The sequence below is a fragment of the Aulonocara stuartgranti genome, assembly GCF_965226115.1.
Source record: "Aulonocara stuartgranti genome assembly, chromosome: 10".
In the NCBI taxonomy this organism is placed as follows: Eukaryota; Metazoa; Chordata; class Actinopteri; order Cichliformes; family Cichlidae; genus Aulonocara; species Aulonocara stuartgranti.
In genome coordinates, this window is record NC_138946.1 from 10218462 (window position 1) to 10354743 (window position 136282).

General features: G+C 39.9%; 3 protein-coding genes across 9 annotated transcripts; 1 reads left to right on the top strand and 2 right to left on the bottom strand.

The window, feature by feature from the left end:
* Window positions 1-14775: 14775 nt before the first annotated feature.
* On the bottom strand, window positions 14776-94559 carry LOC309716002 (uncharacterized protein). The gene is made up of 5 exons (XM_082549548.1): window positions 94549-94559; window positions 28301-28428; window positions 17933-17993; window positions 15563-15701; window positions 14776-15109 (listed from the first exon to the last, which is right to left on the bottom strand). The coding sequence occupies exons 2-5, from the start codon at window positions 28340-28342 to the stop codon at window positions 15037-15039; spliced, it is 315 nt and encodes a 104-aa protein (XP_082405674.1). The 5' UTR covers window positions 28343-28428; window positions 94549-94559; the 3' UTR covers window positions 14776-15036.
* On the bottom strand, window positions 18679-27766 carry LOC309716001 (uncharacterized protein). Its single transcript, XM_082549547.1, has 2 exons — window positions 27443-27766; window positions 18679-21418 (listed from the first exon to the last, which is right to left on the bottom strand). The coding sequence occupies exon 2, from the start codon at window positions 21124-21126 to the stop codon at window positions 19564-19566; it is 1563 nt and encodes a 520-aa protein (XP_082405673.1). The 5' UTR covers window positions 21127-21418; window positions 27443-27766; the 3' UTR covers window positions 18679-19563.
* A 15317-nt stretch (window positions 94560-109876) lies between the features above and the next one.
* Window positions 109877-122109, top strand: pitx1 (paired-like homeodomain 1). Of its 7 annotated transcripts, none has more exons than XM_082549972.1 (5): window positions 109877-109903; window positions 111304-111358; window positions 116160-116309; window positions 117479-117681; window positions 120669-122106. In XM_082549972.1, the coding sequence occupies exons 1-5, from the start codon at window positions 109892-109894 to the stop codon at window positions 121215-121217; spliced, it is 969 nt and encodes a 322-aa protein (XP_082406098.1). In that variant the 5' UTR covers window positions 109877-109891; the 3' UTR covers window positions 121218-122106. The 7 variants fall into 7 exon arrangements, with proteins under 7 accessions (XP_082406098.1, XP_082406103.1, XP_082406099.1 ...); XM_082549973.1 differs by lacking the exon at window positions 109877-109903 and adding an exon at window positions 110050-110246; XM_082549974.1 differs by lacking the exon at window positions 109877-109903 and adding an exon at window positions 110067-110100.
* The last annotated feature ends 14173 nt before the right edge of the window (window positions 122110-136282 follow it).

Consider the following 136282-nt stretch of genomic DNA (forward strand, 5'->3'; position numbering starts at 1 on the left):
CCGTCACCCCTGTTAGCAGCCCAACAACACAAACACCCATTGTGAGGACAAACATACAAATAACAGACATCTACCAGCAGACAGGTCCTCATAATGCAACACCACGACTAGCCTGATGTACTGGTTTAAGTGGTGGTGGCACAACTAGCCGCAGATATGTTGGTTACTTTAATAAAGCAGCAGTAGCATGGAGTGAAGCAGGGATGTAGTACACATTTAACTGCAAGTTTCAACTAAAGCGCTTTTACCAAACTGATGCTTCACAAAACATGGTTTTAAATGTACTTGAATTTATCCGTTAGGCCATCAATTTAATTGAAAATACACCAGCAGCTGCTGAATTAATAACAGTTCATTGAGTAGTTCTCAAGTTCTAAACATCCACCACACTTTAATTGATCTTTGTGCACGACGAGCTGAAAATCAGTAAGCTAAACTGTATGTGGGGCTTTCAGAAGAAACTGGGAATATATTAACATAAACAAACACATGAGAGGAACTACTGAACAGGTTCTGTTGACTTATGGGCCACAATGATGCGGTCAGGGTTTATACAAAAATGTCTGTGGCACTCAGGAATGTGGTGTGGAAGAACCGGGCAGATTGTACTATGTCGGATACTTGTAACAAATGATTTTGTCTCTTCAAAGCAGAATGTAATAATGAGATGCAATGAGCAGCAGAATGGGACAAAAATGTTGATGAGCAGAGACACATGGTGACGAGGCGACAGGTGACCAGAGAAAATGTCGGCGATGGCCACATCTGTAGACCTCAGATCATCTTTACGTCCACGCTCTGGCTCATTCCACAGCGTGACACTGAGGGATGATTGTGAAATGACACTCCCTCACAGCCATATAACTAACACATGTCATTTGTCTTTAGATTTTTTTTCGGGGGGAAGATCATTTATGTGTAACCAAACCTCTGAGCAACATGCTGAAATACCTAGAAAAGGAAGACTTTGAAGGTGAATAAGTAAAATGACAACATGTCTTCTATTGTTTTTTAAAAAAAAACCTACGCAGTGCATTGTCCATCTTAAACAGTAGTGATCCTATCACAACTCTGATAATTCTGATACCATCTTTTTTCCAGAAGTTTAACTTTCAAGGTCTTTAAAATAGGCCGGTAACCAAATGGGTTTAAAGGTCTTCAAAAGTGGTGCAGAGATTAGCACTGTTGCCTCACAGCCTAAAAGCCTGGGTTTGAATCCTCTGTGTGGAGTGTGCATGTTCTCCCTCAGACTATGGATTTTCTCGAGGCACTCTGGTTTCCTCCCACAGTTCAAAGACATGCCTATTTGGTTAACTGATGATTCTGGCTGTTCACAGGTATAAATGTGTGTTTTAAAGTGTTAGCCCTGCAACAGAACGGCAATCCAACCAGAGTATACCTTGTTTTTCATTCTGTGACAACTGGCATAGGCTCCAGCTCCCAACAGTCCAGTGCTCCCAACTATTGCATGAGCATAAGAAAATTGATGGATGGCCTTTAATACATAGGTCTAATCTGGAAAATGCTTCTTTCCAGGGAAGATCTCCTTTTTTGCATAAAAATGATTGTAAACCATAATTAATTACATTAGAACATTTAAAATGCTGAACACAGATAAAGGTAACAGTAGAGTTAATTAAATATCATCACCATCTTGGTCATTTTTGTCACTACTTTTTTGAGGGTTAAAAGGTTTTCAGATGAAGTTCAAGTTTTGGCAAAAGAGCATTAAACTCATTAAATTTTCTCAACACAACTGCACAGACGTTGCTTCACTTGACCCCGTCCCCCAAGTAACCGTAGAGGAATACTCCAAAATTTCTACTAAACTCAATAAAGAATCAGGACTCAGAAACACATCGAGTGCACTGTGCAAATCATTCATGCACTAGCATCATACAGTAATCAGACCCTTATTTTCCATTACAAACCTCAATAAAGTTCCATTTAATGTCTCAAAATGTTAAGCTCTGTTCAGACCAAATGCACAGGAAAGTTTCATGTTAAAACAGAGAGCTTATTAATGCACTCAGTCACTCTCAGTCATGGTTAAAAGAAACCATTGTTGCATTAGAAGTGGAAAGCACTAACTTGTTGACCATTTCAACCGTTCTGCCTCAAGTGAGTAGAAATAAACAGTAGATGAAGACGCACAATGGAACGACTCCTTGGCCAGTAATTGTGTAGAGTCATATTTAAATTGGGATTAGAAATTAAATAAGTGAAGCAGAGAAAACAAAGTCATTCTATTTCCTTATTGGTTCTGAATGGACAAAAGTGATAAATCCCATGGCCAACAGATGCCTTTGTGATTTGAAGGTAAACATAGAGTACGCCATTTGCTATAACAACTGATGCCGGAGTACTGTGTCAACAATATTTTTCTAAAATCCCTTACCATGATCCGCACAGTCTACGAAGTCATATGTTATTCTGAGATTGTTCCTGAATCATTTTAAAAGCTTTAACAGGTTAAAATGAACAATTTTAAAAACAGAAACAAGTAAAATGTAGCAAAAATCACATTCATGTTTCCTATTGCCAAATCACGCCATTTTTTTGTGCAAACCCACCTGCTCTGCAGAGCCGGTAGCAGACATTATAATATCCCGCATCAGCCAGAATACAGTTGGCTTAGTAAAATGATCCTATGGTTTTGTTTGCGAAATGTCTATTTGTTACCAGGCGTAATGTAAACAAACACTGCGGACAGACAGAGAAAGTTTTGTGCTGTGACAAAACCGGCCTGCGTGGAAACCACATCGTCGATCAAATCAAGAGCTCCGGGGCACAAAACCATGTTATATTTCTGAACTGTTTCCAACAAGGAAAGACAAAATTGTTTGATTTTTTAAATCTGATGATGTTTTCCTTCCCAGGAGCGACAAGCAACGCTAACTTTAGTGCTTCTCGCTGCTCACCTAGTGAGAGAGGATCACATTAATGGTGTAAATGGGCGCATGCTACACTGAGTTCGACTTCCCTCTTCTGATGGCCTCTGAGGATTGAGTTGTGTTTATACTATGACACCCTCCCATTTACCCCTCTCGTGTCAGCCAGCGATCCCAGCATACTTTAGCCGAGGACAGCTTGTTTTTCACTGTATAATCTGGGCCAGCAGCGTGACTCCATCTCTCTCTGTGAGGGGAGATGAAAGCGATGAAAGCGTCTGGGTCAGACGTGTATATTTGACTGAGAGGCCAACCACTCAAAGCTGGTCAAGATAAACCAACACTGCCTTTCCTCCCACCCTCTGTCCTCTCTCTTTCAGCCCTCTAACCATCAATTCATCCTTTTCTCATTTCCTCAGACTTGCTCACCCCACCCGTCACCACACCGCACGCTCTCACTATCACTCTAATGAGAAGAAGCTGGGAAATTATGAGTGGCTTCAATTACGGATAAAACAATTTCTGTCTTTAAATTCAGTCTTCATAAACCCCTGTAAAATGTTCAGCTTTCTGCTGAAGGACACGATTCAAAATCCAGGATTAAAAATGGAGCATTATATGCAAAAGAAATGTAGACACATCTTCATGTTACTAGAGGAATCAAGATCAGGTGAGACCCTGTATTCAGAGGGCTGCCATTGAAAAATGCTCATAGATGCCTAACTGCTGACCCAAAAAAGGCAGAGAGTATGTGATGAATAGGGACGACATTTAGGCTTCTCTTCTACTCACAAGGGGGTCACTACATTTTTATTCTGGATACCCTTCCCAACACAACTCCAAAGGGATTTGTGTATCTTCCCAGGATCAAACAGGGATCTTTCACTCATTAGGCAAATGGATAAACCACTACACTGTGGAGCCACTATATGAGGAAAAGGGTTGTTTTTTTTAAGTGCTTTGAAGTCAGTTGCTAATACTGGTGTTCCACTTCATCTACATGTTACATAGGAAATAGCAGTTGCTGAGGTAAACTCCCTCACAGCTGCTACAGTAACCCATTTGGTGACAACAGTGCAATAGTTTGTCTGTCCACAGACCAACTGAGTTCACACTGAATCTCTCTGCAAGAAGAAGTGGGCATATATATATATATATATATATATATATATATATATATGTATAAAAAAAAACACCCAGCACGCCCCTGCGGGCGGTTTATCCTTCAAGCTCGGGTCCTCTACCAGAGGCCTGGGAGCTTGAGGGTCCTGCGCAGTAAGTATCTTAGCTGTTCCCAGGACTGCGCTCTTCTGGACAGAGATCTCCGATGTTATTCCCAGGATCTGCTGGAGCCACTCGCCTAGCTTGGGAGTCATCGCACCTAGTGCTCCGATTACCACGGGGACCACCGTTACCTTCACCCTCCACATCCTCTCGAGCTCTTCTCTGAGCCCTTGGTATTTCTCCAGCTTCTCGTGTTCCTTCTTCCTGATATTGCTGTCATTCGGAACCGCTACATCGATCACTACGGCCGTCTTCTTCTGTTTGTCTACCACCACTATGTCCGGTTGGTTAGCCACCACCATTTTGTCCGTCTGTATCTGGAAGTCCCACAGGATCTTAGCTCGGTCATTCTCCACCACCCTTGGGGGCATCTCCCATTTTGACCTCGGGACTTCCAGATTATACTCGGCACAGATGTTCCTGTACACTATGCCGGCCACTTGGTTATGGCGTTCCATGTATGCCTTGCCTGCTAGCATCTTGCACCCTGCTGTTATGTGCTGGATTGTCTCTGGGGCATCTTTACACAGCCTGCACCTGGGGTCTTGCCTGGTGTGATAGACCCCAGCCTCTATGGATCTTGTACTCAGAGCTTGTTCTTGTGCTGCCATGATTAGTGCCTCTGTGCTGTCTTTCAGTCCAGCTTTGTCCAGGATTTCTGGATATCAGCCACCTCCTCTATCTGCCGGTGGTACATACCGTGCAGGGGCCTGTCCTTCCATGATGGTTCCTCGTCTCCCTCCTCTTTCTTGGGTTTCTGCTGCCTGAGGTATTCACTGAGCACTCGGTCAGTTGGGGCCATCTTCCCAATGTATTCTTGGATGTTCGTTGTCTCATCCTGGACTGTGGTGTTGACACTCACCAGTCCCCGGCCCCCTTCCTTCCGCTTAGCGTACAGCCTCAGGGTGCTGGACTTGGGGTGAAACCCTCCATGCATGGTAAGGAGCTTTCTTGTCTTTATGTCAGTGGCTTCTATCTCCTCCTTTGGCCAGCCTATTACCCCAGCAGGGTACCTGATCACGGGCAGGGCGTACGTGTTGATGGCCCGGATCTTGTTCTTACCATTCAGCTGACTCCTCAGGACTTGCCTGACCCTCTGCAGGTACTTGGTGGTTGCAGCTTTTCTAGCGGCCTCTTCATGGTTCCCATTCACCTGCGGGATCCCCAGGTACTTGTAACTGTCCTCTATGTCTGCAATGTTGCCTTCTGGTAGTTCAATCCCCTCAGTTCTGACTACCTTCCCTCTCTTTGTTACCATCCGACTACACTTCTCCAGTCCGAACGACATTCCAATGTCATTGCTGTATAGCCTGGTAGTGTGGATCAGTGAATCGATGTCTCGTTCACTCTTGGCATACAGCTTGATGTCATCCATGTACAGGAGGTGGCTGACAACTGCTCCGTTCCGTAGTCGGTATCCGTAGCCAGTCTTGTTAATGATCTCACTGAGGGGGTTCAGGCCTATGCAGAACAGCAGTGGGGACAGAGCATCTACTTGGTAGATCCCGCACTTGATGGTGACTTGTGCTATGGGCTTGGAGTTGGCCTCTAGTGTTGTACGCCACATCCCCATTGAGTTCCTGATGAAGGCTCTTAGGGTCCCATTGATCTTGTATAATTCTAAGCATTCCAGTATCCAGTTGTGGGGCATTGAGTCATAGGCCTTCTTGTAATCAATCCAGGCAGTGCACAGGTTGGTCAGTCTGGTCTTGCAGTCTCGGCTGATTGTTCTGTCTACCAGTAGCTGGTGTTTTGCGCCTCTGGTATTCTTGCCAATCCCTTTCTGTGTCCCGCTCATGTATTGACCCATGTGCCTGTTCATCTTAGCCGATATGATGCCTGACAGGAGCTTCCATGTAGTACTGAGGCAGGTTATTGGTCGGTAGTTGGAGGGGACCGGTCCCTTCTTGGGGATCAGGACCGTCCGACCTTCGGTTAGCCATTCCGGGTGTCTCTCGTTAACTAGCAGCTGGTTCATGCCAGACGCTCGTGGAGTGCAGTCAGCTTCTTTAGCCAGTAGGGCCCTGGTGCTGTCCAACTCTTCATACTGGAGACCCTTTCTTGGATATCTGCCACTGTCCTCAGGGAGGTCGCTGTGGTCTGCCCTCAGATCCACTAGCCACTGAGCATTGCCGTTATGGGTTGTGTCCTTCTCCCATATGCTCTTCCAGTATTGCTCCATCTCCAGCCTTGGTGGTGCTGTTCTCTTATTATTATTGTTCCCTTGCCACTGAGAGTACACCTTTGCTGGTTCTGTGGAGAACAGCTGGTTTATTCTCCTGCCTTCTATCTCTCTGGTGTACCTCCTCAAGCGGCTGGCCAAGGCTATGAGTCTTTGCTTGGCAGTTTCCAAGGCCTCAGGTAAGGACAGCTTGCTGTATTTCTTATTATTCATGTAGCCCCTTCCGCCGGGGTTACTTGCGTAGTAGCATTCCAACAACGCCCTGTTTTCGTCTCTTGCCCACCGATGCCTTCTTGTTCCAGTAGCCCACTTTTCGTCAGGGTGCCCTGGTTCCTCAACACCTGACGCGGACCTTGTTGATCCGGGCGACGTCCGAGCCAGCATGCCTTCATATTTACAAACACATAAGTTAAGAAGAACAAGCTGATAAGAGATGATCGACACCGTGTCACACTACACTGTATCTGTCTGTGTGTGGCGTGAGTGTTGTTGTATTTGCATCTGTATTAATCAGCAGATGCCTCATATTCCTGTACGCCCAGTGCTACCATAACACAAAACAGACCGTTGCAGTTAGTTTCATAAACACTGAACAGAAGAATAAAGAGGACTCTGTGTCTCTATCCCCAACCTCTTCAGCGCCCCCTGCACAACGCGATCTCATGACTTTGAAGCTAAAGACAAATAAACAATCTATTTAGAAAACAGCACCAGCACCACTTACTGTATAAATTGAGCATAATGAGCATAAGCCATGACAACCTGCAGGCAGAAATGGATCACCATCAGTCAGGATGTGGCTCAGAAGCTGATAAACAGCAAGGGTAAACACTGACTCTTTTGTTCCTCACTATATCATTGAAACATGTAAAACTGAACCTGAAGTGTTTCAGTGTATGAAACACAAGATTTGTCCCACTGCTAAAACTTTTGGCCATGACTCTGCCATCAACATCTTTATCATGGTTAGACGTGGTGAGCAAAATAAAATCAGCAAGATGAGTAATTTTCATAATTTCATCATATGGAAAGTTTTGCAGTGACTCCCAGCCATTCACCAAGTGACGTGTTCTCTCATAATACTCTCTTACTATATATACATATATATATATATATAAAAGATTGGAGTGTATACACACATACAGCAGAGGTCTGGGTCAAACACAGTTAAAGAGAACAAGCTGATAAGAGATGATCGACACCCTGTCACACTACACTGTATCTGTCTGTGTGTGGTGTGTGTGTTGCTGCATTTGCATCTGTATTATTTAGCAGATACCTCATATATCTGTGGCCTGGTGTTACCATAACACAAAACAGACCGTTGCAGTTAGTTTCCTAAACACTGAACAGAAGAATAAAGAGGACTCTGTGTCGCTATCCCCCAACCTCTTCAACTCCCCCTGCACAACGTGATTTCTGAAAGGCTTTTAAGCTATAAAGACAAATAAACAATCTATTTAGAAACAGCAGCACCACTTACTGTATAAATTGAGAATAATGAGCATAGCCTATGACAACCAAGCTAAAAACCTTTAAGCAGCTACATTGCTTCTGACTGAAAGTATTTGGCTTTTTAAGAATTGATCACACATTCTCAGTCACATTAAGATCTGGGGAGTTTCCATGAATCCAAAATGTTGATTTGTTGATCTCCGAGCCACTTATCACTTTTCCCTTGTCACATGGTGTTGCATCATGCTGGAAAATGCACATAGTCACCAAATTGCTCCCAGATCATCGAAAAAGTTGGTCTTTGATGAAATTTGTGTTGGTTGGACCTGAAAAAGCAGGTGGGCAAGAGAAACCCCCAGAACTCACAAACTGTGATTAACTTGGAGTACGGGTAAGGCAAATATGGATCGCCATCAGTCAAGATGTGGCTCAAAAGCTGATATCCAGCAAAGGTCAACGCTGTAAATACTGACTCTTTTGTTCCTCACAAAATCATAGAAACGTAAAAAAATCTTCAGAATTAAACCTGAAGTGGTGCAACGTCTGAAACACAAGATTTTTGCCAGTACTTTTGGGCATGACTCTTCTTTTCATGATTAGACATGTGGTGGGTAAAATAAACTGCAAACCAGCAAGACGAGCACATTTCATCATCACAGGCTATATGCAAATTTTTGTGTGGACGCCCGCATGCATTTCAGCTTGTCATGACTCGGAGACTTGGGTGCAGCAAATTGAGTAGAAGGGCATTAATTGTACACGAACGAAGTGCAAGCATCATCACTCTAACCTGTTCACAAAGAAAGCACATGGGCTGATGCAGCGGTGTAATGTTTACTGAATGAAAAAGGCTGAATATGTTTAATTTCTCAGGTATTTAGATTAACAACTTAATACCTAGTGTATCATATTTGATACACTGTCTGGGGTTTTTTTTTTATTTGTCAGAAGAATCAATAAACATCCTCACTTTCTGGCAATTATTTCATGGTTCAGGTTTTAAAGAGTTACTGCAATCCACTGTAGTCCAATATTTGCTATATATTTAGTTCCAGATATTTCACTGAAATTGTGACGCAACACTTCAGCCAACAAACACATTAGAGCCTTGCCACAAATTTCCAAGCCTTTGCATAACATGATGAGACATAAACATAGCAAAAGGACCAATGAGAGTCAGTGGGAGAAAGAGTGTGAGCGACCAAAAGGAGGGGTAATCAGAAGAGCTTCAGACCCAAAGAATCCAAAGAGAGGTGCCCCCCCAATCATGCACCAAGCCGACCTCGGCGGGAAATTGCACTGTTTATAATTAATGCTCAATTAAATTTGACATGGTCGCCCCAAAGCCTCTGTAAGGTAACAGATTAGTCTGCACAGCTGGTCCACATTGGCTGTGCTGCAGCAGACTCTAGAGTTACCATGTTAAGGTACATTCCCTTCCTCAATGATAGTATTTATGAGATTTGTTTCATCTCTCTCAGCCAGCCCCTGAATAAGAGAGAGAGAGAGACGGTAACTTCACCATTTGATTATAGCAGAGCAACCACTGACACTTTGTTAGCACACACGCAAACACACACAGGAGGAAATAATCTAGGGAATCCTTCTGCACGTGTGTGTATTAACTTCTTATTAACAACACATGTTATCTGAGGGGAGAAACAATATGTTGACAGTGAAATGCAGCGATGCGAAATCTGTGCTGTTATGCCTTCTGTCTGTGTCACTATGTGCAGATATTTATTTAACAAGGGCTTCGTCCATGTCTAACAAGGTTAGATGTGCTGCTAGGAGGTGGTAAAAGCTCTGGTCTTCTCTCGCAATGTTTGCCGTGCAATTAGGTGAGCAAACAGACGAGACTGATTTGTTTGTTGGATACAAAGATAATAAAGAGAAGAAACTTTTTTTAATGGAGTCTTTAGCTAATTAATTTTGAGCATCAGTATTGTGTACTAGTCATTCATCTGCTCCACTTTGCTGTTACATGGTAGCATTTCAGGAATTATCTTTGAGAAACCATCTAGATCACTGTGAAAGAGTTGAGCTTTTACAGGAGATAGGCCAATAGTTAATACACCACATATTCACCAGATAATGATAAAATCCTTTTTCAATGTTTTAGTGTCAAATTTGAATTTTGACCAAAAGCCTGGGGTTCAAATCAGGCCTGGAACTATTTTTAAGTTGGGTTTTTTCTCGTTGTTCGGTTATGTTTCAGAAACAAAGCCACTGGGAAAGATTATGTTTTGGGTTCAAACAGGCAGTTTTACAATAGCAAACACATGTTGGAAAGCTGTTTTAACAGGTTTCCACCATGAAAAATTTTACACAATCTAAAGGTGAAAACTGGAGGTGTAACTAGAGCTCACATGTAACTATGAGCAATTATATGCTGCTTGCACATCACCTGTGATGTCATTATTTGTAGAAAGTTGGGTTCAAGTTTATTAGTATCTGTTTTAGTATCATTGAGGAAATACAAGAGTAAAAAAGTAAAGTAAAAGTGAAATAAAAACAAACAAACGATGAGCATAATGTTTATCTGATATTTAATCTGTAATAAAAATAAAAAAAATCTGGGATTATTAATCCTAACCATATCTCTTTTCAGCTCTATATCTATTTCCTGGAAAGGGAAATAGAACCTAAACTAAATTCTTTTCTTTGTTTACCCCATTTCTTTTTTTAAAAGAACCAAAAAAAATCTTTATTATAATATATGAAAATTTGTCTCATAGTAAAAAAATGTCATAACAGAAATGGTTTTACAAGCAGCTGATCTAAACATTCTTATATAAATGTCGCACATTTGGTGTTTGGTTTGACCTAAAAAGCCAAAACATTAACCCCTCATTGTCACTCATTCTCAAACAGCTTGCCTTCACCTGTGACATTCCTGCTCGTAGTTTTATATGCATACCTGTGTGAGTTCTGTTTGTCGAGCGGTCTTTGGTGTTGTTGACTCTTAGTCAATGTTTACCTCCCCTGCGTTGTGTTGCGACAGGAACTGCAGTGGACACACAGGAGGCCATCGTGATAAACACCTCGGCTGTTAATTTGGGGTTGGGATCTGTGGTAATTGATACTAAGCATTTGTTCACTCGCTGGGTTTGTGTCAGAGGAGAATTTGCATGTGCTGGTTATTGATCAATGTAATGACCTACATGCCAGGAAAAGAGGCCTTTAATCTGTGATCTGTCATGAAAAAATGTGGTTTTGTTTGGAGGTTTATTACATGAAGATCTTTGCTGCTGATACCTCGTGTATGCAGGTGTGTTTGACTCCCCGTTGATGTCTTCTGTCATTAAAGCAGAAAGTGCAACCTGCTCTAATGTTTGGATAGTGATGATGTTCAGTTTGTTTTGTCATGAGAGATACAAAAAACCCTGCATGATCTAAACCGGCAACGAGAGATCAAAGGTTAAATTAAGTTGCGGCTTTGCAACCTGCTAACACGACAGGATCAGTTACCTGTTCATTTTATAGTAACCCTTAAAGGAAAGACAACTACATCTTAGCTGTGAGAATACAGAGAATTTTGGGGATTTGAAATATTGTGCTGCTCTTTTTTTAAATACAATCGAGCCATTTCAAATCTTATAATTATACATTATACCACAGGATTGTTTTCATACTGACGTCACTCTTTGTTGCTTTAGTCAACTCATAACTCTCATAAATCTGAGCAATATGTTGCATGACGGTTCTTGACTTCATTGACCAAACATTTAAAAAGTATGGATAACAGAAAACATTAAACACGGCTCCTTCTGATCGAGGCCAAAAATACATACGAATACAAAGGTTAAAGTTCATATCAGTTGTTTTGTTTCTGGTAGCGTTTGTGTGCGTGCGTGTCATCATTCTGTTGATAGCTCAAAAAGTTTTGAATGAATAATATAATATAAAACTTTGCAGGGAGTGGGGTCATGTTAATTAATTGAAATATGGCTCGAGCCACCGAGGTCATCAAGCTCAACTTGACGATTTATTGGTCGAAAATTGACAAAAAGGCTAATAGCTTAAAAACTGTGATTCTTATAAGTGCGCTATGAATTGTCAACACATTAAAAGTATTGAATTAAGTATAAAGAATTCAAATATCATGTCACAGCTGACCTCTGATCTCTCCTTTAAGGTCAACAGATTTACCTGAAGGATAATCGAGCTATTTAAACTGTTTCTTATTGCTTGAATTGACAACATGTAGGTATATGGGGATATACAGGGATTCTAAATACCTCATTACGTTGGACCTCTGACCTCTTCTTCAAGGTCAAACAAGGTCAAGCTTTCATTAAATTTTTTTTTAGAATTATAATTTTTTTTTGTATTTGTAACATTTAGGAAATGATACTGGTGTGTGGGAATTCTAAATATCACATTTATGTTCAAATATCATGCCACAGTTGACCTCTGACCTCACTTTTACATCTGCATTTCTTTAAAGTTGACCCCAAAATGTGTTGTTGCTTTTAAAGTATTTTCAAGAGAATGAGCTACCTAGTTAGTTAGAAATATACTGTAGTATATTATAATTATATAATAAACTCAAGCTTTATGTCTAGTTATTTACAAATCAATACCGATAATCCGCATTACCTACGCTTACACAATGTTTGTGCAATCAAAGGAAACCTCTGTCATGTTACACGTTTCTGATTTGTACTGCAATACAAATTTCTTTATGTGCATTTAAAAAGAACAAAGAGTACCAAGCCTTTAAACTATAAGTGATATTTAACCATAAATTCATAGAGCACTTTAGCCTATAAACCCAAAGCACTTTAGACCAAGACACAAGTCATGGTGTTTTTATACATCTAGATGAAATACTTTTATATGTTTTACTATTATGAACTGTTTATGGAGATTACCATAGAACAATAAAATAAGAATAACAGTGTAATAACAACCAAACAGCTTATAGTATTATTTGCTAAAGGTTACACTTTTTATAACACATTACAGTATTTTTACTGTGGCTATAAAAGTTAAAGGATGGCAACTCTAGTTTTCATTGTCAGTGTTTTACTGTCATTTAACAGGGACATTTGTTATGGTGTACTTACACACATCTACATTTTTATGGTGTAGTATTTTATTATGTTTACAATTGGGCATTAAAAATCATAACATTTCAAAAACAACTATGTCACTGTGGAAATGAAATGCAACATAATGAGTAAAAAGTTTTACTAAACATCTAAAAAACAAATGGGGTTTGTGTGCGTGCGTGTGTCTGTGTGTGTCCTCAGATCCCTTGTTAAATAATTGTCTTTTGACTGAAAAAGTGACTTATCTTGCCAATAAAACGATACATTATGTTACATTTGTTATCAATGAAAAATGGTTGACACACAAAAAAAGTCTTCTAGTCTAATTAGAAAATAAAGATAATAAAATCTATGAAAAGTTTTACGATTGATAGCTCTAATTGTACTATTTGTCTTCATATGTGTGTACAATTATACTACATGGTTAAATAATGTACACAGACTAAGTTAACAAATCCCAGAGGCCCGGGTTGACATTACCTCAATATTTTGCTCATGCGTCACAGCTTTTGCTGTGAAAGTCAGGTCAAACTGGTCCGTCTGTCAGTCGGACTGCTGTTTTTCCACCCATAACCTGCCCAAGGTGTTAAAATGAAACTGACACATGTGACATGTAAGTATGATGTTTGGCGTCAGTGGGAGGCATGGCTCCGGGGCGTCCGGCTTGTGCGCTGCCTAAAAACTTAGACAGGAGCTCAAGTTATGCCTCATCGTTTGGGACAAGTGTGTGTTAGAAAATCTGCATGTCTGTGCGGTGCAATAAAGTAAAATATGTTTCTTTTAATGAGTATTTAAGGCCTTAAAGCTAGTGTGTCAATCTTGAAGATATGATCTGTGTTTAACGGTCTGTAAGCGACTTGTTTCACTATCTAGAGTCAATGTTACTGACGCTGATGACATGATTACTGATGTCAAGCAGAAAATTTTTTATCATGTTTACTCATTTACCCCAGTGCTTTCAAATGCACAATATCTGCTTTTAAGACACAAACATAATGTACAGCTGAGGAAGGAAATTTTAATTGTTGTTCATTGAATTTTATCAATAAAATTTTTTAAACTAATGTTAGAGCACAGATTGCCAACCTTTACTATCAAAAGAGTCAAAATATCTTTTTGGAGCTGCAAAACATATTTAGGCCTTATAATAAGTAGGTCAGTTAAGTAGGTAAATAACAATTAGCCTTTAATGAACTAGTTTGCAGTGGGCTATTTATGATTATTTGAGACTTTATTTGGTAAAATGACATAAAGTCAACAACAAGAACAATTGTAAAGTGGTGTGAAAACATATTATAGTGTGCTGGCCTTCTTTGACAAGCTATAAAGTTATGTGAAATTAGACAGTCATAGTTAGGGGAACTCAGGATTAGCCATTGCCAGCTATATGTATAAATCCAGGCTAGGTACAACAGTTGAGGTTCATCAAAATTAAGAGGATAAGATGTCAGGTGGTAAGAAAGGGTGAAAACATTTGTTCGATGATCTGAAATACGTAAGATCCGGGGCAAATACTTTTTCACAGCTCTGCAACTGCACAGAGTCATGTGAAACTGTATTTGTTGACACAATGCTATGTGTCATCAATGACAGACATACAAAGAACAGCATTAAAATAGTTACCCCAAGCACACAGCTCTGGCTACAACCACAGCAGCTCCACTCACCTGCTGTTCAAACCTTTATTCGTTAGGGGCAGCCAATCAGAAGAATGTTGGTAGAGGTAGAGGATATGATAAGGGATCATTTCATACAGAATAATAAGGATTATTTTAAATCATGTATCATACAAAGCTACTCAAATGGAAGAGTCCAAGAATAAGGAGCACTGATGCATCTCTTACTGTGGATTATTTAGACACAAACACACAAAAACACATCAATCATGTATTTTGTAACTGTAACTCATTTTATTTCTAAAAAGGGAACTCATCATTAACAAACTTATTTGCTTAACTTCCTTGAACACAACGTTACCAAATCAGTTTGTATCATCGCTGCTTACTGATGGGATACTGCCATGTTGTAGCAGCACATCATGCGTTAAAGATGATGAGATGGCAGATTGTTGTGCAACTCTGCCACTTCCCACTGTTGTCAATGTCTGAGAGGATGGATTTGTGAGTTAGTGTTTTCGAAGGTCTTAGTGAGAGCGGGACTGTTGTCCTTATCTGATCTGCATTTTAGCGTGGAGGAAGCAATCCACTGTCAGCAGCTGCTTGTGTAAACCAGGGGTGAAGCTGAGGAAAAGAGGAAGTGTCAGCTTGTGTGCAGAACAGGCTTAAGAGCATTTTCAATTCACACTGAAAGGTTTCTGCAAAGTTCACCTCCTGATGGCTGAGTTTGCCGCCAAGAGGCCAAATTTCTCTCCCGTGTAATGTTTTCACAGTAAGATAATGCATGCACACAAAAAAGAAGTTTTTCAGTACATAAATATGTTGCTGATTCCCAATGTGGTCTAAATGCTTTTGACTCTAAATAACCATAATACACATTTTATCTTTCTTTATTTGACGATTGTGAATCGAATATATTTGGGTTTTTGGAAAATGTACACTAACCACTAAACTTACAGCAACCTGTGGATAGAGACTCAAATAATGAGGTCATAACAGAGATAGGGTGAGGAGCTTGGTCATTTGAAAGGACTTTCAGATCAAAAAGACTCAGTTAAAGTGGTAAAGGCATCTCACTAGGCATCTTGCTGCCTCCTAGGTGATGTTTTCCAGTTAGTATCTTGGTGCCCCCCCGAAAAGCTGGAGGAAATGGCTGGGGAGTGGGAGGTCTGGGCATCTTTGCTTAGATCTGCCTCAAGGACCCGGATCCAGATACCTGGCAAAAAAGATGGATGGATCATCATATTGGAATTTAAAGGACTTACTGATTAATTGAGATAATAAATTAGATGTTAAAGAATATTAAAAACAACAATAGGTTCAAAGTCAAGATAAACAAAATACCTACTTATGTGGTGGTTTATTTATAATACAGTTAAAGTAAAACCAACATGTCTGATCCTGAGCAGACTTGTTGGCCGCTAAAGAGAGTTTTGTGTATTTAACAAACCCTTTTTATTCATTGTTTCACTTTATTACAAGTCATGAATTTACCAATCATGGTTTCTGGAAAGTACCTAAAAATTACAGTTTACTGTAAATTTGTGTCTTTACCTTAATTGACTGTCTAAACAAGGTTAAAAAAAAAAGAGTCACAAAACAAAAGATTACACTTTTAACTCTTCAGTAGCGCAGATCAAAACTTCACAGACTGAGCCTATATTCGTTCAACTTTAGCCCTGTTTAGAGATCCTTTAGGTGGCATTTGCTCCACAAATAGTTAAATGTTCTCTCTGATCCTCTGTAAATGTGGTCTAAAAGAGCGCAGTAAGCACTTACAGGTCTGTGCATGAGTCCAGAGCTGTGTGAGAAAGTGCTCTTTGTACTGCTGCTGCTGCCGAGTGCCAGCTACTCATCACATGTCACTGGTTAGAAGACTGAGAGAGCAGCTATTAAAAGGTTTTGTGCATATTCGGAGATTTCTAATGTTATTCAACTTGTAATTAAAGAGAAAAGGGATTTCTTCAGTGCGTGTATTTGTTTTAGACAGTTTGTATCGCCTTCATTCCTTTGGATTTTTTTATTAATAATGTGCAGTAGCTGAGCAATTTGCCAAGAAGATCTACAAAAAAGCTAAATAACAAAATACACGCAATTATTCCAAATTTTACTTAATAAGGCAGAAAAAATTCCAGTTTAATGAGGGTGACAATACATCCAACAAAACCAACATGAATTAATTTTATTAACATTTTCTCCAGATTTCTGCATGTTTGATATTATGCTTGATGTATTTAGTGCCTCATTAGTTTGTTATTCAGTAATTTTGTAAGTTTAGCTCGTCTAAACTAATATATGCAATCAAAAACTTTAATAAATTATATTGCCGTTATTCAACAGCCACTGTAGCAGTAATTTAAGTCTGGATTTGCCTTTGTGACACAAGCAGGGTCATGTCATCATGGGGGATGAGGAGGAGGAGAAGGAGGGTGTGAAGGCCAGCCTCCTCCCTCCTCCTCCCCTCGTTAGTTAGGAATTTGTTTACCCTCCGTCTCAAGCCGTGACCTGTAATGGACCACGAAGCCCTCTGGTCAACACTGGATTACCCAAGAGCCTCTCCTGAGGGCGAGGAACACACATGCACATGTGCACAAGCTACATACTGGGCGATAGGCCGCCTAAGCCCTACTGATAACAACCGTTACTAATGGCAATTAGCCCATTAGATCCTTGTTAATGCTCAATGACTTAAAGATAGTTTGGGTGAATGAATCTGGGAGTATTTGGTCAATGTGGCCTATCTCGTTTTACCTCTGTGTCCTTTTTAGAAGATATAAATCCCTGTTCAAACAGAAGGTGATGGTGATTTCCTCACAGTTTACCAGGAGTGATGTGGTTTGAGGAAGTTGGTCGATGAGTGCTTTAACATTTATGGCATGCAAAACTTTCAGAAATGAATATCGGAGAAGAAAGTGCCTCTATATCTGAGTTAGGAAATGAAATGAATCAGCAGAAATGACAGAATTCTGCATCAGATTGGGATTTGAGCTAATTGTAACTTAAATCAAAGGTCAGTAAATAAATCACTTTAATTAATATAAGGGAGCCTGCCATAGCTTGCTATAATGGCAAGTTTTTATAGTAGTTTACATTTCCATTTTTAACAACTACCATTTATCCATCAGAATACACAGACCACAGTGCTGAACACCAGGAGCCAGACTACCTGAGTATCTAAGTAAGTACCTAAAGCTTAAGTGGTGATCTTTAAATTTTGTTGGTGTGTTCAGTGTCTGTCCACCTCGAGCTCCATTAGAGGACTTTGTGTTAATCCGACAGGGATTCTGCAGCACCCCCCCACCAGCCCCAGGCCTCATACGTAGGAGATAGGATGGCCGGGGATGGTATGAAGGCTTGGAGGGAAGCCCAAACACTGCTAAAATAACTCACTAGCCTTTTTCCCCCCTCCCCGCATCCTTTCTGTGAGCAAAGACAACACACACATACCTGTTTGATGAATAGGAGTTTCTGCCTGGTCTGCACTGAAAACACCTTGGAGTGACTCATTCTATACACACAGACAAAGAAGAAGAAGAAGAAGAGATAGAAGAAAGCACGTAAATGTAAAAATGGGGAGTTTTTATGTTCCCTGCATCAAAAACATTTGCTTACTCTTTAATACAAGGCCAGAGTTGTATTGAACAATGTTAGGGAGTTTTTTCCCCTTGAAGGATGTAAAAGGATAATGCCTTTGTGAATATTTTGCCCCCCTATTGCCCCCCTTTCAATCAGTGTCAGTGCTCTTCCCTGACAGCAAAATACATACCAGTCGGCAACCATCTGTCAACCACTGGGAGGGAATAATGCGTGTTTGCCAACCAGTTTTTGAACTGTTGCTGCCAGTCTGTGGGTAAAAGTGGTCACAAAGAGGTGTCCTAGTTTGCATGGAAGACAGAAAATGTTCATCTTCAAAGGAAAAACCATGCTTTTCTGCTGCAGCCAACACGTTTCAAAAGGCACAACTTTTACTTTGATGTTAATGTGCTCCATTCCCGGTCTCAGAATTTGAACTCAATGCCATCGATGACTTTGCACCTAATTGGTTGTATTGTCAAATAGCATAATTCAAACACCACTCAATGGTTTAATTTTTGCCAGTGCAGTAATTTGCAAAAATATTGATCTGTAAAGTAGATTGTTGGGGGAAAACTCTGTAAAAAACCCAGGAGAAATAAAGACACAATGAGACAAAGTTACTTTCTTTATCAAACGTGTACACGGGTGAGCTGCTAAGGACAACTCACCCCATGCACAGTGGCTTGGTAATTTTTATAGGAAAGACAGTGAGAACAGGATAAGAGAATACAAAACAAATAAAATAAACAACTCCATATGTGGCGCTAGTCTCGTCAGCAGAGAGCTGGGAGAAGGCTGTGAGAGATAAAACAATCTAAAACAATATGTCCCAAAACAGTATGTCTTTGCTGAGAAAGTCTAAAAAGATAATTCTGAACTAATCTAACCATAGACAAAAGGGCATGCTTGCACATTTAAAAGAAGGTAAAGAAACATAGAAACATTTTTCCTGTAACATTCCCTCCTGTTTTAACTTATTTTAAATGTATACAACAATTGTCTGTGAAGGTTATTTATTAAGTATCTTAAGCAATTTTTAAATTTTCAAAATGTCAGCATAGCAGAAATGGCAGTCATTTGGTCTAAAGAATAAAACAAAAGAAAATAATAAAAAGAAAAACATAGTAAATGAAAATCATAGTAAATGAAATAACAAGTGGAATAAACAAGAGAAAATAATAAAACTAAAACTACAAAAAATAAAGGATAAAAACCTTATATTTTAAAACGAAAACTTACAAAAAAATAAAAGGATGAAAAGTAAAATGAAAACTTTATATTTAAAAATGATGAAAACCTAATATGTAAAATGAAAACTTCAAAAAATACAAGCATGAAACCTTATACTTAAAACGATGCAAACCTTAAATTGAAAACTTTATGTTTAAAACTGAAGACTTCAAAAAAATAAAAGCATGAAAACTTGCATAACCTACTAATGTTTTAATCAGTGCATGATCACTTGACAAGTCATTTTTAATCACCACGTCATTTATTAGCAGCTAGTACAAGTTCTCCTCTAACAGAATTGCAACGGGATGTTGTTCTTCTTCAGGCACGGCAACATAAGCAGTCATTGTAGTTGTTATCATCTGTGAAATCATTACTCTTAGACATGGCAACACACACAACACTAATATGAGCAGTGCTATCATGATGAGACCTAGAAGGAAAAATGGCTTTGCTACAGCAGCCAGCCAGGAACCGCTGAACAGCCAGTCCAGCCAGCTTTGTGCTGTAGCTGCTCCAGGTGTGTGTTCAGTGACATATTTTTGCAGAGCGGTCAAATTCTGCAAAGCTTCATAAATGTCTCCTCCAGTTTCGTATCCATCAGGGATAAAAGTGCAACATGTTTCCCCGATCAGCTTGCAAACTCCTCCTTGTGATGCTGTTAGCAGGTCTAGTGTCAGTCTGTTCTGCAGCACCATCGTTCTGATGGCCTGCTGTTCTCCTGCTAAGGCGGTTCCCAGGGCCTTAGTTAAGTTGATGTGTCGTAGCAGAGCATATCGGTTGATTTCCACATGATCCCGCACCTCGGCAACTCCAATGCCGGGGATCAAGCTCTGTAAGAATTTCACTCCTCCTCCCCAGATGCGAAACTCTCCCGGCACTCCAGTGTCCACGGTAATGCCGAAAGAATTGGGGGAGGCGATGTCCACTTCACATCTCTGCCGGCTGCTTGGGTGATGTGCAACACTTTGCATGAAGAAAACGTGATCTGATAATTCCACCAGGGCGCACAGACCTCCCCAACCTTCAGGGAGTGACAGATAAGCCTTGTTGCCACATAGGAAGTACCAGTCAGCCAAAACTCTGGTTCCTCTGCTGCTGGGTGCCGTCCGTGCACATCCTGTCTGGTACTGAGTCTTTGTTTGTAGTGGCATTCGGTAGCTGTAGTCGGAGCGACAGTTTAGGCCCATCAGCGTCGTGTTACTGGCACAGGTGGCGTTGATTGAACAGGTCATACACTTCCTCTCGTTCCTTGGTGGGCAGAAAGTGTATATGGACTTACATAGGTGAGTAGGCAGCTCCCCCACTGCCCGCGATCCATTGTTCATCACACATACTGGCAGTTGTGATGCGTTCAGTTTGTTCAGTAGAATTACATCAGGCAGTGGGTCTGAGACTTGGGGCCAGGTCAGTAGGTAGGTCTGTCCAGAACAGTTCACATTTGTGAGTGACGATGACCTCCAAGTTGCTTTTGCTGGGATGCTGTAGTTGGCTTTGGACCAAAGAGTACCGTAGCCTGGATGTGTTGCCAGGCCCAACAGACACCAACTGCGATCTTCAGGTATGCTGTATGGCCACAGGCCAGACGTCTGTGAGGATAGGGGCATATGGGTACATGCATAGCAGTCAGTTTTGTTATTCAAGTGAGCTGTAGTGTTCATAAACTGCCACCAGAAGTTAGTGGCGTAGCCATGGGGAAACTTGGTGTACTTTCCTTTGTCATACAGTGTCTGCCTTTTCTCCATATAGCGTGACTTGTTGTCCCTCATGGAAGCAAAGGTGAAGAGCCCGGCCATGGTCAGGGCCGCTGCAGTTGATAAGAGCCACCACCTCATGACGACGGAACACACCCTCCTGTCGCGAGTAGACCCCCCGGCCAGGAAAGCTGACCCCTCCACCGGGCGAGATCACAACAAGCGGGCAAGCCTGCCGTCAGCTGTGTTTAGATGGCTTCACTGACTCGCCTGCAGTGACTCTGATGGATCCAGGATGGTCGTTCCGCAATTTTGCAAGCGGTCGGTGTAGTGAGGAGGACTTGGTATGGCCCCTCCCACCTGGGTGTGCTCCAGTTTTTCCTTTGGAGCACCTTGATCAGAACCCAGTCACCGGGCTTTAGTCTGCAAGACACTGGAGAAACATCTTCAGGTTGTTGATTATGTACAATGATCTCTTTGTTTTCTAACAGCTTAGACATCCATTCTGCTAATGTGTTTTCTCTGATTGCTTTGTCTATTGGTTGACTGGTAATAGGCAGTGGAAACGGCCTGCCATGAATGATTTCAAATGGAGTTAGTTTATGGGAGCCTTGTGTTAAGCGCATCCACATCTTCACTAAACCCAAACATTCAGGCCACGGCCTTCCTGTTTCTGCCATGCATTTCCTGAGCCTTTGTTTTATAGTGCCGTTAGTTCTCTCTACAAGGCCTGCACTCTGAGGGTGATAAGCACAGTGGTGTTTTATGCTGAAACCGAGTGCTTCAGAGACTTTAGTGATGACATCATTTACAAAATGAGTGCCGTTGTCTGATCGTATCAAAGCTGGGATGCCATATGTGGGTATGAAGTGATTGCACAGGCACTTTGCTACTGAAATTGCATCTGCCTTTTTCACTGGATAGATTTCCGGCCACTTTGAGAACACGTCTATAACCACTAGGGCGTATTTTGACCCTTGACATTCGCTTAGTTCAATAAAATCCATATGAATTGTGTGAAAAGGATGAGGCGGAGTTGGAAAACGGCCTCTTCTTGGTCGCAGGTTACCTTGAGCATTATATTTTTGACACGTCATGCACGTTCTGACAAATTGTTTTGCTGAAGTTTCAAAATTTACAGTGTAGAAATGAGAGTTGACAATACAGGTCATTCCTCCCGATGACAAATGCGTACAGCCATGAGTCACTAATGCCGCCATCTTGTGGAGCGATTTTGGCAACACTGGCTTGCCATAACACATCATCAAATCGTTTGTCAGAACTGCACCGTGTTTTAGCCATTTTGCCTGCTCTGCTGTGCTTGCTGCTTTTTGTTCACTTTGCAACACATCCAGTGGAATCTGATGCGTGTTTACTGCCATCAGTGTCATTTTTGTCTTTTGTGCCGCCTGTTTTGCGGCACTGTCAGCAAAATTGTTGCCTGTACTAATAAAAGAGCCATCAGTTTTGTGTGCTGCACATTTACACAATGCGAGTTGTTGTGGTAAATTTATTACAGTCAGCAGTCGTTGTAAGAGGCTGCCATGCTGGACTGGTTTACCGGTTGATGTAATCATTCCTCTGTTTTGCCAGAGCTTTGCAAAATGATGCACAGCAGAGAAAACATACTGGCTGTCTGTATAAACGTTTATTTGTTTATCTTTGTGTATTTCACATGCACGAATAACAGCTATCAGCTCAGCGCTCTGTGCAGAATATGAAGAAGAAAGTGGTTTTGCTTCTATTATTCTACTGTCTGTGGTTACTGCGTAACCTACACAATTACGGCCTGTGTTGTCTTTAGAGGCCGATCCGTCCACAAAGACATCAGTAAAACCAGCTTGTGGCTCAGCATGGATGTCAGGGCGGGGTTTGGTGTCTTTGTCTAATTCTGCATGGCAGTTGTGCACATCTCCATCAGCTGGTGTGCTCACTAGAGTCCCTGGATTCAGTGTGCCACATTTTTCCAGTGTGATGTGAGACTGTGATAGTAAAATGCCTACATACGATAGCTGTCTGGCATGAGTCAGGTAAGAGAGATTGGCTTGCAGCAGTATAGATGTGACAGCATGCGGGACCTTGACAACTAGTGTGTGCCCTAAGACAATGTCTGCTGACTTCTTTACTGCTTCTGTGGCCGCTGCACAGCTTTGGACGCAAGTCGGCAGGCCCGAAACTACAGCGTCTAACCTACACGAGTAGAATGCTAAAGGGCGCTGTTTGTCACCAAAAGCCTGTGTCAGAACTGCCTTCATGTAGCCGGCCCCCCCATCAACATGCAGCACGAAAGGCTTGTCATAATCAGGCAGGGCCAGGACTACATTTGTTTGTAAAGCCACCTTTAGGTTAGTAAATGCTGTGTCTGCCTCTACCGTCCACGTTATTGTGTCGCGCAAAGCGAGGTTTTTGCCATAAATCATGTCTTGGAGTGGCTGAACTGTTAGTGCATACTCTGGAATCCAAGCTCTACAGAAATTACACAAACCTAAAAAACTCATCATCTGTTGTTTTGTTTTAGGTTTGGGTGTGTTTTGCACTGCCAGCTTTCTGGTTCCCAGCAGTGTTTTGCCCTGGCCTGTGAGTGTGTGTCCGAGATATGTAACGTTATCACTCCACAGCTGCAGTTTGTGTTTTGAGACTTTGTGGCCCTGTTCAGCCAAATGCTGTAGCACAGCAAGTGTGTTGTCTTTGCACGCCTGCTGTGTGTGACCGGTTATTAAAATGTCATCTACATACAGCAAGTATTGACCTAGCTGTGGGAGCTTACAGCTAGACATTGACTTCTTCAGTGCTTCTGCATAGAGGGTTGGGCTATTCTGGAAACCCTGGGGCAAACGAGTGTATGTGTACCTCTGACCCTCAAAGGTGAAGCCAAACAATGGCTGTGAGTCTGGATGTAGTGGAACTGAGAAAAAAGCGTTTGAAAGGTCGATTACTGAGAACCACTGTTCGTTCGGTGTGACCTGATTTAAAATAGTGTGTGGATTAGCAACCACAGGTGAGATTTGTTCAGTCACTTCGTTTATAGCTCTCAGGTCATGTACTAGACGGTATGCACCCGTGATAGCTTTTTTAACAGGAAAGATAGGAGTGTTACAGGTGGCTGTCTTTGTTTTTATTAAAATTCCTGCCTTTTCCATGTCTGCTATCACTGGGCGAATGCCATGTCTAGCCTCAGTAGTGAGTGGGTATTGAGATATCAGTGGTCTGTGTTTTGAGAGGGGTTTTACTCTTACTTCATCTGCATTTTTTATAAGGCCTACATCAGCAGGGCCTGTAGACCAGAGAGTTTTAGGCAGCTGAGCTAGTGCTGCCTGATGTCATTCAGTTAATTGTGCATGTGATTCAGCGGCATCGGCTAGGTGTACAGCGGGCCTGACTGCGACCAGCCAACCCAGTGTGTGTCGGAAACAACCCGTCCGGCGGCCTTGAAGCCAGCCTTCATGAGTGTCTTCCGTTTTTTCATAAGTGTCTGCTTCAACCCTGGCTAACACATTTCCTAAATCCTTCCAGTCTGAATGATAGTCATGCGCTACAGACACGTGTGGCTTAGGCATGCGGTTCAAAGCCTTCACGGCTGCTGATTGGATTACTGAGCACACTGCATTTCCCGACTTTGTGACATACAGGTGTTGTAAAGTCAAACTCTGTTGTCCTAGCTTCCACACTTGCTGATCGTAAAGTGGGTCTGGGCCTGGAGTTTGTTTAAATCTCAACGTGTTGTGATAGTCAGTGGGTTTCTGGAAATAGGATGTGGGGGGTGTATATTTGCGGGCCACATTGTGTAGCTTTGTGAGCTCGGGCAACTCAAGAGTCCAGTAATAATGTGGGACACCGTAGCCTTGAGAGAGACACACGTTGCTGCTGTGTGCCGTGTTAATGCTATCTGGCTCTGGTGTGTTGTCATTTAGCATGCATTCAGCAATCATGCCATTCTGTTCCGGTACCACGCCTATCTTGAGTTCTGTCAGAGCGTCTCTTCCTAGTAGGTTTACTGGGCATGACGGGTCATATATGCATTTAATGAAGCACCTGCGGCCACTTTCGGTATGCATTAGTTCTAACGGGGCAGTTAGTTGTTGTACAGTGGTGTGGCCTGTGGCTGACTTCACAACTAATGTGTCTTTTGAGTATTGTAAGTTTTTTGGCGGCTGCCTTAGAACCGTTTTACATGCTCGGGTGTCACACAACATCTGGATTGGTTGCCCGTTCACATGAATTAGCAGCATTGGTTTGTATTCTGACCCTAATAGCAATTGTTCTATGTTAAAAACTTCCCCTCCCTCATCAATGTTCATGTCTTGTGTGTTTTCTAGTCACATGTCATTGTTCTCCATAGATTCGCCACTGTTTTGCCTGTCATTGTTCCTCCTACTATTATGTGTCTGTGGCTTACTTCTGCACTCTCGTTCAAAGTGACCTCGTTTTCCACAGTTGAAACAGGCATTATCTCTTTCATATCTGCTGTCTCTGTTTCTGTGTCTGCGGCCTTGCTGTCGATTACCTTGCTTCCCTTTCTGTCTCTGATAGCCTCCCGAAAATGCAAGGAAACCTGTCTCTGAATCTATGGTGAAGACGTCAGCCTTATTTTTCTGTTTGTGCACTTTTGTGGCGTGTTCAGCATGTAACAGGGCATCTGGCAGGTTGCCAGTGTTCATTGTGACCCAATGTTTCTCTACATGTGCTCTGATTGGTGGGAGCAGGCCATTTAGAAACGCATTTTTTAATTGCTGCTGGAATGGCGTTGCATCGCCATCGGCATAATCTAAACCTGAATGCTGCCTAAAAACTGGGCGCAGGCGGTCTAAAAAGTCTGATGCAGTTTCATTTTCTTTCTGTTTTACCTCTCCTATTTTATTGTAGTTTGGCTTGGGGGCCAGCTGTAGTTTCACACGTTCATAGAAATTATGTAGTTGGCCTTCTAATTCAGGGTCACCTGCACGCAGGGGTTGTGGTCCGTTGCCGACCACTAAAGAATCTAAAGGATTATTAATTGCCCCCCCAGTGAAAGAGCCTTTCACTGAGCCAAACTTCAAACCTAAAAGATCTTGAAGTACCTGGTACATTTCATGACCGTTTAAATACCACTGAGTCCTAATTGCTTCAACTGCTCTCTTCCATGTGTCAAAACCGTCATGCAGGGGCGGGACATCTTTAAGAACATTTTTGCGATCCTCATGTGACCATGGTCTAAACACAAGAATTGTGGGGTGTGCGTCTTGATGCCCCATAGGTCCAATCGGCTGACCATATCTGGGGTTAGGTGAACTTATTAATGGAAATACTCCTGGGGGGCTTGGGGGGTCAGGCCATATTTCCCTGCCTACATGATCTTCCCCTATATCTGCTTCAGGTGCATGTGTTAATGACATTTTAGCTAAATCTGCCTGCACTGAACCGTAAGGGTTATTCACAGCTGCATCTTTGTCTGTTTGCTTGGGAGTTGATGCAGAGGCAGTAACATAGGGGGGAGGGGCTGCAGCCGTTGCTTCAGGCACCTCACAGCTTTGCTTTTGTTTTTTATTCTGTCTCTTTTCTCTATTCTCAGTACGTCTCTGTTGCTCTTTTTTCCATGCATCTAGGAAAGTTAATTCATTTGTGCGTTTTCCTTTCTTTCTAAGATTTGTGGTTGCACTTATTTCCTTTAATAAGCTATCTTTGAGCTGTGTTAAAGCTGCGGGGCTGCACGTACCCTCCCACCCAGGACATGACGTCTTTTTAGGATTACGCCATCTCCTTGCGCTGATTTTTCCTGCACCTGGATATTTATTTTCTATCCACTGTTCGTCATTAATGAACTTTTGTGTATACTGCCCATTATTGGCAACAGGTTTAGAGGTTTTATTCCCCATTTTTCAATTTTTATTATTTAGTGTATCTTACTTATTTATTTTTATTTATTTATTTATACACTGGCAATACAGCTGCTATCCACCTTCGCTGGTATGAGGAATGAGAGTGGTTGCTCACACGCCCTTCTACTTTCGGACTATTTCCAAAAGCGGTGTGAACTTTACGAGGCGGAACTCGACCGTTCTCCCAAACCACCAGCACTTCAGCGAACAGCAGTGAAAGAAAAACACAGTAGGAGCGGCTCAGTCTCTTATTGGACCGTGAAAAGTCAGCTTGCTCCGTTAGTTACAACAATACACACATACATTCACATTCACACTTATTCGCGCGATCGGAACCCTTATAATAAGGGGAGCTGCCAGTCTTTCTGTAGACGAGCTACTTATTCCCTTGACCCAGCTGGGGGAGCTACTCAGAGCTCCAAACCTAACCCACAAGAGTGGGGAGCTTCCAGTCGACGAGCTCCAAGCTACCAGCCGACGAGCTACTTTAAACCCACAGAAGTGGGGAGCTTCCAGTCGCGACGAGCTACTTTCGCTATTTTAAATTCCCTGAATTTAAAATACGATTTTACGCAAGATTGTGTCAGTGTGTCTGTATCTACCTGGTCAGTGTCGCCGGGTCTGGTCCACCTCGATCGGGCCCCACCACCGTGGGTCGCTTTCTAAGAACGTTGGCCAAGACTCGAATTTAACGCCCTTGGTCTTTGACCACACACCTAGTGTGTGGGCTGTCGACAGACGAGCAACGTGGACTGGTCACGGAGATGGGACACGATGGAGGCGCTCCGGCTCCGAAGGACCAAGAAATGTTGGGGGAAAACTCTGTAAAAAACCCAGGAGAAATAAAGACACAATGAGACAAAGTTACTTTCTTTATCAAACGTGTACACGGGTGAGCTGCTAAGGACAACTCACCCCATGCACAGTGGCTTGGTAATTTTTATAGGAAAGACAGTGAGAACAGGATAAGAGAATACAAAACAAATAAAATAAACAACTCCATATGTGGCGCTAGTCTCGTCAGCAGAGAGCTGGGAGAAGGCTGTGAGAGATAAAACAATCTAAAACAATATGTCCCAAAACAGTATGTCTTTGCTGAGAAAGTCTAAAAAGATAATTCTGAACTAATCTAACCATAGACAAAAGGGCATGCTTGCACATTTAAAAGAAGGTAAAGAAACATAGAAACATTTTTCCTGTAACATAGATATTTTAAGAAAAACTGCTGAAAAATGGCAGAACAATTGCAATACTCTGTAGTATTTACTGACATACCGCTTTGATTAGAAGTAGTAGGAGTATTTATTAGTATTTATATCTGTTATGTTGCATGTTGGGAACATTTTCTGCATCATAAACAAGGAGTACACAACAGTACGAAAGTGTCTTGTCTGTGGATGGTGACCTGTGCAGAGACAAGTGCAGAGGTAGAGGAGGGGTGGGGTGAGTGGGTAAGCTACCTTGTGACGGAGAGGAACGGATGAATTATGGGACTTTTGCATCAAGCCTGGTGGTACGGTTGCACAAAGTAAACTTCTTGGAAGGGAGTTTCCCTTTAAAATGCGTTCATTGGAAAAACAAGCTGGGTCTGAAACAAAGAGTAAACAAATGTAGATGAATAGGTGGACGACATGTTCTGTTTGGTGGGGTGAGGAGTGGTGAGTGAAAAGCAAAAAAGAAAAATGCTGTTTGACATCTTTTAATTTAGAGAAAGTTCACTGTCATTTCGTGCCAAGTGAAAATATCTACTGATGCACTCTTTATAATATGCCTTAGTCCAAAACAAAGCATATAGCAGTTGAAAGGAGACGTCTACAAGAAGATTTAGTGACAAATATGAAAATTCAGGGAAGAGAAGTTAAAACTGGGCAAATGACACGAATGCCTGTACAGTAAAGGCAAAAACAACTGAATAAACTCTTGCACAGTGGCCTTGATATTCAACCATTTACAACACTTAAAGTCATGATCAGCTTTTACCTGAAATGAGACCGATGCTCAAGTGGGGAAAAATCTTTTTTGAACAAAGCCTACAGTATCTGTAAGAAGTCATGGGTGCTGCAATGTTTATCAAAGGACTCGGCTGTTGTCAAAAAGACAGATAGTCACCCTTTGTCAACATTATTTTACGTAATGACCCTCATTATTTATTTGGTGACTACAGTTGGACTGACCTAATGTAGGCTGCAAGCACGTTTCTCAAAGCTCTGACAACGGCATTCTCTCTAATGACGCATCCAGCGTTTCACCAGGACCATGCACTGCATGAGAATCCAAGCGTGAAACACACTAAAGCAACAACGGCTAAGCAAAAGCTTTACGTGACACTTTGAAGTGCATTTCATCAGGAGATTACCGACAGGAGGAGGAGGAGGGAAAAGAAGATTGCTCTGAATTTACTTCATGGTTTTCTGGCACACTGTACACATGGAAAAAAGCACTGAAATCTAAATTAATGAAAGGAATTTGCCATTTCAGACGGTTTCGCCCTGTCACTAGTCTTGTCATGGTAACTGATGCCGTGAGCAAACACACTCCCAACAAGCACGACATTAAAACTTAGATTCCTTCAGTTGTTAATGTTTTACACAGCTAAGGCTCATAAAGCAATAGCAATAGCTCAAATGCCAAAGTATATGTATGTGTACGTTGGTTTGAGTCCGTGCCGTATTATCTGCGTGCACGTCTGATTTCGGGTCAGATGTGACGCGCTGCGCTGCAGTGCTTCATCACTGCACTGTGCAGCAGAGATGTTCGTCTGACCAGAAAACTCTGGTCTGAAGTGCGGAGCACGCTTTGATGTGAGCCTAATATGGCTTGTAAAAAGGGGGATCCTGCACTTTGAAGTGTTGCCTGACGCTGTCCAGACACAACTGCCTAAGTGTATGTGTGTATGTATGTGCAGAACTTGGGCTGTAGTAGGTCTGTGAATGTCATCCCAGACTTATAAAAAAGTGATGTAAACATTGGGAGAGAGGCCTAGATAGGAGAGAGGTCATGAAGGAGACTGCTGTCATAGACCAGGTTATTACGTTCTGCAGAGCATCCACTAATTCTTTTATTTAATTTTTTGTATATAATTGAACCGTTAGTGAATTACGAGCTGTTTTTTTCCACCACAATTTAGGACAGATTTAAAGAAAAAAACTGCAAATGAAAAGCAGATTATGTACTTAATTGCTTTGCGCAAATTTTAGAAGTTGCTTCAGCAAGTTGGAGAGCTGCTGGAGGCAACTCTCAAATCAGCTACCATAAATCACTGCAAGAAGAAGAGGAAGAAATCAAGAAGGCTGCAATATAATGACACAATTAAACAGCAGTAAAACATTAAACATCAGCCACTTCTTAACATACCTGAGGAGTACATAATTGATGCTTTATTTAGTGCAAGTTTGTTTTTGTAGCACTTATTGCAGCATCACAATTTTCATATATTTTAGTCCAAATATTGAGAAAGAACAAGATGAAAATGGAGAATGCAGCAGCTGGATGAAATATACATTTCGACTTTGCACTGGTTTCTACGAGCACTATTAACTATTATTCTTGTTTTGTTCATCATTTTATGCTTTAAACTTAGCGTTTTCGCCCATGTAGAGATTAATTTTCTATTTTCAAATTGTTTGGTTTAAGTTTTCTCCCTCTGGACATCACTCAGTATTTCCAGATTGCATTAGAGTTAACTGGGTGATTGAGAAATTATCGCCACAACCCTAAAGCTAAGATAGTTGTGATAAGTTGTGATAAATAGATCATATTATAATATATGTGCCATCTTGTTGGCAAAGTGATTTTTAAAGCATCAATCAAAATACCAATAACACTCAATCACTCTGATTGGGTATGGGGGCTATTGAGGGAAGTGGGAGAAAAGATGGAGAAACAAAAACACAATAAACAAAGAGTTTGTCTTTTAATTTGCACATTCCTAAAATCACAATTTGATTTTTTTTATCGCACATAATCCAAATGCTATGTTGCATTTATGTATCTTTCCAAAAAGCAAACAGGCTTCATATCACAAAAACAGAAATCTATGTAATATTTTGTACACGTGTAAACATTAAACTTAAAAAATGTGTGACTGGACAAGAGGGAGGGGAGAGAGCAGCGACATGTGAAGACGTGTTTTTGCGAGCTCTGCTTAGATTGACCATTTGCGTAATTTTCCCGCTCCCCTTCTAGTACATCCCGGCGCGAACCCGTCTCACAAGTGCCTAATCTTTCGAATCAGTTGTATTTTGTAGTCTAAAGCTGTTCAACATGCCTAAATCGCTCAAGCAGAAGCCGGGGCCTGATGCCTCGGACTTGCCTGGTGCGGATCCGGCCGCGGGGGTGGGGGCCGGGCCGGATCTCGACACAATCATGGCTGCCATAAAGCAAACGGAGCAGAATGTGCTAGCCAAGATCGACTCGTCTGTGATGGCAGCTGCAGGTGAACTACACAAGAAAATAGACGACTTGGCGGGTGATTTAAGGTCAGAGGTCCTGAGTGTGCGCGCAGAGTTTGCGAAGGCTATCGCAGACATGCAGAAAGAAAACGCCACGCTCTCGACCCGCACTGATGATCTTGAGGAGGAAGCTAATGGCCAGGCTAACCGTGTTGTAGCACTGGAAGCTAAAGTTGATGCGCTATCTGCCCAAGTCGTCCGGTTGGCAGACAAGGCCGATGATTTGGAGTCCCGGCAACGTCGTGATAACTGCAGACTAATTGGAGTGGAAGAGGGATTCGGAAATATTCGACCGGAGAAAGCCGTGGCTGAATTGTTGAAGGAAGCGCTCGCCCTCGACTATACGCCGACGCTCGATCGGGCGCATAGGAGCCTGCAGCCGAGGCCAAAGGATGGAGATGCCCCGAGACCGATAATCGTCAAGTTCCACTATTTTCAGGAGAAAGTGGATGTTCTTCGAAAGGCCATGGGGGCAGGTCCCATTACCCGTAATGGGAAGCGTTTCTACATCTACCCAGATTACTCGGCCACCGTTAGAAAGAAGAGATCGGCCTTTACCGAGGTGAGAAGATTGCTTCGCCGGTGTACGGGAGTGAAATATGGTCTCCTGTATCCAGCTACATTGAAAATCACGACCCCGGCTGGCGAACAGATGTCTTTCGAAGACCCGATCAAGGCAAGGCACTACGTCGAGACCAATCTGCGCCCACGGGAGACGGAGGGAGAGTGACAGTTAATTCACGGACCACAACAAGTATCACACGCTGCGTGCTACCATTGAGGTAGTCTGCACAGGCTGTGCATTGACTGGTGAACGTCGCCACGCTACGGTTGGATGCCCTTTATGATTGGACAAGGTATAGCTATAAGATGTTGGGGATTTCTGTGGATGTCATGTGGCCTGGGGAATATTTTATTTCAGAATATCTTCGGTATCCTCATTGGTCTTAGTTCCAGCCCGACACCATAACCCCAACAGTGCTTTTATTTTGCTTTTTGATGTATTCTGATTAATTAATCCCCTTTTTCTTATCATCAGTGTCATTATTTTTATTGGGTTTTACCCCTTTCTTGTGGGATTATTTTCCAACCGTGAGTGTTCAGAGCCGTACCGGCCTGTAAGTGGATGGGTGCCGACATGCATGCGGCAATAATGATGCTGAGTCAAGGGTCCTATTATACTTTGTTCTGTCTTTGCTGAGTTCATGTAAGAGTTTAAGCTAGTGTAAACGTGTTATATGCCTAGGAGAGAGAGGAGTGTTTTCAGGGCAGTCTCAGGTTTGTGGAAGACCAGCCCAGGGGTCCAGGATGGTGAGAGGTTTATCTATGTTTATCTGTTTGTTTTTGTTAGTTTTGCTTTGGGTTTATCTGTGGTTTATGTTGTGGCTCAAACAGGCACTGAAACACTGAGATATAACCAACGTGCAGGATCAGTCTATTATCGATTGTGGCACTATGACTCTGGATAATGTGAATAATCAACAGAAATCGGTCTCATTCATTAGCTGGAACGTCAAAGGGCTGAATAATTTGGTTAAAAGAAGCAAGGTATTTAGTCATTTGAAATCGCTCAAACCTGACGTGATGTTTCTACAGGAGACACACTTAAATACTAACTCCCAAAAAAGATTAGGTTGTAAGTGGATTGGACAAATATATCATTCACGTTTTAACTACAAAGCCAGGGGAACAGCAATCTTAATTAGGAAGGGGGTTCCATTTGAACACTCTGAAGTGATATCAGATCCTAATGGCAGATATGTTGTTGTAGTGGGCAAGCTGTTTAACACACCACTAATACTGGCTAATATTTATGGACCTAACTGGGACAACGCACAGTTCTTTCTTAATTTTTTTTCGACTCTCCCAGACCTTGTCTCCTATAAACTAATTCTAGGTGGAGACTTTAATTGTGTCCTTTCTCCCCAGCTGGACCGATCAAGCGTAAGGTCGAGCAACACCCTCTCGTCAGCAGCAGTGGCTATTAATTCCCTACTTCATTCTTACGGCTTATCAGACCCTTGGCGTGCAACAAACCCATCTACGAAGCAATTTTCCTTTTTTTCCCCTGTACATCATAGTTACTCCAGGATTGATTACTTCATTGTCGATAACCAGCTACTTCCCTTAATTTCCAGCACCAAATACCACAGTATAGTGTTGTCAGATCATAGCCCTGTGCAGATGGGTCTGGTTTTTCCAGGTAATGTAGCGCCCCAACGAACGTGGCGGCTAGACCCCCTATTACTTTTATGTGAACGCTTTAAAACGTTTCTCAGCAATCAGATTGACTTCTTTCTAGAAATTAATGACACCCAGGATGTGTCGAGGGGAGTCTTGTGGGAGTCTATGAAAGCCTATATTAGGGGCCAAGTTATTTCTTATGTGGCACACAGAGACAAGGAGCGCTCTAAACAACTTAAAGAACTGGCTGACAAGATTGCGGATATGGATAGGCGTTACGCTCTTTCACCTACGCCAGATCTTTTTAAGGAGAAATTACTGTTGCAAACTGAATTTGACACGCTTATGACATGGAGAGCCGAAAGAAATATTTTTAAATCCAGGCAGGTATATTATGAGCATGGAGATAAAGCGGGGAGGCTCCTTGCACTTCAGCTCAAGCAGCGGTCAGCTGAGCGCGTGATTTCGGGAATTGAAATAGGTGCTGATTCGATATCTCACGACCCCCGAGTCATTAATGACCAGTTCAAATATTTTTACTCTACCCTATATCAATCAGAGGTGGGCAGTAATTCATCCGAGATCTACTCGTTTCTTGACTCGCTGGATCTTCCCAAGCTCTCTCCGGACGCTCAGTCGCCTTTGGAGCAGCCGTTGTCGATTGAAGAGATAACGAACGCTATTAAATTATCTCAGACTGGAAGGTCGCCAGGTCCGGACGGTTTCCCCATGGAGTTTTACAAGGAATTCTCTTCGAAGCTCACACCTATTTTAGAATCAGTTTATGCTGAATCTTTTGCTACTGGCAATCTGCCGCAGACGCTTACCCAGGCCACGATCTCAGTCTTACTAAAGAAAGATAAAGATCCTGTACAGTGTAGCTCATACAGGCCAATAAGTCTTTTGTGCTGTGACTATAAGATTTTAACCAAAACTCTTGCACTACGGTTGGACCCTATTATTTCCACCATTATTAATGAGGACCAAACGGGCTTCATTCCCGGACGGCAGTCATTTTTTAATGTGAGACGACTGTTTAATGTGGTATTCTCCCCCCATTCGACAATACAACCGGAAGTTATTCTGAGCCTTGACGCTGAAAAGGCGTTTGATAGAATCGAATGGTCCTACCTTTTCACAGTTCTGGAGAAATTCGGCATGGGACCTACTTTTTGTAGATGGATTAAAGTCCTATATTCAACGCCTATGGCTGCAGTCAGGACAAATGGTCTGATTTCGGAATATTTTTCGCTCTACAGGGGGACGAGGCAGGGCTGTTGCCTGTCACCCTTCCTGTTTGACATTGCGATCGAACCGCTGGCAATTGCTATCAGATCTGATGAGAGGATTAAAGGTATATCCAGGGGTGAGGTAACTCATAAAACTCTGCTTTATGCTGATGATCTCCTTTTGCAGATATCAGACCCAATTGGGAGTATGCCCCACCTTTTCCGCTGGCTGCGGGAGTTCAGCAACATATCGGGGTATAAGGTTAATTTATCAAAATCTTTACTGTTTCCATTGAACAATCTGGCAAAACAGACCACTTATGACGATTTGCCTTTTAAAATTGAAAATGACAAATTCACATATTTGGGACTGGAAATAGCTGGCTCGATTAAGACTATTTTCCAGTATAACTACAGGTCTATTCTGGACAGTACTAAATCTGATCTGGGTAGGTGGTCAAAACTTCCACTTTCGCTGGCAGGACGGATAAATGTGGTGAAGATGGCTGTAATGCCCAGGTTTCTTTATCTATTCCAAATGATCCCCATCTTTCTCCCCAAATCCTATTTTGCCCAGCTGGATCGCTTTGTCTCTTTGTTCATATGGAACAAAAAACCTGCACGCATAAGGAGAGCAAGCCTGGAGAGAGCTAAAGCTGATGGTGGTTTGGGCTTACCTAATTTCTTATTCTATTATTGGGCTGCTAACATTGTCAAGCTGACATATTGGATAACCATGTTTGCGGATGGGGAGGGTCCAGTCTGGGCAGATATGGAACTGAGAGCTACACTCCCAATCTCTCCGATTTCGATCTTAACTGCCCCTCTCCCACTGAATGTCAAAGCATCTGGGCTGAACTCCAATTTGGTGGTTCAAAATTCAATTAAGATCTGGGGTCAATTCAGGAAACATTTTAACTTGACAAATACTTGTAGCTTTTCTCCGATAATGTTCAACCATCTTTTTACACCATCTCAAATAGATCATTCATTTGCAGTCTGGCACAGAAACGGTCTGGTTTTCTTTCAAGATCTCTTCACTGAGGATGGCTTTGTCTCATTTAAATATTTGTGTGAAGACCATAACTTACCAAAGTCTCACTACTTCAGATACCTTCAGGCTCGGAGTTTTGCCTCTAAATTTCTCCCAGGGTACCCGTCTCTGCCCTCTAAGGACCTGCTGTATCTAGTTCTTAATGTGAGTCAGCCCACTAAAAGAGCAATATCGAAGATTTATGCATTGATTCTTGACAGCTGCCCTCATACATGGGACAAACCTAAGGCGGCGTGGGAAGGGGAGGTTGGAGAACTCATGTCAGAAGACATCTGGAAGAAAGCCATACAGCGTATACATACGTCTTCTCTCTGTATTAGACATGGCCTGATTCAATTTAAGGTCGTCCACAGGCTCCACTATTCTAATGACAGACTGTCTAAACTGTACCCTGATGTTGCACCGAATTGTCCTAGATGTGATTACTCTCCTGTTTCTTTGGGGCACATGTTTTGGTCATGTCCCTCCCTGTATGGTTTCTGGACATCAATTTTTCAATCACTGTCAGCTATATCGGGTGAAACACTGCGGCCTGACTCTTTGATAGCTATCTTCGGTGTACCTCGGGAAGAGCTGAGACTCTCTCCCCTCCACAAAAACGCAATAGCCTTTGCCTCGTTGCATGCCCGCCGTCTGATACTGCTGAGCTGGAAGGCGTCGAACCCTCCTTCCTACGTCCATTGGATTAGAGAGGTGATGTTGGGATTAGCTCTGGAAAAAATTAGGTATACCGTGCGCGGCTTGGAGAGTAAATATGACAAAACCTGGTCACGGTTCATAACTCATGTCAAGAGTCTGTCTTTTGCCTGATTTATTGTTCTTTACTTGTTGGTAATTTATGCTCTTGCTCTCTTCTCGGACTGCTGTCCATAGTCTCCTCAATGCCCGTACTTTGACTGTTGGGATTTCTTTATTCCCTTTTTCTTCTTTGTTTCTTCTCTCATGTGCCGGGGTCCGGCTGTTGGTGCTATAATGACTGTCACAGATTGGTTTGAGTGTTTCTCCCCTTTTTTTTTTTTTTTTTTTTTTTTTTTTTGTGTTGTGTGTATTGTGCTTCCTGGTTGTGGGGATGCCACCTGGATGGGGGTGGGGGGTAGGGTTCGCAACTTTTGTAAGAAATTCTGGACTGTTTTGTTGGAAAACTATAAATAAAGTTGTAAAAAAAAAAAAAAAAAAAAAAATGTGTGACTGTCTTAATATATGATGGTTTGCAAAGACTTTATCTGACCAAACAAAGGTATTTTCTTTTACTATTTTATGGACCGAAAGGATCCTTTCACTATGTAATAAGCTCAAACAAAGATAAAGAGCTGTAACGACAGACATAAAAACCCCAAAGACCTTCAGATAACACATTAAAAAGGGAGTTACTCAGCCTTGGCTCTTCACAGCCAAGTTATAGCACATTTTACCTATTCGGAACCATGATAACAGGGTTCTTGCTGATAGGAGCTGGCTTGGCCCTGACTTATCGGAGAAATAAGAGAGCGGAACCGGCTGTTCAAACTCCCCCTAAGCTGACCGCTGGAATTGAAGCGATGGGGCGAGGCGCGGCCTCCCACACCGAACGCAGCATGGTTAACACCTTGGAGACGCTTACAGCTGCCGTGAAGACTCAAACTAACACCATTGAGCGTATGATGGGATACATCAGAGAGGGGCCTGCTCACAATAACACCCTTGAGCGAAAGTTGGATACCATCGCAGAACGGCTCACTGCAGCTGTGGGGTCTCAGAACCAAAAGAATGACAACACCACGGAACAGAAGCTTGATACCATCATGGGGAGGCTCGCAGCGCTCCAACGGGAAATAGAGGCCCCAGTGTCAGAGTGCTAAATTCGCTGCTCGCATAAAGGAGAAATCAACAATATTCTACATTTGGACACCACGGCGCCAGCTGCTAGGCCCAAGGCTGGAGCCCACCAAAACAACTCCCTGATAACGACTGTGTGATGACTATTCTTCCCATCCCATGAAGGACACCTGGATCGGCTGGAGGACTGTTTACTTAGCCTGATACGGCGAAGGACACTGTCTCAGCTGAACTATGGACACGCACACACATACACTTACACTGATAAGCACGCACTCATCCCCCTCCCTTCCAAACGCCTTCGATGCTTGTTCCTGCGGGGGAAGGCAGCGGGTCTGCGTGCCGCGCTGAAATGATAGCATGGTGCAGGACGACTGCTGTGTTCCTTCGAATCACCCCCCACCCCCCTATCCATCCCCTGTGGCTTGTCATGTGCTCTGATGTTGTGATGTGGACATTAATGTGCTCTCTGTGCAGAGGAGTTTTTTTGTCTCCTGTTCTCATGCTGTCCTCCCATAGGTTGCCCAGCGTGTGAAGAGGTCTCTTTTTTTCCTCTTGTACTTTTCCCAATGTTGTGTAATTTTTTCAGTGTTATTCTCTCAACGCTGCCGGTCTCCGACTGTATTCCCATGTGATGTCTTGTTGTTGTGTGTGTAAGTCGGGGGGGGTCCTATTCCTCTGTGGGGCAACCTGCATATGGCCAATAAAGCATTCATTCATTCATTCATTCATTAAAAGAGCTGTGACTTTGAATGTGTCCGGTATATCGACCAGTGTTAGTTGACAGCAATTATTAGAAGTAGAGAAAACACCTTTAGTTTGCAAAAAGTGCTAAAAATTCACTATGAAAAGAAAATGTGAAGACTAAGAACATTAACATTAACTTTTAGTCAGATTCTTGCAGGCAGGACCTGGGAGTTGGTATGTTTGGCAGGGTGTGGTGTATAGGAGCTGGGGGCTGGAGAGTATAGATCACAGTGCTAGTGAGGAGGAGGTCAGGGCCAGTGCAACTAACTCTTCTACTGATTGTTATGAAGGGCCATGTGTCAGCATCCATCTGACCACTTTATAACTCTTGCCTGTTCCCTGCGCCTCTCCGGCAAAAGGTCCTAATGCATTCTCTTTGACCTTGCTGGTGTAAATCAAATATCTGGCCTCAGATCTTGTCGAGCTGCATGGTGCTGTATATGTGTGTGTGTGTGCGCGCAGGGGTGTGTGTATAAGGGAAGTTATGTGGGCCTGAGTGACTGAAAGAGATTTAAGAAAAGAAGGAAAGGAGAATACAGTTTTGTTACTGCTGCTCTCGAATGAGCTAACCAATCTAAAAATAGCAGATACCAGCAGCAGGAGCTATGCCAGAGGTAAACACGCATTCGGTCACATATATTTCCCATGTTAAAAATAAAAAGATAAGCCTTTGATAAGATGAAAATCCTATGATGAGGTCTGAAATGGAAAGAACTCGGTGCGGTTTGGGTGATAGTAATGGTTTGGATTAAAATAAGCACTTAGCAAGAGTTAGCAAGATTAATGCAATGATCTGTGCTAAAGGAAGTAATGCTGACAATCGGTTTAAAATAGGTATATAAAAAAACCAAAAAAACAGCCCGCTGCATTAAAGTGCAAAATAGCGTTGGCCACTCCACTGACCTCCATATTCCTGCACAGGCTTTTTGGCTCTGGAGCTATGTCACCAAACTTCCTGCTTTGCTCCACATATCATTTATATATAGTCTTTTAAGAGTGCTGTCTTTTGGAAAATTGTTGATTAATTTGGCCTCATGCAACCACTTAATGGTGCTTACCAACAGAAGATACCCATTGTTCATCATACCAGTGAGGTCTTTTTAATAGGAGGTCTCCATGTTCGGTGAGGAAAAGCTTGCATATGTGTTTTTTCAAATTATTCACTGGGAAAACTTCTAAAGATAAATAAAGCATGCTGGAGTGGGCGTTTCTATTGTGCTCATTTACACAGGCAGAAGTAAATAAAACTTAGCTCTGACCTGTGATGGCCAGAGATGGCTAGTGATCAGAGCCAAACTCTGATCACTAGCCAATGTGTCAATGTAGGAGATGAGATACACACTGAATATTCAGATACACTGACACTATTTTATTAAATAAAAATGCATTGTGTACTCTTTATTTATATTAAAAGGGATACATCTGGTGGTTAGCACAATCACATCACAGCAAAAAAGCCCTGGGTTCAAATCCAACTGGCCAGATGGGACAATTCTGTTTGGAATCTGCTTGTTTTCTTCATTCTGCTACGACAAGGTCATAATTTGGCATAAGCAACATGAAAGCATGGATTCATCCAGCCTTGTATCAACAGTTCAGGCTGCTGCAGTGGTGTAATGATTTGGGTAATACTAACTCAGCATCATTTAAACTCCAAAGCCTACCTGACTGTTGCTCCTGCCCATGTCCATCCCTTTATTCCATCTTCTGTTAGCTCCTTCCAGCAGGATAACACAGGATGCCACAAAACTCAGATAGTCTCAAACTGATTTCTTGAACACGACAGTGAGTTCACGGTATTCAAATGGCCTCCGCAGTCACCAGATCTCGTTCAATACAGCACCTTTGGAATGTGGCTGAACAGGAGACTGACATCATCAATGTGCATCCAAAACACCTGCAGCAACTGTGTGTTGCCATCATCTCAATATGGATGAAAGTCTCTGATGAATGTTTCCAGCACCTTGTTGAATCTGTGCTATCTGTGATTAATTACTGCACTTCTGAAGGCAAAGGGGTTAAAAAAAAGTCAGCAAAAATGGATGGTTTTTACCAACAAAATAGCAGACAGTCACAGGTCAGTGACAGAAACTAGCCAAGTTCCTGTCAAACTTGGCTAGTTTCTGTCCAAAGCTGACATCAGCTTCTGTCAGTGATGGACTTTTAATGTGGCGAGACATTAAATTTCCTGTGACACGGTTTCACTTTTTAATCAATCAACACCAAACACTTCGAGAAATGTACCATGCAACCACATCAATGTCTGCAGCTCGGAGAAAATGGACTTTAACCGTTAGTCCAAGCAAAAAAGAACTGACATTTAGCCATGAAACCACAGATGGTTTTATCCTCAGATTAATATTTTTTAAGAAAAAGTACTAAGAGTATAAAAGTTTCAAAAAAAAAAGAAGAAGAAAGAAATGAGATCCCTTTAACAATGACTCTATCTTGCTGCCTTTGTATTTTTTTTTTTAAACTAGTACTTTGGCATTAACATACAATAAAAACACACTGTCTAAATCTGGAGTCAAATGTCTTGGTGCACTACTGGCCTGTGAGTTTGGGTGTGTCTTAAAATAACTCAAAGTAGATTTATACACTCCTGGACAAACATGTCATGCACGCAAAGCCCTGAAATACATCACATACAGGATTTACTCCAAAAACAAGAAGGTAGCAGCGGATCCATCACAACAATGATGTGAAATAGGATAAACATATCAATAATAATAATAACAACGGCAACCTTTCTTTTGTGGATAGTTTCCATGTCATTATGTCTACGATTGCCAGAAACTCTGCTCTCAGCATTCCCAGCATTCCCATGTAGCTCTTGACCCCTGACAGCCTTAAATTATTAACATTCCCATATGGGCTTAAACCCCCTGATCGCCGCTTGCAGCTACACTTTTCATGTGTTTTTCATATTACCGCAAGAATTGACACAGAAGATAAATATCTTATTCTTAATCAGGGCCTGTGTGTGTTTGCATTTTAGGCCTCTGACTTCCTGTTTATCTGTCTTGAAAGTCTCACAATCATGTACTAAATTTTACTTTTTGGAAAACTGCAGTCAGAAAACTCTTCATCTATCATGCCAAAGCCCTTGCAGTGTTCTCAGTGAGCACCTGAGGCCAATGGGGGGCAGTAGTTTGCCTCTTTCCACTGTAAAAACAGTGACTCAACTTTCTGCTGCTGTCTTTGTATCCAGGACCACTGACAGCACACAGGGGCCAACTGCACAATGGGTTATGAATGAGCTCCCATTTATCACAATTAATCAGTGGGCCAAACCCATTAACTGTCAGCCGGAGGACGAGTTTGTCTTTGTAAGAATGACAGACTGCTTGACTGTTCAAATGCTTGAGACGGCCCCAGTCAGTCGAGGAAAAGGGGGTTTGAAACAGAGCTGGGATCTGTTTGTTTATGGGGTTTTTTGGAAAAAGTCACTCTTCTTTGTAGTTTCTTCAAAGAACCTTTAAAGTTGTGTATTTTTTAAAAATTCTGAACAAAACCTGCTTTGTGATTTGATTAATCTGAAAACTACCCCTGCTTCATTTCAGAGCTCAAAAAAGCTTTTTAAAGTATATTTTGAGACACATATAGTCATTTTTCATGTACCGGTCCTTTTTACTCTAATGCTCCACTGCATTTTAGAAGAAAATATAGATTTTTTTTTTAGCATTTTTCCAGATTTCAGTTATGAGTTTATTTTTAAAAAAAAAAAACAGGATAAAATGTGAAACAAAGTAGCCACTTAATGTAACAGGATATTAATTTGTGGCAATAAGCTCAATTTAAATACACAAAAACAACAAAAGGGCTAGAGTTAGAGTAAATCATGTAGAATGAGTTTTGATGTGAGTTTCATTTATTAAAGTCTATTAAGAGTTGCTAAAATAAAACTACCTGTGCTGAATTTTTGTAACCTTTTCCTTGAGTTTTATATATTTTGAGTTCTATATGATATATGTTTAGATTTACAGCACATGAGCATCATTACATTCAGTAAAGTTTTGCCTAAGAATTTTTAGTATGGCGTGACCGTTATCCCAGACACTCTATGAAAAAGGTGGGGTGAGGACATTACCATATCATTTTGCATGATTTTTGATTAAAAGTAGCATGGATTAAACACGCGAGCCAGTGTAGCACGTGCTCGGTCAATAGCCCGTTGGTAACGTCTTAAAAGAGGAAGTCGAATGATAAGTATTTTAATCAAGTTTGAAAGAACGTCTGTAACATGTCTGAGTGGCCGAACTCTCAAAGTCTTCCTCAAACAAAACTAAATCTATCTTCTTTTCTGTTTTTTTCTCCCCTCTTTTCTCCTCACTATTCTCCCTCCATAACAAACACCACATAATGATTTTGGGTATCTGGTAGATCAAGCAGGGTTATGCCAGCAGCTGTGTGGTGGTTGCTGGGTTGCCAAACCAAACAGAGGGGGGCTCTCAAAGTCACCTCTGCCCAAACATACACCTAATCCTTCCAGCACCGGCCAGATCACAACTCTCAAAATGCACAAGACAGTTTAAAAATAGAGAAGGAGGACAAAGGTCAAATCTACAGAGGGATTTAAGGCCTTATCATTATCACGGAACAGCAGAGCCGAGCTGCAGCCCTGAGAAAGTGCCTCTGTGTCTACCAGAGCTGGAGGCAGGACGGGAGGCCTGTGCATGACTAACAGCAGGCAGCAGGAGGAGAGACAAAGTAAACGTCCATACTGACCCAAGGCTTTTTTTCTTTCTTTTTTTTAAAACCAAGGTTAAAAATCCAACCTGTAATTTTGGGTAATATAATTACAAGTATCTTTACTTCTACTTTGTGTATTTTATAGAGTCAACACTAAAGGCCTACGGCTGCACCTTTAACCTCAAAAGAAGATCCTCAACAGCTCTAAATGTCACATTTTTATGTTTGGCCTATCACATCGCATATACAGCATAGGAACTTCAAGCTCACATGCAGACCTCAAATAAAATAATCATGAAAAGTCTGATAAACATACGTGCCTAAAGGTAGCTGTCTATCTACTCTAAAATAAAAAACTGTCAGAAAGCCTTCCTACTTGAGTGTACATTTAGAGGAAAAGCGTGAGGGCCTGCTTTTAACTCCAGGAAAATCCTTGGACAACATGAATGATAAAAATCAGGTTTTTCCTTACTGATCAAATGGAAAAATGCTGAATCTTAGTAACAAGGAAGCAGATGGCGGTCACGCAGTTGTGTCCTTGTGTGTGAACTTCATGTTATCAGCAATTGTCAGTATGAAGATCACTTCAGGTCTGATGAAAAGCATTTGCACAGGCCATTGAGGAGTGGAGAGAGAACTCCCAGCAACCATATCAAATACAAGCAGTCAGGGTGGCTCGAGCACTGGCTCTGGGCTCAGGGAAGGGCTGCAGAGCTGCTGATGGATACACGATGGAAGAACACTAAATGAGCTTTATTGGTTTGTTACGTTTGTGTTTTTAGGAGAATCAGTTCTGTTTTAATATTCATATTAATTTGGGGAAAAAGATTATACAAGAAATTCTCTGCATGTATTTTATATATGTAGTTTCAGTACTTTACACTTCAGTAAGTGCATTGTATTTGGAGTACATTCAAATGATGGAGAAAAAAAAAGTAGTAAAATACACATTATAAAGTGAAAAGCAACTGAGCTAAGGTTACCTTGCTGCAAACTGAGAGAAAAAACATTTTCTGCATCAATCAGAACCTTTTACCTCTTGATGACAGTGAAATCCCACATAGCCCCATTATGGTGAAGCTGCAGCACAACTTTACTCCAACCAGTTGAGGAATTTGATTAAAATTGTCTGGTTTTGTAACTAGTTGGCGAAAGTGACCACAGTGATATTAAATCAAAACCTATTGACATGTACTCATTTTTTTTTATGAAATCTCCAAATCTTTGGCACACCAGTCATAATTCTGCAAGGCTTTAGCCACACCATGAGCAGTTAGCAGCTGGTTTATTATCACCTTGTTGTAGCTTAGCGTGTATACATACACTGTATACAAAGTTATTACAGACATGAAAGCACTTAAGCCCACTGAAGGAAAAAGGGTGTCCAGAGGCTTGATAAAAAAAAAATCTCAGTTATTTCAAGGGGAGTTGAGGGCTTTATTGTTAGCTTTTGGCCACAAAGCTGGAGTCAGAGATGCTTTAAAAGTAAAACTCCAAAGCTGACCTTTAGGCTTCAATCAAAAACAGACCTTTGGTTAAAAATGAAGGTGGAAAGAAGGAGGGGAGAAGAATTTACCGCCCTTTAAGACAAAAAAGAAGCAGAAGAAGAAAGAGACTTGGCTCTGTGTGAGAAAGACATCATGAGGTTTGTTCAGAAACAAAAAGAAGTGAGCTGAGCTGATGGAGATTTAAACCTGCAGCAGAAACCTCAGCACTAATAACTGATCATTTTACTGCATTGTTTAAAAAGAGAGAGAAAAAGAACGAAAAAAGAAAAGCGTTCATGTCAGCAGTCTATTTGGTTTAATTATACTTATTTTAACTTCCTGCTCAGCTTTTGAACTAAAACGCCAAACACGTTTAATTTGACATGGCACTAATAAACAGACCACTGGTTAACCCATGCATGCAGTCTACCCACAGATGCTGTTAACTTTTCCATGACAGCCTTTATTGGGAGCCACCACTAAAAGCTGAAAATTATTTTGTGCAAGAAACGGCGATTAGCGACGATCCGTGAACGTCTTCATTCATTTTAATATCGCGACAAGTGAATTTTCCCTCTTTGAAATAAAAAGCCACGAGCAACACCAAACGACTAAAAATCTTATGAGCTAATTTGCTCGGAATAAAAATCGGTTTTCCACGGATAATTCAAACAGGCAGACAGGCAGAGAAATCCGACGTTAATTGAACCTCGTTGACATTTCACTCCGCTTGTTAATATTCATTAAAACACGAGCAAAAACCTTTAATCAAAAGGAAACGTCGACAAGAGACGCTTTTTATTGAACCAGAGAAGACATCGGGGTTAAAAATACAATTAGGATGACGTTTAGACAAAGTGGAGGAATTTAAGGGGATTAAAGCCAAAATAAGAGTTTTTCTTTTATTAATGAATAAAACAAACAAACTGTGACACACGTTGGCAGATTCAGGCTCAACTAAACGTGATTCATCATAGAAATATAAAAAGGGACATTTACTGTTTCATTTTGTCAGTTACGGTTGAAATATTTCTCAAAAGTCCCTCACCAAATCCAACTGTAACTGTAAGTAAGTAAACAAATCGTTTTTAATAACGGTTCCTTATACCATATTTCTAATCTAAGGAAAAATATCTAAAGGAATTTTAAAAAACTAAACATCAAAAAAAATATACACAGCGTAAAATTTATCTGGCCTTAAAAAGTGCCTGCGTGGTTTATTTATTTTATTTTATAAAATATGTGGGCATTCGTGTATTTATATTTCTTCCTGAAAATAAGGAACTAATGCTTCTTACTTCATACACACTCTTAGAAAAGTATAGGCTACTTAAACCTTGTCACTTTAAATGTCCACCTCCCCCGGAAACACAAAAGGACGGGAAGATAAGCAAAATAAACATTGCTTGCATCTCTAATCGTATTCTAAAATATTACAAATGAAGCTCCTTATTTACCAGGAGCAGAAAAATACCCCACTTAACGAAAATAATGCTGGGAGAACATAATCCCGCACTTCAGTGTTTCTGACCCCAAAAAAGGCAGAAAAGAAGTCCCAGAGTGCACCGCGGAGGATATAAAGCGTCACAAGATGAAACCGTTTCGTTGTTTTGGTTCTCACAAAAAGAAGAGGAGAGAGATTATGATCCGAAAACATGAGGCCAGAAGAGCAAGGAAGATAAAAAGAGTGCAAATATCAGAAGTGATCATCTAACAGAAGCCAGAGGAGGCAGCAAATGTCACCTGATCTGATGGACACGGATCGATTTCCAGGCTTTAAACCTCAGTCTCCAGCTGAGGACGCATTATAGACATGAATCATCCCTTGGTGTATGCGTGCGCGCGCGCGCGCGTGTCATCGAATATTTGTCTTCCTGAAGGGAATTCAAGTATCTCAACTCATGGTCTTAATGCTTGAAATTATTCTTAGGTCACTGCGCTTTAAAGTCTGAAATATGTACGTGGATGCCCGCTCTTTTAATTAGACCCAATATATCTGCTGAGGTATCTATAATTTCAGAACAAATCATGTTGTCTCTTTTTTTTGTAGCCTGTCTGATCTCGAGAACTTTCAAAAACACTTTTAAACGTGCATTTATTTATTTATTTATTGAGCTAAATCAAATTAAATACATGAATGATTTGCAATTTAGGCCGTTTTTATTAGAAATGCATCAAATGCCAAAATGTAACATCATTTTTAGTGTTTATAACACCAATGTATATTTTAGTGTAACATCACTGCATCATGCAGTGACATTTATGTAGTCTTTTCTTTAATTTTTTATTATTTTAAATCTATTTTCATATACTTATATAAAAAGTGAATTTAAAAAATGTGAAAGCTGCTCTGAACTGACCCGAAGTGCAACTCTACTTGTGCTGCAAGTACAATCTTTTATTGTTCAGGCTTTCATAAAAATGCAGACAGCAAGAAATGGCTGTAAATCCCTTTGCTTCAGCAGTGAAAATTACTAGGAAACATGAATTTAAAGGAGATAATGCTAAAAAACAGAACAAAGAAAACCTTTTAAAAACCAAACAGCACGCTTTACAGAGCAAAGGGGTGAAACAAAAACAACAAACAAATAAAAAGAAGAATTTCAATGATGTAATAAGGACTTTAAATTTATACTGAAGTCTCCCACTATATGTTAGAGCACAGTCTTACCTCCAAACAGGCAGACAGAGTGCTTTATAATAGAGTCCTTACTGTCTTATAAACCCTGCCAGGCTGTTCGCTGGGCCAGCAGAGCCATAAGCCCCTCACACACACACATACACACACACACACACACACACACACACACACACACACACACACACACACACACACACAAAGCTCTGCCTGCCTTCTATAGGAGGCTTGTGCAGCAGATGTGGGGTCAGCGCTGCAGGGCCTTACATAAGGCCTCGACTGAGCCGAGCTGATCTTTTATAGCACTAAAGCCTCAACCTGGATCCTTTAATATTGTTTAATTAGTTTTCAATTAAAGCAATAATTACAAATGAATTCAGTTCAACCAAATAGTCCTAATAAGATTCATTAAAAAAAACCTTAAAGATTAGCAGATGTGGTTGTGGAGATAGGAAAAGACAATAGACGTGCAAAAAACTTTGCATGTAGAGCGGAAACGTCATCCGAAGCGTGTTTGCGCATTTTAACTTGATTACCTTTTTTATGTGAGCATATAAAAATTGAATCCTTCACAGCTTTGGAATACCAGGACCGAAAACCTCATGTTTCACTTATGTCAGTACTGGTCCGAACCCTTTTAAGGCCATTATGCAGGTTTTTGTGTGTTTTTCTGTTGTTTTTGTTTTATTTTTGTATTGAATTTGCTGAGCCAGGAAGACATTAAAAATGACTATAACATCTTGAAATGTGTTTTTAAATATGTAAACTGCCCCAAACCAATTAATCAAAAAAAATAAATAAATACAGGACCCAGCAAAAATGTACACGTTGATTAGGTTTTTTTCTCTGACCCCATGGTTGCTAACGAGCCACTGAGTTTACTCATCTTGCCTTTTTGTTGTTTTATGGTCTAAAGTAAAGGATTAGCATTAGTTAGAAAAGTAACCATGGCAGCATAATTACAAGCAAGTGTTGAATTGTATTGTTTATCCAAAAGTGCACCAGTTTCCAAAACATATTGCCATTCCTACCTGACTCTTAGTGGCGAGGCAAAGCCTTCAGTGTGTCTGGCTCAGGCGGCGGGGCATTTGAGATCACAGCTGCTGCAGAGCCGGGGGGAAGGCACCCAGCTAATGCAGCCAATTAAAGCCTAATCCAGTGATGAAGCATTGTCTCAGGAAGATAACTGAGCTGCTAAGTGGCACTGCTAATGACAAGGAAGAGGTGAAGATCACTGCTGGATAATGCTGAACACCCTGTCTTTGTGGAACACAATCAAATGAAAACAGTGTGATAGCGAGAAAACAGAGGTAGAGGTCTGGAGAACACAGCTGGATGTAACTAACAGGAAGCATGAAATCTGACAAATTTGCCAAAATGTGCCTTTTGGCAGCGCACTCAACGACAAACCTAGAAACTGCTTTGTCCTAATAAGACTAAATCTTATTTTGACACAGGATACTTCACCGTGTCATAGCTGATTTTTTTAGGCTGAAATCCTTTCAGTCAGAGTTTTGGCTGCCTTAGTTAGGAGTAGGATACAGGTAAACTGGTTTACTTTCCCAGGCATGACTTGTTTAATTACTAAATAAAAAGTAACATATGTAATTAATTGTTTTTGTATATAACACAAGCAAGCTTGTATTATGTGCAAAACCATTACTCAATATCCAAAAAAACTCTAAAAGGAGGCCGTGCACACGTGCAATTATGCAGCTAGGAGAGCTGAAGCATGCTCCACTTTTAGTGTAATCTTGCTTCTTTTGTGAGGTAGCTACACAACATTTTCTGCACTCCAGCTGCACTCCAGGAAATTAATTGCTCCTGAACCAGTAACACAATTTACAAGAGCGCACAAACACACATGAAGGATCTGAACCATCACACACAACTTTTTGAAAACTCAGCTACAAAAAAGTACTGCAGAGAAAAGCATACACACTGACCTCCTCCAAAACATCAACACACCACACAGCCCGTACTACTGTGTTAATTCAGCAGGCTTCCTCAGGCTTAAGCCAACATTGTCGTGCAGATTAAAACGTTATGGTGTTTAGATGCAAAAACAAGATTAGCGGCAACTTCATCCACACCTTCTTGCTGGTGCAGAACACACAAGCAGCGTCAGAGAGCTCCATTTAGACAGTGAGGCTGCCGCAACCAAATATTTGACTGTAATTTTAAGGTAACAGCATGAATGTAGGGCAGAAGCTGTGGTGTGGTAACATGAGCTATTAGCCAACATTAAATGGAAAAAAATACCTTTAAGTTAGATTTAAAATGACTAAATATTGTGTGATGTTTTCATGAATTAGATAAACTGCTACCAATTAAACGTTTGTTGACTGCATGAATGCAGCATAATGGAGAAAAGAGTCCAGTATTTTATTTCTTTGTCCTTACGCTGAGGCTGAATTCTTTATTCTTGGTTAAACGAAACCTGCTACAGCGCAAAGAACAAAACACTCTGGATAAACATATCTAAGTAGCTCGTTACGCATTATTCATAATTACAACTTTACCTTAACTTAGTTCATTTAGAAAAAGACGTCCAAGCCTCTGAAAAACATGCATTTCAATCTACAAAGGCAGCTGGGTAACTTAGATGTTGAGAGTACAAAACATTTTAAAATAATATTTCAGCCATACCTTCTAAAATATGAAACAATCCTGCGCAGATTAACTGCATTGCTACTGTAATTGCAGTAAATCACAAATTTTTGCACAAACATACATCTGAAGTTTTCTGCTCTCCTCTCTCCGTGTCTGTTTTCTTTTATTTCTGGGGGGTTTTCACATTTCATTTGTCTGCACACAGAGAATATCCATGTACAGTTTATCTGATGATGTTATGCTTGAGTAGGTAGTGTTGTGCATGGTTTTTATAGTTGCCAGGAAGCTCATATGCTACATACAAAAGTTCATATGTTCCTTTAACATTTAAGTAAACTTATCACATTTACTTAACTTTCAACCTAACTTAATAAAATCTAATAAAGTATATTGCCAATTAACTGCATAAAGAGTGAGATCTGGAAAAACTGATGTTTGATGTGATTTAGATTCTTGATCTTATCCCTTTGTTAACTGTTTCAGGTTGTTGTGTCCTTCCCGCTGTTTCCTACCCGAGGGGGTTAATCCTGCTTGAAATACATCTACTGTGTCAACTTTCTCTCTGTGTGTTGTTGGCAATCTGTTTAAGAACTAATATTTTAACCTGCAGAGAGAAACACCCCACCCCGCTCATAAAAATGAGTGGATTCTCCCTTTAAACATGTAACACAAGCTCAGTAATCAGCCCTCCAAGTGCTTACAGGCGTAGCACTGTACAATCAACTGAAATTTGTAGGAACGGAAAGCCCTGGCAGGGCCCAAGCACCTGAGATCATGTCTGTTTTATTGGGGGATAAATGTTGCCATTGACATTGTGGAGGGGGGAAAACTGAGCGTGGTCGCACAACTCTAATTGGCTGTATTAACATCATCATTGCTGAATGCCCGCTCCTCCTACTCTGGCTCCAATTCCTGAGATTTCATTGGTTAAATCAGCATTCCAGTGCAATTTACAAGCTACCTCAGGGATATTTTTTTCCCTCTCCCTCCTTTACTAGTTTTTTTTCTTCTCTCTGCCAGGGCCTAACAAGCGTCATTGTGTGCATGCATGCATGCATGTCTTTGTGTCCTGTGTTAGCTCTAACTGTTTGCTAAATACAAAGAGGCTTAAAGCAGTGGAAGATTTGAGTGCAACCAAGCCCACTGCGCAAAGTGTCGTTGGAGTGACGTCTTTATAAGTCATTTTTGGACGTACAATTTTGGTCCACTGAAGGGGTTGTTTTGCAACGTCAGGCGACGTCTTATTTTCGATGTCTATTATACTTCTAGTGTTGATGTCCATAGGACCTCCGTGTACGGGCTATTTATAGTCCAAATGTGGTTGTTGTGGACATCTTTTCAAGGTTAAACTTTTTATACTGCTTCCACATGTATAGGCTCTGAAGTCCCCGGTTTCCAGAGGGTGGAGATGATGTTTTCTGTGCAGAAACAGTTTAGTTTGAAGGAATCTCAAAGGTGGCGTGAGCTCTCGACTTCAAACAAAAGTGAGCAGCTGCACAGGGGATTTGGAGCAGAAATGTCCTGAGCTTCGCACAGGCAGTTTGCAAAATGTGCACATCAACAAAGACTGTCGAGCAGATAGTCCAGTTCTTACATAGTCACTTGCACAAACTTCTCACACTTTCCTGCTACCAATCACAAACACACTCACTTCCTCTTACACAGCTCTTCACAATAAAACAGGAGACCAACCTCACTAAAACAAAAATATATTGCAAATGTTATGTTAAACTTATTAAACACATTGTACTCCTTTTAACACGAATTCCCTTTTTTTCTACATACTTTAACCATTATTATTTGACATTTAACATGGATTTCAATGTTTTTAATATTTCATAAAATCTTATTAAATGTCAGTTTTAATCTGATTACACGCACATAAGTCTAATAATTAAAATAAACCAGTTAAAGAAAAACAGGAAAATTTAAAATAGCCAACAAAACAAAAAAACCCCACATGTACTGAATAAATCAACAGGCTAACACATAATAAATCATGTTTGTTTATAAATGATCCATATTTATATCTATCATATTGATTACAACAATGTTGTCATTTGTAAATTAAAAAAAAAAATTGTTAATCATGTAAACTCCCTGCATCATAGACGTCCACATGACATCCAAAGTTTAAATATTGAACATCATATTTATGTCCAGGTTGGGTCATAGTTGGACGTCCAAATTGTGGACCTAGATTGGACACCGTACAGATGGACTGACAGGCCCAATATAGACACGAGTTCTAAATCTATCCGACGTCCAATGTTTAGTGAGAGGGCTGGAAAAGTAGCACTTGTGATCAGATTTTTAAAAAAGAAAAAAAGAAGCAAACTAATGAATATAAAGCAACAGAACAGCCTTTTTCAGATATGAACTGAATGTAGTTTAGCATGATGAAGTGAGGAAGCAGACGTTTATCACAGCTCTATGAATAAGAGTCTTCATAGTTTTGAAAAGTGAGCATTTTCCAAATTAAGAATTTATATTAACATAATATTAAGATTTAAAACAAATGAAAGAAAAGAAAAAAACAGAAAACCAAATTATTTGTGGCAAATGTGGGGGAGAAAAATGTCAATAAATTATTGTTCCTTTGTCAATATTGAGCAAACTAGATACAATTACAATTTGTTATACAGCACTATGATATTTGTGATAATCAAAATATTATGTTTACATAGCACAGTGCTACCAAAAGGATTCATCACAGTTGTTACGCTCTGCGTTGCTGTTATCCATAGACACATTTCAGGCTACAGGGTAAGCCACAGCTGCAGCACAGAATTACCACAGTATTATAAATCAATAGTATACAATTAACAGGGATTTGTACAAATAATCAAAAAATAAATTAGCTAACAGAAGAAAGGTTTTTTTCAGATCTTAGAGGTTTGTTATTTGTCACATTTTTCCCCATACAATCTGTGGTTATTTGTTGTTCTGTGGTTGCGGATGATCCCATTGAAAGGCTAATCTTGGAGATGCTGGCACCTTGTGGCACTTTATAATGGATGTGTAATGACAGCCGGTTGGTAAGTAGAGCAACGTGTCTGCCATTTTAGCATATTCAAAGTTTTGCGTAGTGATCTCCTTATGGTAAAGTCCAGCACAGATGAAAACCTAAGCGGGTTAGCAGGCAAACAGGTACAAAAGCGGAACAACCCATCAACAGACTAAGACAGACAGAAACCGTCCACCCAGCTCCCAGTGAATGCTGACAGTTCACAAATGTGCAGACACACCTCGTTAGATCTCCGCTGGTGTTCATTTGCGCAACTCTCCACCTACGCAATGAGTAGGATTATGGGAATTCGATTGAGTGCGTAGCCCTGCTGTATGTGCAGGCTGAGTATGGACTGGGTGATGAGCAGAAATCTAACAAACAATGGGTCTATTTATGGGCATTTTTTGTAACTGATTATTATGCAGCCTACTGGATATTAGCTTATCCCCAACACCGACCACTAATTTATTAACACCAGGCTGCCTTCTGTATTCTCAGCAGCAGGCTCCAAAGAGATAAAAGGTCCCACATGAGTATTCAACGTTTCTGCTTGTTCTATATATTTTTCTTCCTAAACCTAACCCAGTCGCAGTAGACAGCATAAAATAGAAGGGCATGTGTCTGCGGAGCAATGCAAAGCTCTTTAGTAATAAAGTATTTCCAACATGTTACTAACGCAATACCATTGCAGTAGCATGCTGGAGCCTTTGCCTCCATTCGTCTCTCACTAACTAACACCTACTCTCTCACATAGTAACATGAAAGATCAAGAAGCTTTGTGGGTCCTCTGTTTCATCCAAACCATCTCTAATCCCTGCGCAGGGATTGATCTCGTAAGGGGTGGGGGAGAGATCTTGTGGGTGATGGCTTCCCTCAGGTGCACTGAGGGAGCAAAGGCCTAATTGGGACCTTTAAAGCTAATCAGTCCAGAATGACAGCTATTCTTTGGAAATCTGTCATAACATATTTAAGTTTAATTTGGGTCCAATTATGTGAGTTTCATCTTGGAATTATTTTATCAACATTATTTAATATTTCATAAAATTGCTAGTCTTCGCGTAATCCTGACGACAGGCAGACAGATAAATGGCACCGAAAACATTCAACCGCCTCCGCTCTCGTCTTAGAGGTTGGATTGCAAAAGGACAGTTTTACAGCACACACCAGAACAAATCTTATATTCTAATATTCCAGATGTCAAATCCTGTTTTCCATACTTCATCTTGAATTCAGGAATTGATCTGATTGAAGTGGAATCAGATCATTCTGGATCAGCTTGCATGTATATAGTGCATGTATAGGTTTTGTATAAAAAACAGTTACATCCTAAGCAGCTATCTACATGAGATATAGAAACGATAAAATGGACAGTGAGACATCTGTTGACGTGTCTAAGGGGGTGTTAGTTTTTTCAAGGCAGCTGCACAAAGTGAAAGCTTATTTTGTGTGGGTTCTGTGTCTTAATTGAGAACTGGCAAAATAAAGATGTTTTTGTCAGTGCTAAAGTAAACACAGTTGGGTGATAAACATTGATGTTTGATCCAGAATCAAAATCTCTGGTTTTGGCAGTGTGACTAGAAACTGTAAACCAAAAAAAGAAAAAGGAAGTGAAGGAAATGACAGCCACATGAAAGACAAACAAGAGAGAGCCAGTAAAGCTATAAAGACATAGAAAAGTAAACTGAAAAATAATCTTGGTGTATTAACCACATTAAAAAATAGTTCAAGTCATTATATGTTGTATGAATTATGAGGAAGTAATGCTCATTGTGGTACAGTCCAGATTTCATAAGCTGCTTCTGTGTGTGTGACAGATGGTTCTCGGTGTGACGACTGTCGGGATGACTCAGCATTCATCCATTAAAGGATTAGATATTCTGCAGATCAAAGCTTCAGCAGAAAAGCTCGTCTGCTCCAGTACGTCGCCTTTCTTGCCTCATTGTTTTACGATGCATTAGAAATAAAGCTAATCCAGCTCAATTACCCAAACAATATAAAACAAGAAGTACACTAACAACACTGTAAATTATTCTCTTGTACAAATTACTTTCATATACTAATTTATAATCATGTATTTGTTACAGGAAATGTATCTTGGGATAAATGTAATCATCACTGAACTTCAGGATCTTCATCTGTCGACTAAATACATAAATATTTGTGACAAATGTGAAGGTTTTTGCAATAAATTATCATGTGCTACTGCCAGATTCCTGCATGCATGTCACTGACATGAATTTTATTTTACAACAACTTTACTACAACTATTTATAGTAACTCTATCACTTCCCATCCTCCTAAGTGTTCATATGTGGAATTAACCAGCAGGGACGTGAAGTGTTCCAGCCCATACTGTTCAGTACCCGACTCTTCTGATATGAAGCCATGCTGTTGTAATAGCTATGACATATCAATCCCTGAAAACATGAAATCTCGATGGGAGCATATGTTTCATAGAATTTTTAGTTTTCCACTTTGCCTCAGTCCTTTGTAGATGAGCTTTGGTCCAGAGAAGACCATCTCACTTTCCCTTTTCAGGGTCGTATGGTTGTCATAAGATGAGAGGAGGGGTATATCCTGGACAGGTCACAAGTCCATTACATGGCTAACACAGAGACACAGACAACCACATTCAGAGCTCACATGCATGTCTTTAGAACAGACAGGGGCACACAGAGAACATCAACACACTGTAAGAACAAAGCAGGCCCCACCTTGTGAACATTTTTCTAAAAGCTGGTAAAAATGTTGATTGGCTTAGTCAGAAAATATTGTGCGGCACATTGTGACTGAAGAGAAAACCATGTAAAGTCGTTGGTTGGTCTATTAGTCAGATCAAATGATGTACACAGTTTTTATTTGCGAGGGTGTGAAAAAGCATCCCATTGTAGCAAATGTTAAAGGTTTGGCTGTGGAGTAACTCACATGTTCATCAGCAAGGACTATACTTCACGAACAAGTATGCATAATTTGGAGATGCTAGCGGTTTAAACCAAACAGTATTTTTCAAAGTGTTTTTCATACCATGGGAAAAAGAATGGATAAAGGCGTTTATACTGTACACTCTGGTTTAAACTTTTCCCAATGTTAATATTAATAAAATGTGTTCCCTCTACTTTAGCTACACGTATGCTAAAGTAAAAGTGGTGACATGAGGCATGAGCTACGTATCCCATATGTTGAAATTGGACAGCAGTGTGAGGAAAGAGAAGAGAGAAGGGGTGGGTATGGTGCTCGGGATAAAAATCAGGTAACAAGGAGTGAAGGGAGTGTAAGGGTGAGTCAATGAGATGATACAAGGGAGGAAGGACGGGACAGGGAAGTCTATAATCGGTTGCCTGGAGAGGATTAACCTGTCTGCCTCAAGCCTCTCCCTTCTGCTTTAAACAATATACCAAATACCTGGGTTACAATGGCAACTACCCTCTTTGCCTTTAACCCATAATAAAAATGATTAATTAGGCATGAGACTCCCAGTAAGGGAATTGTATTGTCTGCCTGTCCAGGTAAGCGGAACACAAGTTACTGTATGCTACATTAGCCTCTGCGTTTCCTGACTCCTTCACCACAAACACTATGATTAAAAGGCAGGGAAGGGCATTCCCTTCCTTTAATCTTTGGATTTAATTTTGATTGACGCTTTGAGACTTCATACCCCACACACAGCAGACATGTACACATTTCACCGCGTACACACTCCCAACCTCAGATGTAGCCGCGAGGCAAGCAGCTACTAGTTTGTGTGAGAAACCAGAGGCCGCTAGACACACAGAAACACAGACAAACACTCCTATGAAAAGATGAGAGCACACTTGCGATGTTCCCACCATGCCACTGTATGACAACACACAATAGGACAGGAAATAACACCGAGAATACACACACCTTCATCCTGCATTCTGACTGAACAAACACTTGATTGAAAATAGTAAGATTAATGGATAAATGCTTTGCTCAATAGCAACAGTGCAATGTCTGACAATTACGTATGAGAACAAAGACTCATTTTACAGACAGTGTAATTGTGTAATTGCAGACCTGGGCTGTGGATGCTTGCTTTATCTGATTATTCATCTTACAACAATTGTTCAAATGTAATAATAAACAATGTTATGATGGTCTGAATAACTTGGCGGATGATCGATTACCTACTTTATACTTTTTTTTCTACCTTCAAAGCATGTGTACAACTCTGTGTTAAAATGTTGCCAGTTGAAACACTGAAACAACAAAAAACTGTAAAACTTTTTTTTTTTTGCAGGACTACAGGAAGTACATTAGCTCCTCTATTGCAAGAAATGGGAAGAGCAAAAGCTACACAGTGGCGATTGACAACAACCCACCCATGAACTTCATGACTGATGTTGGATCAACTAAAGAGGCTGCTGATGATCCATGAAAGTCAGGCTTACCAAGATGAGTCCTAGTCATAACTTATAGTAACTCTCTTTTCTTTCTCGTAAAGTGTTTTACGCACCTGTGCTGAAGGAGTAAGCAAAAAAGATAGCAGATTAGCAGATAAGAAATCCTCCAGAAGCAAAGCGACAAAAATATAAATCAAAACAATGATTAAGGTTATGGTTCTTTTGCTGATAACATTTATGCGCATTTAAACACATTCTCTCACTGATTGAAATCTATATAAAAAATTGTAAAACAACAACAAACACAGAGCCTTCACTTCCCAAAACACATTATGAATCATATATTCATTCAAATCCATTATTAGAAAACATTGGCACAGTTTATAGACCGAGATGAGAGTCAAAAAACAAAAAAACAAAAACATATTAGTAGATATTCACTGCATTTTGTAAGACATTAAATGCTGCGACTCTTGCCATGTCCTCAACCCATTCTTGTATTGAGAGTACTCTATAGCACTTTCATCTTATCAAAAAACTCAATCTGCCTATCATGAAGCTAGTTTTTTTTCTCAGGACTAAATACTGAAATTGGGTCATCTATAATTGTGTCTCACTGTAAAATTTAAATGGTAATATATCAATAATATACCAATCTTTAATGGTATATTATGCAAGTTTGTTTATTATGACTCTATGTATTCATGTACAGAAGTAGATACACAAAAGTTAGTGTGTACTGTATCTTTTCTATGTTCCTGTTGTAGCAAATTTAATTACACTCTTTGTGTGATTCTGCATTTCTCCAACTAAATCACATTAAATGACAGGGTCGCATTGTGAAAGATATATCAGTTATATTCATACGTGTCAAGAAACTCATACACTTTTTCAATACACATCCGTGTATATAAATCACACAAAGAAAAGAAAATATTGTAGGTTTTGTCATCTCAGTCCCATTTTGCTTTCTTTCTCTCTTTGTTATTCATCTCTGCATTTCACAGAAAAAAAATCTGTACCCACAAACACTTAAAGTTCTCCAGGAAAAAATAGAATCAAATAAAAATGTTTGTGGCCGATACCCAGTGATGACTGTTACAGCTGAAACCCACATGCGGCAGAGCCACATACCTCATTAAAGACCCAGGGATTAATTTTTTAAACATCACGTCCTTAAACGTCCTTCTCACCAACTTTCTGAAGAGGAGTCTCTCGAACCACTTATGGGCAAGTCTGGACATACTCGCAATGTGTTGCCAAAAAAACTTTAAATCATACCGAACATTAAACACTCATGGAGATTAAAAATGAATTTTTTGGTCAGTATTCTTAATATTTTGAAATGGCACAACTCCACAATAAAAAATAAATCAAGTTGTTATTTATAAGGTAAAAAAAAATGTTTGTTTCCGTTTTCTAATGGAAACTTTCTTGATGCCATCATAGAAAAATTAGGGATGTTCATGATAACTAATTTGCAAATGGTAAATTTAACAGTAGTTAAATGAGAAAAATAAAAATCAGACAAGTCAGCCACTCTAATAATTTTAAATCCTAATTTAATCAATCTATCTATTTAATATTTTTATAACATATTTTTTTCAGTGTGTAGGAAGTTGTATGAAACTCTTAATCAAATCATGTTTTCAATTTGAAACTTTACATTGTATATAATAACATAATATCATTATATAATATATAATTGTATATAATGATACACAATGTCAGTCATTTATAGAGTGGCTAACCCTTAGCTAGAGTCCACATCCCAGTGCCGAATGTGATTAGATTCAGTTTCCGATAGTCAAGTTTATTCTAATGAAGCCAACAGACAGCCACTGTTTTTTGTTCTTTTTTTACTTATGCATTTTTTAAATAATTAATTAATTTTCAACATTGTTTGATGTTTATCGTTCCATTCAGGGATACAGCACAGCTGTCTGTCAAGGCTGCAACACCGAGTAGTAGTGGGTGGCATATTAACATCTTTGAACCAGTGGCTGCCTTTGTATATTCATAAAATAATAATAATAATAATTTATACTTTATTGATCCCCGTGGGGAAATTCCTCTCTGCATTTAACCCATTCACTCAGTGAAGCAGTGGGCGGCCACTGGCCGCCCGGGGAGCAATGTTTAGGGATGGTACCTTGCTCAGGGGTACCTCAGGGTAGCCGTTCAGTGGATTCGAACCCCTGACCTTCCGATCATGGGGCCACCACTCTACCTACAGTAAGAAATTTAACCAACTGGGGGTGTTTTCAGTTTTTCTAGACTAAGAAAAAACATTGTATTGTGAATGCACAATAAAGTTACACCATCTACTAAGAAAGAATAAGATTTATATATTAAAAATGAAACAAAGGGGTATGTTTTTTAACTTTAACTTTAGATTTTGTTATGGAGAACGTTAAACTTAAGTCTTTTCTTCATTTTTCCATGTTCGTTTTAATATTCAAAGAATAAAGACAGATCTATAAATGTAATTTTCACCTTTTTTTAAATTATTGGCTATAATTACATTAACATTTTACTCATCAGGTTGATTTCTAAGGTTTAAAGAAAACCAGCTAACATCATATTCATTCCCACAGGGCAAGAACCACAAGCAGCCAGATGAGCATCAACCAACCAACCAATCATCTTAAGTGAAGAGAAACATAGCAGGAGTACGACAAACAGTCGAATGGCTTAGCAAAAAGAAAGAAGAGGAAAAAAAGAAAAGCCCATCAATCAAGTTGTCAGCTTGCCAACATACCAATCAAACAGCCATCCACTGAGGAGGCAACCATACCAGGCAACCACGCCTTGGGGTTTAGCACTGTGTGGCCTTCCACCACACATATTTGTACATTTCTGTGCCACATGGGATATTCAAAAGACAGAGATTAATTACACGCAGCAGGGAGAGATTATGTCTTGTTTACCCCAGAAGAATGCCATCTGTACAGTGCCAAGCCAAGCCCAAAAAAGCAGACCTGTGACTGTACAGGGCTACCTGCTCAGGAGCATTTAACCCTATGCCACCCACATCCTGTCTGCGTTACACAGGTGCAGTCGTACTTTGTTCAACAAATAAGAGAGATACAAGAAACTGTTAGTTTCTGGAATTTGAGTTTATTGTACAATTAGACTATAGCTATGAAGCCACCTGAAATGGCATATAAATGGGCTGAAGAGGGCAAAGAAAAGTGGACTCTAACTGAACAGAGTGGAGCAGAACTACTTACTGTTGCTTAGATATTTATACCAATCATTTCCCAATGCGGGACACTAAGAAGTCTAGACAGCGACATCAAAAGTTCTCCTCTAACACACCAGTTTCTACACAGTCTCTCTGGCACACTGAGTGATATATCAGCTATTGTTTATCTACATGCTGTCAGATCGTAATCAGTTTATTACAACCATCTAACATGACCACGTTCTGCTCTGACTTTTGCTGACTTTAGACATAACCGCCAAGCTCAAACAGAGAAAATAAACACATCCTCTGTGATCAGCCATGCTTGGTTAACATCACTGACAACAAGATGTATTTCATACAGTCATAAAATAGTTGTGTCACGCTGCAGTTTCAGAAACCAACGAAGCATGGGCATGCCGCTTTTTGATGTAATGCTCTCCTGCTCTGTCAGCAGATGTGTTAGGAGAGGTGTTGCTGGCACGGTTGCTGTTCTGATGAACAGCTAATTGTGTCAAGTGTCTCGCGTGTTATGTTTGGTTTCATATTTTATCTCTGTGAGGTCTGACTATGAAGACAGCAAGGTGTGCAAGTCTTTATCAGGTCTTGTGATCCGGCATTAAACACACAGCTCAAGAATCTAGCATGCCTAATATAAATCATCATGGAAATGGATGGAGGTAAAAAGCAGTCGATGCATCATAGGAAAGGATATTTGGAGAGTTTTAAACAGCAATTTTCATCTTATAAGTCTTCTCTTCCAGAAAAAAAATCCTCTGTCCTGATTTCTTATTGTTTGTATACACTTCAATCTTTTAGATCACCAAGCAAATTTTAATGATAACCCAAGTTATCATAAAAAAATGCCATTTTTAAATGAAGATTGTCCCAAGTGAGCTTGAGCTTCAGGACACAAACTGATGTTTGGACATTTTCCTTCAGGACTTTCTGTTAGAGAGCAGAATTCATGGTTCCATTAATTACAGCAAGTCATCCAGCAGCAAAGCAGCTCCAGGCCATCACACTATCACCACCATGTGTGACGGCTGGTATGGTGCTCTTTTTGAGAGATGCTGTGTTAATTTTATGCCAGATGTTTTGGGACTCAAACCTTCCAAAAAGTTCAACTTCTGTTTCATCAATCCAAAGATTGTTTTCCCAAAAGTCTTTGAAATCATAAAGATGGTTTTTTTTTCCTGACAAATATGAAACAAGCCTCTGTGGGGGGTTTGTGTGGTTTTTGCTGTGGAATTCTCCCATTGATTTTTGCCCAGTCTATTCTAATCATGCACACTGACATTAACTGAGGCAAGTGCAAACTGCAGGCCTCACCTCTGTATAATTGCGCTCACTGTGGTTTGCTGGAGTCTTAGAAATGGCTTTGTAACCATTTCCAGACTGACAGATGTCAGTGACTTTGTTTCTCATTAAAAACAGACATTTACACCACGCCATGATGTGTTGTTTATTGAAATCTTTTAGCCTAGTTCGTGTTGTCAGACAGGTGACTTCTTGATTCAACAGGTCTGACAGTAATCAGACCTAGGTGTGGCTAGTGAACTTGAAAAAAATTTGGTTACTCCCAGTTACTTCATAATTTAGCAAGAAGAGGGGCAATTACTTTTTCACATAAGGCCAGGGAGGTTTGCATAGCTTTAAAAACTGCATTTTCTAATTACTCAGGTTATCTTTGCCACAGATAAATTAACATTGCTCTGATTTTCTGAAACATGTAAGTGTGACAAATATGCAAAAAAAAATGTCCAAATGGATTTTACCCTCAATATTTATTAGTTACTACTATTAAATATAGAACTTGGGTATTACATACTACAGTGCCTGCTGTTTCTTTGCTTGATGCACTTGCCTGGATGGTTGGTCTTCTTTTCCAGAGTGATGAAAAAACCCTTTGTGTTTGAGGTGTTTTGTCAGTTGCTACTTCTGCTCGTAATACTAATACTTGATTCATGGCTATGTAAATTAATTATGTACGCCTGATTTGGTAGAGAACTGGGTCATTGTAGATACAAGAGCTCATTAAATATTAAATGATAAGATCTACAAACACAACGTTAGTAATACCTGTTAGCCTTTCCCCTAGTTCCTCCTTGAGGCCATGCCCTGTTTGATGTTCTGGATGAGAGATAGTATTTGTTAATTCCGCCACTGGCAGAGACCTACCAGGTCAGCACTACCTCAAGTTGGGTCATGTCAGGCTGCCTGTGGGTGGCAAACATTACCTTAGAAATACTCAGATATGGAAGGAGAAGCTGTGGAAAAAAGGACAGAGGTGTGCTCTTTTCTGTATGTTTGAGTTGGGTTTGTACAGTTGTGGCCAAATGTTTACATGTATTCATCACGGGTGTGAATGTCATGGTACGTTTGAACTTTTAATGATTTCTTTAAACTGTTCTTTTTCCAGGGTGGATTTATTATACAGCATACATTTTAATGACTTAAATAAGTATTGGGTGCACAAGTTTGAATGTACTTAAATTTTTTTCTAATACACAGAGGGTCAAATGTGTACAAATACATACATAATACTATACTGTATATTACCATACTATTACCATACTATAACTGCTCATATTTTGATTTATACTGAATAAAATAATGAAACTGTACTAAACCAACCAATCAGTAAAACCTTTAATAAATCAAGATAAACACATCACTATGGTTTCAGAACATAAAAGGAAATACCCTGTGCAATTATTAAAATTCTGCATTCAAGCCCAAATTCACTGCACTGCAATTATAGGTTTTTGAATTTGATATCATGCAGGCATAATTGGTCTTTCTGTTTATAATACTTGGTGCAATTTGTAAAGTCATACAAATAGACACAAGTGAAGCATGATGAATAACTTCACCTGCTGTGGCCTTGTTTGCCACCCCGTTCTTTACAGTGCAGCTAATCCACAGATCCACTAGAGATCCCTTTATGCATTCTCCATGAGTGGAGGTCTGCAGCTTTGAGCATAGGCAGCCTAACTGCCCCCCGTGAGACCAGCATTAGCAAGGGAGCCTGAGCCTGTCAATTACCCCCAGGAGTCACTAAACCCAAGCACATCGATGCTCTAACACAGACCTGCGCGCAGCCTTTCTTTCATGTTAGGTAGAGGAGAGGTGGCATCATGGATATGTATGACATGTACATACACACAATCACACACCCAGACAGCTGTGATTTCCCCAGGTAGCCTATCTAAGCCTGCAGAGAAAGGACTTGTCAGAGGCCTTGTTTAACAAAGATGTCAAAATGAGTGCAGTGCGGTGCAGCTGACGGGGGGTGAATTTGATTTTGACAGAGATGTTTCATCCTGTACTGCTTTGATTGACAAGCAGACAAGCTCCCAGTTTAACCCAGCACACTGACAGAGCACCTCCTGAATGATCAAGTGGTAACACAACTCAATTTAAGCAGCTGTTCACATTCAAGAGGTTTTGTGGGGTCAAAAAGGGTTTTGCATTTGAATCGACCGCAATTTTTGGTGTGTGCGTGTGCGAGAAAGACCGGTACATATGCTGGGCAATTTCAACTAAGCTAGCAAATGAAAGAATGGACATATCGGCCAGTCTAACAGTTTGGTTAAGACTAGAATATCTCAGAGCAACTAGATAAATTTGCTTTAAATTTTGCACATATATTCAAAGTCTTAAGAGCATGAACATGCTGACTTTTCTCTATTGCCAAGAGCAGTAGATCAAATGGCTCACTTATCCTAAGAAATAAATCCAAATCTCTGGATCCATCTATTCTGCATCATTTGCCAAACAGCAGCAGGGTTGGCATTATCTTTTCATATGGTGCAGGCTGTGTACAGACACCTTTCCTGACTGAAAACGTATTGCCTCGCAGTCTTGGGCTGACGAGTTTGTGAAACCTTCTATTAAGCAGCTATGCTGTAATTTAAATCAAAAGAGCAGAACTTATTGGCTTCAATGATTCACTATATATAAAAAATGGTCATAGTCACCATGACTTCTGCTGTCTGCATTTTAAAAACCTCTATGTTAGCATTTTTGTCACTAAGTAACGAAATAAAAGAAATCCTACAATTGAACTAACAATAAGCACTAAGAATACTGAACTGATGTTTCAACCTGGAAAGGGGTTAAACCAGGGATGGGCAATCTCAGTCCACGAGGGCCGGTGTCCCTGCAGGTTTTAGATGTGTCCTCGAACCAACACAGCTGATTTAAATGGCTAAATTAGCTCCTCAACATGTCCTGAAGTTCTCCAGAGGCCTGGTAACGAACTAATCATGTGATTCAGGTGTGTTGACCCAAGGTGAGATCTAAAACCTGCAGGGACACGTGGACTGAGATTGCCCACCCCTGGGTTAAACAGCAAACATGCCTGAAATACAGATCAATAGATCAATTGCAACTTAACAATTTGCAAGCCCAGATGCCAAGCAGAAACAGCCAAGAGGAAGACAAAAAGCTTCGCTATAAACAGCTTGAAATAACCCGCCTGGAAATGTGATATGATGATATAAGGTAAGAGACGTTTACAGAAAATAAGAGACAAAGCAGCCAAGTGAAAAAGCGTGCGGCATCAAGTACCAGAACCAACACTGCATAGCATTTCTTTGAGTGTCCAGTATGTGGTAAACTATGTGTGTCAGACTTTGGCCCACAAGGTACACTAATGAATGGTACTAGGTTGTACTATACTGACCACAATAATCGATCATATACACCAGCGGTCCCCAACCTTTTTTGCGCCACGGACCGGTTTATGCCCGACAATATTTTCATGGACCGGCCTTTAAGGTGTCGCGGATAAATACAACAAAATAAAACTATTACCGGTACCGAAAAAAAGAAAATTTATTCATAACACACGTGAAAAGACCCAGGAAAACCGAGTAAATGATAAAAACGATAACAAAATCACACTGAAAACCGATAAAAACTCTGAAAACTATACATTTCACACCTGAGCCTCAACTCTCGCATTTTGAAACCTCAACTTTAGCGTATTGATCACGTAACAGAATAAAGAACATCAAAAGTGGAGCATCAACTTCTTAGATGGTCTGTACCTTACAGTACGCTGTGTTATTTGTCAGAAAATGCAATTAAAATGATCATAAAGCCACCAACTCTACCAACACGGTGGAAGGGTCTAGCTTGAGGTACAAGAGTTTTGTCCCAGCAGAAAGCGCCGGGCTCCTGCTTAATGTGTTTGGATACCAGTGAATCAAAGTAGCTTCCTTTTAAGCCTTAATACAGTGAGTTTAGAGAGAAATCAGTTTTTAGGAAGGAGGGGATTTGCTAAAGAGGCTGTGACCATGTTGATTTCGCTTTTTGAGTTTCACATTTTTAATCGATATAGAAATGCCTCAGTCAGTTTTCCACTTTCATCTAGGATGAAATTATTTTTCACATACAAGAAGTATGACTTCCATAACCTGAACTTAGATAACAAAAAGAAGTAAAAAGATTTTTGACTTTGTTAAAAAAAATAGGATGCTGCCTAAGAGAAACATTTTGACCTGTTTCCTATCAGACCCCAAGCACTGCTAAAAAGGACTCCACCTTAATGAACTCCTGTGACTGTCTGGAGCGTGGGACGCATGAGAAATATCAAAAAGATGGGAAAAAACCACTAGAGATGTAATCCCCTCTCCTGAACCTGCCTGCAGCCTTTTGGTTACACTTGCAAACAAACGGTGTGTGGAAGAAAAAACCTCGCTCCTGTGGGAGGTGAAGACAACCCAGACAATGATTGGCAGCAGCTTAACAAAGCACCTGTCTGACAGACAACACGCACACACATGCACAGATACACAAACATGCAAACAAACACTAGAACATGCGCTATTCTATGCCACTACAAATGAGGCAGAAAGAGAAATGGTCTTTAACTCACTGCTGCCCTTCCAAATTGGTGTGAGAGGAGGAAAGGCGAGAAAGTAGCATTACAGCATAACAAAATGAGTGTGGGACATTATGCAGAGGCAAACAGTGAGCGTTCCTAGAAGAGGAGGAGAAGATGTGGTGACATCAGACTTAAAGCCCAGAGATGGGGCTTGTTAGCAGGAAGCTCTATTAGGTTCGCCTCATGCCCTTTTCTCCATTCTCCTTTGTGCTCCTCACCTCTCCCAGCAGACCTAAATTGGACTCCAGGACTCCACCTGACTCCCCTCCCAACCTGCACCGCTCATGTATATGCATCTCAAATCCCCTCTAGACACGGGCAGATAGGCAGGCCAGGCATAGCACTAGCCTCACCTAACAAAAGCAATTTACTGCGATAGACCGTTTGGGTCAAGTATCCTGTGTGTTCCCCTTCAATTGTTTTAATCAGGCCAAGGTAGCAGGAGAAAAAGGGCTCGGAGGCACCTAAAGGCACCTTTCCACTTGGCCATTATCCTCTAGTGGGTGAATCGTGGATGTGGCTGTTAAGAGAAACCGATATGACAGCCCATCTGTTAGACAAGTCAATTAAAAAAGATAGGAACTTTTTTAAGGGTGAAAAATGCATATAGACATATATGTTTTCTGGAAATTAAAGGACAAGTTTGACACCAGACAGGTGGGAGCGAATGCCAAGAGGAGAAAAACACTTGTTAAATGGAGACTTTGACATTTGTTATAAGAGTTGTTAAAGCTCTCTGGAGCAGACAAATGATCACACTGCAGAGTGAAAACTTTTTACAGTTGCCCTTTGGCTCCTTTAAAGTCCCATTACAAGTTGCTTTTCTATTTAAAGCATTTAAAGTGGTAGATTTACCAATACTGCCAATTTATAAGTTATTATAACTTATACAAAAATAATGCAGCTATTCTTCAGTGACATTTATAGCGAAAGTTTAGTATTCGCCTGCTTGATGCAAGGATTTAAACACACTTGCAAACTGAGTTTTAAACAATTCATATATAGATATATGTGTGTGTGTGTGTGTGTGTGTGTGTGTGTGTGTGTGTGTGTGTGTGTGTGTGTGTGTGTGTGTGAATAAAATATTTACAAGCCAAAGAATTTAACAGATTGCAGAGAAAAAAAACAGAACTACTATCTGAATTGTTCTTGTTGTCAAGTTTGATCCTGACTTGCATGTAGTGCTGATTAGCAGGCGTAGTGGAAGCTTCAGATCTAAGCAGCAGTTCAAAATGCTGGAAAGTGAAGTGATGCGTTGGAACTGAAGTGATGATTCTTTAGTGTGATATGTGTCATTAGCTCAGCTAAATCAGCTCTCATCCTGATTCAGGTCACAAGAGAACAAACAACAGCTGCAGAGACAAAAGACGAAAAATGCAGATAGATTCCACTGATCAAAAACAAACGTTCATATCCTCAGGCAGTCATGCCTTTACATGATCCACCTTTACAAAGACTCTAAATGTTTTAATATCTGAAAATCCACAGGTGTTGATTCTTCTTGGTGTGAGCTGTCACAGCCCAGTGTCTTTGATATCTCTTTGGCCCGAGGCAGCTTTACTTGAAATACAACCGACAGACACCCTCACGTGAATTGATTAGAATTCTGTTTGACAAGCTCAGCGTGGTTCAGTAATAACATGGCATTCACCTGACAATCAATTCAGCTTTCTGCAAAATTTCATTGTTGATAATACCTTTTTTTTGCCTAGTTATTCTAATGGAGGTCATCTAAATCTACATCAGCAATTTAGGAATTCAGGAAAATCCAACACTCCACTCCATGTATGCAGGAATCTTTTAGTATCCTTTACACCAACCTATAATTGGTATCTATAGAGCACTACTGGATCAGTGTTACTCTAGATGTCACTGTAAGGTGAGGTATTTCTAACAAAAACCACATAACCTGTCACTCACTGAAAATTGTATTATAACACTCAAGAGTTCAGACTACTTGAAACCAGCAAGTCACAACAAATACCTTGAAAATACAGTAAGAACCACATGGGATGTTGTGAACTGACCTTTACAAAGTTGGCGCTGGTTGTTAACGTGCTACAGTGTACTGACAGATGCATGACTCACAAAAGAGTTTTGACAGACTGACTTCAGCCATGCACGTCTGAATCTAACAAAGCTCACGAAACTTACACAAACCATTTGTATAAAACAGCGTGGGTGGAATTTCGTGGTAGCTATGCCTGTACCAACTCCACACCCATATCTGAATGTGTTATATTTAACTATGACTGCAATCTGTTTATGTTTATCCCCTGATGTTTCCTCGGAGATTCACGTCTAAGCTCTTTGACGAAATCTCAATAGCCGCTGCCTTGATAACCGTGAAATTGAAATTACAATCAGTAATGCTGATTCCATGACTTGGCATCCAGTGGAAGCATAAGACAAAAATGCCACTTTGTCCCTCACAAAACTACTTGCCTGGCTGTACGCTTCTTTTTCAAATGTGACAAAAGATTGGGAAAAAACTCTGAGAGGTAGGTATGTTCCTCCAGTGAGGATGAAATATGACAAGCCCTTAGTTTCACTGTGCTTTTTTATAGTTGCAGAAAGCATGAACACTTTCCATAAACTGTCAAAATGTTTAGAGCTACACATCTCACACCTTCAAACGATGGCGTGCGTAAAATGGAGGATGATATTTGAAAGGAGTTATTACTAGAAACTCTGACTGGCAAATTCTGCTTCTTCGAATACTTGCAAGGCAATTGTCCATGTCACAGGCAGAATCAGGTTAAACCTGTAGACAAACCTACAGGAGCAAGAAGAATGTGTTGATCAAAAGCCACAAAGACTAAGGTTTCATCTTTTAATATTAGAAGTAACACAAGATGAGGCTTTCTGGAAATCATGACTTATAAAATGATGATCAAATATAAGCTATTCTGTATATATCTCCCTTAATGTTATAATGGAAAGCAGGAAAGCGCTTTGAACACAGCTCTGCACTCCAAAACACAACATCCAAGAAGTGACAGTAATATCGCAAACCTTCAGTAGCGTTATGAAAAGGATAGCCATCACAAATGACAATAACTGCCTCTAATCTAACATGCTGAACTAAATGCAAAAATGCATCAAGACGATAATGCAAAAAATAATGAACTTTATCTGCACACAAACTATGACTCCTTAGATGAAGGCAACCAATCAAAAACATTTGGCATGTTTGTGAAACTTGAAGTGAAAAGTACTGAGAATGAGTGATTTCGATAATACGTGCACTGAATAGTTTTTTCAAAATTCTCATGCCTATCAAAAACAGGCTCTCCAAAGGTGACTTCATGCCTTTCTTTGTCTTCGAGGTACCTCATTGGTTTAAACTTTCCATGCTCTGACACACCCAAACATTGTAGTCTTCTCCCTTATTACATCATGCAATCTTGCTCATTTGTCTGATTTACATAGTACACGGGTGGAGCATGGCAGACATCCTGAAACCGTTGAACTTCAGCCCAGCCTTAGAGGCTTTCCGCTTTTTAAAAAAATTGTAACTTTCAAACACAGTTGCGATTCTGTCAGGCAGCAGCCGGCGGATAAAAGATAATTTGATCGCTCTCTCATTTTCATTTAATGTCATGATGAGTCATTTGGGAGTGTTAATCATGAGCCACAGTTTACGCATGCACATGCATGCTCTTGCAATTGTCCAGCTGACTGCGTGAATACTAAAAAAAAAAAAAAAAAAAAGCAGAATCAAAAACTTCTTCACATAATGTAAATCTATTTATTTGTGCACTAATGCCCGCACACTGTATGTGCATGATTATGTTTGTTTTGACTGTTCAATTCAAAGCCAGACATTAAGAGTAATAGTCTCCCAGGGTGTGCTCTAAACTAGACTTCCTGAATCTTTACTTGTTACTGCAGCTACTCACGTGTGCAGGCTCCTTTGTTTTTGTTTGTGAGCCAATTCTTTTAACAGCAGTAACTGACAGGTCACGCTTCGGGGAATTCTGTCATGCTAAGGAAAGGAAAGCAGACAGCGAGAGAGACAGTGCAAAGGACTCGAGGGAAAATCTGCACGGTGATAATTACACTGTCCTTCACCTCCTCTACTTAACCTCAAGATCATGTAGACCAAAATCGTTCTTGTCACTCTACAGGAAGCACTATCTGTGAGGTAATGATAGTCAAGCACTAAAGGGGGACTGACCTCTATAAGGAATATCAAAGATAGCCACAATAAAGTGTAAAAGTCCACTGATCTTGTTCTGCTCACTGTAAAATATGATAATGTTAATATGTACAACATATGCATGCACTTTATTAATTTAATCATCTTCATTTTTTTACTTTTAATTGTTAGAGTATCACTGCATGCTGCAGGGAGCAACTGCTTGTGATTAGGCTGTTCTTCTGAGGTAAAGATTTAAATCTGGACTTCGGGTTAATCAAGCGTGGCAAGAAATCCTCCAAAGTTCTTCAGCATCTCCCGCACACGTGCTAATTTTAATGGTGTCTTTGGACGAAGCTTTCTCAACCTTTATTCTCAACCCTTATTCTATACTCAACCATCCTTCAACCATGTAATTCACCACGTGCAGCTCTATGAAGGGATACAGATTCATAAACCAACATGCTACATTTACACGTGTTTGTTGCCTAATGTAAACACCGTTGGTGTAAAATCTCTCTCAATCTTTCAGAGTGGAAATTATGTGGGCTGTCTGTAAGGCAGATTGTTTTTCAAGGGCTTATTTTTCGTCACAGGTTAAAAATAATTTAGTCATAACTCCTCCAGGGTAAAAAAACACCATAGCTGATTGAGGCAAACCACAAGCAAGAGTTTTAATGATGACCAGAGGCACGATTAGAAAGAGCGATGAAAGATTAAACCTCAGACTATTTCAACAATTTCCCTTGTGTATCTATCTGAACCTTCTTGTTACTAAAAAAAATAAAATAAAATAAACTCTGCAGCAACTTTTTGAGGAATTTCAGAATTTCTGTTTCAATTCTGAATGTAAGTAGTTAATGTGGATATCTGTATAATCTGAATGCGGTCACATTCTGTGACTGTATTTTCGCACATTGTACACTTCCTGTCAAATTTTGGTCCTGGAAAGCTACTACTTGACAAAAGACAGTGGAGGCATAACTCTGATTTTACAGCATGACACTTCATCCATTAATTTGTGCACGTAAGAAGATCCTAAAGTGCTTTCTTGGGATCATCCTGCCAAAAATCTTTTATATCAGTTTCCCAAGATTGACTCAGAAAGCTAAATTTAATTATCTCTAGGCCTTAACAGATTAGTAAAAAGACTGTTGTACTCTACCATGAATTTACAAACTATAAAGACTATCTTTTCAATATTAGGTTGCAGCCTGTCCATAGTAATCCAAATCTTCTTAGGAATTGAAAATCCTTTTGTAAACTTCATTTTTTCTTCATGCTTGAAGTGGATTTAACAGGTGAAATCAATAGGAAATGAGGGCTTTCACCTGGATTCAGGGGCTCTTTTGAGTTTATGAGAACAGCATGTTGTTTTTTGTGCTCTTTATGTGTGTGAATACAACAAATAAGCATTGTGTGTAGAAGAGAGAAGCTTTCTGGCCAATGCAAAGTGTGTGAACACCTTGTTTTGACTAGAGCCGTGAGAGAATTGCCACTCTGCCATTGAAGCAGTTCGTGCGTGTTGATAGAGGCAGGTTAAGAGTGTCAGTCTTGCATCACGCGGTCGCCCTGCCTTCAATGTTGTTGCTACAGCTATTCAAATGCTCCTCTGTCACTTTGACACATCGACTGTGCCAGAACAAGAGGGAGAACGGTAAACGGGAAGAGCGTCTGTATGTTTGCGCACATGTGTATGCCAGCTTTCTTTGTAATCACATGCCTCTTTAGCTGAGTTATTGTGACGTTTCATTGCAGGATCTCTGCGCATCTGTGCATTTCAAAGCCCATCCTCACCGAAGTGACTTTGTGACAAACAGGCAAAACATTTAACTCGAGGCTGTAATGTCGCTGATTGAAGCCTCCATCGTTTTTTTGTGACTCGGATTTACCTGCTATTCAAAGCCACTGAACTTCTGCTAAATAGTTTGGGAAGTTATTACTGCCCTGAGCCAGGCTGTTGTTGTTGGAGTCCAAATGAGACAAACAAGAATCAAGAGGATTTATCTGATGCTGCCTTTACTTCATTGAAAATCTGCTTATTTTAACTGAGACTCGTTAGTTCAATCAGGTTAAGAAACATCAATCTGATTATAAAAGCCAGTCAAACAACTTAGTTTCTATCGTCCGTAAAGTAAGTGACCATGTTGAGTTTATAAATTAAGAACAGGGTGGAAAAAAGAAGAAAGAAAAGAAAAAGTTCTTTAGATCATCACCAGAAGTGATTCAATTAAATGTATAAAAACATTTACTCTTAAGGTGAGACGAATAACCATCATCCTGTTACATAGAAAGAGTCACCATCACAACGTCACTCTTTAGTTTGTGAAGCTTTAAAGACTTCGACTAACTAAAGAAGAATGCTTTTTGGTCATTTCCATCAGTTTTTTCGAGCGAGAAATGACCATTTGGACCAAGCAGACTGCGGAAGGGTAAGCTATCAGTTAATGCTAGGTTGCTTAGTTAGCAAGGTAGAACAACAGACTGTACGGGTGCATCTGAAATACATAAATGCCTGAACCGTTGATACAATTCAGGATGGATCAAGGCTTTCATGTTGCTTATGACATATTCTAAACACCGCAGCAGAAATCAAGACTCATCAGATCACAGATTTTCCACAGATTCCTGTTCTTAGCCCATCTGCTTCTCCTGCATTTGGTTGTAAAAGTGATTTTTTTGAGTTACTGTTTAATTCCTATCAGTGCAAAGCAGTCTGGCCATTCTCCTCTCACCTCTGACATCAAAAGATCATTTTTACTGACTTGGCTACTTTCTCCTTTTCTGACTGTAAACCATTGACATGATTATGATAAGTCCCCGCAGATCAGAAGTTTCTGAAATACTCAGACCAGCACACTTGGCACCAACAGCCATATCACGTTCCGATGCTCGATTGAACTTCAGCAGGCTGACACGAGCAGTAAAAGAAACTCAGTGCATTTAGACATGTAAGTAAGTAAGTAAGTAAAATTTATTTATATAGCACATTTCACAGATAAAAATCACAAAGTGCTTTACAATAAGATCAGACATACAAGTTAAAATTAATTAAAAGCCTGTTTGTATAAAAATGTCTTCAGCTGCTTTTTAAAGGAGTCAGTAGAGTCTAGACAGCGTAAAGACAACAGCAGAGAGTTCCACAGCCTAGGTGCCAGTGCCTGAAAAGCTCGATCCCCACGTGTTTTAAACCTAGTACGTGGGACCACCAGTAGCCTCTGACTTGAAGACCTAAGTGCTCGGGATGAAGCATGAGGTTTCAACAGGTCAGAGATATACTGGGGAGCATGTAGGCACATGTCTTAATGCCATGTGATTGGTTGATTAGATATTTGTGTTACCAAGCAGTTGAACATGTGTACCTAACAAAGTGCCTAGTGAGTGCATACTAGTTAGCGTTAAGTAACATAAAACAAAAATTCTAGAATTTCAACCTCCACAACTTGATCACAGACCCCTTATGCAGGTTGTTACTACAAATAATCACATAGCAATCACACAAGCCTTGATATTTGTCAAATAGCTGGATTTTTAAAAAATGCTCCACAATGCAAAAGGCGAGGTTAGTGACTCTAATTAGCCGAGGTGATGCTGAGCAGGCAGATAGCAGCAGTAGCAACAATGTACATCTACCTGTCAGTCAACATAGCCACACTTCTAATAATCTATTTTACTCTATTCCAAGACATGGTTTGTTGTAGAAAAGTTTGCAATTTCTTAAATAATCTTTTAATTCACCACACCATCTCTGATGGCAGGAATCTTACAGTTTACGGTAAGACTATATAAGACACTTGACATCTGTGACTTTAATAACAGTTCTGCCATAACATATATTTTGAAAAGCTTTGAGACATGATCGGCAGGTATTACAGTGAAATACTGGCATCATTACTTAACCTTTTAAGTATGCAGATTTTGTAGAACATCATCATCTTAATGACGCTGCATGATAGAGTGAACAAAACAATTTAGGCTAAACATTTATTATTCGTTAAGCAGCTGAAATCTACACAAACAACCATAATCACAACGTAGTTTCATCCAACGATTGATCTAGAAATCCATCATCTAATTACAAACTAAAGAGCAGCTCAGTGTTGGTACAGTTGCATCTAGGAAAACAGTGTTAATATATAATCTCAGGCACTTCTAAGGGTGGGCCGTATTTACTATACTGCAATAATACCCTATCATCAATTCTCTTTGTACTGGCGGATTGTGGCGGCTCACAGGATTACAGCAGGTAGTCTGAGTGAGGCACATTTACAGGTGTAAGCTCAGACTTTTGTCTGCACTTTGTCTGTGAAGCCTGTGTGAAGACTACTAAGACAGTGAAGCACTGTGTTCTCTGCTGCTGCCTTAAGCACACAGCCAGGACCTCAAGCTGAACAGTGCAGAATCCAAAATGACCGGTTATCTCCCCAGAGGGGGTTAGAAGGATTGCGCAGGTATACAGATGTAAACTCTCTCTTCCGCATATTCTGTCACTGTCCTGTAGCAAATTGGCTGCACAGTTTTGTGATACAAATTCAAAGATGCAGTATCTCCAGGCCCGGGAGCAAATCTCAACACATGGCCTCGTCAACAGAGATCGAAACTCAAGCAGCGGAGAGACAGGATTACATCTGCGCTGCACCATATCCAGTCAATCCCTACCTTAACCTGCACATCCTGTCCTCTTCTGCGTCTGCTTCCACCTCACTTACATGTGCTGACCGGGGTGGCTCCTAACAGACTAAATGAGGGCCACTTAGGTGTCGGCATTAGGCTTAGATATCAGAGTGACACACTGAGGACTTACAGTAAGTCCACAGTAAGTCCTTACTCTCTCAGTGTCTCTTCCTCGCTCTGTCTTTCCAGCTCTTTCTTTTCTGTTTCATGACTTTTCCAGTCACGCTTACCATCTTTGTCTTTTTCTTTCTTGGTATTTTTCATGCATTCGTCTACGATTTTAGTTTTTATTGTTCTCTGTTTTCCATCTCTCCAATCACGGCTTATCAAAGGCTCACATGGGGTTTGTGTGCAATGACTTCAGTTGCCATGTTTGAATAGTTCAGGTGGGACTTCACCTTAACATGCTGTCAAAACAACAGTATCACTGTCACACCTGAATCCCCCTGGATTTTTACCACAATCATTCAGTCACAACACTCCAAAATTTGTTAATAAATAGGGAAGCAAAGAAAGTTTGTCTCGTAGAATGTCTGCATATGGACAAAACCCCCACAAACGATAAACATGAAAATAAAAATACACACAATAAAACTTTTCATTTTCATGCACTCTTTATGCAGAATGGCACTACTTTTTGGTAACTCTTAGTTCTCAACAGTAGAATTAATCTCTACAGTTCAATGTTCTTCATCATGAAGGAGAATGCACAACGGAAAAAACATTTTGTTTGTCTGCTTTCAGATTATTTCTGTCATGGTCCTGGGCCGTGTTGGCCCAGTATTCTTAGTTCTCTTGTATTTTTGTATTCAGTTCCCTGTTTAGGTTCTGTTTCCTGAGTTGCCCTGTTATGTGGTTCCCTGTGTGCTTTCCCTTTGTGACTCTCACCCCCTGTGTGCCCCTCTATGTATTCATGAGCCCTTGTCCCCTTTCGTGTTTTATTCCATGTTTTCCCCAGCCTGTTATGTCTGTGTTCTCCCCGTGCTCTCTCCTCCTGTCTGAACCTCTGTACTTCCTGTTTTACTTTGACAGTCTCTCGTCAGTATGCGTCATGTTGTGTTCACTCCTGCCCTGTCTCATTATGATTATCTGTGTCAGCTGTGTTCCCCGTGTGCTCCCACTTCCCTCGTTAACCCTCTGTGTATTTATGTCTGCGTCTCCCTCAGTTCTGTGTCGTAGTCTCCCTCATGCTGCGTGGATTTCCCTGTGTCTCTCTCCAAGTATTAGTTTATTGTGCCCAGTTTAAGTTTTGTATTTTCCTGTCATCTTGTCAGCAATAAAGCTGCCTTTTGAGTTCATCCCTTGAGTCCGTGAGTTTTGCGATTGGGTCCTCATCCTGCCTGCCACACAGCCGACCATGACAATTTCGTCACTTCGGCTGAAGAGTATTCTTCATAATTTCTGTTTTTATTAGAGAAGCTATGCAGTGCAGGGTTACAAGTTGTCGGAAAATGTTGACATTTCTCTTTAATCACATGCAATTTTCTCTTAGGAAAAGAAAAGCAACCTAAGGAGGATCAAGTCCCACACTCATGGTTTTCAACAGCTTGCGCAGAATATCTAAAAGAAAACAAGGACTCGCTGAGAAAGGCAAAGCTAGTGATACAGATATATAATCAGTTTTAATTATATGTATGGTGGGGAATACCTGGCTTCCGGCCTTCCTGAAAGCCGTAAACTGCCACTGCGGTCACGTTTTTTGACAGAGGTAATCACGTGGGCCGTAAAATCTCTTTCGCTTTTTTTGTTTGTTTCTTTTATAGCTGTGAAAAAAGCAAATGATTTGTTCTTCACACGGTTCAGTGCTGAGGTCGCTTAAAACGGTTGATGATTAAGATATCCCCCTTTGTTATATATTGATTACAAACCCAAATCTGTCACACACTACATGATGGCTCATTAGGTTAAAACACATACAGGAAATAAAGGTCTTTTCTTTTCTACTTTTGATTGTTTACACCAAATGGTTCAACAAAAATCCTGCCAAGTGTGTACAAATAGATATTAATGTTACAACCATGCCCATGCACAAAGGGCAGAAAGATTTCACACGCACACTTCCACAATTAACTCTTTTTTTGTATGATGCAAATAAACAGCTTTCTTGTATATATTAATGATCTATCTGGTTCCACTCTGGCCTCTTCTCCTTTCAGGTTTTACTTAAAACACCACTAAACATCTAGTTTAGGGTATGGCTTATGGAAATGGGTGTTGAAACAACATGTGAAGTTGCCAAGTGGTTCCAAAGCGCAGGAGGACTGCTCGACTTTGACACAAAGTTTGAAAAGTAAACCATAAGTCCAGCAAACAGACACCATCCTTTAAATAAGATAGAACGGTCCCTGTTAATGGCTCTGATGGCAAAAAAAGTACTTTAGGTGCTCCATTACAAAGTTTTGCTTTAAATATGTGTTAAACCGTAAGCTTATACTGATGTGAATGGAGCTGCTTGATGTGAAAGAGACAAGTCTCATCTCTTTAAGGTGCAGTCACAAAGATTTGCAATTCCATCCATGCAAAGTGAACAGCCATACCCAATTTAAATTTGGCTGACCTCTCCTTCAAGCTTGTGCATCTCTGGCTGCTGTTTTTAAGGTTTCTCTCTGACAGTGCGCTCTGCATCTATAGTGCATCGGACATCACATTTGCACTGAGAACAAACAGTGACTTCTGATTCAAACTGGCCTGTTGAAAATCATCACTGCTTATAAGAGTGTATATATGTAACCAAACAGCAGCCTTTAGTGGGCATGTCAAGGTGATGCATTGTATCAGGAACTAAATCAAAAGGAGGCAAAGTTATTCCCACTGAAAACGATACGTACAGATGAACAGAATCAACTATTTGAGATGCAAAGTAGGCATTTTGTTTGTTTTTAAGGGCTCTCTTTGGTTTTCTTTTTACTTTCTTTTTCACTGGTTTGCACATTGATTCAGGGTTAGACTGCCAGACTTCTACTGCAATCCATTTGGGGAAAGATTTTCTGCAGAAAAAAAACTTTCCTGCCATTGTACAACTATACACAAGACACTGAAGAAACACGAGTATTTTTGGCCACACTAACACAAACTTGGCTAATCACCAGTTCTCCTCACACAAATGGCAACCTGTGACATCTTACCCCACACAAGTCAAGTTGTAGGGCTGCAGCATGATTCATCATTCATTACAGACATGCAGTTACAAGACATCAGTTACACAAAGCAATCTAGAAATAGCAGTCAAGCTTAGATTTGGGAAGCACAGCCAAACAAAATGATCTGGAAAGACACACCAGTGAGTTCTCCCACCTTACAAACACACTACAAACCAAAGGTCTCTAGGACAGGGGTGTGCAAAAGCCTGCTTAGACCTCATACATCTATGACCCCGTACCTCTATGCATGTATGCTGAGCCATTTTACAACCATAATCTAACATCTTCAGCACAAACTGAACATATTATTCATTATATAGGAGGTGCCGAATGTGTGAAAACTGAATGTAATACAGATGCGGCTTTTCAAAAGACTTAGCGTGCACGAACACCATTTGCCTTCAGGGTTTTTTTGTTGTTGTTTTTTCTGCTGCTACAGCCTGTAACAGTGACTATTAAGGACTCAACAGCTATTTATACCACTCACAGAGTCTTCTGAGGAAATGATTATCATTGATGACACATTTGCTAAAATATATCCTCAGAATCGCTAATATTGTATCATTGTTGTGACACAATACTAGCGTTTGAAATGTATCCACTTTCATGTAAAATGACCTGCAAGCATAACAGGAAGTTTTGGCCCAGATATCTGCTGACTTCATCAGAAACTCTGAAATATTGCCCATGGTTCCCACAGTCATCAGGTCATTGCTGATGAGTTACTATGTTGGAATCACACTGAACAAGGTTTGTTTACTTCAGGGAAAAATAAAGTAAAAGCATTTAAAAATGTAGGAAACACTATGTATGACTTATAGGTGAGAAGCTGCCGCTTTTTTGTTTTCCTATACGCCAGCCTCACACAAAGACAACAACAGATCATTGTGAAAAGGAAAGAAAACTGAATATTAGTAGTCTGATGTGCATTCATTCATAACTCTGAATTTAACTGTACAAGTTCATTTCTTTTATCTTATCGTGCCCCACATGTACATAGCTATTAGGCTCTACAGTTATGCAAAGTGTGTTGTGCTATATACTCTGGAAATTGGTACAAGCAAATGCTTTGCATTCACTCACTGTAACAAAACATATGCACCACCAGGCCAACGGTCTCTATCATCTGCCTGCTGAATCTGAATAAAAATACACCTTCAATCTATAAGAACAAGAGCAAAAGGGGGGGTGAAATGTAAGCTTGTCTCTCCTTGATCTCCTTGCCAATTTATTCCACCTGTCTGTCAGCACTGCCATCCATCTGAAACATGAAGACAATGATGAAGCTGTCTCTCATTTGGCAGCTGTGGCTTCTTGTCAGGAGCCAACCAGTTCCTTTGCATGCAATGCAGATGCCCCAGCCTACCTTGAAGCAGGCCACTTTTCATTTTAAGCAGGTAGAGCTGGTTGGAGACAATCAGAAGAGGTGTAAATTTAGTTGTAGCGCTAGGAAAGGGCGGGGAGTGCATGAATTAATCAGACAGTGTTTCTGAATAGCCTTGACATCTGCATACAGAAAAGCAATCAGACCATGCACCGAGCAGAGGAAAGACTGCTACATGCTAGAGATCTTTAAGAAAATGCCCTGAAACCACTGGAAGTTCCAAAGGTCAGGCACGCCTCCTGAGACAAAACAAAAAACTGCATCACGGTGACGCATCCTGTGTGCTTAAAAACAGTATTTGAAAAGTTGACAAAAGGGCAGCAATTCATAACATCAAATGCTGAAACCGCCCAAAGAAAGAAAAAGTGCACACCTACTGTAGAAATGTCCTTAAACACAATTACCACATCCGTATGTGCTTCACTCAATTAGACCACAACTCTAACAAACAGGATATTTTCTCAGTTGACATCTTCCAGCAGAAAGGTGTAACCTTTTGTTAACCTTTATGTAATCCCGCTTGAATATTTATTCACTTAAGCACACAGCTTTCACTTAAGTCTTTTGTCTTCTATTGTTCTGTGCTGATATTTTATCAATTGTCTATTTCACATCAATAAACCCACAACTGTGTGCTGCTGTCTGCTGACCAGCCGGGCAGTCAAGCTCCATTCAAAAGTACTTTACACACAGAAGTAAGAACTGTACACTTATAATATTCCTGCTATGATTCTCGAAGTTGATACAGGAATTCACGTCTCAGCTAAAACAATTCAAGTGTCCAGCTAAGTATTCTCATAGATTTGATAATGTACAATTTGCTGTCTGACAACTAATGCTTGCTTTATGGTACTGTGGTTGTGCATGTTTGTGTAGGTATTTGCCTATACAAACCCGTTCGTGGAGGCAAAGAGTGGTTTTCAACTTATGCAAACATGCCCCCGTGCAGTCCTCCAAAAACCCAATAGTTAGCAGCTCACCTACATGTCAACCAGTCAAATAGCTGACTGGTTGACAAGTGGGCAGAACAGGGAAAGGAGCAACTGAGTTCAGTAGGAACAGAAGAAGCATGAAAAAATTCTTTCTTTGTTTTTAACACTCGTTTCATTTCAGCTGTTTGCATATTATAACGTCATTGTAACATACATTAACGTTATAACGTCGCTCTTCCCCGTAACTAACTGTCGGACCAGCAACAGCACAAGCAAGAGCAGCCCACAGAGCTGTTGTACCACATGCCATGGTGCCAGTGCACTGCAAAAAGAGAGAAACATGTTCAACCCATCGGGTGGTGGTAAGGTGGGCAGGAGTTTTTGTGGGACTTTTGTGGGAATGATCTCACATTTTGAGATTGTCCTACATTATGATTGGCTCTTGTTTTCCAGGTAGGAGGAAATCAGATCTGGTCATGATGTGTTTTGGTCAAGACCAACCAAAAAGAAATTACATAGATCCAGGACACCATGAAAAGGCTCAGTTACCTTGGTGTCCCCTCAGTGTGCTGTAGGCAGTAGTTAGGGGACAACTACTATGTCAAAGCCTCACATCGAGGTCTGGGTGGCTCTGAGTCTGCCGAGCAGCAGTAGTATATGGATGAATGGACAGATAGCTTTTAAAAGCTTTTAAAAGAACAAACACTTTTCTAAAGTCTGGCTATAATCCAGCAGTTGTGAAGAAAGCAAAAATAATGTTGTTGTTCAAAGGCACAAGGCAGGCATTTTAGCAGAATTTGCTGAACATCAGCAATAACAAAGCACATGAAACTGTTTCTATTTAGGGGAAAGTTGGTGGCTTTCTTCCTGAAGCTTTCTTTTTTTCTTTTTTTTCCTAATTTGTATGGAGATAATATGACACACATGTGAGCCTCACACAAAGATATTCTTTGCCCACATTTTGCTTTTTGGGATACGGTTCCCCTACGAGATGGCATTGATGGATGGAATCTCAGCAACTAAAGACAATGAGGAAGCTGCTGTTTGACATTCTTGGGGAGACATCTTCATCAACTAAATTGTATGAGGGAAGCAGACACTAGAAATGATAACTGGATGAAAGACTCTCCGGCGTGTAGCTCACAGAATCTTGAAACAAACTTACAGATGTGCACACAATTTAGAGCAAATATTTCCTAACGCACATATGCGTGCACATACACACCAAAGCACTTAGACGCATAAATCTTGTGTACAGACTCTAATCTTCTTGACTGAAGGGGGAAGTCTCTATAAGAACATGCTGACGGCCTGTCAAAGGTGTCCACTTGTTCTTCAGTTCATAACAGAACCAGCCTTAAGATCTTGAGAACAAAGACTCGTGGGAAATGACCTATTATAGGACACAATTTAGTGTAAATTAATCCAATACAAATTTTCCAACAACAGCCCGCATAATCAGGTGTTTAAACATCAGTAAACCCTTTGTATTTATCAAACAGTACACGGGAAACACAGGAAAAAGAAGTAGATACTTCTTATTTCTTTTACCCATGCTATGTTCAGAAGGATGGCAATGCTGGTCTGCTGAAATATCTCAGCAGCCACTGCATGGACAAGAAAGTCATTTTCACTCATTAAATCCAGACACTATCAGGAGGATCAGTTTTGGACAGCAACCTTAAATCAGTTCTTAACTTTGGTTGGTTTAGGCAAGCAGCAGGTGGTTGAGGAGGCAGGAAACATGACTCTCACGGCCACTCTCTGAAATCACCAGATAGTAACCTGTGCCAATCTTGCAAGGGCAAAGTCACATTACATTACAAAGACTTTGTACTAAAGAGCTGGCAGATTAAAGACTGTGTAATGTCAAATCCAACTAAATCATATATTTTCATTGTCACATACAGGTCTGCTGGATGATCTATGAAAATCAGTCCATGCCAGCAAGTAAAAAGATCACTCCAGGCTGTTTGAGAGGCTTAAAATACTCAGCTTTTAATAATTCTTCATAAACATTTATCAAAAACAATGAATTTTGTACACTTGGACAACACATGTGCTTAGGTATAAAGATCAAAAGCAAACAAGAAAGTAAAACTTTATTTATACAGCACGACGTTACAGGTGGAAGCACAATGTGCGGCACAATGAATAAGTTACCACAAATACTGCAGCCACAAAACTATACAGATACAGTAAAAGTAAAACAATAAACAGGGGTTAACAAAAGAAATTGTATAATAAACAAGCATAATAAACAGCTTAACTTGCAAACCACAAGATAATATTTACAATAACTCTGAAAGACTCCTAAGATCCTAAAGAAAGGATATGTCCATATGATATACTGATAGCTCTGACTTTGAGTCCAACATCAAAGGCCAGGTTTAATAATGCTCATGTAATTGCATTCAAACCGGTCAATGTACACGTGTAAAAATCAGGTATCCAAATAGTTTTGGCCACAATGTGTAGATAGCTCCACAAAGGAGACGGAAATAAGAAAAAAATGATTTATTAATAAAAGTGTAGAGATGATGAGAGGGATCTGGCGATCAGGGGAACATTCCAGTCTGAACCAAGATGATGAAGAGACAGAGAGAGAAAAGAGACAACAGATGTGAAGAGGAGTAGCAACAAGCAACAAGGGAAATAGGAGGGATAGAGAGGAAAATCAGAGCAAACTGTAAAAAAAAAAAAAAGTATCACAGTGACAGAAAAGGAAGAAGAATTAGCAGGAAAGAATAGTAACAAAAAGGTAAATGAAAGAGTTAAAGGGCTGCGAAGAGAGAGGTGGGTGAGAAAATTGCAAAGGGATTAGAGAAGGAAATACGAAGACGGCAAGAAAGTTGCTGAACTAAAAGACTGAGAGAAAAAGAAAGATCACGAGGGAGGCAGACGTGACACAAAATAAGACTGACACAGACGAGGGAGGGAGAGATAAGGGAAGAGAGAGGAGGTGGAGAAAATAAAAAGAGGAGAAAACAGCTTTCCTAAGCCAGCCAGGAGGAGAGTGCCAGCTGTGTTTATCTGACCTTTGACCTGAAGGCCACTCCAATCTCTACAAGACCTCAGTCTGACTAGCAGGAGTACACAGACACACTCTCATGTATCTCACAGCAGCACGGCTGCAAACAATGGATTACTGGAGCACTACTTTACCTGATTAAAACAGAGCAAAGGTTAGATCCACTGACTGAGCATGAAATGTCGTTCATGAAAAACACACCTGCAGGAAAACTACATTTTGCCTTCACAGCAGCACTAGACCATCCGGTGTATTTACATCTCTCAGATTGGACTAATTTTAAAGATATAATGCTATTATCCCAAATACATACAAACAATAAACAGTTATATTAAAGAATTATATTTATATTTTATATTTAGTTTGTTTGTTTGTTTGCTTGTTTTAATCAATTTTAAATCATGCTTTTTATTTGTTTTTGTTTCTAATGTCTCTGTAAAGCACTTTGAACCACCTTGTTGTTGAATTGTGCTATACAAATAAACTTGCCTTGCCTTATATTATGTTTTAATAGGTTAGATCATAGGAAAGCCTGAGAAACTCTGACGTTTAATCAAACACTGCTTCCTTCACCTACATATAAAGAATCAGTGGCATCCTGATAATTCCAGACTTAAACAGGCTTATTTTTCAGACATGACAAAACTTCCTCACAGACATAAGAGATGTTGCACAAAAGTTTCTTTCAACCTGAGTAGTATCAATCAGACTGAGTAAACTGACTTATACATGAAAATAGCTTGAGTATGAAAGAGCTGAATTGTTTTAATTATACCAAAATATTGAATTTAAATGATGTTGTAATAAATAAGATTCTTTAAGCAGTGTCTAAATAAGTGTGAAGTGGACAAAAACTGAAGGAGGGTACTTTTTGTTTTTTGCTTTTTGTGCCAGAAGACAAGAGCTGCTCCCTAATCCTGCAGCCCTGGCCTCTGGCAATAAGTTTCTCTCACACACAGACACACACCTACACACAATGCGTAGCCCAGATCAAAGCTCAAAAGCCTCCCCAGACCCCCTCCAAACTCCAAATTTGTCTCTGGGTTTCCACATCATGCCTCTCTTTGTTGCTCTTCACAATTAATTTGTGTTTATTCCGTTTCTTGCGTATGAACCTCATCCATCCGCAAATGTCTAATGTGTTGTCTCACCATGTTCCCTCTCTTTCAGATCCACATCTTTCTCTGTCCCTGTGAAATATGTGCAGCTGGATTTAGCTTCTTCCTCCTCAGCACTCAACTCAGCGACCCAGGAGAGAGAAAGAGAAGCAGCTGGTTTGACAAAACAGGAGGAAAGGATAGATGGATGGAGAGGGGGAAGGGGTAGAATAGAGGGCTATGGATGTAGATAGGAAGAGAGATATAGGGAGTGGGAGATAGAGATATATGGCAGAGCGTGACTAAGGAAGAGTGGGAGAAGGATGAAAGCAATGACTACAGAAGGGAAGGGGAGCGATGTGAAGGTAAATTTGTTCCCAGTATCTTAAGAATTATGTCCATGTTGTACCAATCCTTAATATTTACATCCAACATTCACATCAAATGAAGGAATTTATACAGTGAGGCAGAAAGTAAGAGTTTAGATGTTAAAACATAACCAAAAATCGCATCGCACCCACAAGTGGAGCGATGTAACAGCAGCATAACTTCTAGTGTAATAACATATGTTTCAATATAAATATGGCTTTTAAAAATTTACAAACCAACACATTTAAACATGAACAAATAATATAATTAACTTGTATAGAGCAATCTACATCTATCTTTATCCAATGACAAACCACCAGGATCCTCTAGTGCACTCACTTCCTATTAAAGTTCCACAGTTCTGCCATCTACTCACCAAAATCCAAATTATTTCCAAGCTCAGAGAGCAAATCACCAGGCTATAAACTCTTTACCACTCATTGCCACACTGTTATTGCCAAATTATTCCAGGTCTAAACCAACCCTGTTTCCCGCACTAAAGATCAGGGGATTAAGCATTTCTTAAATCTCTTTCAAACACAAGCTACAACTGTTAAGTTCACCAAAATACGCATTTAACCTTCAGTTACCATTAACCACTTTTTACATATTAAAAAACAGCCTGTAACAACTGAAGAAAAAAAAAGTATAAAATAAAAGAAACTTGCAAAATTTAAGGCTTAATGCTGTTTGTTGTTAGGCAATATTAGTCCAATTATACATGCAGTGGCCACTTTATTAGTTATAGGTTCCTTAATGCATTAACAGTGGTTTGAAAAAGTGTTTCCCTCCTTTCTGATTCACTATTGTTTAGTCACACTGTAATGTTTCAGATCATCAAACAAATTTTAACATACATAAAACAAAAAGCAGTTTTTAAATGATGATTTCATTGATTAAGGAAGAAAGGTTCCAAATAAGTAACTGCCCCCCTTGTTAAATAATGAATGGACTGTGATTAACCACATTTTTTTGGAAAGCTGAGTTCAGCTTTACTAAACACACTCAAAAAAATTAAATCAAGAAATGATTTCATTTTGGGTCAAGGAGGCTAAAAATTCTCAAAAAGCAACACATCCAAACAAACACCTGAGAAACAAAGTGACTGACAATCTGCAAAAGTTTACAAAGCCTAATAAGGCAGTGTGGTTCATTTCTAGCGCCATTATATACAAATGGAGAAAGCTTGGAACAGTGGTGAAGCTTCACAGGAGCGACCAAAATTAGCACATCGACAACTCATCTAGGAGGTTACAAAGAACCCAGAAAGAGATATGTTGATCTTAATGAAGTTATTGTTACTTTGTCATATGTATAAGTGTTATTAAAGAAAGCATTACGCATTACAACATTCAGCCATTAATCTAACACAGCTCAGGTCATTCCAAGTGCCATTAACTGCTGGATGCTGAATGACATTTCAACTTAGATTTTCATAGAATTGATACTAGAGATAAGTTTATTTTTTTCAGAAGTCCCTCTTTGTGTACACACTGCTGAAAGAAGACATGTACAAGACACAAAGGTTTTCATTGTGCAAACAGCCCTGTGTAGTAATGTGACCAAAAACCTGAAAAACTGCCAACCGCTCTGCTCACTGTGAAAAGTAACTTGGCAAAACAAGCTCGATCATTGTATGCATCTTTTATTGGGATTCTCCCCCTCACTAAGAAAGACACTCAACATTAAGTTCAATTCAGTTAAGCTACGCTCCATTTCATCTAAATGCCAGTATTACTGAAGATCACAAATACATAGGATTCGGCTTCTCTAATCATGGAGGGTGAAGACTGAGTGAAGCACTACAGCACAGAGCCAAAGTTCAGGAACTTTGGCTCTGGGCTTCAGTCATCCACCTGCACCAATTACACAATCATTCACATGCCACCTTCTCATTGCAAATAAAAGAACCGAACAACAAGGGGCATAAAACATGACTTTTTTCACCATTAAATTTGGCAGAATTTGCAGTAAATTGATGGTTGAAAACCTTAAACCTTAAAGTTTTATGTTTCATTACAAAATTTTGCACTCTACAAATAGGTACGCATATGTTAATCGGTTGGATAACTTTTATACCTTCAGAACTGCTTTATTTCTTTGTGCCATATATTCAAACAGATACTGGGGGGGGGGGGGGGGGGGGGGGAATATGATATTTTTGTCCCAAGCTGCTCTACTGGATTGAAATCTGAGGCTTGTGGAAGCCATTTGAGTAACTCATGACAGAAAATGTTAAAGAAATGCTCAGTTTAAGATCTATTATTGATATCGATTTCAATTTCAATTCAATTCAATTCAATTTTATTCATATAGCGCCAAATCACAACAACAGTCGCCTCAAGGCGCTTTATATTGTAAGGTAGACCCTACAATAATATATTCGGAGAAAAAAACAACAACAATCATATAACCCCCTGTGACCAATCACTTTGGCAACAGTGGGAAGGAAAAACTCCCTTTTAACAGGAAGAAGAACCAGCAGAACCAGGCTCAAGGAGTTGACCTGATTCAAACCACTGCAGCACAGTACCTGTAATACCTACTGCGTGCTCTAATTGCGCTAATAGGATATTATGGTTGACAACATCGAACGCTGCACTGAGGTCTAGCAGGACAAGCACAGAGATGAGTCCACTGTCAGAGGCCATAAGAAGATCATTTGTAACCTTCACTAAAGCTGTTTCTGTGCTGTGATGAGCTCTGAAACCTGACTGAAACTCTTCAAATAAACCATTCCTCTGCAGATGATCTGTTAGCTGTTTGACAACTACTCTTTCAAGGATGTTTGATATGAAAGGAAGGTTGGAGATTGGCCTATAATTAGCTAAGACTGCTGGGTCTAGAGATGCTTTTTGAGTAAAGGTTTAACTACAGCCAGCTTGAAGGCCTGTGGTACATAGCCGATTATTAGAGATATGCTGATCATATTCAAGATTGAAGCATTAATTAGTGTTAGAACTTCTTTGAGCAGTTTTGTAGGAATGGGGTCTAAAAGACACGTTGATGGTGTGGAGGAAGTAATTATTGAAGTTAACTCAGAAAGATCAATTGGAGAAAAGGACTACATAAATATAAATGGTACTAAGAGTAGCTGTAGATAATATTACATCTGTGAGATGATTATGGGTATTTTTTTTTCTCTTGTGGTTAAAATTTATTTGTGAAGAAGTTCATGAAGTATTACTGGTTAACGTTAAAGGGATGGTTGGCTCAACAGTGCTCTGACTTTTTGTCAGCCTGGCTACAGTGCTGAAGAGAAACCTGGGGTTGTTCTTATTTTCTTCAATCAGTGATGAATAGTAAGATGGCTTTGCGGAGGGCTTTCTTATAAAGCATCACACTATTTCTCCAGGCAAAATGATGATCTTCTAAATTTGTGACACACCATTTCCTCTCCAGCTTACGAGTTATCTGCTTTAGGCTACGTGTTTGAGAATTATACCACGGAGTCAGGTACTTCTGATTAGAGACCTTAGTTTTCACAGGAGCAACAGTATCCAGAGTCGTACGTAGTGAGGAGGTGAAATTATTAACAAGAGAATCAACCTCTGTTGGAGTAGCGTTCAGGTAGCTGCTCTGTGTTGATACAAGGCATCTAAGATGATAACAGTGGGTGGATTATATTCTTAAACTTTGTTACAGCACTTTCAGAAAGACATCTACTGTGATTAAGTCTACTCTCCACCGCTGTGTAATCAATTATTGTAAATGTAAGTGTTATCAGGAAATGATCAGACAGGAGAGGGTTTTCAGGAAACACTGCCAAATGTTCAGTTTCTATTCCATATGTTAAAACAAGATCTAGAGTGTGATTAAAGTGGTGGGTGGGTTCTTTTACATTTTGAGAGAAGCCAATTGAGTCTAATAACAGATTAAACGCTGTGTTGACACTGTCATTTTTAGCATCTTTAGCATTTTGAGATTGAGATCGATTTATTATCTTTATTCAGTTGACTTGCATTCAATGATGAAAAATAAAGTAAATAACACACCAAAAGGGTGTAGGGCGAAGCTACAGCTTATATAACACCGAGCCCAATACAACAATCATCACGTAACGTTAAAGAAATTAAATGAACTATATCTTTAAATCTGGGCATAGATACCCCAGTAACCCCAGTAACAGAATGACACTTCTAATTGATGCCAACCTTGGGGTATTCAAAAATACAATTTCCTATTGATTTGCTTTCATTATGATTTTGAACAGCTTGTTGATATTAAGTGGTAACTGTCTATTATATGCTTTGTACATAATTTGAATTATGATCTACAAAATCTTTGAGTTTCAGTATATTTAACTGAATAAATAATGGATTTGTTGACTCTTGATAGGGTTTTTTGTTATCATTCTTATGGATTTTTGGCAAAACTTGATGTTTGTCTTGTGTTTCCACACACCTCAGTAAGTCCACAGTAAACAGTAAGTCATATATGGAACAATACGTGAAGTAATTTTTGACATAAGAATTTTCACTTTGTACAGTACTGGAATAGATTTAGGCATTTTAGCTTTGGCATAACTTATATGCAATTTCTGTTAGATTTGTTATCAACACTAACTCCCACAAATTCAGGTTAAAGAACTTTCGGCTTTGTTCATTTTCATTTTCATTCATTTATTTTCCCTTTTCCAAGGCAAAGGGACAATTTATTAGACTCAAGCCATTTTTAAACAATCAGTAGACCTACTGATTTCCAAGGTGTTTCAATTTTCCCAGCAACAAAACAGTTGGGTCATGAACAAATAAAATACACTTCAGAAACCTGGAAAACAAATAATGCAAACAACAATGGTCCAAATACATAACCCTGTGGCACCCCATACACTACCCTTAATGAACCAGAATCTGTGTTATTTATATATGCATATTGATAAATGTCATCTAAATGGCCAATCATACAGAAGTCCTGCTTAATTTGCTTAAAGGTTGTGATTAAAAGTATCAAATGCTTTTTGTAGAGCCAAAACACCTCAACGGTGTGTTCCTTTCTGTCTGACTGTAAAATCAAAACTCATCAAAGCGGGAAACATTTTTAAACCTTCTACTATCCAGTGGTAAGCCTGTTTGAACTGTAGCCTCAGTTTCCTATTCTGACCTGACAGGAGTGGCAACCACTGTGGTCTTCTGCAGCTGTAGATCGTTTCAAGGTTTAATGTGCTGTGTGTTAAGAGATGCTCTTCTGCACACCTTATTTGCTACAAGTGGTTATTTGAGTTAACATCAAAATAGTCTGATGCACATACTCCAGAGGATAAAGATCTCTGGCATTTTCTCCCACAGAACTGCTGCTCACTGCATATTTTTGATTTTTCTCAGTTTTTTTCAGCACTTTCTCAAATACTCAGACCAGCCTATCTGACACCAACAACAACAACAAAGTCACTTTAATCACTGTCCTTCCCCGTTCGGAAACTTGATTTGAACTTCAGCCGGTCATCTCCAACATGTCTACAAGCCTAAATACAATGAGTTGCTGCTATGTGATTGGCTGATTAGATATTAGAGTTAATGAGCTGTTTGACATGTACACCTTATGAAGTGACCAGCGAGTATATGTAATAAGGTCAGTCAGAAAAATATCTGTGCCCATATCTTTCAGTCGCAAAACTATGACTGTGCTGCTTTGCTAAAAACAAACTGTAGTTTTTTGGGTTTTTTAAATTAACATCAAAAGAGGGCCATTGCAGAACCTTTTCATTCTGGCCCAAGAGTTAATGCATCAGGACCCCCAAAGTCAATAAAGTTATTTTCAAGGAAATGAAAATGAAAAATAAATAAATAGAATTAAATATTGTCAGTCTATTTGATGATTTCAGATATAATCTAGTCTGGATCAGAGTGATAGATTAGTTGACTATCTGTATCTGAACGGCTGTTCTTGAGCCACAGCTGTGGATTAAATCAGTATGATATTTAACAACTGCTATTTGCAGATGTTGCCACATGTTCATGTTTAACACACCTAAACAAGAAGATCTGAGTCTATATGTTCACAATTGAAATAAACTAATAACCTCTGGACATGTATTTGTTACATATAGTGAAAATCCATGGCACTGTTTCTTGCGATATATGCCTGCTTGCTTGTGTACGTGGCATTTCTCACATGCACATAAGAGACTGAATAAGAGCTTGTAAAGTGCAGATATCAAAAACACTGAACCAAAAGACAGAAAGCAATGTCAGATAAGTGCCTCCAAAATTCAGATTTAAGCTCAGTGTAGACAACAGCTTTTAGAGCTGCTGCCAACAACAACTATCAATGCCGAAGAGGAAAGAATTCCAACCATTCAACAATATACATTCCATTTCAAAAAAGAGGACACACAGCATCACAGACACGGGCCTGAATGAAAGAAAAAGCAAAGATCTCTGGGATTTTAACTCATCCTCACTCACCACAGATGGGAACACTGGCTGAACATTAGCAGTCTACATTCATCTTTCACATCATTTAATCACACCTATACTTAACAAATTAATTTGGCATTTGAGGATTAGTTTAGTAAATTACAGTGGCGACTGTTGATTTCTATGATAGATCGAGTGCTTTGGGTTTTAGCACACCCGCTCTAGGAATGAGTCACAGCATTATACTTCTCAGACTGAGACAAACAGAGATTACTGGGCTTACCTACTACCACACAGGTAGACACTCTGTCAAACGCATATTCACAACACACAGACACACACACACACACAGACAGCAGCTAAAGCCTTAAGATACACACAGTTAAGCACAAGCACCGAACACATGAAAATGGATCCAACACTGTTGCAATCCCTTTGAACTGCTGCTCAATTTTGCAAGAAAACTTGTTTAATGTTCTACCTCTTAGAATTGAAAGCGCCGTTTCAGTTTAAGGGTTATTTCCCCCTTTTGAAAAGAGCCTTTACGTCACTTCAGAAGATGCATTGTGAAAATTTTGTCGTTGCCTCTTATTCATATAAAAAACATTTAGCAACTTTGTGGTTTCCATGGATCTTGGGAAAGAGGTTCGTTGAAACCACTGGATTCTGCTGAAATGAACCAGGAAAGACTCTATACACGGTAAACCCAGAAGAGTTCGACCATAAGCAAACACGGATATCATGATTTTTGTTATATAAATTGTTTTTAAGACCACAGATTATTTATTAATCACCAGAAAGTCTCTATTATTTTTAGCCCCATAGCTTTTTAATGAGCCATATACGTATGCTTAAATTTATTTTTCCAGCAAATACTTTTAGTACATTAGTCATTTTTATATTGGAATAGCTGATTTTCATATTCATAATTCTACTTAAAAAATCTTAAAAAGTTTCAACCAAATTTTGTTCTTTTAAGAAAATGACGCTGGATCCACAATCTAAGTCACATAAGGAGCTGCAAAAGTTCTTTAAAGCTTTGGGGTTTTTTTAATGTATAGCTCAAATAATAACCTTTGACAAAACTGTTGAGAACAAAATGTAACCGATTAGGGGGTTTCCGATGAGTAATGTCTTCAACATTATTTCCCCATTTAAAAGCAGTACTCAGCATCCCATTGAACCCTGCTCAGGGAACTTTTAGCGATGATGTCGTTTGAATGCTGCTGAGCCTACAGCATACGTAACGACAAAACAAAAAGTCTCTGTGGAATAATACCACTTTTTTTTACTGCAGAAATTTTGATTCGTCATAGCAGGAAAAGAACAAGTGTAAATAACTGACTTCCTTTTAAATGAAGCCGTTTTAAGGGCTAAGCTCACTGGTATTGCCGACATTAAAAAAATGTTTTTATGCCGTGGAAAACATTAAATGTCAAGAACAGGGTTTTTTTGTTTAAACAAACATTACATTGAGCTTGTTGAAGTAGAAATATATATATTTTTATAATAATTTAATATTCACACCAGTAATAAATGTTTAAGGTTTTATAAGGCTTGCATGTGTCATAGTGTCCAATTTTGATTTCTGGATATGACTGGATACCAGTCATATGAAAACATTTTAAAGGTTATGCATATAAGCTCACAGATATTGTCACCATTAAAAAAACATGTGGTTTCACCCTTTTTGTGCTTTTTGTGCTGTGAAAAAAGTCATATGGCAAGAACACAATAATAATTATTATTATATGTATAGATACATATAATCTTAACTCCAGTAATAAATGTTTATGTGGTTTTATAGATTTTTTAGACTTGCATCTGGCTCTGTTGGATTATGATACCTGCTTACTTGTAATTTTCCTATTATGTTATAGGCAAAAATGCCTGCTTTAATGAGTAAATCATACTATTACATATAAGTCCTTTGAGTAAAAATATGAGTAAAATTTAAGCATTTCTGATTTATTATGTTCTGAAATTTTCTTTTCCATATGTACAAAGCTGTCACAACTCACAAACCAAATTTGAAAAGCACAGATTTATATCCAGTTCAATTTAAAAAGGTATTTCATTTAGTTACAATTAATTTTATTCCAAAAAAGAAAAGATCAACATTTTTACATTAAAAGCTGAAATGAAATAGTTTGTTCTTGTAATGTGTGTCAATTACTTGTACATGATAGATAAAATAATAAAATAAACTAATATTTTTTTAATAATTTAAAATAATTAGATTCATTTTAATCACTTTTTTGTTAAACATATTGCTGCATTTAATATAGTATCGATTTTTTTCTGTCGATACTATACTGTGTGCAAGGAGAACTTAACATTTGATCATAGCAGATGAACAGAACAAGGATTTGTTTGTTGTTTTATTGCCAAAACAATTTTTCACTTATTGATGAACTACTTTAAAAGATGGGTTTTTGATGTGAAGGCTGGATGTCTTCTTCAGTGTTTTTCCACCCAAGGACATGCTATGTGTTGCATGAGCTAAGTCTCTTAAAAGCTTTAAAAAAGAAAAAAAAATGGACCTGATGTTAATTTTGATTGATTGATTTATCCTTTTTCATGTCAAATAGTTCCCAGAAAAATGCAATTTAGATCATTATTTCCACTATGTGTTCATGTTGCTATATACCATCAGTGACAATAACTCACAGGCAGGACCTCATAATAAATGCATGTCTTAAATGACAAATTGCAACACTTACATTGCATATAGATGGAAACAAAGAAGCACAGACACACAAACACACAATGCTAACCCTAAACCCAATTCCTCAGTCCTCTACTGCGTATTTTGTCTGCTCCTCCTGAAAAACTCATTAGTCACACATATTTACATTTGTACACAAATCCGCCCAGCAACAAACACAACAGGAGCTGTGGGTTGTCCTTGCATGTGCAATTCACATGCATTCATGTAACAGGCCATTCAAAAAAACCTTATGTGTACAATTACACGGTCAGAAACACGTGAGAAAGTATAGATGGATGGACACACTTATAGACAATAATTTCAGCATGAGCACTATCTTATAGGAAATTGTACTACACAATTGGGGAAAATGCGCACACACTGGCAACACTGGTGGTCCTGCTTGCAAAGAGCTAAAGCTCCTTTTTTTTGTCTCTCGTGGGAGGCCCAGACAAAAGCAACAAACTGACAGGTAAACAAGCAGTCATGTTTGGGCAGACCTACCTGAGTAAAGCTCTCACCCTTCTCAGCCTCTCCCATCACACCCTCCTCCCACTGTCAGGAGCTCCATCCAGTGGTTTTATCTTCCCAATGCCCCTGCCTGGGTCTACGATTCATGTCTGAAACCTCATCTGCCTAGCCTTTAACTTCGTACCTTGATGCAATCCATAGCTCTGAAGGAAAACAGAGCTCTCAACTGAAACTGTTAAGGTGCTACACGTGAGATGCCTCGCAAGTGACGTAACAAAAGCAGCCATATTGAGCTCCGCAGCTCTCCAACTGATTGCATTTACAATTGCAAAACTTTTGAACAAAATATGTTCCAGCCATCCTACGTGTTAATCTGCAGACATGCAGAAAATTGTGTTAGTGGGTATAAATGCAGTGCAAAGGTTTTTATGTTTTTCATCATTTAACAGCTTCAGTGTGTAAAGAACATTACAACATTTTTACTAATAAGAACCTACCAGAAAAAATATTTGACTATATATCCCCATTGCTCAAAAAACTGCAGGCATACAGCTATGATTTGAAAAGAAGGACACTGAAATTGTAGTGGCTGCACATATTCTGATGGATGCAATATAGTATAATACACTATGATGCCCACATCTATCAGCATAACACCACTAGGCTATGGCTCTAAATGTAGGCCTGCATTTTCATAATGCATTAATTTGGTACAACATGGTTCGGAAAAGAGACGATGCTTAGCACTGCTGTGTCTGTGCACAGTACATCATAATTCAAAATATTCACTTTTATTGTAAAACTAGAAAATGAAATCGTATTATTATATCACAGATTCCTCTGAAAGTAGCGGTGTCAGCTGACTCTCTACCTAAAATCACTCAGAATCTATGTAAAGAACTGCCATGACTGCTTCACGTTTCATTTTGCAGACTTGTGTTAACAAGTTAACTTATGTGTAAATGTTTTTCTAAAATACAAAATACCTCAGGGCTTGGATTTACATACTTAACATGACTCCTAAGAGAATCAACAGTTCCAGTATCATGTTCACTGTGCAGATTGGGGCAAAGATGTTTAATCTTACAAGCTACAACAAAACAAAAAAATGAAGACATTTTTAACAAGACAGAACAACAGCTGAGGCATTAACCATTTTTCTGGGCAGCATGAGTCGCTCTGAATGGTCTTGTTTAGTCAAAGCTGGTAATAAAAGTCAAATGTCAAAAAATAGCTTAAAATCCATATTGAAATCAGAGAATTTGTAACAGATATAATATATAGATATATAAAGCACTTTTAGATGCTATAATATGAATTTGGCATGGCACATTGTCGATTCAATGTCTTTCCTACCCAACAATAAGGTTTTAATTGCAATGCTGAATTGTGTAAAAATCTTTTCCGATAAATTCAAACCAAAAATAACATATCACCAATCTTCATCGTTTGCATTGCAACATGTTTAAAAATGCCACGAAACCCTGTATGTTTGTCAGTTTCGACATGGAAACTGAACATGCGTCACACTAATTGACAAATATTGATCAAACCAAGTAACCAGGCCATTAGGACAGTGACATTTTGTTTGATAAGTGTATTATACACTGCTATTTTAAGTGCACAGAGATGAACACACATACACACATGCAGACACACACACACTCAGGCAGCAAATCCCTGTCAACTTCAGCCTTTCCAAACAATTCAAAACATTTGGGAATAAAGTCGAGCAGCGTAAGACAAGAGTCTAACAAAAGCCACCCACACCTGTTTTATCACTGGAGTGTGTTTCCCTCCAACTAAACATTGGAAACGGGTTTGCTCTTTTTGCACAGCAGATGTTAGACAAGGGGAAAACCACGACCACAAGGACAGAGAGGGAGGAAGAGGCTAATAGTTCTGAACTGAACTATTGAATAATGAACTGAATGAATAATGTATTTAGAAATTTTGTACAAAGACCCTGCTAAAAGATAAATGATCAGCGAGAAAAGGTTTTCTCACCTAATTATTTAACACTTTTTTAGCTAGATAAGAATGGACAAGTTGCTTTAAAATGATTAGAATAGATTTCATTTTAAAAAGTAAATCCTTTTAAATTTTAAAAAGGATTAAAACACACACACACACACACACAACACAATCTTTTACTGCCACAAATGTAGCCAGTCTGATATCAGCTGGCATTTATGGTGGCTAATGTTAGCCATTTTCATATCCCATAACTGAATTGGTTTGCTAAGTTTTATACTCTTATCCATTTCTCCCTCTGTTATGTTATGACATCTAAACATCTAAACACTCTTATTTCCTGCTCAGTTAGTACCAAAACCAAATTAAAATCGCCAAGGATATGTCATAAAAATATTTTAACTTTTTTTTAAGTGGGACTTCATTTACTTAAGCTACTTAATTTTATGTTCAAATTGTCACCAAACTGTACAGAGGAGTCTGGAGAGTTACATCAGTGAGTGCCTACAGCCATCTGTAAATCATCCGTAAGGCTCTGTCATGGTTTGTGGCTACATTTCAACCAGTGGTGGATCTTGTTGAAAAAGGGTAAAATTATAGACACAGACAAGCACCATCGGATTGCAGCCAACATCCAAAGCAGAGCTTTGGATTTCCTTCAAGAAACTGGCTTTTTGCCTTTCCACGTTTCAATAAATCACAGATTATGCATTGATTGATCGATTGACGGATAGATTAATGGACGGACGGACCATCCTTTATCGAAAGTGCTACCATAAGCATTTAGAAAAGACTATGTTGGGGAAATTTCTTCAAATTTAACAAGAATGTTCACTTTGATTTAAAGATGACGATGGGTTTAATGTCAAAGAACACAACGATCTCACAAAACACATTTTTGCCTGTTGCATAAGGATTCATAATCTAACTGACAAGCTTTCATAGAAAAAAGTCTAGCGCAAGGATAAAATGATGATGATGCAAAAAGTCAAAGGTCAAGGGTCATATTTCAAATTATATTGTCACAGAATGGCATAGATATAAGCTGTAAGTGGACACAAGCATACAACAGAGACATGATAAGTCTAGTTTAGTGGTAACTCTTTTAAAAGAAACAAAAATATGTTTATATATATATAATGGAGACATTAAATTGGAAGAAGTCAACATAAAAGTGTGTCTCTCTGAGAAAGTGAAAAATGGCCCATTTTGTTATTTTGTTAGAGACATTTTTGCATTTCAACATATTAAAATCTGCTCATCTGCTCAGCTTGGTGTCTGCACATGCTTGGTTTATTTAAATATATAGTATGCACGGTGCAGCACAGGGGTCATAGGTTATTTTTTATTGGAATCTTCATGATCAGATAAAACTAACAGAGCGAAAGAAGAGATGAACTCTGCGTCACACAGGCAGCCATGTGAATCTGCTGTTGCGTGTGCTGCTCTGGGAAAATGCATTTTACCGACTGAAGATAACCAGAGTCCCAGCAGTTCATCCTCCTACTCCTCCTCCCTATTTAACCTGGGCTGCTGGGTCAGGCTACTGTGTGTATGTGCTGGTATTAGCGCATGTATATACCTGTGTTGATCTATACCTGTGTTTGTGCATCTGGCTCGGCGGTGAGCATGGGAAAGAACGAGGGCAAAATACAGAGAAACCCATTAAAGGATGAATGCTTTACACAACATTTGCACCTAAAAATCAAGAAGTACAGCAAATTTTAATCACCAAAGAAGTGATTGTGGTGCTGTTTCATACGCCTTAATATTTATAAAGGATTGGTTTTATCCCTCATAATCAAAACACTTTACAAAGAGAACAACCAGACGTACAGTGCTTTCACAGAGTAAAGGCTCAGCATTTGAGTCTTTGATTGATGAACTAAGAAAGGTTTTTATTTCTCCGCAAATATGTTGCTGCTTTAAATAGAAGTCTTCTAAGGAATCTCCAGCCTCCCTGCACCTTTCTTGGCCTTTTTAATGACAGTGTTTTCGTGATTTTTATCAGAAACCAGAACGTGAGAAGGAGCTAAAGTGCTTCTTGCTAAAGACTCTCGTGTAGGACTTTAAAACACCAGATACTGTTTTATCTGGCAATCAAGATAAAACTGCCAGAGTGAGTTCACTGCTCCAGCTATTCCCACTCTCCATTCCCATACCTGGATCATGTAGAATTCCCAGAGAAGGGCAGTAAATTGTCCAGCGGGGAGACGTTGTCCTCTCCCTCCTGAATACCTTTCACCCTGAGAAAACGAGACAAGAATGGAGGCATGTTGAGTTTCACCCATGTGTCCTTTCTGAAAAACACATACATCACTTTTCGTTTTTTTTCTTCTTTTTTTTTCCATGGGAGGCCTGAGGTGGAGTAGCGTCTGCGTGTGTTCATGTAAATATCTGCTTGAATGCATTCAGTCCATGACTTTCTCAGGTCCACCACCTACTATATAGAGATGAATGGGGAGTGCGGTACTTTCAGAGAAATTAAATATGTGGTTGACCTTTTGTTGATGGACAAACATTACTGAGGCTCCAGAGCAAATATGAAGGAGGCGGATTCAACCTCTTGTTCAGTTTGCAACGTTTACTCGCTGCAGAGAAGTTCAAACCTCGCCAAGAACATGTCAGCACCTCTGGCTAATGTGCAGGATGTGATATTTATGTATTGGCATCTCAGAAAGAAATTAAATCCGCAAGGCGATGCTGTGGTCAATCCAGGGTTTGTTATCAGCTCTCTAAAGGCTGAGGTGTAAGTCAGTGCACCATATGGATGACTGGCAGACTCATTTTTACTGGTGCAGGAGGAGTCATTTGCACTATTTACCGCTTAACCAAGTAAATGTCAGCACCTTTAATGTGACAGTGCCGTAGCAGGTAATGCTATTATCATATTTCAAGTACAAAACAGACCAAACCCATAAAAAGCGGGATATCTAACAAATGGAAGGCTATTCTTTAAAGTTAAACTTCAAAGATTTTGTCCATTAATCAGAAGGGAAATATTCCTAAACATATCATCAATATTTTCACATTAAAGAAATTCTTTAAAGATGAAAAATCTTGGTTACTTGACATAACAAGAACACAGGAAGTCACTGCAGCCACCTGAGAATGATAATGTCCTGTGAATTACTCAGCGTGACAAAGGTGCAAAGAAACTGAATTAGCAGAAAAGCTCTAAAGTGGTTTGTGATCAGGTTTTTTTACACATTCACTTCATTTGATCCCAACTATTAATCACTGAGATCTCTCCTCACACCATCTCAGTGAAAAAAATTTCAGAATTAGCATCACGCGGTCTGGCAGAACTCTGAGCCTAGTTCTGCCAGAGGTTTCTTCCTTCCCACTGTCGCCAAGTGTTTAGTCATCTGATTGCTGGAGTTTTTTCTATATTATTTGACGGTCTTTACTTGATAATATAAAGTGCTTTGAGGTGACTTGTTGTGATCTGGCACATCATGAATAAAACTGAATCAAATACCTATCTTCACCATGAAACTGAAATAACACAAGATTATAAGACACCCAATCTGATCTGGGAGCATCATGGGACATAAGGACACCTGGGCTACCTTAATTAACCCCCTGCAATGTTTTGACATGTAGTTGTAAAGAGACATCTCTCTCATAGGGTGAGGTCCATATGTGGTCCACAATGGCCAAAGCTATTCTAGTAGCATATGATAGTTTACATAGTTCTCTGTCCAAAGAACTATGCAAAGATTTGCAGTGAGTCATGACATGATGCCGAACATCCCGTGAGAACTGTGTTTACTTATATGATGCTTTGGCCAGTTTGTCTTTTCTATTCTGCCGTAGCTGGACAAACTTGTCTTTGAAAAATGTTCCTCGCCCTACTGGCAGAGCGAGTACAGGAACATTTGGATTCAGATGTATAAATTAGCATACAGCCTAGTCAGTAAATGAGCTCAAAGCTGCAGTTATCCATATATCTGTGGGTCCATGCACTTAAACCTTTACCCCTTGGAGCTCAACTAGGAGTAAGCCTTGAAGCACTTTTCCGAACTGAGCTGTTTCAGGCCTGCTTATACAACAAAATTACTAGGTTTGCATAGTGAACATGGTCCCTGCCTGTGCAGCTACCTGTGGAAAAAACCCAGAAACTACCATCTTTATTGATATATATTGAAGAGGCAAAACTCATCACACAGGCGAGGTCATCAGATGCCATCTTTATGGGGGAAAGAGTTAACGTGCAGCTGTGCGAGTATCTCAGTTTGCATGTGTGTGTGTCAGTCTGTGCACATGCACACAGAAGTGTGTTTATAACTGTTTACACTCTCCTGCTTTGCTCAGCCTGGTTCCTCCGAGCAAGCAGGTACACCAACAGGCAGGGAGTCCATGGCAGCCTCTCAATCATGTCTCCCTCCTTTTTGTTTCTCTTTTTGTTTCTCTCCTTCGCTCTTGTGTGACGGCCCACAACGTCGCCCCGGCCTGCATACCTTTTCAGCGCTCGTGAAGCGAGACTACTAATGCACTTGCTGCTCTCTTTGCCGCCTCATCGGCCCACACTGAGCTGCAAACTCCCGTGACAGCACAGGAGGCTCACTTTGTTTCATGTTTGCCCAAAAATTGTTTCAATATGTATTTTTGGGACCGGTGATGTTTGCATAATAAATCTTTGTGTCAGTGGAATACAAAGAGAGCTATAGGTCAAAACCTGGGTGGGTCACACTCTCTCTCTTTTTCCTCATTAACTCTCCTCTACTTTCTATTCTCTTTCTTAGCCAAGTTGTTTTTCCAGCCTGCTGTCAGTAGGTTTATATAGGCATGGTGCAGAGGCTGGAACTGTCTCTTTTAACAGTTCTCATTCTCCATGTATCGTTATTACACGTGGCCAGGTACAGTAAGCTGGAGGAGTATTTGCAGAGATGCACAACATGAAACAGCGAATCATGCTATGAACATTTTTCTGCCGTATGACTCAAATACAAAGCAAGACTGAACATTAGCTGTTTCAGTGTTCCAGAAAAATCCATCATCAACCTGAGTAAGCTTCGGGCTCTTTGACTAAAGCCAAAAACAACTTATTTAGAAATTACCCGTCAATTACACTTCCATTATGTTTAAACTGAATTTTTTTGAGATGGCCAAAAGAATTTTTCCTAATATTGTGCATGATGCGGTGAAGTTGAGTGGACCAGCAAAGAGTGAAGTCACGGTAATGTGCCTTAAATGGTGGGAAACCAAAGAAAAAATGAGGAAGTGGAGAAGCACTGACTGACATGCACTGTAGAGATAGAGATCAGCCCAACACCTGGCTAAAGCTGTATTTTTTTTTAAGTAGCAGAGTACCAGAGTTCATTCTCTTTAAAACAAATTCTTTCAGTGTGTTAGTGGTTTAAAAACTGTTTGTGAGGTTTCTATATAAAAATACTTCATTAAAATAGAACTCAAGTTTAAGAAATATGCTTCTATATAAAAGCTATGATTTTTTTTTTTAATGCATTGGCCTTGTTGCACAATGCCAGGCTCAGATTATGAGAGTTTTGGATTTAACATTTAGCAACAATCCACCCCTAATTAGATTTCCGACACTGGCCTTTGCACTCTCATGAGTCACTGGACTCCAAGGAGGCTGTGTATATTTTTAAGCAGTAAAAGGTACTAACACAATTTTTCCTTTAATGTTCAATATGAGGAATAAGTACAAAATTATGTAAAATTTAATTTAACGAAGTTTGAATGTTTCCTTGTTTATGTTTTAACATTCTGGCATATATGTGGTACAGTGGTGCAGAAGTTGACACTTTCACCACACACTGAGGTTAGAACCTTGCCCTCCTGGACTCGTGGTCACTAAAAGTAGAAAAATGACATGTATGCCAGTCCATTTCAACCAGTAAACTAAAACTTTTTTGAAAAACACAGTTGCACAAATAACTAACCTCTGATATGGGTATGACCACAGTGTGCACCACCCCACTGGGAAGCCTTTATACCACAATAAGGCTACATTAAAGTAGGCTAATTTCTATTTTGAGAGTGCCAGTGGTCATCCCAGATTATCTGGTAACCTCCCAAACTGCTTGCTTGCATGCTGATAGTATCAGCTGCGACAAAGACAAATCTGAGACCCATAATATCAAAGGGAATATAAGCGACCATACTGTTGGCAGTCAAAGTCTTACCTTGAATAGACAACTTGTGCTGACAGTGTCTATCCAACCACTTTGTTGTCAGTTTAACCTTGTGTTTTTCCACCTCACTGCAAAGTAATGCTGCTACAACCACAGCCTCCATCTTTGTTTACATCTACGCCCCCATGACATCACGTGAGGTCGTGCGTGTTGTCCTCTGACAAGATGACGATTATAATTTCCTGCAGTGTGGATGTTATGCTATTATTGCCAAAGTCACTTTGAGTGAGAGTAGAATATCTGTCAAGTTTCTCCTTACATGTGTGACCTGGCCCGATTTCCAAATAATTTAGTGTTTTAAAACTTCTGTTATCTGATCCTGGCATTACTGATAACTGGAACATCGAGCAGCTGACAGTACACAAAGGTATGAAATACTATACTGTTTGTAATCTTGTATTTGTTGTCATTTTCTGTGCAAAAACTGAGCGGTTAAAGGCGCTATCACATAAACTGTATATAAAAGATGGCCAAAGTCACGCACTGGTTTGCAAACTCCTTTTAAGGGGTTTTCCTAATTTTATTTTCTTTATTTATTAGTTATTTATGTTTTTGATTTGTTTGGGGGAGGGGGGGGGGGGGTTGCACCTGAGGTGACCATATATGGACAACAGAGTGGACTGCTGTTATGGAGTTATCAGCTAATGCTAAGTGCCATAGAAAGTTGGCATTGACTGTGTGAATTCATGGCAAACAGAAGGATGTCTGCTAAAAAGTCTTAATATACAGGCTCCTTAGAGTACCGCATGGTCAGCCACATTGTTCCTGAAATAATTACATAAAAAGTGATGTAAAAGGGCTTGAAGCTCAGCAGACATCTACCAGCTATACTCACCTGTCCTGGTATCCAACTGTCAATCAAAGCGGCCACAGCCCTAATAATGCAAACTTGAATTGGATTAACACATTTCAAATGGAGAGGTCATAAAAACACTGTTGCTTCCATACTACTGTGGTTTCAAAGGGATGAAGTAGCTATTAAAACAAAAATCTGTTTTTCTACCAGGTTAAAAAAATGTTTAATGTGTCGTGCTGCAAATGTTTTAGCACGGGAGCCAGCCTCAAGTGGCCATTCCACAAACTGTGATTTTGGCACTTCTCATTGTACTCACTGTTCAACAACTTCTTGGCAACTTCACCCAAGCAAAGCCTCACAGAAGCAGCATTTTTCAGAATAAGAGCTCTAAAAGCCCCGCTGTATACTCAAATGAGGCACATAACAGATGAATGTGGAGTTTTTAGTTTCAACGCTGACTGAAATGAAAACATGGATGAGGATTCTGGGTTTGAAAAGTGAAACCAATACACAATTGGCTTAAATCTGCATTCTTTCCAATTTGTCAGCAGGCAGCAACTCCTGTGGTTGCAAAAAGAAGCCAGATTATACAGATATTTATAAAAATAAAAAGATTGCACCCTCCCTCGATTTAGTTGAACACATGATGGTATTCATTTCTAAATTGTGGTTTCCATTTGAGTCAAAAAGGAGGATAAAGTAGAGTATGCTTTACAAGTCACTACCATCCAAGTGTGCAGTGCTTTCAGTCAGATCAGCCTGTCACTCGTCACAGCCGGTTTTAAAAACCAAGATGGTGATGGCTATGCTTCCTACATAAGTTGGTAGTGAGAGAATGAATATCAGACTGCCCAAATGCAGGGCTCTAAATGAGCAATCGTGGTTTTCTCTAATAGTTTATTTTGTAAAGTAGTTCATCATATCAGTTTTAGAGGCGATGATAAGTTGGCACTGTGTTCAACTTATTTCTGCTACACACAAGTGGATAAGTAAATTAAATACTTGAGGTTTATTCTGTCAAGCAAATAAACTGCCATGGTGAGAAAACCCATCAAAAATCAGTTAAATCATCTGAATGTGAAGCACCAAAGTTCAGCCACTTTCCTGCAAATCCGACAGTCAAAACCCTGTAACCAGAGCAGCCACATGACCTCGAGGTTTTTATTGTCCCTCGCTGGTGACAGAAGCAGACTGAGAGGGGGAAAAGTGGGCGGACAGTTTTCCTCGACGAGCCAGAGCCTGGAGTGAAAGCGGGTGAGAGTACAGCGAACTTAGTGGGACGAAGCAGGACAACGCTATCCCATACACAGCAGAGTGCTATAAGCCACCACCATAAATCTCAGATCTCGTCCACAGCTAAGCTTTTTCAGTGCTGTGTGCTGCTCCAGAGGCCAGAATCCAGATGTTGGAGAAAGAGATAGTAAATAAAACAATCTATCAAAACTGAAAACGGGGGAAAAATAGGATTTTTTCATGTAGCTGATATTAAAAAGCACAAATTCTCTACCTGTTTTAAATCATTATCAAATTAAATAGCATACACAGCAACAGGCAGACATAGAGAAACTCCCTCAGTGAGTGAAATCAGTATGTTAATCCCATTTGGGATAACAGATATTATAGCACCACTGGTCCATTGTAGCTCAAGGTGTTCCTGAATAAAAAACAGGCCTGCTCCTCTGGATTAGTTTTTATCATTTATGGTGCACGTGGATTGGAGGGATAAACAGATATGGAAGCCTCATTGTGGAACAAATATCTGAGGCTTAACATCTTATCGTCCAGAACATGGCGATGGCTTATTGTTTAAGACTCTTTGCCTCTGGACATGAACTCCTGCTGGATGCTGGTGATCTCTTGTGTCAATGCTGCTACTGCACGTTTCTCAACTTTCAGCTGGCTTGATGAATAAAATGTAATAAGAGAGCACCGAGAGATGTGCAGCTACTGCGTGAAGTTTTTTGTTTTGTTTTGTATTTGAGCAGCTGGAATCGAATGCCAACTTAGACCTATAAACTGGAAACGAAGGATGGACTATAATGGCTTCCATTGGTTAGTGAAGCCTTACATCGAATGTTTACAGAGGGATAATACACGCTTATATTGTGGTGACTTGTCAGTAATAATGTACATAATCAGTATACCCTGAATTCTCCGTGGCTCCGCTTGACTTTGCTTTTCAGACCTGGAAGCTCTTTCTGTCTTTTATATATTTTATAATTTAACAATTTATGCATAGAACACACAGAATTACTCAGTTTCATAGCTGAAATTATGGTGTCAGGTCAGTTGAAGGAAATTAGGTCAGTGTGGTCGGCTGCTACAGATATTACTCCAAATACTGGAAAATGGGGTTCACGCAGCTAACCTGTTGCAGCTATGTCATCCAATCAACATGCACAATAACTCAATTCAGCTTTGATTTTGTCCTGTCTTCCTCCCCTCGGCAGATGGCTGCTCCTCCCTGAGCCCGGTTCCTTCGGGGTTAACCTTCAAGATCAATAAAGTTTTATTGAATTGAATTCTATCGAAGGTTTCTTCCTGTTAAAAAGGAGTTTTTCCTTGTCACTGTCATCAAGTGCTTGCTCAAGAAGGTCGTCTGATTGTTGGGGCTTTCTCTGTATCATTATAGGATTTCTACCTTACAATATAAAGTACCTTAAGGCAACTGCTGTTGTGATTTGGTGCAATAGAAATTAAATGTCCTTTTATTATTGTAGCTAAAAAACAATCATACGTATTCAGCTGATCGTTTTCAGATTTTTGTTTTACAGTACTAATTTGTTATTAAAGTCAGTCTGTCAGATATAAAAAGCATGAATGAAATAAGATGAGTAAATCTTATTGCTTTATCTAATAAAGAAGTGAAACTCTGTCACTCTGGTGCTGAGTAAGGCTCTCCAGGTCAGCCGGTTTTAGTTTAGCCAGTGAAACATTACAACAAAAGGAAATATCACTTAGTCAGCATTAAGTTTATGCTCAGATGAAAAACTGGAAGCTGGACGTCCGATTCTCATCAGCACTAAGCCCGAGAGAGCTGCCGAGTTTGGACAGAGTGGAAAAAGGGAATGATGCCTCCTCTTGAAAAGATGATCTATGCACCAGACCTGTTTATGTTAGTAATCTCCAAGCCCAGTGTAATCAAAACATCACTAATTTCACTGCCGATTGGAAACTGTGACATCTGTGTTTTCAACACACTTCAAGGGGGACTTCTTCAAAGGGGGGGGGGAGGCAACTGGGAAGCATCCATTCCTTATAATAACCCTAGTGATGAGAGGATGACTTCATCCTTGTCCACTTAAATGTTTTGAAGAGGATATATCCACAGTAGTGGAAACTTTATGCAGTAAATACCTCGGCATTGCTTGCTGAGAGTGTGTATAACAGGCTGTCGTGTGTCCGTCTGAGCATCTGGGCAGGCTGGCTGGTTGGGTGTTTAGCTTGTTGACATGCCGGCAGATTCTCCAGCTCTGCTCTGAGTTAGAAGGTCGGCTGTGATGTTACAAAAGGTTTTCCATCCCGTCGAGCAGCCTGGCGTCAAGCTTGCAAGACCTTCCTGATTGATTCTACAGAGTCTGGATTGCACGTGGTGCAAAAGCACTTCTATAAGCCTCGCTCAGCGGAAATGGGCCTTAATGCAACCAGCACTGCTTTACTATGATCATCAGGGATGTGGCCATTGTTGAGCGTCACTGCTGAAAAGGCCACAGTGAAGAGAAAAACACAAAAATGAGAGCCTTTTCTTTTCTTTCCGTTTTTTTGTGGGCTTGGCGAGAGCAAAAAAAGACAATAAATATAAAATGTGCAATGCTTGGTGTGTGTGTGTGTGTGTGTGTGTGTGTGTGTGTGTGTGTGTGTGTGTGTGTGTGTGTGTGTGTGTGTGTGTGTGTGTTAAATGTATCCCAAACACACAAATTCACCCTTCCGACTTCTCCAAAAAGCAATCTGGCATTTTGTGCACTCTGGGCTTGTTTTTTTCCACCTCTCAAACTTGGATTAGCCCTTGTGTTATTTAGGAATAACTATTTATGCTGCAGAGGTGACCATCAGACAGCTCCTGGCCACAGATACACACCTCCTCCCCCTTCGCACATACACTCTTAACAGCCCTAACAATCCCTCCACCTATTTGCACAGGAGAGAAGAGGCCACTGCCTCACCTTCAGGGTACTACTTAACTCTTCGAGTAACTCGTGGAGTAATCACAGCATTCTCCTGCCAGCCTACTGCCTAATTAGAGTGTGAGCATGTGTGTGTGTGTGTGTGTGTGTGTGTGTGTGTGTGTGTGTGTGTGTGTGTGTGTGTGTGTGTGTGTGTGTGCGCGAGACAGAGAGTAAAAGACTCATTATTTAGCATCCCAGGTCTCACAGGTTGACAATTACACATGCTTATAGAGTATTATTACTATTTTTTGGATACAATTTCATACGAAGTAGCTGGAGTCAGTATTGGAGTCTAAAGGAGCCATAACACATTTACTTTGTTGCTCCAGCCAAGCAGAGGCACATGTCTGAGGCATAAAGTTGGTTTAACTGCAAACTTTTAATTTACATTAAAAGTAAATTAATTGTAAGTTATTATTGTCTTTTACCATAATAAACTTGGTTGTGACAGTAATATCCAGCAAAAAGTGGCTCCTGATTCTAAGCACAAGCACCTCCTGGCAGTAAATGATTATGGTACAAATTGTCTGGCTTTTCTGCAGTTTCGGGTCTGTGGATTCCTTAGTATCTCCTGCATGCACAGGATAAATATTAACATGACCAGATACAGCCTTCCCTGTCTCCAAGAGGCACCTTGGGAAGCAGGTCTCTCCAGTCCTAAAGGGAGGCCTGCAGCTCGCCTTTAATCCCTCCGGGATCCCTCTCTCAGAGCTGGGCTTTGCTTTGTGCGCAGCTCTTGGCCGAGTTAAAAAGGAAAGTGTAAGGGTGGGACAAATTTCGCACTTTCTCCCATGTCTCAGGCCAAAAGAAGGAGCTTGTAAATTGAGTATGTGAAGCTGGAAATACTCCCTGCCACACGAACTCTGCAGTGGTTCAGTGGTGGGGCCGGCTGTGTGCGTGGGCTGCACAATCTTGGCTGCGGACGCTTGAAATCCGGCCTGAAAGTGTGTTTTGTCCCAAGGATCATCTATCTAGCAAAGACAATTAGGACTTGTAATAACTTTTCAGTCACTCATTTTTCTTTTAAAATAAATTTCTTTTAGGTTTTTTTATTATATTTTCTTTGTTTTATTTTCATTCGTGGCCTAATCGGTGATGCAGTCCTTCCACGGCTACGGTGGAACAACTCTAATCTCTGTCTGTGTTTCTTGTGGCCTTCGCTGTTACTTTGCGTCTCTCTTCATGCTTTTTGTCCGTTGATACAGCAACGCTGCAGAGTTTACCCGACCTAAATCTTCCGTTTATTTGCTTTTGCAAGAGTTGTTTTGTTGGCATGGCGTTTTTACTCTATTTCTCGCTCTCTCTGCAACCGCTCACGGACACACAAAGGCCTGAATGGCTTCGTCTTCCTTTTACAGAAAACATTAGCCTAATTATTTCCCCTTTTTAGGGCGCAAACGCTTGTTCACAACTCGGTCATATTTCCTCCATTTAAAACCTCAGACCATTTTTAATGGGATGCAGATCGAATGTTTTACTTTGAAGGACAAAACAAATCTGGACCCTGCGTGCAAAAATGAACAATTAGTCGTTAAATAATCATCTGCTAACAGAGAGGTTCACAATGGTCAGACGGCTTATTGTTTGCCGACCCGGTTCATTATCGAAGAGGAAAATATGGCCAGTGCGCAACCACGCAAAAGCCTGATGCCAACTTATAGAAATAAAATGCTGTCGCCTGTGTCAGCAAAATATTGGGATCTTTTCGTGCTTGAAAAACAACTTAAGTCATTACATTAAAATAAATTAATTAATTAAAATTAACCTATGTGTTACACAAAACTTTAAGATGTGTGGTTGTGTGTGATTTACAGTTTTTGGTTTTTTAAATTTATTTAAACTGTGATAAATAAATAAACAAATAAACATTTATCTTTATCTTTATATGTATACACACACACACACATATATATATGTCTACATATAACAGGATGTGCGTCTTCTTTTATGTGAATTCTTCAAAATAGATTTTTTTCTTTCCTCAAGCTGATGGTCATCGGTGTGAGGACAAACACCCTCTGATGAAAATCAAGTAAACTCTTCTCACCTTTTTTTTAACGCCGAAACTGTCCTTCGTCAACGCCACACACACACACACACACACACACACACACACACACACACACACACACACACCAAATAGGTTTATTATTATTACATCACTTGTTGCTTTCCTATGTTAAAGTAAAAGTCAGAAAAAAGCGTTTGAGAACATATTTTGCGGAGAAGAAAATCGTGAATTAAGATGGGGAGGAAGAAGAAGGTGACGTCAGGTGCTGATGGCAGCACAGGTGAGGAATTCAGTGATGTCTTTTTTTTTTCTTTTTTTTAAGAAAAGTTCAAATGAAGATGCGATGGGATGAAAAGGAGACCAGTGATTGGGGGGTGACAGCGGGGGAGGTGGTGGTGGTGGTGGCGGCGGCAGCGGGGGGTTGCGGTGTGATGACGTCAACGCTAGGCGTGCAGCAGAGCAGTGAAGAAAACCAAGGTATCCTCACAGAGACGACCAAAGTGCTGATTACCGCGGACGCAGCATTTACGCGCAGCTGACGCTAAAGTGGATTTACTGAACACCTGCATGGGGAAACCGTGAGGGTTTATTCCGTTTTTCTGTCTTCTGCTGGGAACCAACTGGTGAGTAAGGCACGCACGGTGTCGTGTCAGGTCAGTGGATTTTAGCTGTGGGAATTGGTCAGAAGGTGTCGGCGGGCAGGTCGCTCTGTGCCTTTTAACACTTCAAGATATTGGGAATGTGAATCAGAGGGGAAGATGTGTCCAGCGTGAAGAAGAAAATAAAATATTTAAAAGCGCCGACTCCTTTAGGAAGAGCATGCTGTTGGCCATTTGGTTTTCAAAAACCTGGAGTAGAGACTGAGCGAATAGAGCTTTGCGCACAGCAACGATTTCTGGCATAGAACTGCAGCAGCGAGTGTGACAATAGTTTGTCTGAGCATTAGAGTCAGCCAGCTGCACCTTACAACATTATTCCCACTGTAGCCCAGAAAAACACTACATTAGATACTTAGAGTAACTAATATAGAGTACAAGCGTGTGCGCGCACTGAAGCGCGAAGGACGAAAGTACGAAGGGTACTGAGTAAAGATTTACTGAGGACATAAAAGCAGCAAAGGGATTCCTCTAGATAAGAGGGTCAATCTTTCGCTCTGTGTGTGTGTGTGTGTGTGTGTGTGTGTGTGTGTGTGTGTGTGTGTGTGAGAGAGAGAGAGAGAGAGAGGGGGGGGGGGGAATTGAGGGTCTGTGATGGGCAAGGGAGAGGGTGTTTCTCATTCTGCGAGCCGAAAACATGAAAATCCTTTCTTTAAAAACGAATAAATATTACCACAAAATTCGCGTTATTTTTTTTAAGTTGTATTAATCAGTTTATTAATTTTGCTATTGTCCTTAATTGTCTTGCATGTTTCTTCTCACAATCAATTTTAATACAAATGTATTAGCCAAGGGTCCAGAAAGAATTAAACTTGCTGTTGTAGGATTGTGACACAGCCTGCTCTGACTTGTTTTTTAAACAAACTTTCATTTATTCAATATTAAAAAAACAACAACATTGTAATGGTAACTATAATATGATGTGGTTTAATGAGAATAGGTGTGTTTAGCCTCTTTGATATTTTTTTTTTTTTTTATTTGGAGGAGAAAGTTTGATTTAATTGGGGTTTTTTGTGTTTTTCAGGCAACTGGAATGGAACTGAATCTGTCGAAGAATGTGATTTCTTGTGGGGAATCTGGTATGACATTTTTCTGTGCTCAGTTTAACATGTTGATTATGTTTGACTTTTCAAAATATCCATATATATATTCAGATCCACGGTGGTGTGGTGGTGGTTAGGACTGGGTTAGAATCCGGCTGAGGCGATTTTGTGTCGAGTTTGCATGTTCGCTCCGTGTCTCTGTGGGTCTCGGATTCCTCCCACAGTCCAAACGCAAGGATGTTAGGATGACTGCTGATTGTGAAGTACAAGTCTAGAGTGAGTGGTTGTCTGTATCTCTGTGTTACCCTTGCGATAAACTGGAGACGTGTCCAGGGTGTACCCCGCCTCTCGCTCTATGACAGCTGGTATAGGCTCCAGCCCGACCGCGACCCCCAATTGCATAACCGGAAGAGAGTGGATATTGTGATTCATTAGCTGCAAAATGATTATGGAGCTCTGTGAAATTGGCATCGGCAATAGATAAATAAGTACATATACAAACAATGAACTTTTTTCATCTTTCTGGTGATAAATCCCAACCATTTATCTTTTAAACACTAAAAACAAAAGGAAAAACGAAGCAACATCAAGCCAGATGCTACAAACGACACATAAACATGCCAATCTGTTCAGTGGAAAATATTTCATTTAATTTTTTTCTTCAGATCCAGCAGTCGTAGCTCACATAAAAATAAACCAATCAGTCTTTTCTGGATTTAATCACAACAAAAAACCAAGAATCCCCCATTCGTTAAAAAGATACGTAAAAAAGTTGGAATAATTTCGAGGTTTGGGGGAAATTTAAATGAAACATCGTGTGCAACCTTTCACAAAACGTTCCCCGAGGAAATAATAATATGCAGTAGCAATCAAGTTTCACCCTAAAAGGCAGTATATGTATATTTTTATGTTTTCACATATTAAGAACCACTCTCTTTTCAAATATCAACACCGCGTGTATGTAAAACTAAAAGAAACGACCGAACGTGTGGCGGACTGGCTCTGGTTTAACAACGAATGAAGGGGTTTAAAAGGAAATTTTACATATTCTTGCAGTTTAGTGGATTTGTCCTATGGGTGTTTCCCTGTGCTGGCTATTAGACGTTGTTTTATTTACACCTGCATTCCCTGCACAGGCTGCTTATTGGTTGTCAGACCTCAGGTCAAACAGGCCTTGGACCAAGCAGGGAAACCATCACCAAGGCAATAATCAGCTCTGTCCTTCTCCAGTTACGCACCGTGTCCAGTTACATCTCCGCTGCTGTACTGCTCTTGAATCAGCTCGCCAGCTTTAATTTTCTATATGCTTTGTTTTTTCGGTCCTGTGGTTAGCTTTACTGTGCTCGCTTTCCCTGGAGAGAAAAATAAACCAAGACTGTATTTTTGTGTGTGATTCACGGCGTTCGCCGAGTTTATTTTCACTTCTTGGGGGGAAAAATATGAGTGTTTGCTTAGCCACTGGCCTTTAACCTGTCCTGCCGGATGGAAAGGCTTTTTAACTCATCCATCACACGCAAGTGCCCTCCAGAGTGCTGGAGGAGCGGGACGCGGGCATAGATGGAGGCTGAGGAGGCTGGGTATTTAGATTACCCCCATCTATCAGCCAGGAACATGTGGACAGAACAAAGTAGAATTCATAAGAGCTCCGCCATGGCGAATCTCTTTGTGCTGTAAATCCCATAATATTGACCTCAAGAGTCACTGGGTTTATTGTTATTTTTTACCGCTGCTTTTGCTTTTGCTAATACTTTATGGCACATAAGACTTTTTTCTAGGCTGATTTTAGTTTTTCAGGAGTCCGCTGCAATCTTGAAACAAGCTAGAGCTTTAAGCACTTCATTGATAGACTATCTCCCACTAAACCCTACCAGCTACCAACAGGTAGTCTCTTTCACTCAACCTTCGCAACCTGAATAGTAAAGACCACCTGCTGGTCACGAGGTCCTCGAGTTCACCTCATCAACGCCTTTTCTGCTTTCTTACTCCAGAGTTTAGATGCAGATGAACTTTTGTTGTTTTCAAATATTGTGTCCAAACCATTTAACCATCTTGGAATATGAGTAAGCAGGTAGGCGATGCTGGTGTCGTGCCCAAAAGCACTTCGGTAAGCTGCGGCGGTAAACTTGTTGACTGCGATCCTCAGTAGGTTAAGGTGACGCATTCATATTAGCTAGTCAAATACTTATGCCATAGTAATACAACAGTTACACACTGTGCACTAAAAATTTAAAAAGTTCGTTGATGAGTTTCGCTGTATTCAAATTTCTTGAGTGCATTCAGTGTAGATGTCTATGAAAACACGTGCCACTCTCTCTGTGCAGAAAGGCTGAGCAAATATTGATGAACACGGCAGGTGATTTCTGAGAGCTAACACAATTCTTTGCCAAAAAAAAAAAAAAAAACCCTTCGGGGGCGTTTTGAACAAAACGAGGATCTCGTGTCAAAAGTCATACGCTCATACAATGGCCGAAAGCCTTCGACCCTGGCGCCTGTGACAGTCTGACTGTCTGTCAGCCTGAGACTCTGAGGCCTGATGTGCGACTCTACCTGAAGGAGGTAGCAGACTGGCCGAGCAAGCCAGCAGGTCAGCTGGTCTCATATCGAAGATGTGGCCAAATTATACTGATCTTTAATCAGCTTAGAAAGAGAACTCTTTACATTCAGTAAACCTGTGATTTCTGGTCACTCAGAGGTGATTTAACTCAATAAATTATTATTGCCCGTAAGTGTTTGTCATATTATAACAAAACACCCACAGGCACATCACATTTAAATAGAAAATATATTTATCTCAAATACAAACTCAAACTTTCAAATAAGAAATGTGATTTATACACTCTGTGCGTCTAATGACTCAAACCCTAATGCTAAATGGAGACTTTTGCCCACAGATTCCAGTTACACGAGTAAAGGCCTTTACATTTTGCTTTAATGTAAAGGGTTACTCATAGTGGTCTGAAACAAACGCTTTTTACGCTGGCCTTCTTTTCTTTTACATTATTTTCAGCTTTCATGCGCAATTTGGTTAGGCAACGAAATACTTGGTTTGGTGGATGAAAATCTCATGGTTTGGGTTAAAACAGAGACTTCTTGGCGAGTCTGTGGCAGAATGCCTGCAGAGCTTTTCTCATGCAAAAGTTACATGGAATCTATTTCTGCCATCCTGTAAAAGAGCCCCGCGCTTGGGTAAAACTTTAAATATTATCTAACCTGCATCTGTGCATTCAAGAAAGACAAGAAAATAGCCAGTGCGACACAGACTACGATCAGCAACTCAGCTCTTCAGTTTTGCACACGGACACATTACAGTTCACTTAGCTCTAAAGCACCACGAGTACTGCGCATACCTGAATGTCAGATTATAATCCCTGTAGCATCTAATTTAATCTTACTTGTTTTCCATCTTTAGCGGGATGAGGTTGGTTTGAATTAGCACTGCTAATGGATACAAAGACGTTATGTTCTGGTGATGTTGGGGCTCCTTTATCAAGCCACTGCTTGCTGCTGTTTGCGCGTCATAGCCAACAAAACGCACAAAAGTCAAATGTGTCATCATTCGCAGCGGTCCATTTGTCATATTGCGGTTGTCACTGAAAGGCTGGGATCTATAGCGGTTGGATTCTGAGTGCATGTTGTTGGAGTTTAAATATATTATATCAGTAATGTCTGAAGTGGTGAGGTGGTGGCTGTTTAGGCAAAGTGCAGGGCAGACCGATCTGCTGCTGCTGATAGATTACTTATTCTTTGACTGATGTGGTTCAAACGATGTGGTGCACAAAAAACAGCACGGACAAACACATCCTGTTAAATAATGAGAGATGTAATGTTCCGTGTATTACTCCCGATTGTCTCTTTGTGAATGAGCGAGCTGACAGAGCGACTCTTGTCAGGTTACAGCGCTTGTATTCACGCACACAACGAGCCTGATATCATCGAGCACTTTTCATACTGGAGACACAGTAACTGGGCAGGACCGTGTTGGATGGCAAATGTTTATTCAGCTCGGTACATATCCGAGATATACATTGTGTGGCCGAGCGTGTGTGTATAAGCGCGCCCAGCTGCATTGCTTTGGACACATTTCAAACATGCCTGCGCGAATAAAAGGCCCCTTTTTTACTCCTGAAAGCAAAGCTTCGCTTTGTGCGCTCTCGATAATTGACAAAGCGTACACTGCAAAAAATAATAAAATGAAATAAAATACAAAGTAATAACAATAACTAGCCTTAAGACTAACAAATGAGCAGACAGCCACCGTGGCAGGTTTTTTGTTAGGAGTGTTTAGCAGATGAGTCACCTCTTATAGTTTCGCTCCACTCACACTGGAAGAAATTTCCTGATCTAAATGCGACATATACGTCTAATAAATCTAAAATTAATTAAATGCACCTTTTCACTTTGTTAAGCGCGACGTCAGACTTTGTCTTGTCTGGGTGGGTATTTTCTTGCAGCGGTCACGTTTAGTGGGTGGGACTTGTTTTGGGGAGGTTTAACGCAGCTAATGGGTGGGTCTGATGTGAGGGTTGGAGAGCCGGAGCTTGTTCTCAGTCACAGCGGGTGGAAGCTTTTCCTTGCTGCGGATAGAAGGAGAGCGCACAGGGCTGTCACTGCTTCAGAGGAGGGGAACGGGGCCGTGTGATTTTTTTGTCCTTTCTTTCTTCTATTCTCTCGAAGCACGTTTTGCGTGGAAGAACAAACGAACCTGCATGGTTAAATATCCCATGTCGTGGTGTGTGTCTGAGAGCGGGTGGATGTTTTGTAGCGTAGCTCTGAAAGAAAGCCTCGCGATCCACAGGATTCACCCCGTTTCCTCTTTTTACGCACCCTTCTCTTCAAGGTGGGATGAATTTGGACAGAATTGCAGAGGCAGTGAGAGCACCGCCGCCCCGCGACGTGGCCCCCGCGTTTCATTTACAGAGAACTTCAAACAGCAGTCGAGAAACTGTAGAGAACTCAAGCAGCGAGTCTTCAGACACAGAGTTGGCAGGTACACAGTCAGAGTGCTTTTAGCCTCTCCATTCTTTTTCCCACTGAGTGCTGTAACAGTTTATTTTACGTGTCCGTAAGCATTTTTACGGCGAACTGTCAGAGAGGCATCTCCAGCACTTAAAAGCTACAGAACAAAGAGAAAGAATATTTAACTTTTATATCCCTTGTGTTTGCTTGATTTATTTCCGTGTGTCACCGGGCAGCGTGCACGAAAACGACAAACTCTAAAATGTGTTTCCATCAAATCTGTGTTTGTGTTTGTGAGCGCTTTTTGTGCAGTTACTCCCCATTTTTTGTTTACTGTGCTCCCAGAACCAAACATTTGGCAGGAACCCGAGATGTGTCAGGGAAAAATGTGCAGAGCAGCCTGGCCTGCTGTCAGTGAATGCATTAGAGCAAACTATAAATATTGGAGCTATCCACAAATCTAAACTAAAAACCAAGCGGTCTGTGTTGACAGTTCCCGGAGACACTTTTTATTATTCAGCTTTTCCAAAATTTTAGGGGAAAAAAACAGAGGCCTTTCTGGCCTTTCTTCGCGTATTTCAGGGCGCACGAGAAGCAAATAGAAAATACACCAAGGTCAGTTAGTTCTATTTTTTTAGCTATCAGTCACGACAGTAAATCGTTTTAAATAACAATCTTGAGTCGTGATTTTAAGCTTTTTTTTGTTTTTAGGAAACTCTCAAAATCCTAGCTCCCTTTCTGTGTGTGCGAGTGTGTGTGTGTGTGTGTGTGACTGACCTTTGCGCGTGTGGCCTCTTAAGTTTAACGAGGCAATTGTTAGGACACAAAATACAAGACAGTTGGGAGATAAGAGTGGGCAGACCTCATCGTAAAGATATTGATCTCTAAGCGATCCGATGGCTAACTCTGACACACGTTTGTGAATGTGTGACTAATTTGTTTCTGTTCTTTTGAGGTTTATTTTTTATGAATGACTTCGTAAATAAATTAGCCAAAATGGTTGGTTTCATCGCGGTGGGTCTTTTTCAATTGCTTTACTTTAAAAAAAAATCCACGTCGTTGTACTCAATCCTCGTGGGAAATATTGAACTGTCGACGTACACACACTAACTTCTTCATTGTTTAAACGTCCCTTATTTGCATGCCATTCAAAATATGTTATAGGAGTACTGCTGTTTCACACCGGTTTGTCACCTACAGAAAAGGAAAGAAACGCTGAACACAGGAGCGATGACGGAAACGCGGACGACCCCAAGAAGAAAAAACAGCGGCGGCAGCGGACTCACTTCACCAGCCAGCAGCTGCAAGAGCTGGAAGCCACGTTCCAGAGGAATCGCTACCCTGACATGAGCACCAGGGAGGAGATCGCGGTATGGACCAACCTGACCGAGGCGAGAGTCCGGGTAAGATAGCGGCCGTGCGTAAACCATACGAAAAGTTTGAATAAAGACAAGCTGGCCAAGTAGACGCTCATCAAAAACAGCAATTATTAAACTTCCAAAACCAACAAAAAATTATAAGAAAATGAAGAAGATATTTTTTAATAACTTAAAATTATATATTTTTTAAATTGTCAAAATATGTAACTTTTGAACTTGGTTCCACAAGACTTTTTACCCAATTTCAAGTATTAAAAAAACAAAAAGAAAAAGAAAAACAGAACTTTGTAGAAATTTTCAAATAAGGATGTCACAGACTCATTTATGCTGTTTGTCAGTACAGCGAGAAATCAGATGTATATTAAAGTCAGTACATTTCCCTGAAGGTTCTGAATTCATGCGTTAGTCACTATTCCTATTTTTAACAGAGTCCATGTCACATACAGACTTTGGTGACTTTAGTTTATTACTTCTGATCCGTTTAAATCTGTGATACATTTCAAATACACGCTTACGAAAATCCGTCTCCAAAGACCTCGGAGGTTTTCAGCAGAATATTGTTAACATATTAAGTTGCAGTCATCCCTGACTGTCAGCTGTCAGCTACGGTGCATCCAAAAGTAAATCTACCGTTATTACAGCACGTGCACAATTCCCAATACTGGCACAGAGGACGTTACAGGCCTTAATGGCACGCAGTCATGTTAACACGTCTCGTGCTGAAAACTCAGAAGAAAGATAAGCTTTAAAAAAGAAAGTAAGGAGAAAAAAAAGTAGTTGAATCTGTTGGAAATTGCAGGTCCTTTCAAAGGGTGTATCTGCTAATGTAGCCAATGGATGATTCGCATTTTGATGACATCATCGAAAATCTGGACCCTTGTTTTTTTTTCTCCACGGAGAGCGTTCACGTCTCTCCTCATATATATATATATATATATATATATATATATATATATATATATATGGCTTTTTAAAGAATATGACTTACATGTATTATATTTATTCTAGCTACATTTTTAAACTGTTTTGAGTAAAAATGAATCATAACAATAATAATATAATATTTGAATCAGCACAGTTCTTATAATATCTTCAGTTTGAGGTGTAAAATGAAAATAAGTTGCTTTTTATGCATTTTGAGCCAAGAAACTCACTGCTGTCACGAGCAGGTTCAGATTTAAACAGCGACTATTTTTTTTTTTCTTTCGTTCCCCTTTTTCATTAGGAATAAAAAAATAATAATATTAGGATTAAAAAAAGGGGGTGATGGTACGCTGAATGTTTGAGATTCAGTGAAATTTGAAATAATTGGAAATATTTTAAAGATCAATTTACATTAAATAAGATGCAATTATGATTTTAAATATAATTTCATAATATTTACAAGCACACTTTGACACGTCAGTCATTATACTCATATTCTTAACGTGGTTTTCGTCGTGCAAATGTCATTAAAATCCAAAGCATGCATTTTATAGCTGGGTGCAGGAAACTCGAGGCTGGGCTCTGCAGTCTTGAGTGTTTCCTCCACAGCTCTCTGTCACATCGCTCAAGTCTTTGTGGACAATTTGTCGGCCGCACAGTGTTCCCGCACCACTATAAATAGCTTCCGCGAGGCCGTCTGGTGATACCAGTTGTAAATTGTTTCTACTATGAATTAACAATGAATTGGAGAGTAGCGACTAGTATTTTGTTAGGTTTTGATAAGGTGTGAGGATATCCAGAAGCGCTTTTCTGTTTCATTTCGAGTCATCCGCGGAGCCGTTCGAGTTGCTCTGTGAACCTGGTTTTACGTCTGACTTACACAGACACACACGCCTTTTATTTACACTGATTTATCTTTAGAAATACTTCTTATTTCATTGTAAGAAATGAGGCCAAAAAAATCTACATTAATGCACCTCCATCTTAGATCTGGTGTAAACACACATTCTCGTTGTGATGTACAAGTGTGTGGTAGTCTTATACTAATATGTATAATATCAAAACACCTGGAAACAGTTTTCATAAACGATTTAATGTATTTGCTAGTTTATTTGTAAAGGGCAAAATAGTCTACAGGAAGGAAAAATTACATTTGTAAAGAGAGTGTCGAATATATTGTATAGTCTATATGAATATAACCAAAACGAATTTCTAACATCAGTCCACTGATTAGGATTAATACATCCCGCAGTCGTCGTCCACATGAACTTAAAGGATGTCCACTCATTCAGTCTCGCTGATTTTGTATTTATTTTACCGGGTTGTAGCTCGTCAGCAGAAACTGCTCCCCCTGACTCCAAGGCTAGTTTGTCGACTCGGGTATGGAAACTCTGAATATGCATTTCACTCAAAAAAGGATCCTTTCTTTTTAATGTCCGGATTCATCTTAATAAGGAAAAGTAAGTAAGTGTTTTGGTATTTTTAAAAAACAAAAACAAAAGAAGTGCGTGTTTCGTAACTAATCATAAATTAAAAAGCAGTTGTTGATATTTGACATCTGAGAACATTGAAAATGGGACCGCAGCTGAAACTGCTGAATATGCAGTGGGCCTATAAAAGATTTTAACTCATCAACAATTAACCGCTATAAAATTCAAAGATAATTTAGTTAAAAATGCCTTTATTCTGTAATGGGTTTTTTTGTTTGTTTGTTTTTTTTAATTTGTTGTTGTTTGTTTCCTTTTAATGAAACGTTTTAAGGCACCCTAGATACTAACTCACCTTAAAGGCAACAATTCAAGGGCACCAAAGCGGGGTCTGAAGCTTGTTGCCACAATATATGTGGAAATAAATGATTCAGACATCAATAAATGATCATTAGTGTCGTTTTAAGGAAAAAAAATTACACTTATGCTTCATGAACTGAATATCACACGAGCTTGAAATGCTGCTTCGGATGTGGACTCGAGTCATTCCTGTATCATCTGTAGCAACGTTGCAAGTTTATTTTATGACAAGAAAATTAATTTTACATTTTACAGCGTTCTGCTGTGGTTAATGCTCACGGTTCTGTGTGTCCCTTCCAGGTGTGGTTCAAAAACCGCCGGGCTAAGTGGAGGAAGCGGGAGCGGAACCAGCAGATGGACCTTTGCAAGAACAGCTACCTGCCCCAGTTCAGCGGTCTCATGCAGCCTTACGACGACATGTACCCGGCTTATACCTACAACAACTGGACCAACAAGGGCCTCACTCCGGCACCGCTGTCCACCAAGAACTTCACCTTCTTCAACTCCATGAGTCCCCTCACCTCGCAGTCCATGTTCTCGGCCCCCAACTCCATCTCCTCCATGACCATGGCCTCCGGGATGGGCCACTCCGCGGTGCCCGGCATGCCCACGCCAGGTCTTAACAACATCAGCAACCTGAATGGGATCGGGACATCCGGCATCAACTCAGCTATGTCATCATCGGCTTGTCCTTACGGGCCTCCCGGCTCACCGTACAGCGTTTACCGGGACACTTGCAACTCCAGCCTGGCCTCTCTCAGACTTAAATCCAAACAGCATCCAACATTTGGATACAGCGGCCTGCAGAGCCCGGGCTCGAGCCTGAACGCCTGTCAATACAACAGCTGACGGGCCAAAAGGGGGGCCTTAAAAATACAAATATATATATATATATAAATATGTGATAAGCGGACACGGTGTCATAGCTTATGGGCTACCTGCGGATCAGGGGAGGGGGGGTATCAAAGACGACTAAACTGGATTAGTTGCAATCATTTTTTATTTTTTTTTCGAAAAAAAATGAAAAAGAAAACGTGGATAATGCGGGTTACATGTGTTTACCAGTGAACTTGCACAGCAGTTTAAATGTCCAGGTTTTTTGGATTTTTTTTTTTAATGATGAAGACGTGTTACATGGCTGCACTGTACATATCTAAATGTAAATATATACAGGTCTAACATGTGAAACAGACGGTGGGATTTTTTTTTTCTTTTTTGTGCTTGCTTACTCTTGAAGACTGACTCGACCAAAGCGAGGATTTGCATCAAAATAATAATAATAACAACAAAAAAATCGAGCATGTAACGAATCAATGAGAAAACGGAAGAAAATCCGGCCTTTACTGTACATACTTTATACTGCTTCTGTGTGCTTTCTATTTACCGCATATGCAGGGTGACTCCACGACGCCTCCCGTTTGAAATGCTTTTCATTTTGTTTGCTCCAATAGAAAAAAAGAGAGAGAGAGTGAGAGAGAGACCCTGCATGTTTAACTTGAGTGCAACGTGTTTTGTACAATAATGTAAGACTTTGCAGAAGTACGTTCATTAGCCTAAACTGTATACAAAAGGTGATTCAAAGTCCTCATGTGTTTATGGTAACATGTTTGTTTGAATAAACTCCAGGAAAAGAGAGGTTTATTTCAAGTACATGTCTTAGAGAGGTCTTTGTTTAAGGAGACAAGCACTCGGGCTCCGGGTTTCCCCCCTCAAAACATGAGAAAAATAAATAGGTTGGCTAAATATCCCCAGCGTAGTGGTCCACTTAGTTTAGGGGAAGGGGAATTACCTTAGAAAGATGAAGAATCCTTTGCGGTTATTTCGACAAAGTGGAATCAGTCCGAGCTTTAACTATAATATTTGATTTTATGTGTTTGTTTGTTTGTTTGTTTTTTGTTTGTTTTTTTTTGTTTTTTGAAGCTCCTTTAATATCATTTTTATTTCAGAGGAGGGTGGGTAGATAAATCCACCTGACCCAACTTTGGGACCTCAGCAGCTACATTTCTATGAACTGCTCTCATTATTATTTGGTCATCGTGTTAATGAACACATCTCAGCGCTCACTGGATTTTCCAGTAATAGATTTATGGTTAATTTTACTCGACTTTTGTTCCCTTCACTCCCTATACAGAAGATTAGATTGGGGGCTCATTCAAACCTGGCTATTCTGCTGCAACACAGCTATTTCTGTCTGCGTACTAAAGGACGGAGATTATGTCCCACTAAAAGGATGATTTCAGATCACCTGAAACCTGAGCTGCTTATTAAGAGTTCCACCAGCGTGTGTGGAAACCTGGAGTGCGCATTCAGGAACATTAAGGACTGACAAACACGGCAGTTAAACTTTCTGGAAGGGGGCGAAAAATGCTGAATACACTGAGCAGATTTCACAAAATAAATAAGTAAAAACATCTTCAAACACACCTGGAGGGAACATTTTATCTAATTACATCTACATGGATATTTTGTGGGCTAGAATCTTTTATTTGCACCTCCGGGGGGAGGAAAAAATGCAACTGGCGACAAGCCCGTGCACACAAAATGATTTCAGTCAATACCCTATCTTGTTTTCTGACACCTGCAGAAATCCCCATATCTATATTACTCACCATTAGACTGATATTAGTGCGCTGCTGGAGCAGCCACCAGTGTGTGCTTTAACTGATAGCGCTGGGTCTTAGAGGATATTGGATTAGAGGCAACACTTTAATAAACAACTGGATAGTGAAAAGAAATGATTTATATATACATATCTCAATAAGACAGCAAACTCCAATGTAAACTGAAAATAATTTTTAACTAATACTAATACTTTTTATACTTTTTAGTTACACGGTCCACACAGCAATTTCCTTAAGGTAATACTCACCTTCTGACATTTTGTATCAAATTCTCTGTTTCCCATGCTCAACTGTAAGTTTACCTTGATTCTGTGGTTATTATTCTCGATACTTCATGTAAAATGAAGGTGTCTATGTAATTTAATAAGCATAAAATGCAGTGTGACTCAAGCTCGTGTAAAGTAAGTGTGAATGAATTATGTCTTCTAAGGGGGCTTCATATTATTCTTCCACAACTTCGTCATAATTGTATCTTGACATAATCTTACCTCCACTCTCAGCACATGACCGTTTGTGGAGATCTTCCCTCTTTTTAAAGTCGTTTTATTCATTTAAAATGAAATATCAACATGGGGTGAGTTTGTGGCTCTTGGATGGCTCTCCAGATCCGATTAGATATGAGGTTATGCTCCTTTAAAGGACTATTGCACATTTTTATTACAGTTTTTATTTCTCTAACCTTCTGCTGTGGCCTTGCTGACGCTCTTTTGTCATTGAGATTTCACTATTCACAACAAGTCACAACAGTCATATCAACCGCGTGCCCGGCTGCAAATTCTTTCCTAGGGCGCGCCTGAGCGCACGGACGCACGGAACATTTACTTAAGACGGGCATGCGCACCGGGTGTAATTGCAGCCATCCGCTTTGATTTAGAAATGTTTGACGAGAGGACAACGCGCAGCCAAAGACTCACGGTGATTCGTAACAAAAACAAAGCGCGCAGGTGGTCGTAAACCTTTCCCATAATACCCGTTTCCAGTCGAAAATAAAGACGTGAATGCGCCCGAACCTGGAGGGCAAAGTTCAACACGCTGCATTATAGCCGGTAAATATTTGAACTAAAGTATCTCTGTTGAGGAAATCCCCACTGCTCCTGAATTGTTGGAGATACAAGAATATAATAAAATAGAATATAATAGAATAAAAAGTAAACCAGGTGTATGTTCACTGTATCACTTTCTGCTTGTTTGGGTCTACAGGTTCCACGGAGGTGTGCCCCACTTGGGAAAAACTCCAACACATTCACAGCACATAACCAACACTTATTTTCACTTCTCCAAATTCTGCAACTAAATCTAGCCAACATTTCATGACCAGACATCCATCCAGATACAAACAAACTACACCTGGTGCGGGATTAATAAAATAATAGGTCATCATTTATGAGATAAAGCATTTAAAATCGTCTTTCCTTATATACAATGACCACATATTTTTTTGAATATCCTGTTAATTGCATACTATTTCTCCCCCAGTGCTCGAAATATACTTGAGTGAGTTCTGCTAAATTCCCACATTGCATTCTGCAGACTACACAAACAGGGAAATGTGACACACAAGAAAGCAAGTGTGACTACTGCAACCGAGCCAGCAATAAATAATGATAATGGTGTTTTATCCCATTTTGAGCCCCTTCTTTTACCCACATTACAGAGTTAAAACACAGACCAGATGTAATAAAAGAAAAGAAAAGACACAGAAAATGTTAGACAAGACATTAATTGATCAACTATATTGATAATAATTGTGAAGAATTACAAAAAACAATCCAACTGACTGCTGTTCCTCATTTGTGAAGATTAAGTGCATCTCTCTGGTTGCTGAAGAAAACAAGACATTTAAAGGCATCCTTTGAACCCCACAAAAAAGAAAAAGAAATGCTAGCAGTTTTTAATGGTTTTCTGCAAATCAGATGGAGGGGGTGGGGTGGAAAATACCTAAATAAAACCTTAGTGGAAGCCCAGCAACTTGAGACCACCGCAGAATATAGCAAAAGGACTCCAGTATCACAAAGAAATTCTGCTGGATTTCAAAACGATTTCAAGGACTGTTTCTGAACAGTGGCATGATAACTCGTAGCTAAGCTTTTAAAATGGCTAAAGCCTTAAAGCCGATGCTAACATGGAAACAAATAAACACAAGAAAATCTAAGTTTAATTTGTAAGCAAAGCTTTATTAGTAGTTTTATTATAAAATCTACAGTGATATTAAATAAAAAATACTAGTTGTTTATGAAAAAGCTTTAAAATACACCCAATCCCCACCTCACATACACACACTAGTCGACATCATTACAAAGAAGCAGATTATCAGTCATAGTTGTGAATTTTTTCCACTGCAGTGCATTATCCTTTATGAGATGGTGCTCATTCTTTTATAAAGCTGTATTTAATTAGTCAAATTCTACTGAAAATGTTGCAGGTGATGTTCCACAGTAGCACAGGTCCATCCCAGTGTCTCTGATCACATGATAAAGCTACCCAAACAGCATTCTGCGTTGGGGGCCCGACAACATAATTTCTACCCTTGGGCCCTGTAAGAGGTTAATGTGGCCGTGGCTGAAGTTTCACCATAGTGGGCTATGGAGGAAATCTTTTCAAGCAACAAGAAGACCAGACTGAAACGGTATTTGCTGACACAACTGCATAAAGGAGGAAGCAACATTAACAAATGTAAACAAAGGCTTCATGAGTGTGGCGCAGTTATTAGTATTTGACAAGTCGAATATACAGCACTATGGTGAAGGAGTCCAAAACTTGCATTTAAAGCTGTTACAGGGATATTCTACCCATTGTGTGACTGACATTTGCAATCCAGCCCATCTAGAAACAAAACAATCTCTGCTAAACCAAGGCCTCCCCCTCAACTTACACTAATGCTGCTCAGCTTCTGTTTGTTTTCTCCTTCTGCTGCCACCAGGTCCCTGCAGCAGTTCACATGATCCTGAAATCTGTACTACAGCTGCTGCATCCTGTAAACATGCCAAGTCTCCGTTTAGATCCAAAACTTTAATTTAAATAAAAAAGCCGCTTTGGTCTAATATGACCCCATAGACTTTTTCTCACAAGGAGATCAACATTTATTTCTGGGTGTAAGGATACTACTATAAAACCCCAAATGAAACATAACTAATGATGGCTTTCCATGGCATTATGTTGATTTTGAGCAATAGTAGACATATTTCAGTGTATTAGGAAGCCATTAAAATCCAATTTCAAACACCTCAAAGACCTGAGTAGGGTGCCATCCATCCTAATCAATCTCTCATCTGCATCTATTATCAGCATATCAGCAAATTGTTGACAATAACGGGCTTCAAATCAATCAATAAAAGCAGATATTGACAGTGACAGATAACATTTTTATAGCCCCATTCCAACTGTGTTTAAATCCCTGCACACTGATTTTGAAACCACACTCAAATTAATCTAAAGCAAGGACTGTCTGGAAAGTAGGAAAAGGTTTACAATGAAGTATTTATTCTCATTCTTCTCTAAGACATGTAGTTTTTTTTACATTTCAAATAACTATGAGAACAATAACCGACATTCATAGCAAAGTAAACCAACAGGCTGAATCCTGAATTGCTGCTCACATCAGATTGCTTCTGGATTACTGTTGCCATGAAACATGTATCACAAATAGTAGCTCAAGATGCTGCATGTTTTGTGCTTTGGCTCATTTCAAACACTTTGGGTTTGAGATTTCAGTGAAGAGGAACCTCCACAGCGCACACACAATTTAAGCCACTGTTTAGTTTTCTGTTCTGTGTTATGTGTCATTATTGAGCGAGCTAACCGCAGCTCAGCCAAACTGTCATGAATGATAAACTTGCAGCAGCTGCCCCTGTTGCTGCCATTGTCCCGGTTTCAAATATTCAAATGCAAGCAGTTTGTAAGTCACATTTTCAGGTTTCGCATTTTTGTTTCTTTCCTTATGGAAGCGGCCTTGAAGTGCGTTCTAAAACACCTTTTAAGAAATCCGAACCATCAGTTACTTTTTTGGTTCACACTTATTTTAAAACATAAAATCTAGTTTATATTTGCCAAATGTTCAGATTTGACATCTTTTTGCATAATATATAGTTAAAAGGGAAGACCACTGTTGTTGTAGACTCACAATCTGTCCTGGATGTACCTTGCCTCTCTCCCCATAACAGCTAGGCCTCGAACTGGATAACTGCGGATGGATGGATCAGTAACCTCCTATCCCATTAACTTGAGCAACCAAACTTGACACATAGGCATATTTAATGCTCCTGAAGGTTCCTTTCTATATAAAATATTATGACAAGATCAAATTGCCTAGCAACCACCTAACAAAAGGCTGAAATGACCTGTTTTCAGCTTTATGCACCTACAAGACCTTATTAAAGCATATCATTTTTATTTCACGAACATAACATCTAATTCATGCTTCATAGGTTGCATGAAAGGTTGACTGAATTCCTAAATAAACAACAACTTTTGCATGAACAGTACAGTTACAGGGGAAAAAATGGATGCCACAGAACTGGTTAACCAGTTATTTAGAAGATCGGTACCAGTATGTCAGTGTAAATAACACAAGCCCATAATTATAAAGAGTTACATGTGGTGTTCCACAAGGCTTGGTACTTGGTCCTTTATTTTTATATATAAATGATTTATGTAAGGTATTTGTGAATTTATAATGCATATTGTTTGCTGATGATTCAACTTTGTTTGGTTGTGAAGAAAATCTGGATCAACTGCTTGATACTGTCAAAAAATAATTCGATACAGTCGAGCAATGGTTTGCTATAAATAGGCTGTCACTAAATCGAAGTAACACAAAATTCTGAATATTTGGAAATCAACTAATAATACTAATAATAATAACAATAACAATCAACAAATTTACATTGTGAAACTGAAAGTATATCCAAAGCTAAATTCATCATATAACATTAGATCAGCGCTGATCTTTCACTATTTCTAGCTCTATATTTATTTACTATGATATTTGTCTTGTTTTCCATGTCTTCATTTTGCATTATTATTATTATTATTATTATTATTTGTATTCATTTTGTTTTATTTTTTATTTTACTTTTGCTTTGCATTCTATTGAGCACTTTATAACTTTTTGCTTGCTCGCCATTACATGAAAGACATTCGCAAGCTTCCAGTATGGAATAGTGAAACAAAGCTCTCTTTCCTGTCTCCATAAAGACATTTTAAAGACTAGAATGCTGACTGTGACCCGCAACACTATTACTAATGGCTTAAGTGGAGAAAAAGAAGCAAATATCCAAAACAAAAGAATGATGATTTTAACATTCAGTAATGTTCAAGTGTTATTTGTATTTTAATGTAAAATGATCTTATGACAGAAGATCCACAAATTTTATATCTGCCTTAAAATCAAGTGATGTCATGATACTGACAAACGGACAAAGCCTCCAATGCTGCCAGTGACATTTACCACGAGAGAACATAAAGCACAAGCTCCCTGCCTTGTCAGCATCGGGAACAGGACTTTCCATTTTCAGATCTTATCATCATCATCAGAGGTGCAGCCTGATGTTGAGTGGCATGTATCTGATTCATGTGTGGTTCATGTGCACACGATCAACGTAAGGAGGTATTTTTAAATTCAGCAAAACGGCTCCAATGTCAAAAAGACTGATGTTTCAGAGGTAACAAACAAAGCACATCATGCGATGAGTTGTGTACAGCCTGCATGACATATGAGGGCAAAACAGCTTCGCCCTTAGTACAACTTCCCTTGAACAGAAACCTGCATGCCGTTGCAAAAAGGAAGTTTTCATAAACTGTTCATTCACAGATTTCATTGTCACTTGATATCAGAGGGTGAACACGCGTTTTTCAGGTATCAGGTTTATGAATGTGAGCGTACTGCTATAATAAAACAATTGGCCAAAAAATAAACCACAACTTGAAATGTTCTCAACATGTCAAATGCATTTATAAAAACCTTTGCTTGCTGGACGAGGAAGCCTATGATTGCTTTATTGCAGACAATGAATGATGGTGGTTTTTATCTACAGAGGGGAAATTTCATGCCATGTATCCATTAGTGTTTGAATAAGATCGTCAGATTCATGAGTCTACAGTTTGTGACAGTTATGGAAGAAAACGAGAACTGCACAAAGGATGAAAATAAAAAAACCTAAACGCTGATAACTGTAGGGACCTGTCTTTATAGTTTGGGGTTTTTGTTTGTTTGTTTTTTAATCAAATATGCTTCTTTAACATTGATGATTTCGATGCTATTTGGTGCTATCATTACTTTGGGAAGTTGAGAACAAAATTGTTTTTGTTGTTATTTATGTTTTGGGATATTTATGTGTTTGTGTGCTTACCCTGCAGGTCACTAAGAGGTAGATTAATGCTCCACAGTCCAAATCTTTAATCAGAAAACAGGCTGAGGTCATTAACAGGTGATCACTCAGTGGACCAAACATATCCAGCAAGGCATAGTCAACAGGCAAATCCAAGAATAGTCCAAAAAGTCACACACAGGGTGAGAAATAACAACAAAATGGGGGACAAAACCAAGGGATGTCAGAACACTTGATTGCAAGGGGTACAAGTCAAAGAAGTATATGTACACACACACACACACACACACACACACACAGGAGTAATTAGCTCAATGAACAGGTGAGGCAGACTGTACACAGGTAACATTAATGAGGCTAGGACAAGCGATCACAAAGGAGGGAAATTGACAACTGTCTAAAATGACTATGATTAACAAAATATAACAGAAAGTGGATAAACAAACACTCAACATCACGACACTAGGAGTTTGATACTTGACTCCAATTAAGAGATGCTTAGAGTAATATACTAGGGTTTGTTGTGTGCCATAGTAGCGGAGTCTGAGTCCTGTGACAAGCTTTAAAATGGGTATATCCAATAAGTATCTGGGTTTATTTTTCTTCAACCCAATCAGGATGAATTAATTAAGGGAAAAGGGCAAAAAAGGAAATATTGGTGCTGATATAAAAGTTTGTAGCAAACTAGGTGAGAAGTAGTTTGCACAACACTATCCTGAATAAAATGTGCTGTTACAAAGGGTCACAAAAAGCGAAGGAATACATTTCACCAAGAAGAGAGCTAGGTTATTGTGGTGGGGTGTGGCTTGCGGATGCCGTGCATGGAAGACGGACGCACCTGCACGGCATCCGCAATCATGCCCTGCCTACTTAAATATGGTACTGGGTCCTGGAGTTTTGTTGTTGATGTGAGTCGGGCTGTGCGCTGCGGAGCTGCAGCTGACTGAGTTGAGTGTAGCCAGCTGCCGTGTGAATATTGTAAGAATAAAGTGTGTGAGATGCTGCAAAGCATGAAGGTGCACCCGGGTCTGCTGTGGGTTTATTACAGTGATATACATTCAGGTGCTGAAAGACATTCAGTGCATATCACCTTCAGACAGTTGTTAGACTTTTTCAACTGTATCAAGTGATTTAAATCTTTAGTTGGAACTTACACTCGCCAGCCTATTCATTATGTAAGGCATACTAGTATTAGGTTGGACCCCATTTGGTTTTTCTTTAATTTTAATGCCAACAAGGTGCTGGAAACACTCCTCAGAGATTTTGGTTTATATTGACATGATATCATACAGATGCTGCAGATTCAGAGACAACAATACTCAGGTATCATGTGGGGTTTAAACACTGCTCAGTTGGTACTAAGGTGTCAGAGTTTGCCAAGAAAATATCCTCCACACCATTACACCACCAGCAGCCTGAACTGTTGATGCATGGCAAGATGGAGTTATGCTTTCGTGTTGTTTACGTCATATGCTGATCCAGATTCTCTTATCTTGTATTATCTCATTTTGGTGAGCCAGTACAAACTGTAGCCTTAGTTTTGCATTCTAAGCTAACATGAGGGCCAATTGGGGTGGTCCTCTGCTGCTGTTGCTCATCTGCTTCAAGGTTTAACATGCTTCATATTCAGAGATGCTGTTCAGGATAACTTGGCTGTAGCAAGCAGTTATTTTGTTACTGTTTATTTCCTTTTAACTTGAAGCTAACTGGTCATTCTCCCCTGACCTCTGACATCTATAACACATTTGGCTCGGGAAGTGTCACTCTTTTGTACAGTCTTTTGCAGCTTGAAAAAAGAAAGCAACTGGACTTCTTTAGGTTTGTGAAGCTGTTTCCCTCTCATGCAAGAGGCTTCTTTAGTTCTAAAAACAAATAGTTTCTAACCAAGTCTGCAGATTGCAGATCATTCTCTCTAAACCTTAGAGATGGTTGTGCAGGAAAAACTCAATATATCAACAGCTAAACAACTAGAATCAACCTTTTATTCCCCAATCTGATGCTCAGTTTGAACTTCTGCAGGTCATGTTGGCCATGTCTACATTCTTAAATGAATGGATTTGTTGCCATGTGATTGGCTGATTAGATATTTGCATTAGCAAGCAGCTGAACCTGAACTAGTTGTACTTAATGAAGTGTATCTACTTCACTAAACCGACTGTGGCTGAAATTCACAACCAGAGTAGGAAAGCTTGAAAGCAGCAGAGAAATGTTGCTTTTTTTTAATGTGACCCAAGGTATATATTTTGGAGAGAACTTTCTTATGTTGAATATTTCGAGACTAAAGTCATGGTTAAAGAAAACACTTTTTTTAAAAAGCTGCTATGTGGACATGCTGGCTGAAAAAGTATGGAAAAGTTGATGGTATATGTAGAGGCTCACTGAGGTGGCAACAAAACTTCTTGACTCAGACACCAGCACACGAGTATTTCCTTGTGTTTCCCACGTTAACGACATAACCAGCACCTGAAGAGCTCGATGTATATTCAGGATACACTCAAAGCCCAATACGTTATCTTAATTAATGAGTTTATTTTAATCAAGCCAAAGTCAACATGCTGCTTGTAATATTAAGTGATATAACAAGCCCAAATTCAAGCTGCGCTGCAAATTACACTTTGATTTATGGAGCTGAAGATTTATTACAAAATATTGGCTCACACAATCAAAAAGAGCATTTGGCCAATACGAGAATATGGTTGCAAGCCCAAGTACAACAGCATGAATTACTATAATTATATGTGTCCTGAGAAAATTATGTTATTACCTCCAGGACTCTGTCTCTGTACCGCAATAATTCTAACAAAACTGACACATGACTGTCATTTTGGGATTAGTGACTGTGCTGAGTCGAGCTGCTAGGACTTCACAGCCTAGTCAAAGAAAGCTGTGGGTGGCTGAGCAAAGAATGAAGCACATTATATGAAAGATATCAACATTATTTATTTTAAAAGACCACCAGTTATCTGACTTCTTGACCTATATACCTCCATCAAAGCAGTGTGTGCAAAGTTACACTGAGAGAGATGGATCAAAATGGAAGAAAATGAGCAAAACTGCTGCTTTCTCTTTGTTGGGTTTTGATGATAATTTCATGGAGAAGTAGCAAGTCACTACTTAAAATGCACTTTTTATTTGTTTTTTATGAGCCAAAGTTACACATAATGACAAATGAGCCAGCCCGCTCAGGTTTAGCTCACTCCAAACTCTCAGTTTCTAACATTTTTTTCTACTCTGGGGTCTTGTTGATGTCACTGAGAGGTGATTTCCTTACAGAGTCACAGGAAGATCCGTTCTCCAAGCACAGCATCAGTTATGAGGAAAGTTAAACTTGTTTGGCTTTCTAGAGAGAAAAGTTTGTTTCACGTCAGTACAGAGCACTCTTTCATCAACAGAGTCCATTATGTACCTGGATTTCCAGCTATGCTAACACCAATTATAAAAGGTATGTACTATAGAGGGAATGATGAGGAGTTACTGAAATATTTATATGCTAAAAATGATAGATCTCTCCTATTTTCCATACAATGTGGCATTGTGACAAGGCTTCAAAAAATGTGTTTGTATTGGTTCATACAAAGTTACATTTTTGTAGAAGCTTTAACAGTACAGTGACACTGGTAACAGATGTGAGTTTATTTAGGACCTTCTGTTGCTGATCCTTTTCGTCTCTCTGGAATCGGCATGATATCCATTTCTGCAGTCTGTAAAAAGGAAAATCCTTTTTACAGACGGTTTGTCTTTTAAATCGAAGAAGACAGCGTGAAACTGCCATTTATCAGTAAAATAGACAGCAATATGTTTCTGTTCACACAGATAAGAATAGCCAGTGGTTGTTCAGTAGTTACTGCTGCACCACATGGGAAATGTACAACCGGGGGTGCATTTGATCAAAAAACAACTGCCATACAAATGTGTGTGCAAATGTTAGGCTGCTGGTTGTTTTTGGCATTGAGCGCACACTGTGATTACTATCACACTGTGTCTGCAATGAGTCCCACTACAGACAAGCCCACATGCTGAACGCTGGCCTGTTCACTCCCCCTGGAGGCTGCAAAAGCAGACTTAAGTCAAGACTGACTTTCAATGACCTCTTTATCTTTTTTTGTCGGGATCCGATTGCCACTACCAGTCCCCCTCGCCTCAAACCACCCCTCCACGGCCAGGGAGTGAAAATGCAGTTCACACACGAGAGGAAAAATATGGGCCGCTATCACGCACTGCAGCTACTTGGAAAAATCCCAGAAAGCCTCCCTCCTGCTTGTGGTTTCTTTTCTCACTTGCTGCCCCACCCCTCCCCCCAACTCCATGTCTCTCTTCTCCTCTCAGGGGCAGGAGACATTTATGCAAGGGAGAATTATTATTTTTCCATCTCAAGGTCTTCACAAAACATAGGCCTGCCCCACCTGCCCGTCCTACTCATCCATTCTCGACTCTGTCCCTTTCTACCCACTCTCTCTGTTTGTCATTTACTCCCCTCCACCTCTACAATCTCCCATTAACTGCCCTCCCCGCTTTCTCTGCTTCTCTTTTCTTCCTCGTTCCCTCTCCTGTTTGTCTGTCTGTCTTCCTCTGGCAGGACTGCTGGCAGCACAGAATTAGTAGGTGAAATGGATTAAGGAGCCAGAATCCAGGGACTTCACTAATGGGAGGTCTGCCTCGGTTGTCTGCTGCTGCTGCTGCTGCTGCTGCTTCTGGCCATCAGCTGAGGTCAATTATCTGAAGGAGCCAGATCTGGCCTGGCCTGGTCCAGCTTGGCCTTGTAGCAAGGTCCGTCTGGTCACTTAGAAAGTGGCCCTCCTCCTTCTCCTCAGACAAAATAGAGTGTTGAAGTGATAAAATATACTGATTAATCCAAAGGGGGATAAAGAGAAATGAATGAATGAGTGGATTTTTAACCAGTTAAGAGATTTATCATGGAAAAGCAAGAAGCATTTGCTAGATCAAGTTCTGAGACACGAGGCTCCAAGACATGGTCCATAAAGGGTTATTAAGTTTTTAATTAACTGTTTTTGTGATTGGGTTACAGTTGGAAACTCTTAATTAAACCACAGTTACTGATTTCACAGTATGTGGTCAGCTTGTTTGCTGTCTTCTCAGCACTTTTCTGGAGTATTGATTGCAGGTTGGTCTCTGCAGTCAGTGCAGAAAGAGCCAGCGAGTTAGTGGAGCAGAGGCAGGAGTTGCAAGGAGGCATAAATCCAACAGGGGAGGAAGATCCCTCCTCTGTTGGGTTATTTAAAAATAGAAAAATATAATTCTGAGGGAGAAAAAGAGCTTTGCTTTTTAATCCTCTGTCTTCTATTATTGTTTTCAACCTCAGTTTTCTAACCACAGAACAATGCACACCTCCACAGAAATTTGTTAAAAAGGAGCTAGTGCATTCACCTTGAGACAATACAGATGACACACACGTTAGAGTGCAAACAGAGGCAATGTGGTCTCTATTAGCAACACTGAAAACACTTGAATTCACTGCTATTGTTTCCAGCCTCAAAGTTGTCCTCCTGCACAAAAAGCAGTTTGAAGGGTGGCTGCCTGGGTCAGTGTTGTACAATGTAACACACAACAGATGCAACCGTCGTCTTATTTTGGTGAGAACTTCCCCGTTCAGATGAATAAACTGGGGCTACTTTAGTGCTCACAAATCATCTTTGTAATATGATATATATATATATATCTGACTTTCAGCATGTGCTTTAACCTCACCAGCGTGTGTGGGCTTAGATGGCCTTGGCAATACAATGTGAAAATTTGACAAATTATACAATATGTATATTCAAGTTACCCTGTAAGTGGAGGCCTAGCAGCAATGAGAAAACTGAATTTAGCAGCAGCATCCCGCGATCCAGCAATGCCATCTGAAAAAAGCATTACACAGTACAGAGCTATGTTATATGTTATGGGGGTCATTTTGCTGGCGGGGTTTAGGGGGTGAATTTTCTGATCCTGATGGGAATGGACTCTTCCAACATGAGAAGGTTCCATTCAAACAGGACAAAGGGATTATGGATAGCTTGATGAGTATTAAAATTATATGAATTATATGGTATGGGCTTCCCAGTCACTAAATTCCAATCCAATTGACTTCTGGGAGATTTCAGGCTGACAAGTTAGCGCTCTCCTCCGTCATTTAAATACCAAATGAAAGAATAACATAGGAGAGTCCCTCCAGCTTAGGTTTCGAGACATGTAGAGTCAGTGTCAAAGTACACTGAAGCTGTTCTGACAGACAATTCATATTTTGCTTTGGGTTTTTTTATGTCACTCGTTTGTGACCAGAAAAACCTCATCAAAGTCATTACCTGATGCTTTGCGCTAAAAGCCTTTCTAATGGCTAATATAGTCACCCAGGCTTGTCAGCATGTAATTAATTACCACTAATTGTGAGAAGAAGCACACCCAGTCCATCACCCCACATTTTAACCTTACTCTTTAACTAGAACAATTACTGATAGTTACTTAAAATCCAGTCCAAGCATCAGTACAACTGCAATTAGCTTCTGTTTGGCTTATTACAATCACATACCACATGGTCAGCGATGATTGAAAATCCAGCTGCATTCAAGTTGATGCAATAAATAAACTATTTGACATTTAGAAATACGATTAAATGAGAAAATTGATATTACAGAACCTGCCCTGTCTCTGATTATTCCATTCATTCAGTGTTTCCTTTGTTTCCCATAGCATGAATCCCTCAATCCAGAACTGTGATCAAGATTTAGTTTTTTTAGGTATTGCACATATGACTGATTGTGATCAGATTTAAGTAATAGAAAATGAAAATGTGAGCAGGGCAGGAGACCTCCAATGTTTTCACTGTCCTGAGGATGTGTCAAACTCCAACATCTCACCCATTTTGTAGAAATTAAAGAAATGGGATGGAACATGTTAAACGAGTCACTGTTGGATGAATTTTGTAACATTCAGACAGTTCATGCTGCCCAATTTTACTTTCTATGCTTAA

What these genes read in the sequence shown, in the direction of transcription:
- LOC309716001 (XM_082549547.1), bottom strand. Translation starts at nt 21,126, where the DNA reads ATGAGGTGGTGGCTCTTATCAACTGCAGCGGCCCTGACCATGGCCGGG.
- LOC309716002 (XM_082549548.1), bottom strand. Translation starts at nt 28,342, where the DNA reads ATGCAAAAGTCCCATAATTCATCCGTTCCTCTCCGTCACAAG. An exon ending in CCGTTCCTCTCCGTCACAAG is followed by an intron (nt 17,994 to 28,300) that starts GTAGCTTACCCA and finishes CTGTGTGTATAG; the next exon opens with AATGAGTCACTCCAAGGTGT. An exon ending in AGGAGGCAGCAAGATGCCTA is followed by an intron (nt 15,110 to 15,562) that starts GTGAGATGCCTT and finishes TCTTTTCCTCAG; the next exon opens with CTTCACCCCTGGTTTACACA.
- pitx1 (XM_082549972.1), top strand. An exon ending in GATTTCTTGTGGGGAATCTG is followed by an intron (nt 111,359 to 116,159) that starts GTATGACATTTT and finishes CTTCTCTTCAAG; the next exon opens with GTGGGATGAATTTGGACAGA. An exon ending in TGACCGAGGCGAGAGTCCGG is followed by an intron (nt 117,682 to 120,668) that starts GTAAGATAGCGG and finishes TGTCCCTTCCAG; the next exon opens with GTGTGGTTCAAAAACCGCCG.